Below are 144,179 nucleotides of genomic sequence, written 5' to 3'. Positions count from 1 at the left end.
GCGTGTAGAAAACTTCCACCTCCAAAACAAGCCCCGAAATGGCCTCAAATCAAAAAAACAGGGTCGCCTAGGGCTAAAGCCCTATCCCGTAGCATATACTGCCCTCTTGCTTCACCGCGAAGGGCGTCTCAACCTGAGACAATGCACTCTTGCAATTTTCAGCTGTGCTACCTGCAGAGATCTGCTCCCAAAACAGAAAATGAAAGCAACACTGCTCCTCTTACCAGACCACCGCGAGCTTGGCTTGCTTTCTTGAGCTCCTTACCACGAACAAGGCTCTGATACCATGTCAAGATTGTGGGAGAGAAGGAAGGAGTCTCACTTGTAGCTTTCTTGCTTGCATAATGGGGGAAGACACACAAGGGTGGAGGCTGAAAACAGTTTTCCTCTTCTTAGTTGTGTAAGCCAAAAGAACTCTAGTACAAAGAAATAGAAGAACCCTATATATGGGTCTCAAACCAAACTCAACTAACTAAGGTGGCATACTAACTGAGCCACGAACTAGAGTAGATAAGGATAGCTATCATGTAGCTATTATTCATGGGCGGTGTACCAACCGCGTCTGCAACTGACAAGTCGGTGACATAAATATACAACGGTCACCCTGGCGTATCACGAGTGGAGCTCGTTATCTCAACAATTTGCAGGCTTGGAAGGTCATCCATATCTATGATGTTTTTGATGAGGAGAAAATGCATAGCAACTTGAGTAGGTTATTGAGGTCCATAGGGTAATATTTCAAGAGGAGCCTCCTCTTAACTGTACAACTAACTAGACAGCATGCAACAATTGAGGCTCTAGTGGCCTATGACCATGATGTTAGATAGGATGTACATGCTTCACATCCTATTTTATGAGAGTCTACTAGAGATAGACATGATCTTGATCGGTTTACACCCTCCATGGATTATATTATGGTGATAGATGTTGGTAATTCTCTTACCTATGATAAGGCCTTGTGTTGAGATGCTAGTCACTCTTGGGAGAGAGCGATGCAATCAGAGATAACTCATTGCAAAAAAATAATAAGTGGAATTTGGTTTCTTTGCCTAATGAAAAGAATGCTTTGCCATGCAAGTGGATATACAAGTTGAAGAGTACTCTTGGAAACCCCAATCCATTTTGTAAATAAGGCCAGATTGGTTGCTAAGGGTTTTAAGCAGAAGCAAGGTTTTGACTTCAATGAAGTCTTCTCTCCTGTAGTCAAGATGACTACCCTATGCTTGATTTTGGCTTTGGTTGCACATCTAGATCTGAACCTCTTTTAGATGGATGTCAAGACAACTTTCTTACATGTGGGGACTTGCATGATGAGATTTATGTGTAGCAACCTAAGGGCTTTGAGGAAAAATGTACGGAATACCTAGTGTGCAAGTTGAGAAAGAACCTTTGTGGCCTTAAGCAAGCACCTAGGGAATGGTACCACAATTTTGATGATTTCATACATTCACAAGGATATACTTGCAGTGATATGGATATGTGTTTATACAAGTGTCAAAAGATGTGGATTTAGAGCATGGCATGAGCTATGGAGGATGGAAGATGTAGACAAGACTCATGTAGACATAGACACATACAAGACCAACTGTCACACAAGTGAATTAGATTCCAAGATTGAGACTTGGACTCATAAACACAATCTTGTGTGCAAGACAATGACACAAACACTTGATTGAAGGACAAAAGTACTATGACATTGTATTGAAAAGTGAACCAAGTATATCATTATATAGTCTCTAACCTTTCTCTACTCTCCTCATTATGCATGTGGGATACAAGAGCCTCTGTTGGGCATCATCATTTTCTCTCTTTTTCAACACCCCCTTCAAATGATGAGTTCCTACACTTGCTGGAATTTGCCCCCCCTACATGTAGACATGGCCTGGGAGACTTGTTCTTAGGAAGTCTAGCCAGGTCAAGCTTGAAACTTTACATGCTGGAATTTGCCCCCCCTACATGTAGACATGGCCTGGGAGACTTGCTCTTAGGAAGCCTAGCCAGGTCAAGCTTGAAACTTTACATTCTTGGTAGGTTTTTACAAGATAACATACACCATGGGGAAATACAAAGAACTTTTTATCAAAACAATCTGTCAGAGTTGTTGTTGTAGATAACATGAGCATCTTTTTCTTCTTCTCTTTCATTCATGAACTAATTCTGGTGGTGATCATCTTGCACTTGTTGGGATCTTTTCTTGTGAAAACATTCATTGGCTACATGGCCAGTCTTACCACAATAGTGACATATAATTTGATCCTTATTATTGTTGTTGATGAATCCTCGACTTCTTCCTTTAGGTCTAGCAACTCCTTTGGTGTATAATAGGTTTTCCCTAGATGATGGGACACTATCTTTTTCATTCTTGTTCTCCTATTTATTCTCTTCATCAAGAAGAGAGTGCACAATATCTTATTGTGAAAAATTAGGCACATTGCTAAGAGTAGAGACAAGATTTTCATAATGATCATGGTTTACTCTAGCAAGGAGTATAACAATGGCTTCATCTTCATCTATTGTTTTCTTTAGAGTGGAAAGTTGAGTTTTTAGAATTTTGAATTTGTTAATATGCATAGTCATTGAAGTGTTGTCTTTCATGTCAAGCTTATAGAACTACATTAACAACTTGACCTTACAGTTTTTGACTTGACTTCCAAAGATCCTATCAAGCTCATCCCAAGCCTTTTTAGCATCTCTGATGCTAGAGATATGGTGCCATACATCGTCATACAATCCTCAAGTAATAATTCCTAGAGCTTTATTATTCATCTTTTTCTACTCTTTGGATTTTGTTTCTTTAGGATCCTTCCAAGGATTTTTCCATCTTCACTTCCTTCTTGCTATCTGCATCATCCTCAAACAGGTCCCACAAGTCCTTTCGCATAAGGTGGTACATGGTCTTCTCCTTCCAGGCATGAAAGCTTTCTCCATTGAAATTGGCTATTTTCTCAAGATCTACCTTGTTGATTAGTTTCAAATAACTAGCAAAAGAGTTGTAGTTCAATGTGTCAAGAGACACGAGAAGATCAGTGTCAAATTGACAGTAGTTGAGTATCAATGGATACTATTCTTTGAGCTTAGTGTTGGATGTTAGTGCTTGATCTGCTTCTTGTTTGTTGATTTGAAGCGTTGCTTTTGCTGGGAACTGAGTTCAAGCTAAAATCAGAGTAGTAGTGGGCTAGTGAGCTAAGAGGAGTAGGAAAATGAAGCGTGGATGAGCTTGAGTGAGATTGGGATATGGCTTCCACAGTTAGGGTTACAGATAGGAGACTGATTTTGTAACCATTTGCCATAATATTTTGTGGGGAAGAAGCTTATATAGCAAGCTCCAAATGCCCTACAGTCTCACAGAGGGAAGATCGTGCTGCATGTAGAGAGAACATGGGTACGGACGACCAATAGGCGTAGTTTCCACAATGAGCTTGAATCTTGCCAATGTTGGGCTTTAGGGCTAGGAAAATGTTGGTGTTTGATGTCCCATAGAGAAGCTTTGGGAGTCATGAAACCGTTTTCTAGAAGGAAGCACTGGAAGATAAGATATGTAGAGAGAGATCTACCTACTCAAAGTAGGGTAAGTATTGTTGTGGCTATGGCAGCCATGAAAGCTGGAATGAAGGTAGATGTGAAAATGAGGTCATAAGCTAGCATTGAGCTGGACTAAAGTTAAGAAATCTTGAGAGAGCAGAGAGAGGAGAGCTAGATTAAGCTAGGCCATGCTCAATTGAGCTCTAATACCATGTCAAAAGACGTGGATCTTGGAAGATGTAGACAAGACTCATGTAGATATAGACACAGACAAGACCAACTATCACACAAGTGAATTAGGTTCCAAGATTGAAACTTGGACTCATAAACATAATCTTGTGTGTAAGACAATGACACAGACACTTGATTGAAGGACAAAAGTACTATGACATTACATTGAAAAGTGAACCACGTACATCATTATATAGTCTGTGACCTTTCTCTACTCTCCTCACTATGCATGTGGGATACAAGAGCCTCTGCTAGACATCATCATTTGCTCTCTTTTTCAACATGAAGAAAACCTCTGATAGCAACCTTACGATTTTGGCACTCTATGGGGATGATATGTTGATTGTTAGGAGCACTCATGATGATGAGATGGATGCCTTGAAAGGTTAGCTTATTTGAGATGAAGTACATGGGACATGCCTCATATATTCTTGGGATATGCATCACGTGAGATCACTCTAAGGAGCTCCTTTACTTATCATATAGAAGGAGTATATCCAAAAGGTCCTTGACATTTTCATATGGAGGATGTTAAACCCATTGGTTGTTCTTTGCCTTCTCATATGGAGGTTAGTTAGGTCGATTGTTCACAATTTGATGAGCACAAGTTTGAGATGTTCAAGGTCCCTTCTTATGCATCCATAGTGGGTAGTTTGATGTATGTCATGATAGCCACTCATCCTAACATACCATTTGTAGTGGGAATTGTAGCACACTATATGGTTATACCTGTCCGGGGCCATCCAAGGCCATTGGATGCCGTGAAGGATATCATGTAGTATCTTAAGGACACTGCAGACATGTGTATATGTTATAGTGGCAAAGATATAGGAGTTGTGGGATACAATGACTTTGATTATGCAGATAGTATGAAGTCCACATGTACCTATGTTTTCACCTTCATTGGAGGTGTTATTTCTTAGATGTCCAGGATGCATAAATGTATGGCTCTATCTACTACAAAGATATAGTATGTTACAACCACACCACTAAGGCTTGCAATAGGGAGACTCTTAGGTTAGGCTGTTTGGTTGTGGACCTTGGTATCAATGATGTGGTCCTTACATTGCATTCAAATTCTATGAGTACTATTGAGTTGGCAAAGAATTCTATCTTCCATACAAAGACAAAGCACATTGAGGTGCATTACCACTTTATTAGAGAAGTTGGTGAGGATAAGTGACAAGTCCATTGAGCTTGTCAAAATCTCAACCAATTAATATCTTGCAAATTTGCTCACTAAAAGTCTCTCAATGGAGAATTTTGCCTTCCTTAAGAAGTTAATGGACAATGGAGGAGATGACGTCTTTCCTCATCTTGCTGAACTTTATGTAAATTTGTAATTTGTCACTTTTTTCTTATTCTCTCCTCACTTGGCACACATTTACCTTTAAGTGGGAGGTTGCTGGGGTAAATGTGGCTGTGCCTATGCTACTTGTGTATTCATTACATTGATAGTACATGCACACTAGAAGTGGTAGGCGCCCACCATTAGTGTCCCTTCATTCTCTATTCTTTTAGTGACTAATAGAATAAGGGAGGCCAATCATGCATGGTGATTGTTGGGGTTCCCACATCATCTTGTATGCCTCTCTCTTGCTCTGTTGCTCTATCTACCATAGCTCACACGTCCAATGCTTCCACCTTCCCTTCACAAAGAACATGCCAAAGTGCCAAAATTAGTAATGTAGCATTGCTAGCATCACATAAGCTTGATCATGAAGCATTATTCATTTATCCCTATTTTTCCTTACTATTGTATTGAGACACAACTCTTCTTTTTAGACTTGATTTTTGAAGGTTCTTAAAGAGTCACTTTGACCCAACGTAATCTTACTCTAATATTGTAACTTCAACAAAGCTCGTTTGGAAATTAGGCTCTTTTAAGCCTTAATGGCCCAAATTAGAGCACGCACCAAAATAAAATGTAGCATAAGCACTACTTCTAAGGTTCACCACAAAGTGTTAAAAGTTAGTTTATATGCTTATATGTGATCAAAACTACTTCAAATTTACATACCATGGTACTAGATTGAACTAGAGTTATTTGACTTTCATTGAGCCTCACCTAAGTAATTTTGATAATAGAAGCCAAGCTTTTCAAATGAAAGTAAACCTTTATTTGCTATAAAAACCTTTAAAAAACTAATCCTAAAGCCCAATTTGCATCTAGGACTACTTGTGTCCTATTGTATCTATTAGATTACTAACATGACCTAAACTATAAACATTTTGACTTTGTTGGAAATAATGGGAAGAGGGAAAAGTAAGTAAGTAGTAATGAAGAAAGAAGCAAGAGGAAGCTTACATCTCTACTAGGCATAATAAAAGGAAGATATAAAAGGTAAGTATAACACCTTAAAACAAGTAAAAGTGACCACTCTAGATTACTTTTTGCTTAGCAATCATATACACACACCAAGACAAGAGCAAAACAAACTCATGGACACACTAGTATCATAACAACCTGACTAGTCAAAATCATGAAAAGCATGCAACAATGTATTAGCACCATATTAATAGAATGATTTGTAGCCATATGTGGTCTTCAAGTAGTGAAAGATCCTCTTCATAGCTTGTAAATCCACATGATATTGCAAACTCCACATGTGGCCTATGGAAGACATAATGAAGACACCCAACAACTTGCTAATATAAGGATGGATCACCTAGATCTTTAAGACTAAGATGTATTCCAAGTTTTGGAGTAGCCACATTCCTACATGCATCAAGATCTAATCTTTTTAGCAAATCTCAAATACATTTCATATGTTGCATAAGAATGTTGTATGTTGCAATGTCAATTGAATACTCACGTATTAATGCAACAATCCCTAGTCTGTGGCACTCAAAATTAGAGTATATAAACATTGAAGGTTGAAATCACAGCCTCATCTAGAAGATTGAACATCAAATCGTCCACACATAGATTGATGAGCAAGAGAGAGCCTTCATCTATTCTCACATAGATTGTATTCTCCATTGAACAATTGCAAAAACCACAATTGTATTCTCACATAAATTGCATTCTCAAGTGAACTATTGCAAAACCCATAAGCCAACAAGTATGCATTTAACTTTCATACCAAGCTTGATGCACCTATTAATAAAGACCACAAAGAGCCTTTCTCAACTCCTATATTTTGGCATTGTATCCTTTCACAACCTGTTATATTTTATCCTCATATCCTTTCACAACAAACTAGGAGGATGTGAAACATTTACCTCTGTATGCAAGTCACTATTAAGAAAAACAATTTTAAAATCTAGCAATGTTGTACATTCTATCCATAATGTGTGACAATTAGAATAAGAGATCAAATGGTAGTCACACAAGAAGTAGGTGTAGAAGTCTCAACATAATCAGTTCACTTGTGATGATGAACATAAACCTTTCTAATGATCTGAGCCTTATTGTAAACTTTTCGTGCTCTCTCTCTCTCTACCCTTGTGACACAAGGCTTCGAGGGGGAAGTTTAAAAGTTTATTACATTTGAAAATTTTTAAAAACAAAAGAAACAAAAGATAGCTAGCCATAGCTAGCCCTCGTCATCAGATCAAGCCATTGCCTTGATGGCATCAAAGCTATCTACTCATTACACAAATGGATGTTGATGTTGAATCAACCTTGAAGGCATCAAAAGGGAGAGAGAAGGCTCAAAATAGCAATAATAGATTGAGATGGAGAAGAGTAGTTAATAGCCTTCATAAAGGCTATATAAGCCTTGCCTTAAGGCTCAATGGGCTAGTCCTTTTCTATAATATGAGAGAGAGAGAGAGAGAGAGAGAGAGAGAGAGAGAGAGAGAGAGAGAGAGAGAGAGAGAGAGAGAGAGAGAGAGAGAGAGAGAGAGAGAGAGAGAGAGAGAGAGAGAGAGAGAGAGAGAGAGAGAGAGAGAGAGAGAGAGAGAGAGAGAGAGAGAGAGAGAGAGAGAGAGAGCCACAATCTCTTGTTGAGTGGACATAGAGCCAAGGATTTTTTGCACAAGATACCAAGCTTGAAAAGGCTTCAATTTAGGAGATGGCTCATTTATAGGACTTTGGGCATTTCTACTCTATGATTTATTGCTAGTTGTAATGAGTACTTAGGTTATGGGTGTTAGATATGCTCAATGCCCCACCCTCATAAGGTGCCACCAATGATCCATGGTGCTTTAAGTTGTAAGGCCCTCATTATGAGGAGAAGCCATGTGTGAGAATGGACATTGGGTGGATCCTTACTTGTATGTTGGATGAGGTCTATGTGACAAAATGGCAAAAAGCTGACCTTTGTGGATCTAGCCTTTAGGTTAGATAGAGTAGTTATGTTGATAGCAACTTGAGGTACAATGCATCAAGTTGCGGGATGTGGAAGGGGCCCTTATTTTGGGTCCACGGTCCGCGAAAGCGGCCCTTGGTTAGAGGGTCTCAAGGGGGCCAGCGGTCCCCTTGACGGGGATTCGGGGGCAGTACCCTCGGCATAATGGTAAATTGAATATTTTCTAGAATATTCCCTCACCGCGACTAGGAAAGATTTATAATATGGTCGGATATGTCAACCAGACTACCTTCTTGGGCTATAAAAGAAAGACCCCTCTAAAGCCATTATCAATCTATCTTTCACCTAATTGAAATGTGAGAAGGATCGAAGCTTGCTTGGAAATGAGCTATGGTGGAGAGCAAGAGCAAGAAGAGAGAGAGACACAAATGGGAACTCCAACAATCACAATCTGTGATCAGGGACCTTCCTTTATTCAAACTGTCACTAAAAGAATAAAGAATAAAATGACGGTGAAGGGCGCCTGCCACCTACAGTGTGCAGTGGCGGGTACTGTCAGTGTAGTAATACATGGGCGGCTAGGCAAAGGTGCCTTTACCCCCAACAACCTCCCACTTAAAAGAGAATTTGCTCCAGTGAGGAGGGAAAAGAAAAAAGAAAAGACAATACAATGTACACATGTACAATAGGATGAGAAAAAATGTCATCTCATCCAATGCCCATTAATCGCTTGAGGAAGGAAAAACACTCAATAGTGAGGCTTTTCGTGAGCAGATTTGCAGGATTTTTGTCAGTGGAGATCTTGAAAAGGTCAACATACTTGTCCTCCATGACCCCACGTATGAAGTGATACCTCACCTCAATGTGTTTCGTATTCGCATGGAAGACCAGTTCTTGGCTAGCTGAATAACACTCATAGAATCTGAATGCAGCATAGGGATAATATCAATCCCAAGGTCATGTACCAAACGGCCCAACCATATGGCCTTCTTGCAAGCCTTAGTGGCTGCAATATACTTGGCCTCGGTGGTAGAGAGAGCCGTACATTTTTGAACCATAGACATCCAAGAAACAACACCTCCATTATAGGCAAAGACATAATCGGAAGTGGACTTCCTACTATCTACATATCTTGCATAATCGGAGTCTATGTAGTCTATAACTCTTGTATCCTGGCTGCCATAGCAAATACACATATCTGCTGTGCCCTTCAAGTATCTCATGAAACCCTTTACGACATCTCAATGCTTTTTTCTAGGTGTAGCCATATAGCATGACATAACACCAACTGCAAAGGAAATATTTGGATGAGTGGCTGTCATGGCATACATCAAACTGCCCACGGCTGATGCGTAAGGGATCTTGGTCATCTCAGCCGTCTATGGACAATCAGCTTGTGAAACCTTCACATAAGAAGGTAATGGACAGCCACTAGGCTTTATGTCTTGCATGCAGAAACACTCAAGGACTTTATGAATGTACTCCCTCTGTGAGAGGTAGAGTAGTCCCTAATGCCTGTCGCGCTTAATGCACATACCAAGAATGTGAGAGGCATGTCCTAAATCCTTCATCTCAAAGCTCTTCTTTAGCTGAGATTTAAGAGCATCTAGCTCATGAAGAGCTTTCCCTGCTATCAACATATCATCCACATAAAGCACCAAAATAAGCAAGGAGCCATCACGGGCTTTCTTCGTGTAAAGATACGGATCCATAGCACTTCTGTTGTAGCCCTGTGACTGCATAAAGGCATCAAAGTTATGATATCACTCCCTAGGTGTCTGCTTCAAGCCATAAAGTCTTTTCTTCAACTTGCACACTAGGTGCTCCCTGCCAGGTTTTGCAAAGCCCTTAGGTTGCTCCATGCATATCTCATCATGTAAATTCCCATGCAAGAATGCAGTCTTGACATCCATTTGATACATGTCCAAGTCAAGCTACGCAACTAAGGCCAAAATCAACCATAGGGTGGTCATCTTGACCACAGGAGAAAAGACTTCATCAAAGTCAACTCCACACTGTTGTTTAAAACCCTTAGTGACAAGTCTTTCCTTATAAGCCGGCTTGAGGGGTACTTTTTAGCTTGTACACCCATTTGCATGGCAAAGCCTTCTCACCTTGAGGCAATGCAATCAAATCCCAAGTCATATTCTTATGCAAGGATTCTATCTCAGACTGCATAGCCCTCTCCCAAGAGTGATTGTCACCCCTATGCATAGCCTCATCATAGGTGAGAGGCTCTCCTACATTTGTAACCAAGACATAATGCATCGAGGGCTCAAATCTATCAGGTTGATGTCTATCTCTAGTAGACCTGTCTCATAGCAGGCCCTGTGACCACCGGTCCAACATGCTGGCCATGTGTACCACAGCTATTGTTGCGTAAGCTGTCCAGCTGGCTATGCAAGAGCATGTGGCTCCTCATGGAATATAACCCTACGTATCTCTACCACCCTCTTAGGCTACCTATGCATCTTGTCTTCATGGAAGACTACATCATGGCTGCGGATGACTTTTCGTGCTCTTATGGATCCCAGAGGTGGTAACCCATCTCGCCTGCATCTCCATAGCCAAGGAAAATGCATTTGATACTCTTAGGATCCAAATTAGTCCGCTTGTCCTTGGGCACATGGTAGAATGCCTCACATCCAAAGACACGTAGATGCGCATAAGACGGAGGTTTCCAAGTCCATACCTCCTTTGCAACCTGGAAATCCAAACCACTGGAAGGTGATCTACTGGTGACATGCACAGCTGTACTGACTGCCTTAGTCCAAAAGCTCTGTGGTAAGCTTGCATGGCTAAGCATACTGGATATTCCTAGATGGTTCTATTCATCCGCTCAGCCAAACCTTTCTAGGGTGAGGTATAGGGGTAGTCAACTGATGCTTAATACCCCTCTCGTCACATAGATGCTCAAAGGCACGTGGCACATATTATCCCCCATTTTCAGTTCTAAGGCATTTCAGCCTACAGTCTGGTTCTCAACCAATGCAAGTCATTTCTGAAACATAGCCAAGACTTCGGACTTAAGCTTAATGGGGTAAGCCCAGACTTTATGCAAAAAATTGTCAATGAACGTCACAAAATACTTTACACCACCCATAGACTGATAGGGCATGGGTCCACAGACATCCAAATGTACCAATGCAAGGGGCTCACTCATGCGTGTCCTACTAGACTTCTTATGCGTATTCCTAGTCTATTTGCCATAAAGACAATGCTCACATGAATCAAAACATACATAGTTAAGGGGTGGTAAGTACTGCAAAAGCATTTTTATTTCCTTGAAGGACATATGGCTCAAATGGGCATGCCAAAGAGATACATGTGGGATGGAACCCACTGAAAAAATATGGTCAATAGAGGACCCATCAATTACAAGAGGATAGAGGCTGCCAGCTTTGGCACCTCTATCAAGCACAAGTCTGCCCCACATGTGATCTTCCAAGTAGAATCCCTAAATGAAACATGAAACCTAGCATCATCAAGCTGCCTTGCAGACATAAGACTGCGTGTAAGTGCAGGTACATGACGTACATCCTGTAACAGAAAAGTACTACTAGTAGAGAACTGCAACCATACATCCCCAATGCCAACAATAACAAGTGACCTGTCATCACCCAAGTGAATTGAACCAGAGACAGTGCGGTAGGAGTGGAACTACTCATGGCATGGTGTAACATGAAATGAAGCACCAGAATCCAAATACCAGCATTGCGCATACATAGAGTGAACATCAGTCAACGATGTAGCATCACAAGAACTAGCTGCAAGTATGTACTCCCCATTGGAGTCATTAGTCTGCATGTCATTTATCTCCTCGATTTTCACAAGAGATTTTGCAGGCATAATGCTGCAAGCAGAGGGCTTTTCATGTACTTTGTCTTTCCCCTTCTCTTTGTGCTTCTCATTGCACAACTCATGACATTGTGGGCGTATATGACCCTTCTTGCCACAACGATGGCATGTCACATTAGCATTTCTACCACGAGACTTGCTGCGCAACTTATTACGCGACTTAGACCTAGACTTCTGTGAGTCTCTACCATGGCCAATCCCACGGTCATTCTTGCCATTACCATCTCTGTCTCTAATAGTTAAAGCATGCGACACATGAGAGGCATCCAAGTTCTTACGGTTGATCTCTTCCTAGAGAAGAGCACTCTCTACAAGAGGCAAGTTCAAAATAGTAGCCGGAGCACATAAGATAGTGCGGAATACATCCCATAACTCACTTGGAGTCCCAAGCAAAAACAATGGAGTAACCTCATTATTAAAGGTAATACCTTGCAAAGTCAAGTTCTTGAGAATAGCATGGAACTTGCTCAAATGAGCAGACATTGTCATATTCTCCTTCATGTGAAGGTCCATAAGCTGCTTCAGTCAATACATCTGACTTGCCGAACCTTTATTGTCATAGAGGTTCTTAATTTTATCCCAAAGCTGCCAAGTAGTTTGTGCTTTCTCAACCACATTATAATGCACCTGTTCAACGAGAGACAAGATGAGGGTGGACTTGCATAACTCATCAAGCTCATCCCATTCGTCATCAGTCATAGTTTTAGCCTGCTCGCCATGCATCCTTAGTGGCTTTATTTGTGATTTCTACACCAATACCTAAACTTGGCTCTTCCAATAGGCATAATTTATACCATCAAGCTTAGTGATGTTGAAGATAGCACTGTCAGTGGAAGAAGAACCCATAATGTAGTCCAAAACAATGCAAACAATTCAAAACTGCTTGCTGTTTTCTGTTGTAAACAATCAAACCAAGGCAAAATGACCACAAACTGATAGCTAATGATACTGCCCACCAAGTACCATCAAAAGTACATAAAATTAGGATGATTCAGTATGAAAATTCCACACCAGTCCATACATAATTGCTTGTTGTAATAAATTACAACCAAGTACAATGAGAGAAAACTGTAGGCAAAATCAATGCACCAAGTCAACGATGGACTGTCAAAGCATAACCAACATCAAGTGGACATAAATCAGCATATGACAGTCATACATACATTGAGCAAACACCCAAGCATGTCAAATGAATCCTTAGTAAGCCGGCACACCCCCTATGTAATAGGGCAAAGTGTACACAACACTGGCAAGACCTGACACAAAGAGGTGTATGCTCACGGAGCGCAAAGCCCAGGTCAGCCCAAGTATATGTATATGGACCACGACATATCAACCATGCAATATCCAAGTGAAGAAGATCCCAGTCTCAGAAGACTCAAAGCTCAATAGCATAAACCACCTACTCAATGTCTGTTAAACATTGAGCGATGCTCCCACTGGCACAAAAGACGTATGGATCAAGCCAAGAAGCTCAAGATGTCAAGATTGTGGGAGAGAAGGAAGGAGTCTCACTTGTAGCTTTCTCGCTTGCACAATGGGGGAATACACACAAAGGTGGAGGCTGAAAACAATTTTCCTCTTCTCTTAGTTGTGTAAGCCAAAAAGAACTCTAGTACATAGAAATAGAAGAACCCTATATATGGGTCTCAAACCAAACTCAACTAACTAAGGTGGCATACTAACTGAGCCACGAACTAGAGTAGATAAGGATAGCTGTCATCTAGCTATTATTCATGGGCGGTGTACCAATCGCATCTGCAACTAACAAGTCGGTGACATAAATGCACAACAGTCACCTTGGCATATCACGAGTGGAGCTCAATATCTCAACACTCCCCCTCGAGCTCAATCCCAATTCCTGCACACCAAGCAGGTCTCTGAACTTGGGCAGCTTCTCTGCACCCAATGCCTTCGTGAATATGTCAGCTACCTGATCCTCTGTGCTGACATAAACTAGATCAATAAGACCTAGTAAAACCCTCTCCCGCACATAGTGATAATGCACCTCAATGTGCTTTGTTCTAGCATGATAGATTGGGTTATTTGCCAAGTGTATACTACTCATGTTGTCACAATAAATGACAACTGGCCCATCTGTAGGCTGATGCATATCATAAAGTAGCCTATGCAACCAAGCTACCTCACATGCAGCCATTGCTGCACCTCTGTACTCAGCCTCTGTGCTCGACAAGGCAACTATAGGCTGTTTCTTGCTGCTCCAAGTGACTACAACACTCCTAAAAGAGAACACATATCCACTGGTAGATCGTCTATCAAAAATACTACCAACCCAATCAGCATCAGTGTATCCATGCAACTGTATCTGAACCCCAGTCTCATAAAATAGTCCATAATGCAATGTGGACTTCACATACTTGAGTATGTGTCTAGCCGCATCCAAATGTGGTTTCCTTGGAGCCTGCATAAACTGACTTACCAATCCAACAGTATAGCTCAAATCTGGCCTGGTAATAGTCATATAAATCAAACTTCCTACTATGCGTCTGTACATAGTAGGGTCTTCGAGAAGCTCACCTGCATTTGCGCTCAACTTCACATTCTGCTCCAAAGGAACTGAAATAGGCTTACAGCCTGTCATCCCATATTTGGACAGCATGTCCAATCCATACTACCTCTGCAAGAGCCATATCCCACTTGGTGATCTAATCACCTCAATGCCCAAGAAATAACGCAGCTCTCCCAAATCCTTCATCTCAAACTTCTGCTTCAATAGCATTTTCACATGAAGGATATCTTCATCACTATCACATGTGATAATCAAATCATCAACATAAATGACAAGTAGCATAATACCTTTCTCTGTTTTTCTCACATAAAGTGAGAAATCTGCCTTGGAAATCTGAAAGCAATAGTGACAAGATATTGTCCTATCTTGTCAGACCAAGCTCTAGGTGCTTGCTTCAAGCCATACAAGGCTTTCTTCAACCTGCAAACAAACTCAGGATGAACATCATACACATAACCTGGTGGCTGCTCCATATAGACCTCTTCTTGCAAATCACCATGCAAGGAGGCATTCTTTACATCCATCTGATGTAAAGACCATCCCTTTGATACAGCCATAGCAATGACTACTCTTACGGTTGCCATCCTTGCAACCGGACTGAATGTTTCTTCATAATCAACACCATATGTTTGTGCATACCCCTTGGCTACCAATCTTGCCTTGTATCTATTCACAGAACCATTTGCATTGTGCTTCACCTTATAGTAGTTGAATTTTATATGTGACGAGTGATCTAACCATTTCAATGTATAGTACAAAATATGCAGTGCGATGTGGTCGTGCAGGCAATATTTACGCATCGAGCGCATCAACAAAATGTACTCCACAACAATTGCATTCTTATCTTTAGGCAAAGGTACCAATTCCCATGTAGCATTTGCTTCCAAAGCATCCATTTCTTCATCCATGGCTTTCTCCCATTTTTCTTTTCCCATGGTTTGCTCAAAAGAAGTGGGTTCCGGTTCCTGTATCACTTTGACTATATAGGCATAGTGAATGGCTGTAAATCCATCATATTTCAGCCTATCCACAGGATACCTAGCTCTAGTAGACCTACGCAAAGTAGGCTCACTTCCAGGTGCTCTCAAAACATCCCTAGTCTTCCTTACTCCAGGTGTAACAATAGAAGGAATACCCAACTCATCATCAATGCTCTGTTCTGAGCCACTGGATTCAGCATCCACATAAGAGTGACCTACATTCACATCAAACATGGGCTGATCTACCTTCCCTTTTCCTTTTCATGAAACCTGCATACCACTATCTGCATTGTTTTGAGGAGATTCTCCTGATCTCAATCTGCCTATCCATGGCGAAGAATGTGAACCACTGCTAGAGGACACTCTAGGTCCACTAATATTTTGTGACTGCTGCTGTGAAATCTGTGCAGCATTACCATTTTGTGCATCTACATCAGCAATCATATTTACTGGTTTATATCAGCTACTCATCTCATAAAAAACAACATCTCTGCTCACTGTAAACTTACAAGTAGAAGGGTTATAGCATCTATACCCTTTCTGCTTCTGCAGAGAGTAACCAATAAAGATGCACTTCTCGGCTTTTGGATCCAACTTGGATCTCAACTCATCTGGCACATGAATATAGGCAATGCAACCAAAAATTTTCAAATGAGAAATATTTGGTTTCCTACCAGTATACCTCTCCTCTAGAGTCATCCCATGTATTGCTGCAGTGGGAGTCCTGTTCATTATGTAGACTGCTATAGCAACTGCTTCAGCCCAGTAAAAATCTGGCAAGTCTATTTCGTTGAGCATGGCACAAGACACCTCTCCAATATGCCTATTTTTCCTTTCTGCAATTCCATTTTGTTGTGGGGTATGACTGCATGAATATTGTTGCTTTATGTCATGCCCCTGCAGGAACCTTGCAAACTCATTTGAGAGGTACTCTCCCCCTCCATCTGACCTTAGGCATTTTATTTGCAGGCCTGTTTCTTTTTCAACCATAGCTTTAAGAGTTTTGAAATGCTCAAACACTTCACTTTTCTTTTTCATAAAATATAGCCACACTTTTCTGCTATAGTCATCAATAAAAGTGACAAAATAATGATAGCCTCTAATAGATGCAGCTTTAGTAGTCCACACATCAGAGTGGATTAATTCCAATGGCTTCTTACTCTCTTGAACATGTCTAGGAAATGGTTTCCTTGCCTGTTTTCCAAATTGACAGGCTTCACATACCTTATGCATTTCTGCAACCTTGAATTTAGGCAATCCTACAACAATATTTTGGGCCTGCATTGATTTAAGTCGTTGTACATTAATATGACCAATGCGTTTATGCCGGATATCAATATCTGCAACTACACCGGTCCCATGTGCAAACATTACTGCACTCAATTCAGACATGTCTGCATCCAACGTAAACATTCTGCCCTTCTTCTTTCCTTTTGCTATCAAGCGACCTTTATTTTTCATATCCTCAACAAAGCATCCATGAAGATTAAATCTGACCTGCAAGCCCTGCTCAACCATTTGACCAATAGAAACCAAATTCTTAGTGATATTCGGGACATGAAATACATTTGACAGGTATTTCTTTTTTCCATCCTACATAGACAAAGTAATTTTTCCAATCTGCACAATAGGATGTGCAGTATCATCACCAGTCTCCACAAATCCTGGTTTTTCCATTTTCCTTGCATCCTCCATCCATTCTGCATGACCTGTCATGTGGTTTGATGCACCTGAGTCAACATACCATACATCGTTGCTTTCTTCTGCACTTGTTATAGAATTTTTCATGTGCTGCACCATAAACAAATGCTTATTTCTGTCATCACCTTGTCTACTAGAAGATGCATAATTCCCTTGTTGCAATTTTCCATTCATGATGTCATTCTGCTTTTTATAGCAGTCTTTAGCCATATGACCCATTTTACCACAGTAGTAGCATTCAACATTGCTGTTTGCATTTTGGCCTCTTTGCTATCCACCACGACCTCTTTGGCTCCCCCTGCCTCTAGAGTTACCACGCCCTCCTCCATAGGACTGGTTTTCTTGAGTTTGCTGCATATTCTGATTTCTACCACGGCCTTCAGATCGGGCCTCCTCTACCTCTGTCTCTACCTCTTCCAGCATTTGAGTAGAAGACAGTTTCTTTTGAAGTTCCTCCTGAAGAAGATACACCACCATTTCTCAGCTCCTCAGAAATTAGAAGAGCAATCAACTCCTCAAAATTAGGAAATCTTTCACAGACGGAAATGGATGTTCGAAATTGTGCATAATCCTTTCCTAGACCATTCAAGGTCATAGAAACTAAATCATCATCTTCCACTGGCGACCCAATGGAAGCAAGTGCATCTGTAATCTTCTTCACCTTCATGTGGTAGTCATTGATGCTCATACTTTCTCTTTGCACATTGTGCAACTCTTTCTTGAGCTGCATTTTCCTGGCTTGCGTATTTGTGCTATACATTTTTGACAAAGTATCCCATGCCTCCTTTGGCGTACTTGCATCCTGAATATGCACAATCATAGAGTTTGAAATACTGATAGATAGCCAGTACATAACTTTTGTGGCTCTCTCATGCCATCCTTTAAATGCCTGTATTTGTTGTTGATTGGGAACATCAGGAAGAATTAGAAGTTATAGTGGACAAAAAAGGAATGGTTGGGAGGAACATACTCTTGAAAGTGCTCAAATGAAGACCATAATAAGTCCATCCTGGATTGTAGTCTTTCCATTTTAGCTTAGAACAATGGACATAATATGGCTTGTCGTTGGAGAACTGGCAGGTGGGTCAAAGAAGAAATTGGTTGCTCAAGATGTGGTGTAGAAGAACATGACTAGACCAGTTGCTCGTTAAGTTACTGAATTTGGATTCTGATCTATTCTAAGGTGATATTTACTATCTTAATCTCCTTTGTTTGGGCGGCTAGCAGAGCTTGAAGCTCTTGAGGTTCCTTCAACAATCTATCTCATTCCTCAGTCACATTAACCTCTTGGGTTTTGGTGTTAGCCAATTGAGTGTGCAAACTAGAAATGTCCATTTTCTGAGCGTCAATGATCTTAGTATGTTGCCTGCAACAAATTCCCAATATCCTTTTCCCATAAGGAAATTCGTCATTCTAAGCTTCCATGCTTGGAAGTTGTTCTTGTCAAGCTTGGAAGTTGTTCTTGTCAAGCTTTTCAGTGACAATCTGTGAAAGAGAATCAGATGCCATTACAGAACACTGCAAAAAATTCTGTCACTATAAAAAACACAGCTTCAACCTCACAAGGTCAAATCTACAAAATTGATGAAAGTGGTATTTGACCACACAGTCACTTCCTAGTGACGATTGTGCATCAACAGGCAACAAGGATGATTCTATAACTCCCAATGTCTCTGCGCACAGGCATACGATGCAATTTCTATGGTAACTTTTCACCGACCTGTAGAACAATGGTCGCACAGCATAAAACAGGGCCTTTTCTTGAGTGCGTGTAGAAAACTTTCGCCTCCAAAACAGGCCCCGAAATGGCCTCAAATAAAAAAAATAGAGCAACCGTGGGCTAAAGCCCTTTCCCGCAGCATATACTGCCCTCTTGCTACACCGCAAAGGGCGTCTCAATCTGAGACAATGCACTCTTGCACTTTTCGGCTGTGCTACCTGCAGAGACTTGCTCCCAAAATAGAAAAATGAAAGCAACACTGGTCCTCTTACCAGAACACCGCGAACTTGGTTTGCTTTCCACGAACAAGGCTCTGATACCATGTCAAGATTGTGGGAGAGAAGGAAGGAGTCTCACTTGTAGCTTTCTCGCTTGCACAATGGGGGAATACACACAAAGGTGGAGGCTGAAAACAATTTTCCTCTTCTCTTAGTTGTGTAAGCCAAAAAAAACTCTAGTACATAGAAATAGAAGAACCTTATATATGGGTCTCAAACCAAACTCAACTAACTAAGGTGGCATACTAACTGAGCCACGAACTAGAGTAGATAAGGATAGCTGTCATCTAGCTATTATTCATGGGCGGTGTACCAACCGCATCTGCAACTAACAAGTCAGTAACATAAATGCACAACGGTCACCCTGGCATATCACGAGTGGAGCTCGATATCTCAACACAAGAAATGCATATGAGGGCACCAATGATGAAAGATCCAAGACCAAATATCAATAAGGCATCATGAGCATATAGGCTTTGTAGCCTCCAAGTATAGCATCCATAGACATCAACTGTATCCCAAATACAACTCTGGCAAGCCAAGAAATATCCCAAGTAAGTTTCGGGAAGCCAGATGCAAGCCAAGACAATGCACTAGTAGCAATTGGCTCCAAACAATGCACTAGTAGCAATTGGCTCCAAACAATGCACTAGTAGCAATTGGCTCCAAACAATGTAACTAGCACGTAGTAGTGGCATAGGCCAAGCATGTCAAGATCGGTTAGACATAGGTAACATACATGCCATATGTACATCCAAGATGGAGCATCAAATGCATTCCAAAGCCAAGCTCAAGCTCAAATGAAGATTCGAAACCAAAGACAAGCTCGATGCTGTACCCCGAAGGTCAATACTTCATTGCATATCCCAAAGACATAGCCCGAAACCAATAGGTATATGTTTACCGCAACACAGAGGAGTGGGAAATGGAAAATAAAAAAAATGCACCTTAACTGGCAACTAGACCCTGGAAAATATTAAACGCACGTGCACGACCCTCAAGAAGTCTTAGAGTCGCTCAAGGAGAGTAAAAGAGTAAAAATCGCACCATTAAGTGCGAAAACGCTCCCAAATCCTTGTAAAAGAGTGCTAGGATCACTCCTGTGCAAATTGTATGTATTAGTTGGGGGTAGGATAGACTAGAACGGTGGGAAATGAGAAATGAGCCTAGGCTAATGGCCAGCCATGTAAAAAAGGGGGATGACCGCCCATGAAAAGTAGGGCATGTATATAAAGTTGAAAAGTGAATGAGAAGCTCATTCTTGTGTGTGGCCAAAGCTTCTTCTTCTTCTTCTCTTGTTTCTTGCCTTCTTGCTTGTGCTTGAGAGAGGGATTGAGAGAGTGTGAGGGAGTGAGGGAGTGATTGTGTGAGAGTGAGGGATCTTGGAGAAGAAGCTCTCCATCTTCTCTCTTCATCTTCTCCTCCTATCTTCTCTTCTCTTTTCTCGCGAGTGGCTATGGAGGATGAAGCTCATGGGAGACGGATTGAGGTTGCTTGAGCTTGTCTCAAGGATCGTGGAGCTACCGGTGTACAAGAAAGAGGAGGGTAGTCGATCGAGCATCAAGGTAATCTCACTACACCCTCAAGGTAGGCATTGCGCGTCGGCTATGTGAGAGGTAGCCATGGCCGCTTGGTTCGAAACACTTGAGCAATAAGTGGTCCGTAGGTCTCGGGGTAGAGCTTGTAGCTCCCCTCCATTTTGGTTCTGTTGCCGGGACCGACGGAATCGAGCCTTGAGCACCGCGCACATCAAATCGAGCATAGAAGTAGCGTTTGTATCCTGAATCGGTGCTCGAGATAACTAGGAGGTTTAGGAGGGTTTAATCCATGAAACAAGAAAGTATTTGGGTTTGTTGGAAGCATTAGATTAGGACTACCATTTTGCATTTCTATTTTGCATGTTGGCTGCACTAGATTAAGGTTAGATTAGGGTAAGAAAAGAGAAAATAGAGGTTCTGGCTGCTACTGGAAACAGGGAAACAAGGGACCAGATTCAAGTTTCTGGGTGAAACAGGGAAAGGGAACTGGCTGTAAGGTTTTGCAGTGCTGGGAAAGGACCTTAAGAGGCTTGGGAGGTCAAGACAAACCTCATTTCTTTGGTTAGCCTTGTGTGTGAGAGAGAGAGAGAGAGAGAGCGTCTGGTTCATAGGAAGAGGAAATGCTACCATGATTTTGAGTGCCATCGATTCGTGCTGCTCCAGGTGAGTCTGGTGTTTTTCAATAGTGCTCTAATCAGATATGGGAAGTCTATAGTGATTATGTGCAGCAGACATTAAGAGGGATCCAAACACGTCAGAATCGCGCCTGCCGCCGACACAGTCGGACCAACTCGCAGTGGTCCGATTCCCAGAATCGGACCACCCGAGTCTTGGGGTCGGACCGTCCGATTCCCAGAATCGGACCGTCCGACTGAGGGAGTTGGACCATCCCTATCCAATTCCCAGAATCGGATACCTCTATCGGACGCGCCACATGGCACTCGGACTGCCCACTAGAGTCGGGCCATTATAGTCGGACCATCATAGCCGGACTCGGACCAGTCCATAATCGGACCACTTTGAAAATAGGACCACCCTCCTAGTCCGATTCCCAGAATCGGACAACCAAGGTCAGACGATTCCCAGAATTGGACCAACCCCGTTCGACTATTAGAGTTGGACCAGACCTATCCAATTGCAAGAATCGGACCGTCCGACTCCTAGAGTCGGACCAGCTCTGTCCGATTCCCAGAATCGGACCATCCTGCCAGAAGGAAAAGATAAGGATCTTTTGTTGGCCTTGCCACAGACCTGACCCCCAGGACGCAACCCTGAATACCCCCAAGACCCAGTTTGACCATTAGAACCTTAGAGACCAATCGAACTTAGGGCAGAATAGAAAATGCAGCACAGACCCACGGAAAGACCGTAGAATAGCCGGGAACCAAGTTGAGAACTCAAATTAGGCTAGGAATGTGGGTGGAAACAAGGTTTGAGTTTGCATTAAACGTTTTCTGCATCGGCACTTCGCTCTTGTGTCCCACTAAGTCTGCACAACAAGAAAAGAGAAAAGCTTGTTTTTGCACCAAGCACCACGAAAGCACTAAGCACAACATGTGAATAAGGATCGCATCTGCTTTTGAATAACAAGGAACACACTAGGATATCTAATAACATTAAGGAACCCACTAGTAGGAGAAGACCCCAAGACTTAGACATGTGCATGAGTGCCCTACTAGGAGTACCTGGAGAAGACACTAAGACACGGGAAGCAACAAGATAGAGGAGTGGAAGCTGCCGGAGTTGATTGGATTCATTGACAACCTCGTGGAGCTGGAAGCAGAAACAATGTCGAGATCAAGAGGTGAACAAGGGGAAGACCAATTAGACTTAGGAGAATTTCCAACCTCGGTCTAGGAACTGGTCCACGACTACGATCTACTCACCAAGACCATGATCCAAGGCAGACCTGTAGAGGAAGTGGTAGCTAACCTGGAAGAAGAGAGAAGAGCTATCAAGAGAGTGCTGGAAGGCATAATTGCCTACAACCATGAGTAAAGGGCTAGAAGGCTGCAGCAAGACGTAGATATGTACGAGGCTGGACCTAGCTAGGGCGGCTAAGTCTGGACCGAATGTAGAGAGGGAACGGGCAGCAGAGGCTGACATGACATTGAGTGAATTGGTAGCAAAGTGACTCATGGACAATACATCCATGGAACAGAGTGCTATTGCCCTAGCCACTGCGCTATTGTCAAGATTGGGAGTCACGCAAGGGGCTAAAGGGTAGGCTAGAATTCCCATAGTAGCAAAACAACTAGCTCGATACGAACCTAGCAGTGACCCGTACAACTTCATGGAGTAGTTGGAGCAAGTATGTGAGGCGAACGGTCTTACTGACCCTGTGCAGCGTGCTCAAGCCTTCGGCCTATGCTTAGGCGACAAGGGGAGGATCTAGTATTCTAGTCTGGATGACACAGAATGTACAAACTTTGCTCGCCTTAAGGGCCTCTTCATCAAGAGGTTTTCGGAGGTAGGGTATTCGGATAACCTCATCGTTAGGTTGATAAATATCAGTCAAAGGGAGAAGGAAGACGTTAGGGATTACATCACTCAGGTGCGTAGCCTCTACAAGAGAATCCCTGCCAATGAGCGACCTACCAAGAGGGCAGTGTCTACAGTGTTCATGAATGGGATTCGGAGTGAGGAGCTCTACAAGGCTTTGGCTAGTAACTGCACCTTGCAACGAGATGTGCTAGCTGGAGTTTTTGAGGAGGCAATACGGGTAGATGATCAACTCAGGGAACGCAACATGAGGACTACCAACCGAGAGAGTGCAAGCTAGAGGGACCCTGAGAGATCAACTACTTCGGGGGAAAAAGCAACTGCTAGTGTGCAGGATAAGGGAAGAGGGTAGACCATGACCAAGGGATGGTAGAGATGAGAATGGAGATTGCACGGTTTCAAGAGCTCGTGAGGAAGCTTGTGAGATTGCATGTACAATGTATATACTGCGGCGGCAATCACCTCCCAGTTGAGTGCTCAAATTGTGGTAGATTCGGGCATGATGCAGTGCATTGCGGAATGTCGAGGAGATTCCCATACACGTAGTAGTACAACCCTCCATACTTAGGTAATAGGCCACCTAATTTCCTTGGCAGGGGAGCCCAGTTAGCTCTTCCAGCACCGACTGACTCAAGACCTACCGTGCCTAGACTGGAGATGAACCCAACTGGTATACCCAAGCCACCAGGGCCTTTTGTGACTCACCCATCTAGCGATGCTCCTGTTCACTTTGTGGAGGAGCCTAATGAGGAAGAGACATATGTCAATCCGTACATATCCTATGACGAGGAGGGCAACCCAATCCTGATGGACTATCGGTCGTGCCGGTGATGGCTTTAGGAAGAGGAAGAGGCAGAGGCCTTGGAGGGCCCAGCCAGGATCCAGTCACATGCTGGACTTGCGGCCACCCAGGCCACATTTCATCACGCTGCCCAGAATGAGAACAAGCTAACAAGGACAAAGCGGACCTCCGATGCACAGAGTGTGGTATCACACATCTGTTTCTTGACTGTCCTAGGCGAAAGCCATCAACCAGCTTTGCCAACATGCCATCGGTACCGTTGGGGCTCTTTGGAGTGGAAACGTTTGGTAGTGAGGACGTGCCCATCCCACTACATGCTATGACGCGAGCTCAAACGAAACAAGCAGGCATCTCCTTGCCAGAGCCAAGTAACCTTGATGCAACCTCAATGGGGAAGAAAAGCCGGATGAGACGGAAAAAGAGAACCGAGGCAAAGACAAACCTTAAAATCGAGGGAATGACTATGCTAGTAATGGGAAAGAAGGTCACAGACGCAGAGGCAGAGACCTCGGCTCCCGAGATAGCTGAGCTAGGGAGTGCCAAGGTAGGGGAATATCCCCACCCCAAACGGCAACTCGAGGCTATAGCCAAGGTCAAGGAGTGGGTCAAGGACGCCCAAAAGCACCTCGAGGATGCTGAACCCATATTGGAAGATCCTATGGATGACTTCTCCAGTGTGAGCACACCAGTCTCACCCTCAAAACCACAGCTTGCGAGTATACCTGTACCACTGGGAGCGACTCAACAGTAGCAAGGCCGGGGGGAAACTTACCAGGGCAGATAGAACGCATGGCCTAGAGCTGCTAGCCTCAGAGGAAGACAAGGGTCCATTAACCTCCTCACAACCTTGTTGTCCACTCCAGTAACTCTAAGCTTGGAAGATATGCTTAGGCCTTGCTTAGGATTTGAGTGTAGAGTTAGACTTGGGATCTGTGTAACTGCATCATGATCTTGCGGATCAGCACCCACAAGTCCTGTGTGTCCCTCGATCAAGTCGTAGAGTATCTGACCAATAAATTGGACAGCAATTTGGCTGCTAACTTAAAACCTCTACGTGATCTTTTAGCTAAACCAGAATGGAAATGGACCAAAGTCCACGACCTGAATTTGTTATATAACTGGGCTTTAGTTACTGATGACAAGGAGATTGAAGAGGGAAGCTTAGGGGATGATGAGCAGTCGGAAGGAGAGGACTCAGGTGATGAGGAGTATGAGGACTGTCACTCTACGGGAGAAGAGAGTGAAGAAGAGATAGACACAATAGAGTACAACATGGAAGGAAAAGCGATAGAACAAATCAGAGCAAACTCGAGGCCTAGGAAAGAAGGGACCAGTCGAAACGAAAAAGGAGTCATGCGGATAGAGGATGACAGATCTTGGCTAGAACTCATAGGAGCCATGGATTACGAGCAAGCCGGAGTAGCACAACCATGGGTAATCCTAGTGCTCAAGATGGATGCACCTATGGAACTACGACCCCCTGGGGAAACACCTTCCTCAAGTGAGGAATGCGAGTTTAACTCAAAGTCGGAAGTTAGCACTGACAGTGATCCCGAGATGCCGCAACCCTCTAAGATCAAATGCACCAAGGGAGACTTGCCAGTCCACTTGAGGCACATGAGGCTAAAAGAGGAGGCCAGAAAGCAAGCAAGGGACTCAGAAGCAGAAAGGCAGAAGAAACCGCAGGATCTGCCCAAATGGTTTACAAAGTTTAAAAAGGGTGACAGTGTGGTGATTCTATTAGGTGCAAAAAGACAAGGTCAGACTAGTGAACCGATCGCAAGACCCGCCAAAGTCAAGGAGGTTAACTTGGCTGGGGAAGGTGAAAAGCCAAGATTGGTGTTCATTGCAGATGACTTGGCGGAGGATGAAGAGACCAAACTCGTTGCGCTCCTGCAAGAGTATATTGATGTATTTGCCTAGACATTGGACGAACTTAAGGGAGTCAACCCTAGGGTCGTGACTCATAATATCCCAATGGTCCCAGATGCAGTGCCAACGAAACAACGACCTTACCCCATGAATCTCAAGCACGCCCATGTAGTAAAAGAGGAGATTGATAAACTCATGAGGGTAGGATTCATATATGAGATCGAGCACACGGACTGGGTATCACCTATCGTGATTGTCATGAAGAAAAATGGAAAAATCCGAGTGTGCGTGAACTACAAGAAAGTGAATGCCGCTACGAAGAGGGATAACTATCCTTTACCTTACACCGAGCACATGCTTGAGAGGATAGCAGGAAAAGAAGCCTATAGTTTTCTGGATGGTTTCTCGGGCTACAATCAAGTGCAAGTGCACCCTGGCGACAGGGACAAGACTGCCTTTGCCACGGAATGGGGCGTGTTCGCCTACATTGTCATGCCTTTTGGGCTAATGAACGCACCTACAACTTTCCAACGCCTAATGTGCATTATCTTTTAGGACATGCTTAGGCGCAAACTGGAAGTATTTGTAGATGACTTATGTTTACACTCTAGTTGGGCCGAACACTTGGAGAAATTGAGAGCTGTCTTTGAAAGGTGTAGGCTGTACCACCTCTCGTTGAACCCCTTAAAATGCTAGTTCTGGGTAAAACACGGATGCATCTTAGGGCACATAGTGTCAAGGAACGGCATTGCTACTGACTTTTCCAAAGTCAGAGTCATTGTTGACTTACCGCCACCCGATAACTACAAGGGAGTTCAGTGCTTCTTGGGACACACTGGATATTATCGACGCTTTGTACTAAATTACGCACTAATAGCTAGGCCATTGTACAAGCTATTGATAGTGTTTGAGTGGACGGAGGAATGCTAGCGCTCATATGAGGAGTTGAAAAAGGCTCTTACGACTGCACCAATCTTACGAGCCCTAGACTAGAGCATAACGTTTCATGTACACATAGACGCCTCTAAGTTCGCTATTGGAGTCGTGCTATGCCAGCCTAGTGAACATAACTTGGATTACCCGGTGAGTTTTGCCAGCATGAAGCTCACAGAGACTGAGATGAACTATTCCACGATGGAAAGGGAGGGGTTGGCCATGGTATTTGCGGTAAAGAAATTTAGGCATTACCTGTTGGCCACTCCCTTTGTCTTCTTTGTTGACCATCAAGCCTTGCTGTATCTTGTGAACAAGTATTGCGCTATGGGACACATAGCTAGATGGTTACCCCTTCTATTGGAGTTTGACTTCTTTGTGGTTGTATGCAAAGGAAAGCAGCATTACATGGCTGACCACATGCCCCGCATACCCACAGGAGAAGTCGCTGGACAAGGCATGCCTGACGATTTGCCGGATGCTCATCTCTTTAACCTATCTAGTGAGAGAGAATTATTTAAAGCTGATCTGACGCCGTATTGGGCCAATGACAGTGAAAGTGCTAGAAAATGGACTACCTGAGCGACCCATTGAGAAGGCCAGGCTGAAAAGATTCATCTTGAAAATTCAGCCATACCAACTGATAGCTGGCCAACTCTACAGGTTGGGACAAGATGGTTTATTGCGCAGGTGCGTGTGTGAGCACGAGATGCACGATGCATTGAATGAAGCACATGGAGGAATCGCTGGAGGACACTTTAGTGGGGACACGACAGCCCGAAAGGTGCTACAATCCCAGCTATGGTGGCCCACCCTCTTCCGCGATGTAGCTAAATTCGTAAAGCACTGCGATGAGTGCCAACGGACCAAAGTGCCTGTGCGGAAAGACAAGATGGAGTTGACCCCTGTTATAGCCCGACAACCCTTTGAAAAATGGGGCATCGATTTTATTGGACCGATCAGTCCTGCGACACAATGTTCCCAAGCTCGCTACATCATAGTGGCAACCGACTATCTAACAAAGTGGGCAGAGGCACGAGCCACGAGGAAGAATGATTCTAGGACCACTGCAAAGTTCTTGTGGGAGTAGGTCATTTCACGGTTTGACTGTCCAATCGAACTTGTAAGTGACCAAGGCACGCACTTCATTAATGAAGTGATCGCCCACCTGCTCTCTACCTTCCTAATAATGCATCAGAAGTCCTCTCCCTATTACCCTCAGGCTAACGGCCAAGCCAAATCCACAAATAAAATCCTAGTCAACGTGTTTACAAAGGTCATGTCCACTTCAAGAAGTGATTGGGACAACAAGCTAATGGTAGCCTTGTGGGCCTATCGCACAGCGTATAAAACGACAGTAGGACAAACGCCTTTTAGGCTGACATATGGAACTGAAGCCATTTTTCCCTCAGAATTTTTCATCCCTAGCTTAAGACTAGCAGTCCAGGAGCATTGGGAGGGTAGGGAGGCTTGGACCAATCGCTTAGTGGAGCTAGAGCGCCTAATAGAGACTCGACTCCTCGCCACCCACTCTCTGATTTGTGAGAAGGCTCGACGAAAGATGTGGTTTGACAAGCATGTCAAACAGCGAGACTTTGAACAAGGGGAATTTGTTCTACTATATTCTGTAAAAGGACATAAACAGAAGATGAAGTTTAGGGAACTAGGGCCTTTCAGGGTACGCATGATTGGTAGGACAGGGAATATTGAGTTGGAGATGCTTGAAGGCGAAGGAATAGGCTTTTTTAATGGCAGTCGCATGAAGAAGTACTATCCTCCTTCCCATCCATTACACGAGCCACCCATGCTAGAACCTCCAATGAACGTCTGCATGGCTACTATAACTGACCTTACAGATCTGGACGAGGAAGTAGTGGCACCGGCATACCTGCGAATCACAGTCACAACAAGAGTGACATATTCTTTCGATGCCTTGATTGATGAAGGTGCCGACTACAACATCCTGATGCGTGACCATTGGACACGCATTGGTCAACCAAAACTACAGCCCACTAATGCCAAACTCACCCCGTCTAGGGGTACTGCTTATTCACTCCTAGGAAAATTTCGTGGGAAGAATACGAACTTATGACCACTAAATTCCCCAAATTGCTGCCGAACTGATAGCAAATGACGAAATCTCAAAGGAACAAGCTACCCTCAGAAGACTCATCAGTTCATATTGTAAGCCTCCTCGTTCTGTTCCTGAACATGAGTTGTAAGAGCTCACGCAGATGGCAAGCTCACCTTCCACGTTCTTGCAGCAGTGGTTTACTCTAAGAATCCAATGGGAGACAAAAGGTTGTCGGATAATGACCAATGCTGAGCAACGCAAGGCCGTTAAAACTCTCGAATATGACTCTACTTATGTGGCACCTATATCGTTTAGGGTTTTGGCCATCACTCATAACCAGCATTTAGACGACCAGGTGCTCGCTCACCCCTACATTGACCAATTCCTCACAGAAGAGGAATTACATGTTGCCAGCCGCCTTAATACTGGAGATCTCTTCCACGATGTCTTGACCTACATTTCCCAAGTCTCCATCCAACCATCTGCTCTTGATTGCCATGCCCAACTTGAATACAATCCAAGCTTCTATGATTGGTTATTGGCCAGGTAAGTCAACCCACGTGAAATAGCGTTTGCCGCGTCCTTCCCGTGCTAATTCTAGGAAGGATTCCTTGAAAGATCCAAGACAGAGGGGGGGAGCAATGTGAGCAAGAGCAGAGCAAAATGAGAGTTATGCTATCTAGCTAGCAAAATGTTATGATTAACTAAGTTTCTATGGAAGAATACTGCAAGGGAAAACAATAGCAATTGCTGCTGTGGGCCGATCTCTAAAATTCAAGCCTCTAAGCAAGTATACCAATTTTGGGCACATACATTTTTTCTCAAACTGAGTTTTGATTAGAAATAAGCCTATTGTTAGGCATTAATGTTGGCATGGTGTGTTGACATGTCACCACCATGGCAGGACAAGACAAAGGGGGCAAACTCCCATTCTCTGAAGAAGAGATGACCAAATTCGGCATCAGCATCGAGACACGAGGATTCAGTCAATTCACCTTCAAGCACACACTGAATCTGGATGAGGCCATCCTGGAGGAACCTGCGATCAAAGACTTGGTGGACAGATGCCACCTCCACAAGTATGTGGAAAAGGTGGGGCAAGCCATGGATTATGGCATGTGTGCGGATTTCCTGAGGAACTTTGAGAAGGGTAGAAACTGTGGCACTGTCACAGTAAGGATAGGGGAGCAGGAAAGAAGGATCGAAGTGCCCCTCAATGTGGCAATTGTAGAAAAGGCCCTGGGGCTTGTACCCAAGAAAGAGAGGCAGCCGTGACGGGATGTTTACGCCATGATGGGGGTAAAGAAAGAAGAGGTGCACACTGTGGATGGAATCAGCTTGGCTGACATCTCGGACCCAGCAGTGAAATTGCAAGCGAAAATGATCCATACGATCTTCTCGGGCCAACGGTACAATGCATTGATGAACAAGATCGGGGTCTCGCTGTTAGAAAGCATCGCAGCAGGAGTTCCTGAAGAGGTAGACTAGAATGGGTTCGTGCAGAAAACCATTCAAATTTTAGCTGCCCTCCTCACTCCGGCGGAAGCACCAGTAGGAGGAGAATCCCCTGCCTCAACCGCACGCTCCACAAGAAAGAAACCTGCCTCAGAGTCAGCTACAATCAGATACAGTGGTATTTTGACAGCCATCATAGATGAAGCAATAAAAGATGCTGGCGTCATGGAGGAGCAAGCTGGGCATCAAAACCCACCTCACCACGAAGGAGGGGAATCAAGCGAAAGAACAATAAGTGACAAGGGAGAACAGGAGGTGTCGCCTACACGAGCGAGCAAATCCGAAGAACGAAAGGAAAGTGACAGGAGATAGAAGAAAAGGAAAGAGAAATTAAGTAAAGAAGAACGAGCTGACATCAAGAGGGCTCAAAGAGAGTCTAGGAGGGCTGAGGAAGAAAGGAGGAGGAAAGAGGAGGAGGAGCTTGCAAGGATAAGAGAGGAGTCGAAGAAGGCAGAGGAGGACAGGAAAAGAAGGGCGGAAGAAGAAGCTGAAGAGTAGCGATTGAAGGAACTGGCCGAATTGGCAGAAGCTACACGAAGATCTGTGGAAGAGACCCATGGGGGCGGAGAGCTTGAACCCGTAAGCCCCTGCCATAAAGCCAAAGCCAATGCAAGTGTGGAAGCAGCTCTAGTGGTCGTAGGCAAGGGCAAGTCCCTACTACATCCACTTCCTTTCTCCTTTGTGCCGACAACGGGCGAAACCACGACTGCAACCACCGCACAACCCACACCTCCCCTCGACACAGCACAACTCATGAACATGGTACAGATGCTAGTGAGCAAAGTGGCCAAAATCGTGCCAGAAACCAGATTGAAAAGGTCCACTGCCGCAGATGCAGAGTCATGGCAAGACCCTAAACGACAAGGCTGGAGGCATCGACCACCACACCCCATACTCCCATGCCTGCCGACACTGACTATGATGCATATGTGGCTGAGCTACTGACACAATTGGACAAGGCAAAAGAAGAGAAGAAAGTGGCCTTGCTGGATCTAGAGAAAGAAAAAGAAACGTCAGCGGCCCTTAGGCTAGAAGTCTCAAGGCAGGGAGCCGACAGACAGAGAGAAATAAAGGCCCTGCAGGACCAACTAGCAAAAAAAACAAAGGAAGCCCAAGACAATGAAAGCTGCCTTAGACAAAGGCTGGAAGATGAGGAGCAGAGCCTGGTGGCAGAACAAAGGAGCCTAAAGCTACTAATGCAGCAATACAGTGATCTACAGCAAAGGGTCGCTCAAGTGGAAATGCTCTACCAGGGGGTTCAGGAAGGTGAAGCTACTATTCCACAAGAACATGCCATGGAGCCCCAGTCATGGCACGAGCTAGAAGAACAGAACAGGTTAATAAGAAAAATTGAGTTCCTGAAGAGTGAAGGGCCAAGAGTCTCAGCTACTGTTGAAGCAAAACGGCTATATGATGAAGTGCAGAGATTACAAGATGCACTGGAGACCTCCTAGGAAGATGTAGAAGCCCTCATGGCCATGGCTTTCAATCAAAAAAGGTTATTCCTCGCTGAAATCCAAAGCCAAGAGCAGCTGGTGCAGGAAAAATCAGAAATACTGGCCGAGGTGCACTAAAGGCTCAGCATTGTCGATCAAGCCAAAGGGATTGCTGAAGAGCAGTTGGCTCAGAAGTTAAGAGAAAGAAACCAGTTATGGTTTTTAACAAATGAGCAGCAATAGGTAGTAACCACCCTGGCGAGCCAACTGGAGGAAGAAAGGAAAAGGATGGAGGAAAGAGCTATGGAATGGGAAATGAAAAATATTGACAGGGTGAGGGACTTGACCGAACGCTTGGCGGTGGCAGAATGAGAAAGAATGCTTGTAGAAGCTAGGGTTGAGGCTGCAGAAATAACCACTAAAACCCAACAACAGGCCTTCCTCAACACGGTGCTCCATGTTACGCAAGCTGAGGGCGATGATCCAGTGGAAAAGGTGAAAAGAAAGTTGGAGCTAACCACCCGAGCTCTAAGATACAGTCTTCAGGAGCAACCGTCCAAGGCTACAAGGCACAGCCGAAATGGCGAAGGAGGATTTGGGACACCAATTTTGATGCATGGACCGCATTTTGTAGTTCACTCCCCGAAGAGCGCAATGATCCTATATACATGCCCTACCCCCGTAGGCATGGAGTGGACTATGATAGAGATTTACATGGGGATTATGACTTCCCGAAAATATATGATGTAAATGCTAGGAGCCCTGAGGAGTGCTTAATGTTTAGGGTAGAGGATATACTTCCCTCAATAAACCGTTTTCTTGTAGACTTTTTTTCTTGCCCTGATCCAGTATTTTTGACCACTTGTAATTACCTCCGACTTATTAAATTCCTGCTACTCCAGAAACCAGCAGCAGCAGTAGAGGAAGCCCATCTCCCCCCACTCTTCTTTGAAATTAATCTAGGAATAGATAGTAGAGCTATGACTAGGTTGATGATGCGGGCTACTCTCCTCCCTTCCTTCTGTCTAGAGCTCTTAGAAAATATGAGTGACACCCGTTTTACAAGGTGTAATCACCCCTTTTTGTCCACCACTCCTCTGAGAGTTAAAGCCGATATTAAAGAATACCTACAAAGTCGCGCATTCTTATCACAATGCCTGCGACCGCCCCGTGATTAAATAGGTGTCATATACCTTGCCAAATGTACTCTCTCTCTCATTCTTATCAAAAAGAAAAAAGAAAAAGGACAAGGTGACTGGAGAGCAAGACAAGAGCAAAAATAACAAAGCTGAAAGATGAATTTACTACTAAACAGGTTGACAAGGAGGACACTTCACATGTGCTTGCAGTCTTCCTTCACAGTTATTGTGCACCACACTCACTACATCTAGGGTTCTCTCTAGCCCCTCCCCCACTTCACACTTAGGGCACATCAAGGGCAGGACTTTCAGACCTGTCACCGTAAGTTTTGCACCACACCTCCAACGATGCACGAACTGGGTCCTCAAGAGTGGGACATTACCAAGGGCTTGCCCAAGGTTAGACCCATCTTCCAGTTCCACTGGCATGGGCACCATGCACCACACGGTGAGATAGACACACCCCCTAGGAAGTGCACAACTTTTCTTGTAGGTTATGTTCGTGTTTCCAGAACTGGCTGCTTGGATGAAGAAGATCATCCACTACATCCTCCAATGACAAGGAATTTTTCCATGAGTCGGACATGACTCCATTCCCACAACTTTGAAGCTTCACTGCAAAGGTCTAAAGGGCTCCACACACTTTATGTTGCCAAACATCCGTCTACCGATGGTGGCTGCCATGACTGAACCAAATCAAGCATAAGAAAATCCCAGTGATGGATCTGCCATTGGCATAGATCTTGGAACCTCATCGTCCAACGATCCCTGCCCAACGCCTCAAGATCTATGGATCGCTTATTGATTCCACAAGGCTGAAGACCTTCAACTCAAAACTAAAGACCTTCTACTCAAAGACAAGGATCTTCAACCACAGCACAAATTTTCAAGGCAAACAGCGTTTGGGGGGTTTTTCCAAAATAAATCCCTCCAATACCATCCTCTTAAGGGATTGCTTATTGCTTCAAGCGTTTCAGATACTCAAAGGACAACCGGCTACCTAAAGGGGTGCCACAACAGTGTGAAAGATGTCGAGTATCTTCATGGAGCCTAAAGCACACCGGAATCTCTCCTGGTCATCGTCATCAAACCCCATCACTTCTCATTCACAAGCATCAGCGTCATCTACTCACCAGTTCCACCTCGCGACATCATCATCTATCCCACTACCTCCCACCACAGTGCCATGGGACTGGCACTTGGCTAGGAGGGGGCTAATGTTTACCGTAGCACAGAGGAGCGGGAAATGGAAAAAGAAAAGAAGAAAAAGGCGCCTTAACTAGCAACTAGACCCTGGAAAAAACTAAACGCACTGGCACGACCCTCAAGAAGTCTTAGAGTCGCCCAAGGAGAGTAAAAGAGTAAAAAGCGCACCATTAAGTGCGAAAACACTCCCAAATCCTTGTAAGAGAGCGCCAAGCTCACTCTTGTGCAAATTGTATGCATTAGTTGTGGGTACGATAGACTAGAACGGTGGGAAATGAGAAATGGGCCTAGGCTAATGGCCGACCATGTAAAAAAGGGGGATGACCGCCCATGAAAAGTAGGGCATGTATATAAAGTTGAAAAGTGAATGAGAAGCTCATTCTTGTGTGTGGCCAAAGCTTCTTCTTCTTCTTCTCTTGTTTCTTGCCTTCTTGCTTGTGCTTGAGAGAGGGATTGAGAGAGTGTGAGGGAGTGATTGTGTGAGAGTGAGGGATCTTGGAGAAGAAGCTCTCCGTCTTCTCTCTTCATCTTCCCCTCCTCTCTTCTCTTCTCTTGTCTCGCGCGTGGCTATGGAGGATGAAGCTCATGGGAGAGGGATTGAGGTTGCTTGAGCTTGCCTCAAGGATCGTGGAGCTACCAGTGTGCAAGAGAGAGGAGGTACTCGATCGAGCATCAAGGTAAGCTCACTACACCCTCAAGGTAGGCATTGCGCGTCAGCTATGTGAGAGGTAGCCATGGCCGCTCGGTTCGAAACACTTGAGCAATAAGTGGTCCATAGGTCTCGGGGTAGAGCTTGTAGCTCCCCTCGAGCATAACCAAACATGAGGTAATAGGCTTCAGTCCACTGTTGTAAATAAGTGATTTACTGTTCAAAATTGAGTATTTTCAGCAAGAAAATGAGTCCAAAATGATGGTATAACATGTGCCTTGCATCCCCCAAACAATCGGGCATCAATAGGTACCAAACCGATGGTTAAGTAGAAGTGCCCAAACAAGCATAGGACTAGATGCCAATGTTACTTCTACATAACATGACTATGGGACTACTATAAATAGTCATGGGAGTGTATAGATCAGACTCAAATTGGATGCCAATGATCAATGAGGCTTCAACACATGTTAGAGATCATTTCCAAGTGCATTGTCAAGCCTGAAGAAGCATGACATAGCCATCACTGAGGAGTAGGTGAGCTGCTGTAGTATGTTGTCTAGATGAGCAATAAAAAAGGTGTAAATTTTCTGATCCCTTTTGCTGCTACTGTGCATCTAGGTGGCCTCAAGTGTCCAAGTGCAAGAGGGAGCAATATACAAGCTCCAAGGGTTTGAGCTATGGCTGCCCTGATTGATTGCAACCTGAGAACTGAATAAAAGCACTGAAAGAACACTTCAATACCTTTGTAGCAATTCCCTGAGGGTGGCTCAATAGGCTGAGAAGGTGCTCGGGAAGCTGGGGAGTGACAGGAGCTCGGGAAGGTCGGCTATGTCTACTAGGAAGGAGACCCAATGTTGTAGGTATTTGAATGGAACCTAAGAATGCCACGAACCAAGCTCGAGAAGTCGGGAAGCCTCGCTTTGATACCATATGAAAGGTGAGAAGGATCAAAGCTTGCTTGGAATTGAGCTATGATGGAGAGCAAGAGCAAGAAGAGAGAGAGAGACACAAATGAGAACTCCAACAGTCAGAATGTGTGATCAGGCCTTACTTTATTCAAACTGTCACTAAAAGAATAAAGAATAAAGTGATGGTGATGGGCACCCACCACCTACAGTGTGCAGTGGCATGTACTATCAGTGTAGTAATACATGAGTGGCTAGGCAGAGGCGCCTTTTCCCCCAACACTAATCAGAGTTCTTCTAGCTACCCTTAAGCTCTTCACCTATCATCTCTCCAGATCGTCGTCTAAGCTTCACAGTGGAAGCGCATAGGTGGACAAAGCCATTTTTGTATTAGTTTATTTGAAATTAAGCAGTCTCTGTTCTTCTCATATTTATTGTGTGTTCTCTACTCCTTGATCACATTCTATCCACTATGTCGTGTAATTTCTATATGGTATTTGAGCCCAAGGGGCTTTGAGGAGTGAAATATATGTGAGAGGCAAGGGATTCAACAACGAAGAGGAGAAATGTCACCTACTGCATCAAGTAGCAATGTCTCCGCATTAAGTGGTGCTGCTATTGTACCGACAATTCAAACACTGAGGATTCATCTACCAGTCTTCATCGAAGGCAAGTTAGATGATACAAACTATACTTTGTGAAAGTTTAAAATCACAATTATCCTTGATTCTTATGAGCTTCTAGAGACAGAGCTAGGGACTCTGACCCACAACCACAACCACCCCTGACCCATCAAAATTGAGTGTCATGATTCCTCCAAAAATGCAAAACTCCTTCGAGCTTGGAAACAAAGGAACACACATGCATTGTATGTGTTAGTTATAAGTTGTTCTGACAATGTGTTGACCTTTATTTAGTATACAACCAAGGCATTAGAGGCTTGGAACATACTGAGGAGTGAAAAGAAAATGTGAAATCAAACAAGGATTCAGAACTTGGAGAATCAACTAGCAGGAGAGAATTTTTGTTGAAGAAGAGACAATTCAAGCATTGATAACTTGAATCAAGAATCTCCACGACCAAATGGTTGGTTGTGGTATATAAAATACTAGTGAGGAGCTAGCTCAGAGGTATCTTCGGATTTATCCACCAAAGTTTGATGGTTTGGTAACTTCCCTTAACACTTAGGTGAGACCCCAAGCTTTGACATTTGAGGAATTTTGTACACTACTAATGGAGGAGGAGTTGAGGTTTAAAGCCCAAGAAGGCAACAATAGTGGAGATGCTACATTCTCCACCAATGCAAAAGGCAAAGGTGGTCTCACTACAAGAAGAAAGGACATGCAATTGCAGATTGTCGTGTTAAGAAGGCAAATGAAAAGAATGGCATCATCAAGACTAAAGGGAAGAAGATAGCCAATACGATTGAAGCAGAGTTGGAGTTATTCACATTGACCCTTCAGCAAGTGTGTTTCTCGTTGCAAGAAATATCTAACACTGATTCATGGGTATTGGATAGTGGTGCCTCATGTCACATGACCAACAAGAAAGGTCTATATAGTTTTATGAAGCCTCTACAAGAATCCATCACTGTGACGGTTGGAAATGATGCAAAATGCCACGTTGAGGCACAAGTACTCTTTCCTTTGTTATTGCAAATGGTGAACTCAAGAATATTTCAAATGTGCTATATGTTCCAGTGTGAGGTGCCCGCCTATTGGCTTTCCAGGCACTCTTTTAGCGGTCTATCGAGAAACAAATCTAAGCGTCGCTGCCCGGCACTCCTAGGAATGTTCTGAGTTTTGTCACTTAGGGTTTCTCGAATCCACCTTCGTGACCGAACCCACTAGGATCAATCTGAAATTCGGGTTCCTAGTTGTCAAGGTCTCCTGTTAGCATTCTAGTGTCGGGTTTTGGACATCCTACTTTACGCAGAGATACCCAATCCGAAGACCCATGCCGCACTTGGTTCAAAGAGAATGGGAAACGAGAGGGATGCGCTGCTCAACCTCTCTGCCCATAAGGCATAGTCCCATTCCGATCCCCTAAAATGGCATGAATCGGGTTCTAACCTAACAATACCTAAAGGTCGAATGATGATAAAAACTTGTGAGAAGCCTCCCAGTTCTCTGGGACCACCCTGTGCCATAGGACGGACCCGTCGGGGGTTCCACCCACCCACTTCCCTTAATAGCTTTAGTTTTCTAATTAGGTCCTACCACATTTATGTGTGACACTTAAAGTCAGCTTCATAAATTAAGCCTTTTAGGGAACAGAGTTCGTTCACATAACTTATAGTACAGACACAAAAACAGAGCAAAGTAATCTATTGACAAACAAGTTCATTAACTTATCTTCAAGTTAATCTTTGTCTCCCGCCCATACAAGAGAAATTATGTATCACTTTTGTCCAACAGAAGTATCCCTTCTGTCCTGCAGAAGTAACTGGTCCAATTCACATGGCACCACAAACTCAATCCTTTATCTAGAATAGGATCTCCCAACATGCCTAGATGTTGGGGGCCACGGAGGTCTTCAACTCCATTCTAGACCTAGCAAGGGGTGTCCAGAGCTCCAATTGACTCGCAAGCTGTCTAGTAGTGAAACATCATTCCCATGGTTGGCCTTTTCACCACTCGACCTTCGGCCCATAAATCGACCAGTGCCCTCTCGGGTTAATACGCGGTGAGATCATGGAGGTGATCCACCCGTGCAATATATCCTTCCTTAATTAAATCCTTTAAGAATCAAGCACAAATAAGACATTTAGCCCTAATATCATTCTCCAAGAAAACATTCCTTTATTCTTATGGCGACTTGTCATCACAGACCCTTGCCATGCATTTACCATAAATCATAAGCACTTGGAATAATCATCCAAACAACAACTAACAACCAGTTGAATGTAAAAACATTTAGGATGCTATTTGATCAACCAACAAAACCAATTGCATTCTTTCCATCCAATGCAAGATTAGACGATATAACATTTCCATCGTATATTTGCTCTCCCCCTTGGGATCTAAGAGTAATACTATGCAAAAATGTTTTTTAATACTTCCTTCCTTCGGCTAGGGCATATGTTAAGCATTCAAACACTTTTCATGATGTAAGTTCTATAGGTCACTTATCTTGATTGACAACCCAACCCTAAATTTGAAGTCATCCTTATCTGACGGATCTCAAGACACCTTAGTTTTAAACCTTATGATTAATTTCTTGTATTAGCTCTTAGTCAAGTCATGAGGCAACTAGAAAATTATCCTCATATATCAAACATGTTATAGGCATAACGTGTAAATACTTAATAAGATAAGTGAGAGATGATCTCAAGTAATTAGACTCCAACAGGCCTTGCATTGAGCTAGAATCTAGTTTTTCTTAATATTTGGGCTCTTACGCTAAGTACTTTTGAAGTATTTAAACTTTAAACTAGTACTTTCTATTCATGATTCTCAATATCATATTCTTTTAGTAATTATGCTATTTGTAACCCTTGACTATACTTTAATCTAGCACTTGTATGCAAAATCTTTTAATGTCATTCTTTTGAGACTATGCCATTCATAACACTTGACTAATTCTTCCTTGTAATTGCTCTACTAGCAATTAAGTCATATGTAACTAGGTGCAATTATCTTCCCTTGATATATACACTTTACAAACTCCATCTTTCGAGTAGGTGAGATGAAATTTATCCTTTTTCATGACCTATACTCATGCGATAGTATGGGGCCTAACGTATCTCATACGAGAATCAAAGCAAGCATCTATCAATTTGAAAATACATTACTTATGACTAGAACTGCAGTTGGATTGACAGTGATGCCTTTGCCCGAAGCCTTGTTGCTGGTTGCAGGATTGTCATCCACATGCGACATTCTTCGCTAGTCACATCATCAAATATCTTTTACTTTCCTTTATCCAAAATCCCCCTCACTAACATATCCATGTCAGTGGATGTAGGAGTACGATTACGCAGTCATCCTATCCAAGGACTATCACATGTAGGACCACTTATATAAGTACTTGTTGAAGAAGAATTTTCAGCATTAGTAGTGCTGGCTGATCCATCAGAAACCACTGCAGTAGAATTACCATACCATGAAGCCAGCTCATCTAAAACTACATCTTTATTGATCAAGGTCTTATGAGTGGATAGTACAAAACATTTGTAAGCCTTCCTGTCTTGTGCATAACTCAAAGAAAACTCTTGAGAGCTTTTGGATCCAATTTCTTCCTCTTTTCATTAGGAACATGCACGTAAGCAATGCACCCCTTTCTCTACGTCACCTCCAATGACTCTTCTGACGCTGCATGGGTGGTGTCCAGGATGGTGTCAAGGAAGGCCTTCTGTTGAGTGCTGAAGGCCACTTGGGTCGCTTCTGCCTTGCTCTCTGCGATGATTTTCTCCTTCTCTGCCAGAGCAAGGCACCGCGCCAGTGTCTTCACCCTCTTTTCATTGTGCGTAGCTCACTCCTCTGCTCTTTTGTTCATTTCTTCCAAGCCCTCTCCTTGCTTTAGGGTTAGTATCATAAGTTTCTGCTCGTGGTCTTCCAACTCCCTGACTAGCCTCTCTTGCTCTTCTTTTTTAGAGTTTAGCTGATCTGTCAGGCGCTCGATTTCCTCCTGTTGTTCTTTTATGCCTTGTTGTCTCTCTTCGTCCCTGGCATTCAGCTCAGCCACAAGCGCATCAACCTGAGCAGATTTCGCAGCAAGCTCCTGGTATTGCACTATTAGGTGCTTGTGCTCTCTTTGCATTTTTACTAGCTCCTGTGTCTCATTTTCGAGCTGCTGTCTCTAGTGCTCCTCCCTTTCATCCTTAGCCTTCATTTCTTGTTTGAGATCTGCGATCTCCCTCTGCTGCATGGCTATCATCCTCGTTTTATCTAGCTGGAAGGCGGCCATTGATTCCTTCTCGGCTACCAACTCAGCCAACGGCTATCTTGCGTTCCTCCTTAGCTTTCTCCAATTGGGAGAGCAACTCGGCGACGTATTCATCGTAATTAGTGGATGGCGTCATCGTTGTGTGGATGGGCGAGGTTGAGGCTTCTACCTTCTGCCTTTTGGGCTCTTGCCTGGATTCCGTATCCATAGCTAGCCTCTTTTGTCCTGTGGCCGTGGTTTCTGTGCTCTGTCCCTGGCCCATCTCTTTGTTGATGAAGTACTCCATCCATGCCACGAAGTTTGACACATCGGCACTGGTCGGGATGCTAGGAGTGATGGTGGTGGGTTCAGCGGAAGGCACTAGGAGGGTAGGAATTGGATGAATCGGGGCCTTGCCCTTGCCCTCAGGGACTGGAGGTGGCACAAACTCCGACACCTGTGTGCTAGACCCTAGCCCCTCTTCTCTACGCGGGCTCAGGCTCCTCAGTTCATCTGCTCGGCTGTGTTGCTCGATGGACCGGCATGTGGCTTCCGCTAGGTCCTCCTCCTCCTTCCTTCGTAGCTCTTCCTCTTCCTCATCTGCCTTTCTTTTCCTTTCCTCCTCCACTTTTCTTTGCTCTTCCTTCTTCTTCCCTTTTTCTTCTTTTTCCTTTCTTTTCTTCTCCTCTGCTTCTTGTTTCGACGCCTTCTTTGCTTTCTGCAATTCTCCTTTTTCCTTCTCCTTCTCCTGTCTCTTTATCCTCTCTCTCTCCTTGGCCTCTTTTAGGGACTCTTTCTTTGCCCTTTCCAAGTCTTCTCTCTCCTTCTTTCTGCCTTCGTCATCCTTCTTCTTTCTTTGCGTTATCTTCTTCTTGGGTCTCCTGGTTGTCTTTTTGCTTGTCTGTCCCTCCCCTTCTTCTTCTGTCTTAGTTCTGTCGGTGGACCTATCCTTGTCCTGGTGAGGAGGTGACCTCTCTGGTGTTTCTCCCTCTCCTTTCGCCTCCTATGCTTTCTTCATTGCCTCCTAGATGAGCGCAGTCAAGATATCTCCATACCCGATGAAGGAGGCTTTGGAGGAGGCTTTCTTTCTTTCTGTAACTTTAGAAGCCGGAGATTCTCCTCCTGCTAGTACACTTCCTAGGGCCAACTCTTTGGCCGCTTGATCAATCGTTTTTCGCACGTACCCATTCCAATCTACTTCGTCTAGGGTATGGGGTGCTACATTCTCTAGCATCGGTACGCTAATTCGATGCATCAAGGAATTGTAACGCTGGCTGGAGAAGAGCACATGTATCAGCTTGGCCTGCATCCTGGCTTCTACGTCAGGGATATCCTAGATGCTTATGCCGTCATTAGTAAGCACATCTTCCTTCTTCACTTTCAACATGGCATAAACATCCCTTTTTTGTTTCCTCTCTATCTTTGCTACCAATCCCAAAGCCTTCTCCACCAAAGCTGGGTCTAACGGGACCTGTACCTGTTTTGCATCTTCTTTTCTGCCCACTGTTACAATACCACATTCTTGATCTGGGTTGTATGTTCTGAGGAACTCCATGCACTTCAGGTGGTCCGGCTCCTGCGAGAACTTTTCGAGATACTTTGCGAGGTTGCATTGTTCCACCACCCTCCTAGCTGCTTCCTCCTTGGCCACCATGACTTCTATGTTGTGGATGGTTCGGAATTTGAGCTGGCTGAAGGCGCGGTTCTCTAGATGGATGTGGTATTGCTCCCTTTCCTCGTTTGTGAATGGGAGTCGATGGGCACGGTCTTGCTGCGACATTTTATGCTCCTGCCATAAATCGTAACTTTCATTAGTATTTTCCACATATCAATTCGCTGATTGCGGAAAAAGAAAAAACTCTATGCATTTTGAATGAATTCCTTAGGAAGCCATGTAGATTTTCCTTTTTAGACTTGGACTTTTGCCCTTTACTTCAAAGTTTTTCCTGCCCATTTTCCTACCCCGTCCGTTTTTTTCATACTACATGCTTATACTTTTCACTAACTTTAGTTTATTGTATCCCTTTTGATTCATTTTCCATCTGATTCATTTCACCTTACCCCTTACTTTACTGTATCCCTTTTGATTAATTTCTCATCTGATTCATTTCACCTTACTCCCTCCCCTTCCACCTTGAAAAGAATCCTTCCTAGGATTGAGGGTCAAAAGGTTAAGGGCTTTCGGCATGTTAGGGTAGGAGTTACGTGTGAAGGAGCCAAGTATAGAAATTTGGATTGTATTCCAGTTGAGCTGCGCGGTCCAAATCAAAGGGTCGAATTCCTACGTGCGTGATGTATGTGAGAAGATCTGTGAGGAAGTCACCAGAGTCGACCCGACTCGCAATGTGGAGTTCTTCCTCTGTTAAGAGGCGGTCAAGGTAGGGATGCCCCTTGATATGCTCGTCCATGGGTCGGCCCCGGAGAGTGGTTAACACTCTATACGAGGTGGGTGCAACGTAAGTGGGATCATACTCTACGGTTTTGATGGCTCGGCGTTGGTCATTATGCGACATCCTTCAACTTCCCATTGCAACCTAAGAGCGTACCACTGCCTCAAGAAAGGTGATCCAATGTCAGCAAGGTGTGATACCTTTGTGATCTCTTGGTCAGTGATAGTAGCAGAAGTGGTGGATCATATGACATGATGAGGCATTGTCTGATGGCTTGCTCCTTGGAGATCTCTCTTTTGATCAACTCAGCGACGGAGCGAGAAGCTTTTGCAAATGCGAATTCAAAGGTCTCCCAAGAGCAAGGCATGTTGCGCACTTCCGTTGCAAAGGGTTCTTCCAATAGACCTAAGTCCAAGCGGTCGTAGCTGAGGGCTAGTGATACAAAGGTGGCATCGAGTCGTTTAATGCATTCCACCACATCATCCTCGGTGTCCTCCACAAGGTCAGCGGGGCTAGCGCTAGGAAGGATTTTCGTTCGTAAGAGGGCGTAAGGCCGACAGGTGGTTGCGGTTTGACAGAACAAGCACTTTTGACAACGAAGATGGGCGGTTGGTTTCCTTGAGCCTGCAATTGGGCTGTTTGGAATATGGGTGGATTAGGGTTAGCCCCAATAGATGGACTGCTACATTCAGCTTTGCTTTGGGGAGTCGGATTGACTTGGTCGGATGATGCCTCCTGTGATGGTGGCTGTTGCTTGGGCCGATAGGTTTGTGCAACTTTCTTGGGCCGAAGCATAGATGAGTCGGATGGTTGGGGCTCTGGAGAGCACTACGGCTTATGGTTTTGAGGTGTTACGGGACGTGGGCTGATCAAGCTTGAGGGTGGCGTATGAATAGTGCCTTTGGCCGTGGGGTCCTTAGGGATCCACAGTGAGGTATTTCCCTCGTAGTAGCCTTGCGCATGCAAGAGGGCTTTAGGTTTAGAGTTCTCAGTCTTATGAGGATAGGTGCGTCGACTCCTAGGCGGTTGTTGTGTCTGTTTAGGCACCCACTGGAAGCGAGGCTATTGGGCCTTCGCTTTGGCCGCTGCGGGCTGCGGTTTATGGAAGTCGGGGAGTGACAGCTGCGCACTACCCCCCTCCTTAGTCTTGCCTACGGATGTTTCTACCGGTGGCTTTGCAGACGGTGATGATGTCGCGCAGCCCTTGTTGAAAGCTGTGACAATGCGCACGTTGCCTATTGCTAAGTGGATGCGCTGCGACTCATAATCAACATTGCAATGAGTCTGCTTTTTGAAGGTTCGCCCCAGCAGTGACTCCGTGCCTACATCTGTAGCACTTGGCAACACGTAAAAAAGCATTGGAACAGTCTTAGACTTGATAGAAATGGCGACTCTGCACTTGCCGAGAAGTGCGTAAGATTGAGCCCCATATGGGTTTAATTTGGCAGTTGTGGGTTGAAGTAGTGGTTTGCCAAGTTGGATCCAATGATTGTGGGTTAAGACATTGAAGTCTGCTCCCTCGTCGATCAAGGAGTTGAAAGCGCATGTTTGCTTGGCAGTGACTGTGACACGGAGGTAAGCGGATTCTACAGCTTCCTCATCTTCTTTGTTGATTTCAGTGATTGTAGCTACTCGTACTTTGACTAGCGGTTCTAACAATGGTGGCTCATGCCAAGGATGCGTGGGAGGGTAGTACTTCTTGACACGACTACCATTGAAGAAACCTATTCCCTCACCGTCTAGTGTCTCAAGCTTGACATTGCCGGTCGGCTGATTGCACGAACCTTGAAGGGTCCGAGACCCCTGAATTTCATTTTTTGCTTATGCCCCTTAATTGAGTAAAGGAGCACTAAGTCACCCTGTTCGAATTCACGCTGCTTGATATGCTTGTCAAACCAGCTCTTACGTCGGGCTTTCTCATAGATAAGCGCGTGGGTGGCCAGAAGACAAGTCTCTGATAGGCGTTCAAGTTCGACCAGGTGTTGCGTCCATGCCTCCTTCCCTTCCCATCGTTCTTGAAGTGCTATTCTCAGGCTAGGAATGAAGAATTCTAATGGTAGAATTGTCTCAGTTCCATAGGTCAGTCTGAAGGGGGTTTGGCCGATAGCTGTTTTATAAGCTGTGTGGTAGGCCCACAAGGTTGCCATCAGCTTGTTGCCTCAGTCGCTTCGTGAGGCTAAGACTACTTTAGTCAGGACATTGATAAGAATCTTATTAGTTGATTCTGCCTGGCCATTAGCTTGAGGGTAGTATGGTGAGGATTTGCGATGGATGATGAGAAAGGTGGATAGGAGATGTGCTATCACTTCGTTGATGAAGTGTGTGCCTTGGTCGCTAACCAGTTCGATGGGGCAACCGAAGCGCAAGATCACTTGCTCCCATAAGAACTTGGCAGTCGTCCTAGCGTCGTTTTTTCGGGTGGCTCTTGCCTTTGCCCATTTCGTGAGGTAATCTGTGGCCACCACGATGTACTTGGCTTGTGAGTACTGCGTCGCAGGACTAATGGGTTCTATGAAGTCAATTCCCCATTTTTCGAAGGGTTGGCGAGCAATAATTGGGGTCAACTCCATTTGATCTTTACGAATCAGGACTTTTGTCCATTGGCACTTGTCACAATGCTTGATGAATCGCTTGGCGTCGCAGAAAAGTGTGGGCCACCATAGTTGAGACTGCAGCACCTTCCGTGCTGTCATGTCTCCACTAAAGTGTCCTCTTGCAACGCCGCTGTGCGTCCGAGAGCACATCATGCATCTCATGCTCACACACGCACCTACACAGCAATCCGTCTTGCCCCAGCCTATAGAGTTGGCCTACAATCACCTGGTAGGGCTGGATCTTCAGGATTAAGTGCCTAAGTCGGGCCTTTTCTATTGGTCACTCAGGTAGTCTGTGCTCGAGCACTTGGACTATGTCGTCCGCCCAATATGGCATTAGATCAGCCTTAAATAAATCTCTCTTGTTGTTGGACTGGTGGAATAAGTGGGCGTCAGGTAACTCGTCAACGATGCCTTGTCTAGCGGCTTCTCCTGTGGGGACGCATGATATGTGATCAGCCATGTAATGTTGTCTTCCTCTTCGTACTACCATGGAGAAATCAAACTCTAGAAGTAGGAGGAGCCATCGAGCTATGCGCCCTGTAGCACAAGGTTTGTTTACTAAATAGAGCAGAGTGTGATCGTCCACGAAAAAGATGAAGGGTGTGGCCAATAGATAATGCCGGAATTTCTTCACAGCGAAAACCATGGCTAATCCCTCCCTTTCTGTTGTCGAGTAATTCATCTCCGTCTCAGTGAGTTGTCTGCTCGCAAAGCTCACTGGATAATCTAAGTTGTGCTCACCAGGCTGGCACAACACTACCCCCACGACAAACTTAGAAGCATCAATGTGCACGTGGAAGGTAATGGTCCAATCTGGGGCTCGTAGAATTGGTGCTGTTGTTAGAGCCTTTTTCAATTCTTCATACGCTCGTTGGCATGCCTCGGTCCACTCAAAGACAATCAACAGCTTGTACAATGGTCTGGTGATCAGTGCACAATTCAGTACAAACCGCCGATAGTATCCTATATGGCCTAAGAAGCATTGAACTCCCTTGTAATTAATTGGGGGTGGAAGGTCAACAATAACCTTGACCTTTGAGAAGTCTGCTGTTCTTCGACACCACATGTCCTAAGATGCATCCGTGCTTTACCCAAAACTGACACTTCAAGGGGTTCAAGGAGAGATGATATAAGCGACACCATTCAAAGACTGCGCGGAGTTTTTCTAAGTGCTCGATCCAGGTCGAATGGACACACAGGTCGTCGACAAAGACCTCTAACTCCTTGCAAAGCATGTCCTTAAAGATAGTGCACATGAGACGTTGAAAAGTAGCGGGGGCATTGGTCAACCCGAAGGGCATGACTATGTATGCGAAGACGCCCCACTCAGTGGCAAAGGCAGTCTTGTGCCTGTCTGCAGGATGCACTTGCACCTGGTTGTACCCTGAGAAGCCATCCAAAAAACTGTAGGCTTCCTTGCCTGCCACCCTCTCAAGCATGTGCTCGGTGTACGGCAATGGATAGTTGTCTCTCTTCGTAGCAGCGTTCACCTTCTTGTAATTGACACACATTTGGATTTTTCCGTTCTTCTTCATCACAATGACTATGGGTGATACCCAGTCTATGTGCTCAATTTCGTAAATGAATCCAGCTCTCATCAGTTGTCAATTTCCTCTTTGACAGCATGAGCGTGTTTTGGATTCATAGGGTACAGTCGCTGCTTGATCGGTGTCACGTCCGACGTCATGGGTATGTTGTGAGTCACAACACTCGGATCTACCCCTTGTAGCTCCTCTAAGGACCATGCAAACATGTCTATATACTCTCGCAAGAGAGCGACAAGGCTCCTTTCTTCTTTGCCCGTCAAGTCGTCAGCAATGAGCATTGGTCGGGGTGTTTCCCCTTCCTGGGCTAAGTCTACCTCCTTGACTTTGGCTGGTCCCTTGATTGGTTCACTCGTCTGGCCTTGACGTTTGGCACCTAACAGAACTACTACCCTATCCCTTTTTTTGAATTTTGTGAAGCGTGTAGGGAGGTCCTGTGGCTTTCGCTGTTCTTCTGATCATGTATCCCTGGGTTGCTTTGCCTTTTCCTGCCTTAACCGTCTGTGCCTCAGGTGGATGGGTAGGTCCCCCTTGGTACGCCTGGTCGTGGGCGGCCTAGGGATCTTTGGATCACTGTCCAAAGTAACTTCCACTTCAGAGTCAAACCCTCCATCTTCGCTAGAAGAGGTGGTCTCCCCTGGTGGCCATAGTTCAGATGGTGATTTAGTCCTAAGTATTGATGTCATTCCTGGCTCGGCTAGGCCTGCTTGCTTAAGGTCTATGGCTCCTATGCATTCCAACCAAGCTCGATCACATTCCATGCTCATGACTCCTCGCTCTACTCTAAGGGTTTGCCTTTTCTGTGGCTTGGCGTCTGCTCGTATCTGCTCAATTTCTCGTCCTTCAGTGTCGTATTCTATGGCATCTACTTCACCCTCACTCTCATCACTGAAGGATTGGTAGTCTTCATATTCGTCGCTGGAATCTTTGTCATCCGACTGCTCGTCGTCTCCTAGGGCTTGGTATGCCTTGTGTCGTTGGTCAGGAACTAGGGCCTAGTTATACATGAGGTTCAAATTGTGCACCCTGGTCCATTGCCACTTGGGATCCTCTAAGAGATCCTGGAGTGGTTTGAAATTTACAGTTGGGTTGCCAACTAGCTGGTCCGATAGGTATTCCAATACCCCTTGGAGTTCCCTTTTGTTGGATGGCACTTGGAAGGTGACAGGCTCAGGCTTTCACCAATGGCTCCTTGCCATCATGCAGACTGGTGCAGAGAGTGCTTCGTTAGACTTGCCGATTGTTTTGATGGCCTGCTCATATGCCTCATGATCTGAGAATGGTAGGTCGATTGTAGCAAGAACGTGCATCCAATCCTGCTCATCCTCTGGGCATGGGATATACTTGGTCAAGGACCCATAGGGCTTCTTGATCTGAGTGTTCCCCTTGAGCATAGCAGAGATGGCGTCTAGGTCGACCGGTGAGGTCTTCCAAGTGTCCATCTCTATTCTTATGGCATTCGTTCTATTGCCAAGGAAGATCAAGCTGTTACCCCAATCTTCGATGACTCTAGCGTTGTGCATCCAGGGTCGGCCTAACAGGACATCGTAGTCCACTCCCTTCATGACTATAAAGTCAACAGAGAACTGGATACCTACGATCTTCACTGGCCAATTCTTCAGTACCCCGAATGGCTTCACTCTCATACCGTTTGCTAGTGTGACATTAAACCTAGCAGCTTCGACAGGCGGGTTTCCCCAAGTCTGAAGCACTACGTGGCTAAGCACACTAACCCCAGCTCCCGTGTCTACGATTCCCTTTCTTGTTGTGTCACCTAGGGCTAGGACCGACAAGACCGCGTGCATCTAAGAGCCTTCCCAAAAGGCGTTGATGTGCAAGGATTTAGGCACGGAGTGCAGCATCAAACTTGGCAATTGCGCTTCTGTATCCTGGTCTTGAGGGTTTGTCGTGACCTGGCCTTGTGATCCTTCAACTCACTGCTTAAGATCTTGCCATAGGGTAGGATGCTGCTTAAGCAGATCTCCCAGGCTAAGTGTTATAGGAGTGGTCACTAGCGTGGTCAGGAGATCGTTAGATACTCGTCCTTCCCCTAACCTAGATTGTCCGGGCCAATGGTCGTGGCTGATCTGCGGCTCTGTCGCGTCTAGGCTTGGTCATAGCGGCACTGCTTGTGGCATGGTTTCTTCTGTTGACTTAGGTTGAGGTGGTAATATCGGCGTGCTTACACTGGAGAGGTCATCAATCTCATCCTCTATGATGGGCTCAGCATCTTTGAGATGCTCTTGAGCCTCCTTCACCCATTTCTTTACCTTTTCTATGGCCTCTAATTGTCGCTTCGGATGTAGGTATTGCCCTACCTTAGCGCTTCCCTTTTCGGCCGTCTTAGGGGTTGAAGTCTCTGCCTCTGCATCTAAAACCTTCTTTCCCACATGCATAGTCGTAGCACTCTCAGTTTTTAGTACGAGTTTAGCTTCCGATCTTTTCTTTTTCCGCCTGCGGCTTTTCTTCCCTATGGAGGTTGCGTCAAGATTGTTGGGTTTTGGCAGAGAGATGCCGGCCTGCTTTGTTTGGGCTTGGGCCATGACCCGCAATGGAATAGGTATGGCCTCCCTATTGGGGTTTTCGACACCAAACAGCCCCAATGGGACAGATGGCAAGTTGGCTGGGTTAGAGGATAGCTTTTGCTTTGGGCAATCCATGAAAAGATGGGTGATTTTGCACTCTGCGCACCTTTGGTCAGCCTTGTCTCTGTTTTTCTGCTCTCTTTCAGGGCAGCGTGATGAGACATGACCGGGGTGACCATAAGTCCAACAAGTGACTGGATCCTGCCTGCCCTCCTAGGCCTCTACTTCATCCTCGTCCTAATGTCATCACCGGCACGGGTCGATAATCCATGAGGACCGCGTTGCCCTCGTCGTCGTGCGAGACGTAAGGGTATATGTAGGTCTCTTTATCATTCGGCTCCTCCACGTAGTGTATTGGAGCGTCGCTCGGTGGGTGGGTCACGTAAGGGCCAGGCAGTCTAGGAATACATGTAGGATTTATGTCCATTCTAGGGACGGCTGGTTTCATATCGTTAGGCGCGGGAAGAGCCAATGGGGCTCCCCTTCCAAAGAATGGCTGCGGCCTGTTTGCTAGGTAAGGCTGGCCGTAGGGTTGCGAGTATGGAAGTCTTCTTGGTAATCTACAATGCGTGACATCATGGCCGAACCTACCGCAGTTAGCACAAGGTCTTGACCTAGGGTCTTGACACTCGGCCGGCAAGTGGTTTCCGCCACAGTACATGCATTGGACGTGCGAGCGCGTTGGTTGTCTCAACATGTCTTGTAACTTGGCTAATTCCATCTTGACCTCAGCCAAGCCATGGTCTGTCTCGGTGGTCTTCCCCTTATCTTAGGATGATGGGATTGACCGCTCACTAGAGGCTGGCGTTCTCTCTGAGCTTCGTAGGTTGGTCTCCTCTAGATTTGAGCTCCTGGAGCTCCGCTCTTTCAACTGATCATCGACTCTGATGGCTTCCTCAAACAATCTAGCCACCATATCCCGCCGCAAGCTTGAATTGCCTGCCAAAGCCTTATACAACTCCTCGTCTCGAATTCTGCTAATGAATACAGTCGAAGCTGCTCTGTCAGTTGGTCGCTCGCCTAGAGGGATTCTCTTAAAGAGACTCCTCACATGGGTCACGTAGTCGCAGATGTCCTCCTTCTCTTTCTGCTTGATATTCATCAAGCGTACTAATAGGTTATCGGAGTATCCGGGCTCGGCGAATCTCTTGACGAAGAGATCCTTGAGGTCATTGAAGTTGGCTCACTCTGCAGACTACCCTTGTCGCCTAGGCAAAGCTCGAATGCTTGCGAACGTTGGGTTTGGTCGTTGAGGCCATTGGCTTCGCAGACTTGCTCAAACTGCTCAACAAAGTTGTATGGGTCGTCATGAGGTTGGTACTTATTGAGTTGCTTGGCAACAATCGGTATTTTGGCCTGGCTTTTGAAGCCTTGGTTTGCCCCTAATCCTGTGAGCAGCGACGTCGCTAGTGCGGTGGCACTCTGCTCTACTGCGGTGTTATCGAGCAGTCGTTTCATGAGGAGCTCGCTCAACATCAAGTCTCCCTCCAGTGCTCTCTCATGGTCCATTCGGTTTCGGCCAGCCAAGTTCAGCACTCGCTACACCTCATGCAGCTCCATGCTTTGCCTTTGGCTCCTAGCTTGCTGATCCCTATTGTACTCAGCTATTCCCTGCAATGCCTTGCGGGCTAGCCTTCTCTCCTTCTCTAGATCTATAATGATTGCGTTTGCTATCCTGCCGCGGTGCTTGTACCGGGTGTGCGCGTCATAACTACTCACCAGTGCTGAATAGCATCTGGGAATACGTTCAAATCGAGCTCCTCATTAGACCGATGGTCTGATCTCTCTTCCGTCATGGTCGAGTTCTCGCACTCCACTACGCTATCGATCAGGTTGAATGGACTTGACAAATCCTCGTCGTTGGCGCTCCCTGCTTAGTCCTATTCTGTGCTTTGATGGTTTGTCTATATCTTGGGTCCTCTCCTATTGGTGGGTTCCTTGAGTGGTTTATCTGAGTGAGTTCCTTTGGTTATTGAATCCAACCCTCAATTTATGGTCACTCAGTGCGTGTGTCGCTTCTCGTGCACTTGTGCCCAATCAGGCTTTCAGCTTTCTTAAGTATAATTCAAGTGCGGAAATTCAATGTGAGTACAGCAAGCAATTCCTCAGCGTCTTACACACTTTCACTTGTTTCGGGCCTGATAGACTTGTAGGTCCATTTTCTGGCCGTTTTGTCAGGGTTTAGGGTTTCTTCGTATGTTGCCTTGTTCGTTTTGGTCGATCAGGTTTTACGGCTCAGCGGCTTGCATCTAAGTCCTTAGGTCTCGCAACTGTCCACTTCTAGCCGCTAAGCGGCTGCGCACTACAATTTCTCTTATCACGTGTGCCAGAATCAAGTTCTGAGCGCCTGAAGGGTTTCGACAGTTTGCGCTATTGCGTATTTGCCGGGTCAGGTCAAATTTCTGAAAATTTTGACAAAAAGTTGCACTCGGACCAACTGGTCCGAATTGCAGGGTTCGAGTAGGTCACTCGGACGGGACGAGGCACAGGGTCGAGGGCCGAATTTCGAGGTTTGACTTGGATGATTTTGATTCGGACGGGCCGAATGGCGAATTTGGACAGGGTGATTCGGATAGGCCGAACGGCGCTTGGCCGAGGGCCGAATTTGGGATGTGGCCGAGGGCCGAATTTGAGACTCGGACGGGCGGATGTGCCACGTGGCAAAAAGCTTTGACTCGGACGACCGAGTGGGTTGACTCGGTCAGTTGCCTCAGACAGTCCGAGGATCCGAGGGCCGTTGGCCGAGTGGGCCGAGTGACAAAGGCCGAGGGCCGATTTTGGGACTCGGCCCAAGAGAGGCCACTCGGACGGGCCAAATGCGGCACATGTAACCCGCGCGAACGCAATTTCGATCATTTCACCAAATGTAGGTCCAGTGCCATGGTCATGCACTTCCAGATCCTATCTAGGGAAGTAGAGGGAGAGATTCCTATACCTAAACGGGCCGGTAAGTGCGTCGGTGATGCGATCGAATCGATACAGGCTGGAGCTCTATATATATATATATATCTCTCTCTCTCTTATATTGAAATGGCACAAATGAGCTCTCCCTTGGCCTCCTGGCTCTTATATGCCTTCCCAAATGTGGCGTTGATGCCCCCAATCACTCACTTGCCGATCATAGGCATCACTAGCGAGCATTTTACCCATTTTGCATGATTTTTGCCTTATTTTTCCCTATTTTGAAATAGTAAACCCTACCCTTTTCCGGTTCGATTTCCTAACTCTAACCTACGCTAAATGCAACAAAGATCGAAGGCAAAAAACTGAAATAGATTCTCCATGCTTTCCAATAATCAACCAACCAAAATATCCCAAAATACTTACATGTTTTGAAGATAAAAAATACCCAAACTTCCCACCTATCTCAAGCTCCGTTTCGGGGATGAATCCCTTACTTCGATGCTCGATATGAGGCACGCAAGTGCTCAAGCTTGAATCCATTTGTCCCGGCAAAACGGAACCAAAATGTGGGAGCCTTTGCTCAACTACCAAGACCCACGGACCGCTTATTGTTCCAAGCGTTCCAAGCGAGCTCTAATGGCTATCTCTCACCTAGCCGATGCGCCGTCAATCCTACGAGTGTAGTGAGCTTACCTTGATACTTGATCGAGTACCCTCCTCTCTCTTGCACTCCGGTAGCTCCACGATTCTTGATGCTAGCTCAAGCATCCTCAAGCCTCCTCCATCTCCAAGCTCCATCCTCCATAGCCTCGTGCGCAATAGAAGAGAAGAGAAGAAGAGAAGAGGAGATGGTGAAGAGCTTCACCCTTTTGATCCCTCACTCCCACACACACTCACTCCCTCACACTCTCACACTCCCTCTCTCAAGAGCACACACAAGCAAGAAGGAGAGAAGAAGAGAGGAAGAAGAATACTCTTTTTGCCACACACCAAAAGAATGAGCTTCTCATTCACTTTTCAACTTTATATACAAAACCCTAAATCCCTTTTGGGCGGTCATCCCCTTTTTCTCTTTTTTACATGGCCGGCCATAGCCTAGGCCATTTTTCCCATTTTCCACCACTCTAATTTCATCCTATTCCCAACTAATGCGTACAATTTGCACAGGAGCGAGCCTGGCACTCTTTTACAAGGATTCGAGAGCGCTTCCATATTTAATGGTGCATCTTTTACTCTTTTGTTGCCTCGGGGCGACACTGAGACTTTCTGAGGGTCGTGCCCACACATTTAAAAATTTCAGGGTCTGGTTACCAGTCAAGGCACCTTTTTTTGCTTTTATCCTGCGCCTTTTTTGCTATTTCCTTTTTTCCGTTTTCCGCTCCTCTATGCTGCGGGAAACATGGTAACACCGATTATCGTTATGATGCAACCCATTGCAATACTTGCAAGAATGCTAGATTTGGTAGCCTTAGTTTTCTCTCTACCCATTTTTAATAAGTTGGCAGAGGAAGATGCGGAGATCCATATCAGTGAGTTCTGAAAATTAATGTTCAATTGCCAAATTTAGGAAAAATGACATCTCATGATGTTTTTCAACATGACTCTGAAAGGTAGAGCTGCAATGTGGTATATTGTCTTGGAAGTCGAAACCATAACCATGATTGATTTACTCTTTGCAACCTTGCAAAGGGAATTGACCCCTAAGAAAGGTGGTTAGTATTGCGTGTGTGTTTTGAATGTGACATGTCAAGAGCACCATGAGAATGCTTGAGCAAAAAACTAAAAGAGGTGTTTGCCAAATTGCAAACCTCTATTCCTATTCTACCTATGCCTAACTGCAATACTTTTTATATGGATTAAACTTCAATATCCAAGTGCAGTTGAGTAGTGTTGCTCCTGTTGATATAGGCACTGGTATCACATGAGCAGAGAAGGTAGAGTCGCGCTTACAAGTGGCCTACACATATAGGGCAAACCTAAATTCTAGTCTAGGTCTTGAAAATAATTTGGCATTGATTTGTGGAAGTCAAGGTGCGACTAGTACACCTATGACCAAATTGAATGGAAGAGGAAGCATAATGTAGAATGTGCTCATGCTACTTACCGCCTCCTCCTAATGTTGTTATGCCAATGGCTAGCCCAATGGTTCCACTAAATAATGAACCCTAATGCCATGCCAACTAATTAATGGCCGACCCTAATCGGGTCATTAGGCCAACTGAACAACATGTAGATAATCACGGTTATGAGTCTAGTGTGTCAAATGTGTTTGACAAAGTCAAGGACATGAGAACACATTGTATTGATATAATAACAGAACAACATAGAAAAATAGCCATAGATGTTAATTTCCTAAAAAAGCAGCAACACTTGATAAGAAGTCGATATCCTGAAGAGGATGGTCCATCAAGATTTAAGTCTAATTGGTGTGGTGGCTAGCACTTTCCAAGGAATTGCCCTAATGCCAAATGCGACATATGTCGAAAGTTCGGCCATCTAGCTAATCCTTGTTGGAGTAAGATCAACTCTCTTCAACAAGGGAGTAGGTAGCCAGGTTCGATTAATCATCGAGTACAAGGAAATAACCTTTAGCAAGATGAGGGACCAAAGCAAATATTACAGAAAGGAAAAGCTATCATAGAAGAGCTGCCTAGTGGTAGTGTTAGCAACCTTATCAAAGCTATACGTGTCAACACCGTTGAGGCTTCCAATTTACGGGCCATTACAAGAGGACACAAGGTTAAAGCACGTGATAGGGATAATGTAAAACCTATTGAAGCAAATTGTAAATAGGGATGATAAGGGAGGAAGACAAGTCCTTAACCGTGATGTGAAAGATAGTCCTCTAAAAGCTGCTAATGGCAAAGCTGACTCCAATAATGAGCTGCCGAAGAAGAAGGTAAAAGCCAAGAAAGAGACACCTAAGCTTGTTCAACGAGACTAAGAGAAATAATGGTCTGATGGGAGAAGAAAACCATTGCTAATTATCATGAATTTGACTTAGCCAATTCTCTTTGCAAGGTGAACCAGCTTGATGTGAATCTCATGTAGCTGATCAAGTTATCTATAGGAGTGCGTAAAGAGTCTAAGAAGGTCCTTCACATTGGGTATATCACTGAATCCTTTGGAATAGCCTGTGTAGATGATTGGTTTGAAAATGTTGAAAAGCATTGTCCAAGGGTGGTAGCATATGTTGATGGCCTATTAGTCGATCATGTCATTGTGGATATGGGATCCTTCATCAACATTATGAGTTCAGAACTGATGGAAAGGTTGGGACTAGAAATCCAAAAGGATGCCCCCATAATTCTAGCTGATGATAGTTTAAGGCAATCCGAAGGTTGCATTACCAATGTCCACATGACTGTTGCTAATGTGGAATGCATTCTAGACTTTAGGGTTATTAGGTTTGTAGGGCGGCCAAGCTATCAAGTATTATTAGTAGGAAGGCCATGAATCTTGCAATTTGACTGTCAAGTTAATATACCCACTGGTCGTTTGATTTTTTGTAGAGGTACCAGACACGTAGTAGTGGATGCTTATCTTGAATCTCCACAAAGCATGAGAGTACCCTTATCTTCGATAGAATTAGATGCATTAGAGGATCCTTCTAGTAGTGAGATTTCGTCAAAGTGATGAATCAAGAGAGGGGTCCACTACAGAATATGTCTACTAGGTGACTCTAAATGAGCTGATAGAAGCTCAATACAGAATCAGAGATGCAAATGTGATTGAGTTAGATCTCGGTATGTTGGATAAGCCACGACCAATTAAATTAGGATCTCTGCTTAGTCTAGAAGAGAGGAGGACTACATGTCCTTGATCCGAGGATTCCATGATATTTTTGCCTAGAACTATGATGAGGCCAGGGGTATTCCTCCTACTCTAGTTGTGCATACTATTCCCATGAAGAAGGAGGGTAGCCATCCTATTTGACAAAAAGTGAGGCGTATGCCTTTTGAGCTAAGGGACAGACTATTTGAGAGGCTACAAAAATTACATAAGACCGGTCTCATATTTCCTTTACAACACGCAAAGTGGTGTTTGTGGATAGTTATTAGAAAAAAGAAAAATAATTAAATTTGGCTTCATGTAGATTTTAGGGAGCTTAACAAACAGATGGTCAAAGATTACTATTTGCTACCATTTATTAATCATATTTTCTAGATCAATTAGTGGGTAGGAATATTTATTTGTATATGGACTACTTTGCTGGTTATAACTAAATGACTATCGTGGAGAAATATAAGTTAAAAATGACATGTATCACTGTATTTGGCATCTTTGCGCATCATGTTATGGATTTTGGATTATGCAATGTGCCGAGTTCTTGGCAATGTACAATTGATAAAACTTTCGGTGATATTTTCCTAGAGGAACTGAAAGTTTTTATTGATGACTTGGGAACGACCACCACAAGGGAGAGGCAACAAATTATTTTGAGAAAGTGTTTCGAGCGATCCATGCAGTTTTGCATTGCTCTCAATCCCAGGAAGTGCATCTTTAGAGTCCTTATGGATTGTTACTGGATCATGTGGTTAGCTCAGTTGATATTGCGACCATCTTGAAAAGATAAAGGATATCGACATCACTATGAGTCCGCTATATACTCCTAAGGAAGTACATGGCTTTCTATCATTAGTCATTGAATATGATCAGCGCTTTATTAATGCATTGGCTAAGAGGACATTACCATTGCCAAATCCATTGTCCTTTAATTTTTCATTTATTTGAAGTGATCTGCGTCAAGTATCCTTCGAGGATGTGAAGTAGAAATTGGCAAAAGCACTGATTCTAAAAGCACCTAAAAGGGATAAGGCATTTTATATATTTTCATAGTTACGATTTATAGTATCAGCTGTTGTTTAGTCCATATTTGAGAGGAGAAGTGGTACCATCTGAATGCTTTGCTAGTCACAAATTGGGGGTGTTCAAGATTACTTATACCTACATGGAGAAACTATGCCTTGGGATGGTCTTTACAACAAAGAAATTTAGGCACTACATCTTATATAAAAAGGTAGTATTTTATATGAAGGCAGAGGGGTTGAGGCTATTGTTGAATAAGTTGCAACCACCTGACCACTTAGCAAAGTAGTTGATCACTTTGTAAGAGTTTGACTATGAAATTAGAAGTAAATTATCTAAGTTGTAGGGCATCATTAAATGTCTTATGGATTTTGGGGAGTTGAAGAAAATATTGGCTAAAGGTAGTTATCTCGAGGGTCTATTCAAAATTGATACGGCCTCCATTCCATCTTAATATGCTGCCATAATGCACTATCTATCCATAGGAGAGGTTGGAGCCGCTTTGTCAAATGTTGAAAAGAGAAAAATTAGGCACGAAGCCTTGAAATTTACCTTGATTGCATGAACATTATATTGACAAGGGGTCGATGATGTTTATTGCTAATGTGTTAAGCCTGATGAGGTACGTTCTGTTTATCTTGGAAGAGTGTGATGACTCTGCTTGTGGAGGGTACTTTACTAGACAATTGATTGCATAGAAAGCTTTGAGAGTACAACATTGGTAGCCATCCATTTTTCGGGATGCATTTGTGTATGTCAAGAGATACAATACATATCAGAGAAATGACAATAGGGAGAATAGGGAGTGCCCATTGACTCCTATTATGGCTATACTACCATTCGAGAAGTGGGGGATTGATTTTTTTGGACTTATATATCCTTTGTCAAACTACATGAAAGCATTATATCATTGTGACGATGGAATATTTCATGAAGTGGTTTGAAGCGTGCACTACGATGAAGAATAATGCCAAGGAAATGGCTAGTTTTATTTTGGAGTAGATTGTTTGCCATATTGGTTCACCTAAGGAGCTTGTGTCTAATCATAAGACACATTTTTTGAATAAAGTGATTGAGTCTTTGATAGAAGCTCTAAATATTAAACATAATAAGACCATGCCTTACAACCCCCAAGCTAATGGGCAAGTAGAGAGTACTAATAAGTAGCTTGTGGGGATTTTATCCAAGACTATATCCAAAGGTAAGTAGAATTGGGGTAATAAGTTGTACGTGGTTGTTTGGCCTTATAATATGACATTCGAAAGAGCTATAGGCCACATCTCTTTTAAATGAGTATATGGAGGGAAGAGTGTGTCTTACATTTGGAGATTGAGATGCCTACAATAAGGTTTGCTCTAAAGCATTCTTTTGGTGAAGAGAAAGCGATGCAAGAAAGGCTCACTTCTCTTGCATATCTTGACGAGATTAGATTACAGACCTTATTACATTAGAAATTAGAAAAGAAGTGAATGAAAATGTTTCACGATCTCTGGGCTAGGAAATATAAATTTGCCAAGGGTTAATTGATTCTATATTATGACGCCGGTCATGAGTTTTTCCCACACAAGTTGAAACCCAAATGGGAATCCTTTTATAAGATTGTTCGTATAGAAAAAAATGGCTCTATAGCCCTTTTAGCGGATTTGCAAAGGGGGTAGAGTTCAAAACTAAAGTAATCTTCAATAATTGAAGCCCTATTATGTGCAGGGATTGATGTTAGACTTGGTGCCTTTGTACTGCTGAAGGTACCAAGACTATTGGATGGAAAAAATCATTACTTATCTTGAGCATCCATATTTAGAACAATGTTACCACCAAGGCAAAGTGATCTGGTGGAGTAAGGGTTATCACATTACTAAGTGGCAAGATGGCTCTTTCACGTGGGATATTAAGGTCTATTTCCATCACTGTCACACCAGGTTCTTACTAGTATCCCTATTGAGTTTAGTGAGAAAGGAGGGATTGTACTTGTCTTATACCCTCTCTCTTGATTAGACTTTGATTATCAGAAGCATGAATAGGTTGATTGCCATGGTAGTTACATCAATGAAGCCTTGGTTTGTACATTATATTTTGATGGAGCTTCTCGAGGACCTACTAAGCATGCGAGTGTAGGGGTTGTCATAAAAGATCCCCATCATCGAGTGGTTTTAAAAATGGGAGTGAATTTAGACAACGCTTTTACAAATAATATGGAGGAATACAAGGCCTTGCTTATGGGGTTAAATCTAGCCTAACGTGGTAGTATTCGCCGGTTATTGGTGAAAGGAAACTTGCAGTCCTTGATCAACCAATTGAATGGGACCTATAGTGTGAGAGATCCCATTCGAAGGATGTACCATCGTGCAACCTTGGATACCCTTGAGATCTTTGAGGCAATGACTTGCCAGTTGATTCCCTGATAGTGGAATCTCTTTGCAAAATCCATGGCTAATTATGTCTTTGTTGAAGATATCTTTCTTAACTATGGTCTTAAGGGGCTTTTACAATTGCCTCCTGATGTTAATCAAGGGCTACTGTGGGGACTACTTGCTGACATGTCCTATTTTGGCCATCGATGCTTAGTATGAATTATGAGCCAGGTACTAATTGACCATCTTCCTATTCTATCATGGACACATTGGATCTCGTTCAACAACATAAAAACCATTTATGCAAGGGGATTAGTTAATAATTTGATGCACTTAACTCAAAATTTGAAGGTGTTTTAATTTTCAAGTTATGAGAAAAATCTCAAGTTCGATCATATATGGATTTTGAAATTACAAGAGATCTTAACTACACATCTCTCTCCCTTCCATGTGCTTCAACTTGGTTTTAAACTTGTGGGTATTGTATTATGAGATTCTCAACTTACAAGATCGTGCTTGTAACATTGCTAAATATGTGTGCACCCGCATTTTTGTTGTGTTGTAATAATATTTATCTCTTCCACTAGGTTTTCTTTGTAATGTTATTATATATATTTTTGCTTATTGCATACTAAATTTAAAAGAATGCGCTTTAACACTTGAGTCTTTGACTATAGTAATGTGATTATTGTGTGGTTACATTAGGGCATTTCTAAATTTGATTTAAGTGTGATTTGATGCATGCCATTGAAGAGGTTGGTGAGCACAAGGGAACTTTAGAATATGAGTATCCTTACAAGGATGTCACCAATGCCTTGCAACTTCTTTGAGATAATATAGTGCTATGGAGCAATTTGACCCCACACACACTAAGGTTGTCATTACTTTGTTTGTTTTGTTTCATGAGCTTTTGATTAAAACCCTCTCTTTTTTTTGTCATAGTTTAAGGACATCTTTATATATTTCATTTGCATTTGCATGAACTTGATATTCCTTAGTAGTATGTAATAAAACTCATTTGCATTTGCATGAGCTTGACATTCCTTAGTAGTATCTAATAGAACTCATCAACTTATTTATAGAAAGAGGTCGTCTAGGAGTGGAAGAAACTGGTTCCAACGAAGGAAGATGAAGAATAAGAAAGAAGGTGGAGCATAGATCAGACGCCATATGCGCGTGTAGTGAGCGTCAGAAGGTCCCCAAGAACAAAAGAACTCTACTTTTTGCACAAAAAACAATGAAGAAGCTTGCACGACATGAAGTAAGAGACAAATCGGGTGCAATCTCCCCCTATGCCTTGTGTGAGTGCTCCACAAAGCATGTATTTTATATATTATTCATCTTCAAGCTCAAAAAAATAGCCCAATTTACAATTAACACGCTTTAGCTTTTGTGTTTGCTTTTGTGCCACTAAAGAATTAAAGCTATTGGGCGCCCAAGAAGTCAGGCGGTACCCAAATACAATGTCCAATACGAATATTTAAATCGTGCGCCCATGCGTATACAAAAATAATAAATAAATTATCAAGCGCTTTAATAAATAAGCACATCAAAATATGGACGCCATGCTTAAGATACACGCCCATAAAAAATTGATGATAATTTGAATACAAGCTATATTCCAATGCTTCCCAATGCCATCGCTGTTAGCTCTACACATCAACTGAAGCATTCACAATTGTTAGAAAAATAATACAATTAAACCAACAAAAGTGAATACCTAGCAGTCTTCAACTACAAAAATAAATTGGTTAGAACTCAATCCTAACCTTAATTTATTACGAGTGCGCACTCTAAACTCATAAACGTTTATTAATTTAAATATGTATTTTACAGAATAACCCGCTATGGAATCACCCACTTACACATTAAATTAACAAAACACCCGAAAAGGATAGGCATCCCCATCGACTTTTTGCACAAAGAATCCACCTTGTGTATGAGACCCGGTAATAAAATTTTATGGAATCCACCGCAAAACCTCACGGAATCCACCGTGGAATATTCCTCCTGGCATCATACCCCCGGGGTGGGAAAGCAATTGTCCTCAATTGCTATTAGCTCAATGTGGAGCTAACAGTGTGGGGAAAGCAATTAGGTCTCTAGCGTGCATCCATTGGGCCTCTTCAACAGGATGATTTTTAAACTTGACCAAATATCTAGAATATCTATGGCCAGTTCTAGTGGTCATAAAGTCAGTATCTATAATAGTTTCAGGCTCAAGGATTTCAGTTTCAACATCTAGCAAAGGGGGGTTTTCATAGACAGGATGTATAGATAGTTGTCCTCTAAAAGGTCATAATAAACTGATATGGAAGGTGTTGTGAATTTTCCAATGTTGTGATAATTCTAGTTTAAATGCATTGTCATTGATTTTGTGTATGATCTTGAATGGTCCATAAAATCTAGGTGCTAATTTGATAACGGGGTGTTTATCTACACTTTGTAATCTTCGTTTTTCAATTTGTAACCAAACATAATCATCAACTTTAAAACTCATAGCCTGTCTTTTCTTATTTGCTTGTTTTGTGTATGATTGCTGGGCTTTAGCAATCATATCTTTAACTTCATAAAAAATAGTAGCATGCATGTTAGCAATATCATCAATAGTTTGAATTTTGTTTGATAAGGATGTAACAGGTGTAGGCAATCGATATCCATAAATAATTTCAAATGGTGCTTTCTTTGTAGCTATATGTGGTGTGTTATTATATGCAAACTGAAGTAAATGTAAATATGTATCCCATGTATGTGGTTTTGAAATGGTGTAAGCACGCAAAAGATCTAAAATAGTACTGTTAGTAGCTTCTGTTTGACCATTTGTTTCAGGATGAAACGCAGATGAAAAATCAATCTTTGTTCCTAAGTTAGCAAACAAAGTAATCCAAAAATTATTGCAGAATCTAGAATCACGATCAGAAATAATGACTTTTGGTAAACCATGGTTAGTAAAAACAATTTTCAAAAACAATTGAGCAGCTTGAGATGCATGTAAAATTTTCTTGCATGGAATAAAATAGGCTTGTTTGCTGAACCTGTCTACAACAGTCCAAATCATATCATGATTAGCTTTAGTGTTAGGTAGACCAGTGATAAAATCCATTGAAATCTTTTCCCATGGTCGTGATGGAATGGATAATGGCATTAGTAAACCATATTGTTTTCCATGGTGTCTTTTAACTCATTGACAAATTAGGCATTCAGATACAAAATTAGATACATCAGTGTCCATATGTGGCCAATAAAAATCTTCAATCAATGTACGCAAAGTAGATATAATTCCTCTATGACCTTGATATGGGGGATAATGAATTTCATGCAAAACAAATGATCAAAATGGAACAGTCACACATAATCTTTTTTCATAAAACATAAATCCATTAGTGTAAGACAATGAATCAATAGGAATCCAATTATTTGCAACTAATTTATTCCAATCAGCTTGAAAAGTAGGATCCTGATGATAAGTATCTTTCATAGGAATAAGGGAATCAAATGATATCACATAAATATTGTGAATTGTCGGTCTTCTACTCAAAGCATTAGCAACAACATTCTCTTTTCTAGGTTGATATTGTATAAGGGGATGAAAACTTTGAATAAAAGCGGCCCATTTAATGTGTCGATCAGATATTTGTGGTTGACTAAGGAGATGTCTAATGCTTTGTTGGTCAGTTTTGATCATGAATTCAGATCCCATTAAATAATGTTTCCATTGATGTAAGGCTTGTACTACGGCTAGCAATTTCTTGTCATAGGTAGAATATTTAAGTTCAGATGGTTTGAGTTTGCAGCTAGAGTAAGCTATGGGGTGAGAATCTTGCATAAGGGCTGCTCCTATTCCAGATCCACTAGCGTCAGTAACTACTAAGAAGAATGGTCTATTGAAGTCAGTTAATTGTAATACAGGAGCATGAGTTAAGGCATGTTTCAGTAAATTAAAAGACTTTTATTGATTGTCAGACCAATTATACACGATACCCTTCTTTAAGAGTTTTGTCAAAGGTAGTGCAAGTAATGAGAAATTCCTCACAAATTTTCTGTAAAAGCTAGCAAGACCTAGAAAAGAACGTAATTCATGCACATTTTTGGGTATGGGCCAATTTAAAATTGCTTCTATCTTTTTAGGGTTGACTTTAATACCTTTTGATGAAATAATATGCCTTAGATATTCAATTTCTGTTTGGATGAATTCACTCTTTTCTAGATTAGCATATAATTGATTATCTTTTAATAACTTAAAAACTAAAGACAAATGTTCATAATGCTCATTCTCATTCTTACTGAAAACTAATATGTCATCAAAGAAAACAATGACACAATCTTGATGTTTCAAAAATATGTGATTCATCATATGACTGAATGTGGCTGGTGCATTAGTTAAACCGAAAGGCATAACCAAAAATTCATAGTGTCTAAATTGTGTTCTAAATACAGTTTTGAATATATCAGATTTGTCTAATCTTACTTAATGATATCCAGATTTAAGATCTATCTTACTGAATATGGCAGATCCTTGTAGCTTATCCATAAGATCATCTACCCTAGGAATCGGGTATCTATTCTTAACAGTAATTTTACTTAGGGCACGATAATCAATGCACATGCGATAAGTATTATTTTTCTTTTTCACTAATAAGACAGGTGCACCAAATGGAGAACTACTAGGTCTAATTAATCCTCTGTTAAGCAATTCTTCTATTTGGTTTTGAATTTCTTTCTGTTCAATTTGGTTATGTCTATATGGTGCTTTACATGGTGGTTGTGTTCCAGGAATTAAATCTATCTTATGATCTTCAAGACGTGAAGGTGGCAATCCAGGTGGTAAATCAGCAACAAAATAATCTTGGAATTGGGAAAGAAATTGTGCATGCCTAGGATGCATCTGTTTTTCTTTAGCTTGAATTTCATTCACCCATATTAAATAGGATTTGCTACTTTTACGTAATGCACGTTTAGCCTGAGTATGAGTAAGCAATGGAAAATTATTGGAAGCGTGCATACCATGCAGTGTGATTTTTTTTTCCTTGAAAATAAATTTTAATTGAATGCGTAGAATAATCTATATTAGGATTGTATTGATGACGCCAAGGCATTCCGAAGATAATGTCACTAGACCGCAAAGGTACAACTAAGAAATTTCTTCGTTCAATATAATCACCAATTTTAATTTCTAAATTATGCACCTCTTGTGTCACATTATATCTCGTACCTAGGAATGCAGCATTGATGCGATAATGTGTAGAAACAATTTGTAAATTCAATTCTTTGACCAATTTTGCAGAAATAAAGTTATGTGTGCTCCCATCATCATGTAAAATAGTCTTTTCTTTACCATGCACAAAACATTTCATTGTTAATAAGGAATGGGGAGTTGGCATACCTGGTAAAGTATCAGAAGTAGTACCGATGTTGTCATCTTCTTCCGTAAAGTCCGACATTTCCTCACGTTCTTCATCTTCTATTGCTCCCAGATAATTGATATGGACAGATGGCTTTTTGGATTAACAATTGATTGCTAGATGTCCACGTTGATGACATTTATAACAAACTATGGGTTTTGCTTTGGATATATTATTGGTAATGGCAAGAAGTTTAGGAATGTTGGGATTTGACTGAAGAGATGGCTTAGGGTTTGGACTTGTGTTTGATGGCAAGGCAGGTGGTCGTGTCCAAGATTTACGGAATGAAGATGGAAGAAAACGACTTTGATTGAATCTTCGAAAATTTGAATTGAATTGTTTGGAACCAAAGTTACCATTAGTTGGAAATTGTTGTGGTCACTTGTCTCGTCCGCGAATTTTGTCTTCAATGTCATGGGCCAAGGAAATTGCATCTTCAAGGGTTGTTGGCTTGAACATATTGACCTCCGCATAAAAATGTCCAAGTAGGCCAGACATAAACTTGCGTTTATGAGTTGCTTCAGGTACATCTTCGAGCATTCGTAGTTGTAATAGAGCATTCCAGAAATGTTCAGTATATTGGGAAATAGGTTCGCGATCCCTTTGTTGTAGAAGATCCCATTGCTTGATTGCTTTTTCGTGGAATTGGGGAGGAAGGAAATTCTGCAAAAATTTCTTTTGGAAAGTCTCCCAAGTAGTGGGACAATCAATGCTTTTGCGGACCACAGTCCACCATAAGGATGCTCGGTCAACTAAATGGTTAGTGATACATTTAATTTTGTCTTTCTCAGCATATGTTTCTTCATGGAAATAATCATCAAATTGACTAATAAAAGCAATAACAGTCTTTCCATCACGTGATCCATTGAAAGTATGAAATTTGAAGTTTCTTTTACTTATCTTTGTTTCTTTCCGAATAGATTGGGCTTCAAGTGTTGCATCGATGGTATGTCGTATAAGATCTTCAGGTTGCGATCCATCTTGGTCAGTGGTAGATTGTTGCAAATTGGCCAATTGAACTTGCAAAGCTTATTGTGCTCTTTGTTCCTTTTGTACTGCATCATAATCAAATCCAACTTTTGCTCCATTGTGGGTTTGGGTAAATCACCTTCAGCCATAAAATCTTCCATGTTTTGATCAGTCATCCTACAAAATTCCAAAAGACCTCACAGACTCGAAACCTTGTTAACGGGATGAGCGTAGCTCAAAGGCGGGTTTACAAGGCTTGTATACATATATATATATATATATATATAGTTTGGCTTTTGTAGTATTTCTCCTTTACGATTGCGAAATTCAATATCACAATCGTCTTCCAAGAAAGTAATTTTGCATATAGTCTGCGTGTTGATAATTGTTTGTTGTAATCTGCTTCTGTCAGTTCACAGGTGTGAACAGGGGCTTTCAGAGAGTAGTAGACTGATTCGTGAGTTGCTGAGTATGAACTGCCTCTATGGTAGTTATTGAAGATGACTTGTAGAACCTTTATAACTTGGATAACTTAGAAGACTTGTAGTTTTAAGCTTTAATGATTAAGCTTGGATTTTGAGGACCAGAGGACATTTTCGCCAAATTTGACGATGGCCGGTTCGTGCTGCCGCCGCAGACGCATGAATTCGATTAATGAAGCTTCTTATTAAGCTTCTTTTGAAGCTTAATAAGCTTATTATTAAAGCTTGAAAGGCCATGGCTGAAATTTCTTATCTGTAATCAATGACTTGATGAAGGAACTTTCTGTGTGGTCCTCCACTTGCAAAGGCTGGTCCCTCGCGATCTGAGTGTACAGTAGGGGGTTCTTGACTGCCAGGAACACGGTGGTATCGACCGTTTGCCATGAGACTGATTGTAGAGCTCGGTCGTTCCAGGAGCTCCGCCTTCGCGCGAGATGGTAAGCGATTGGAAGCTCTCGATCTCAGCTTCACTCTGATACCACTGGAGCACAGATCGAACACCGTATGCATATGTAGTGAGCGTCAGAAGGTCCCCAAGAACAAAAGAACTCTACTTTTTGCACAAAAAACAATGAAGAAGCTTGCATGACATGAAGCAAGAGACAAATTGGGTGTATATATTATTCATCTTCAAGCTCAAAAAATAGCCCAATTTACAATTAGCACGCTTTAGCTTTTATGTTTGCTTTTGTGCCACTAAAGAATTAAAGCTATTGGGCGCCCAAGAAGTCAAGTAGTACCCAAATACAATGTCCAATACAAATATTTAAATCGTGCGCCCATGAGCATACAAAAATAATGAATAAATTATCAAGCGCTTTAATAAATAAGTGCATCATAATATGGACGCCATGCCTAAGATACGCGCCCATAAAAAATTGATGATAATTTGAATACACGCTATCCTCCATGCTTCCCAATGCCACCGCTACTAGCTCTACACATCAACTGAAGCATTCACAATTGTTAGAAAAATAATACAATTAAACCGACAAAAGTGAATACCTAGCAATCTTCAACTACAAAAATAAATTGGTTAGAACTCAATCCTAACCTTAATTTATTACGAGTGCGCACTCTAAACTTATAAACGTTTATTAATTTAAATATGTATTTTGCGGAATCACCCGCTATGGAATCATCCACTTACACATTAAATTAACAAAACGCCCGAAAAGAATAGGCGTCCCCATCGACTTTTTGCACAAAGAATCCATGATGCCAGGAGGCATATTTCACGGTGGCTTTCGTGCCACGGTGGATTCCGTGAGGTTTTACGGTGGATTTCATAAACTTTGTTGACCAGGGCTCATACACAAAGTGGATTCTTTGTGCGAGAAGTTGATGGGGACACCTATCCTTTTCGAGCGTTTCATTAATTTAGTGTGTACATGGGTGATTCCATAGCGAGTGATTCCGCAAAATGCATATTAAATTAATAAACGTTTATGAGCTTAGAGTGTGCACTCGTAATAAATTAAGGTTAGGATTGATTTCTAACCAGTTGATTTATTTATGTAGCTGAAGACTGCTAGGTATTCACTTTTGTTGGTTTAATTGTATTATTTTACTAACGATTGTGAATGCTTCAGTTGATGTGTAGAGACAGCAGCAGTGGCGGAGGAAAGCATTGGAGGACAGCGAGTATTCGAGTTATCACTTATATTTTGATGGGCGCATACCTTAGGCATGGCCCCTATATTTTGTCGCGCCTATTTATTGAGGCGTTGGATATTTATTTATTATTTTGTATGCGCATGGACGCACGATTATGTTATTTGTACTTGGACATTGTATTGGGTACGCTGACTCTTTGGGCGCCGCCCATTAGCTTTATTTCTATTTTGTGCTAAAGAAAACTCAAAAGCCAAAAGCGTGCTATTTTGTAATTGGGGCTATTATTTGAGCTTGAAGATTATTAATACATAAAATACATGCTTTGTGGAGCGCTCACACAAGGCATGGGGGGAGATTGCACCCAATTGGTCTCTTGTTCATGTCGTGCATGCTTTTTACCTTGAGTTTTGTGCAAAAAGTAGAGTTCTTTTGTTCTTGGGGACCTTCCGGCATTCACTACGTGAGCATACAGCATCTGATCTGCGCACCAGTGGTATCAGAGTGAAGCTGAGATCAAGAGCTTCCAATCGCTACCCATCTTGTGCGAAGGCGGAGCTCTTGGAACGATCGAGCTGTACGGTCAATCTCATCGCGAACGGTCGATACGGGTGGATTCCTGGCGGTCAAGAACCTCTGTTTCCATCATTTGATCGCGAAGGACTGGCCTGCAATGACAGAGGACCACTCCTACATCCTCTTCTTCAAGTCATCAAGAAACAGAGAGATAAGTCTTCAAAATCCATAAGCTTAAAAGCTTAAGTAAGCTTAATAAGCTTAATAAGCTTAGTTTAAGCTTAAAAAGCTTATATTTTTCAATTCGTCAAAAACGGTAACAGGACGGCATCCTGGCAGAAATTTCGCGTGAGAAAACGGGCCCCCTCCCCCTACAAATTGACGATTTTGTTTTACTAAGCTTAAAGCTTAGTCTCTTAAGCCTCAAATCACACAAAGCTCTAAAAGTTGATCAAGTTCTGCAAGTTCTGTTAGTCAACAGTCACATAAATCTATCAAGTTGATCAAGTTACATAAGTTCTGGTACTCTGCAAGTCTCATAAGTCTGCAACTCTGCAAGTCAGACAAGTCACCTGAAGTCAAAACTGACTTCTGTCCAAAACTCCCAGAAAGATTGTTCCTGCGCAGAAACTCCGAACTGCAAAGTTGTTCTTTGGAAGGTACTGTTCGCATACATAGATTTGCTGAATCAGTTTCAGTACACGCAGAAGGTTAAAACGCAGATTTTTCAAAGATTACAAATCCTACAATAGTCAAAGATGAAGATTGTGAAAGCCACACACAAAAATATATAAGCCTTGTATACACGATCTTGAGCTACGCTCATCCCGCTAATTGGATTTTGAGAGTGTGAGGTCTTTTGAAGTTTTGCAGGATGACAGAACTACATATGGATGATTTAATGGCTGAAGGCAATCTTCCTGAACCTACGATGGAGCAAAAGCTGGATTTAATTATGATGCAATTGGATGAAGAATGACGAGCTCGGCAAGCATTACAAGTTCAATTGGCTAATTTACAAAGATCGACTACTGACAAAGAGGAACCACAATCTGAAGATCTTATCCGACATACCATCGACGTGACTCTCGAAGCTCAAGCCATCCGCAAAGAAACAAAGATAAGTAAAAGAAATTTCAAATTCTGTACTTTCAATGGCACTCGAGATGGAAAAACTGTTCTTGCATTCATCACTCAGTTTGATGATTACTTTCATGAGGAAACATACACAGAAAAAGATAAAATCAAGTGTGTCACTAATCATTTAGTGGATAGAGCATCTCTTTGGTGGACCGTGGTTCGTAAGAGCATAGATTGTCCCACTACCTGGGAGAATTTCAAGAAGAAGTTTATGCAGAATTTCCTTCCTCCACAATTTCATGAAAAAGCCATAAAGCAATGGGACCTTCTTCAGCAAAGAGATCGTGAGCCTATTCCTCAGTACACCGAACGCTTTTGGAATGCATTACTCCAGTTGCGCATGCTTGAAGACGTACCTGAAATGACACACAAGCACAAGTATATGTCTGGATTACTTGGGCATTACTACACTGAAGTCAATATGTTCAAGCCTGCAACTCTTGAAGATGCAATTTCTTTAGCTCATGACACTGAAGACAAGCTTCGAGGAAGAGACAAGCGTCCACAGCAATTTCAAACCAATGGTAACTATGGATCTAAGCAATTCAATTCAAATTTTAGAAGATTTAATCAAGGTCGTTTTCCTTCATCATCTTTCCGTAAGTCTTGGGCAAAACCACCTGCTTTACCATCCAATACCAATCAAAACTCCAAGCCAATTCCACAGCCAAATCCTAATATTCCTAGACTTCCTACCGTTGCAAACAATGTATCTAAAGCCAAACCTATAGTGTGTTACAAATGCCACCAACCTGGACATCTAGCAGTCAATTGCCAATCGAAGAAACTACCTGTCCATATCAACTATATTGGAGCAATGGAAGATGAAGAACATGAAGAAATGCCTGATTTCACGGAAGATGAAGACGACATTACCACTCCTTCGGATACTTTACCAGGTATGCCAACTCCACATTCTTTATTGACAATGAAATGTTTAGTGCATGGAAAATAAAAGATTATTTTGCATGATGATGGTAGTACTCATGATTTTATTTCTGCAAAGCTAGTGAAAGAATTCAAATTACAAACTGTTACTACGCATTGTCGCATTAAAGCAGCATTCTTAGGCATAAGGTATAATGGAACACAAGAGGTGCATGACTTAGAAATTCAAATTGGTGAATACACTGAAAGAAGGAATTTTCTAGTTGTATCATTACAGTCCAGTGATATTATTTTAGGTATGCCTTGGCGTCATCAGCATAACCCTGATATAGATTATTCCACACATTCAATTAATATTCCTTTTCAAGGAAAACATATTACATTGTATGGTATGCATGCATCTAATGCTTTTCCACTGCTTTCGCATACTCAAGCTAAACGTGCAATACGCAAAAGTAGTAAATCTTATCTCGTTTGGGTGAATGAACTGCAAGTTAAAGAAAATCATATGCACCCTAGGCATAAAGAATTTCTTACACACTTTAAAGACCGTTTTGCAGAAGATCTACCACCTGGTTTACCTCCTTCACGTCCAGAAGACCACAAAATAGATTTGATTCTTAGTACACAACCACCTTGTAAAGCACCATATATGCATAACCAGATAGAGCAAAAAGAAATTCAAAATCAAGTTGAGGAATTACTAAATAGAGGATTGATTAGACCTAGTAGTTCTCCATTTGGTGCACGTATTTTGTTGGTAAAGAAAAAGAATAATACTTATCGTATGTGCATTGACTATCGTGCTTTAAATAAGATCACTGTAAAGAATAGGTATCCAATTCCTAGAGTCGATGACCTTATGGATAAACTACAAGGTTCTGCCATATTTAGTAAAATAGACCTTAAATCTGGTTATCATTAGGTGAGATTAGATAAGTCTAACATATTCAAGACTGCATTTAGAACACAATTTGGTCATTATGAATTTTTAGCGATGCCTTTCAGATTGACTAATGCACCTGCTACATTTAGTAGAATGATGAATCGTATATTTTTGAAATATCAGCATTGTGTTATTGTATTCTTTGATGATATCTTGGTGTTTAGTCAAAATGAGAAAGACCATTATGAACATTTGTCATTGGTTTTCAAGTTATTGAAAGATAATCAACTGTATGCTAATCCGAAAAAGAGTGAGTTCTTTAAAACAGAAATTGAATATTTAGGTCATATTGTATCATCTGATGGTATTAAGGTTGACCCTAAGAAAATAGAAGCAATATTGAACTGGCTTATACCTAAAAATGTGCATGAGTTACGATCTTTTTTAGGTCTTGCTAGTTTTTACATGAAATTTGTGCGAAATTTTTCATTACTTGCTTTGCCATTGACTAAACTCTTAAAGAAAGGTATTGTTTATCATTGGTCTGCTAATCAACAGAAATCTTTTGATTTATTGAAACATGCATTAACCCATACTCCTGTATTACAACTGCCTGATTTTAATAGACCATTCTTTTTAGTAGTTACTGATGCTAGCGGATCTGGAATAGGAGTCGTACTTTTGCAAGATAATCATCCCATAGCCTATTCTAGTTGTAAATTGAAACACTCCGAACTTAAATATTCCACATATGATAAAGAATTATTAGCTGTAGTACAAGCTTTAAGACAATGGAAACATTATTTAATGGGTTCTGAGTTTATGATTAAGACTGATCAACAAAGTATTAGACATTTACTTAGCCAACCCCAAATATCTGACCGACATATCAAATGGGCAGCCTTTATTCAGAGTTTCCATCCCATCATTCAATATCAACCAGGTAAAGAAAATGTAGTGGCTGATGCATTAAGTAGAAGACCCACCATTCATAATATTTCTGTTATATCATTTGATTCTCTAACTCCTATGAAAGATACTTATCATCAGGACATTACTTTTCATGCTGATTGGAATAAATTAGTTGAAAATAACTGGATTCCAATTGATTCACTATCTTATAATGATAGATTCATGTTTTATGAAAAGAGATTATGTGTTACAGTTCCATTTAGATATTTTGTTTTGAATGAGATTCATTGTCCTCCATACCAAGGTCATAGAGGTATCATATCTACTTTACGTACATTGACTGAAGATTTTTATTGGCCACATATGGACACTGATGTATCTAACTTTGTTTCTGAACGTTTGATTTGTCAAAGAGTTAAGAGACATAATGGTAAATAGTATGGATTACTTATGCCTTTATCTATTCCATCAAGACCATGGGAACAAATTTCTATGGATTTTATTACTGGTTTACCTAATACTAAAGCTAACCATGATATGATTTGGACTGTAGTAGACAGGTTTAGTAAACAAGCATATTTCATTCCATGTAAGAAAACTTTAATAGCATCTCAGGCAGCACAATTGTTTTTGAAAACTGTTTTCACTAACCATGGATTACCAAAAGTTATTATTTCTGATCGTGATTCTAGATTTTGTAACAACTTTTGGATTACTTTGTTTGCTAACCTAGGAACAAAAATTGATTTCTCATCTGCATTTCATCTTGAAACTAATGGACAAACAAAAGCCACTAACAGTACTATTCTAGATGTTTTACGTGCTTACACTATTTCTAAACCACAGACATGGGACACACATTTGCATTTACTGCAGTTTGCATATAACAATATACCACACACATCTACAAAGAAAGCACCGTTTGAAGTGATTTATGGTTATAGATTATCTACACCTGTTGCATCTTTATCAAATAGAATTCAGAGTGCTGATGATATTGTTACTATGCATGCTACTATTTTTGATGAAGTTAAAGACATGATTGCTAAAGCCTAGCAATCATATACCAAACAGCCAATAAGAAAAGACAAGCAATGAATTTCAAAGTTGATGACTATGTTTGGTTGAGAATAGAAAAACGTAGATTACAAAGTGTAGATAGACACCTAGTTGTCAAATTAGCACCTAGATTCTATGGACCATTTAAGATTATTCACAAAATTAATGACAATGCATTCAAGTTAGAATTACCATCTCATTGGAAAATTCACAACATATTTCACATTAGTTTATTACGACCATTTAGAGGCCAATTACCTATATACCCTGTTTATGAAAACCCACCTTTGTTAGATGAAGAGACTGAAATACTTGAACTTGAAGCTATCATAGATACTGACTTTATGACCACTAAAACTGGCCGAAGATATTCTAGATATTTAGTCAAGTTTAAGAATCATCCTGTAGAGGAAGCCCAATGGATGCATGCTAGAGACTTAAATGCTTTCCCCACTCTGCCAGCTCCACATTGAGCTAATAGCAATTGAGGTCAATTGCTATCCCACCCCGGGGGTATGATGCCAGGAGGCATATTTCACGGTGGATTCCGTGCCACGGTGGATTCCGTAAACTTTGTTGACCGGGGCTCATACACAAAGTGGATTCTTTGTGCGAGAAGTTGATGGGGACGCCAATCCTTTTCGGGCGTTTCATTAATTTAGTGTGTACATGGGTGATTCCATAGCGGGTGATTCTGCAAAATGCATATTAAATTAATAAATGTTTATGAGTTTAGAGTGCGCACTCGTAATAAATTAAGGTTAGGATTGAAATCTAACCAGTTGATTTATTTATGTAGCTGAAGACTGCTAGGTATTCACTTTTGTCGGTTTAATTGTATTATTTTACTAACGATTGTGAATGCTTCAGTTGATGTGTAGAGATAGCAGCAGTGGTGGAGGAAAGCATTGGAGGATAGCAAGTATTCGAGTTATTACTTATATTTTGATGGGCGCATACCTTAGGCATGTCCCCTATATTTTGTCGCGCCTATTTATTGAGACGTTGGATATTTATTTATTATTTTGTATGCGCATGGGCGCATGATTATGTTATTTGTACTTGGACATTATATTGGGTACGCCTGACTCTTTGGGCACCGCCCAATCAGGCGCCGCCCATTAGCTTTATTTCTATTTTGTGCTAAAGAAAACTCAAAAGCCAAAAGCGTGCTATTTTGTAATTGGGGCTATTATTTGAGCTTGAAGATTATTAATACATAAAATACATGCTTTGTGGAGCGCTCACACAAGGCATGGGGGGAGATTGCACCCAATTGGTCTTTTGTTCATGTCGTGCATGCTTTTTACCTTGAGTTTTGTGCAAAAAGTAGAGTTCTTTTGTTCTTGGGGACCTTCCGGCAATTCACTACATGAGCATACAACATCCAATCTATGCACCAATCCACCTTGTGTATGAGCCCCAGTAATAAAATTTTACGGAATCCATTGCAAAACCTCACAGAATCCACCGTGGAATATGCCTCCTGGCATTAGAAGGAGGAAGAAGGAAGAAGCATCAGATGAGGGAGAAGGAGCCAAGAAGAAGAAGAAAGAAGGAAGAGTAAGGAAGAAGCAACATGCAAGGGAGAAGGGGGGAAGAAGAAGAAGGAACCAAGAACGAGCAACATAAGAAGAATAAGAAGAAGAACAAAGCGAGAGAGAGAGAGAGAGAGAGAGAGAGAGAGAGAGAGAGAGAGAGAGAGAGTGTGTGTGTGTGTGTGAGTGAGTGAGTGAGTGTATGTGTGTGCGTGTGTGTCCATGCTTCCCTATCACTAGTAATGATGGCGAAGACGTCCACGACTCTAGGGCTTCTTGCAACAACAGCTTGTGTGGGGTTTCAATTGCTACTCCCACTCCTAGATGTACCACAAGGGTATCCTCTGGGCCATCAAAGCTAAGAATGGCATATCTTTCCCTCACCATGACAAGAAGACCATCACACTACCTTACATTGAGAGGCCTGCCAAGTTCTACCATGCAGATGATGTACTGAAGCCTCTGTAGAACAAGCACACCATCAAGAAGATAAAGGCCAAGTATGCATCCTTTTTGTTTCATGAGATTTATTTGCAACAGGTGCCTACCATGGGGCTACTCAGTGAGCTCTCATTTTATGATTCCTAATTCAATTCAACCAAAGGACCGAGGCTAGAACCACAAGTCGTTTTAATAGCGTTGTAAATGTTCCATGAACTGACTACTAGGACAAAAAATCTTTTTGATGTGCGGACACACATGCTTTGTAGATTCTTGTGCTTATACCTCCAGTATTGTCTTGCCAGTACTACACTTCATATTTGGTGCCAATGTCATGTTAAATTATTTATGTTCTCTTTCTCTTACAAGCCTAGCATTACTTCTAGAACTACACTGATCTTGTTGGCTAGTTATTTTAAGGTGAAGTGTGTCATTTTTCTCAACCAACTAGAATTGAGCCTGCTTTTAGTTATTGGTAAATGGTCCACCACTATATCATTATGTTATTGCCATAGTTGTTTTGATTTGGACTTCTTCTCAAAGGATGTACTATTAAATGTAGGTCCATTCAGGCTAAATGGTGTGCCCTTATGAAGAGCCAATCAAGCTTATGTCCTAGCAACCTCCACCAAACTAGACATAACCAAGATGGGTGTGAGCAAGATCTCTGATAGCTAATTCAAGAAGGAAGTGGTTAAGAAGAAGAGGAAGCAAGAGAGTGAAATTTTTGAATTTGAGAAGGAGGAGAAGAGAGCATTCCTCGATGAGGGAAATTGGGAACAAAAGGATATTATGTTGGGTGTAAACACCCTTACGCTACTCCCGTGTATACATTACTTTACACATGTGAACTCGCCCTTGCGAGTGCAAATGTACCGTACCCTAAGTATAAATACATTCTTTTATTCTTCGTGTGTACAACTCTGGTACACACCTATCAATGGACTCTTAATCTCTCTCATTCACTGTTAACTGAACTATGCTTCACCTCGATCAACGCACATACTCTGTTTTGCGGCTTGCTTCAGCCTTCCGCTCGCACTCTTCAGAGCACGAGAATCGGTGCAGGCAGCAGTGACCAGTGGATAGGCAGGCGTGACGTTTCGCACCAAGCGATGAACAGGGCCCACAGGTGACAGGCACGTGGCAGCCGACAAGAGTGGTGACGTTTTGTACAGTCCATGGATGATGGCAAGAAACGGCAGTCGTACGACGTAGGTCACAAACTGCAGCCGGTGGGTCTGTCAAAGACAGGCGAGTCAACCAGTTACCAGGGCATCCCGCACAGCAGGCCGACATGTGTGAAGGACTAGTGATGGGGCAGTTCATGTAGGTCAACTCGACGACTGATGGGGCAACCAGACTGTGCGGGACGCGCGTGCCAGACGGGGACTGGAGGGCGCCAAGCGGACTGCGGGTGACGACCCACGGGGCCAGAAGCAACGATTTGACTTTTTTTTAATCTATATACAAATTTTCTCCTCTTTCTCTCTTGGTGGATGTTCACGTGCGCAAGTACAGAATGCAAATTTGTGCTAATTTACACCTGGAAATTTGGGGCTTTTCCCAAATTTTGTGCTATCGGACATTCATAACAGTGACTGTTAACCCAGAAATTGCAGTCATTGGGTGCACGTGCCTCGAAAATTTTGGGGCTTTTCATGTATAAGTGAAATTTTGTTTAGTTGAGTCAATTTTATTGAAATTTGTGCACTATTGGACCTTGAAATTTGGAGATTTTGCAGAATTTGTGAAATTTTTACAACATTTACATGTATTTGATGCTCGACAGAATGTATTGATGCAATTGGGACAGATTCACTGCAAAAATTTTGGGGCTTTTCGCATTGGTGATGCACCTTGGGTTGATTTGAGCTTTGGCAGTGATATTTGCAGCAGAATCACTACTAAGCGAGAGAAATTTAAACTTGGGATGTTTCAAATGTTGTAAAAGAGGAGCTTCTCTTGGTATATGTATTGCTGAATTTTCATTATGCAATGAAATAGTGGAATATACAGCACTTGGTTATTGCATTTGGCATTATGGTGTTGTATTATTGAAGTGGGAGCTGTCATTTATGTAAATGTATTAGATTTGATTCGTGTATATGTTGTAATCAGTACTTGAGACTGAAATTGCAGCAAAGCATATGATTCTTGGACGCTCTTGGAAGTATAAGTATATGTACTTGTTGTTATATTCAACAACCTTGCTATTGGTTGAAAGTATTAAGCACTTTATTGCATGTTTTGATTGTGCTAAAGATGGCTGGTAGTGCATTTACATTGGATACAAAGAATCTCTTTGAGATTCTAAATTTGATGGTAATGACTTTGATCTTTGAAAAGATCATATGTAGGGTATACTCTTTCTAAGGGATTGTCATGATGCTTAGGTAAAACATAAGCCTGTAACTTTGTCAGATGAAGATTGGGTTAAAATGAATAAATATGTCATTACTTACATTAAAGTGACTATCATAGATGATATCTTGGCTGATATCAAGAGACTCACTATTGTTTATGCAGTTTGGGAGAAACTGAAGGTTACAAATGAGAATACAACTCCTGTCAATTAGGTACATCTCATATGAAAGTTGGTAAACTTGAAGCTTAATGAGTCTAAGTCTGTCTCAAAGCATTTGAATGCTTTCACTGGTATTTTGAGTCAGTTAGATATAGACTTACGAGCTTTTGATCCTAAATTGAGGGCTATCTTCTTGCTCATGACTTTACTTAATTCATGGGAAGCATTGGTTGTATCATTGAGCAACAACCCTAGCTTGACATTTGATGGGATGCATGGTTCTATTCTCAATAAGGAGATTAGACGCAAGGCAAGTAAAAAATATAGTGGATCAGCCCTACAATGTAAGGGAAAGAGCTGAAAAAAGATCAAATGCTACAAATAAGAACAAAAAGCACATCAAAAGAAAGAAAAAACAACAAGATGTCACTTGTTATCAGTGTGGTCGCAAAGGGTATAAAAAGCCCGATTGCAAGTACTTTAAAATGGAATAAGAACACAAGAAGCATGCTAATGCAAAATGCAAAAAGAATGAAAAGGATGACAGCTCTACCCCTAAAGTAACAGAAAAAGCAAATATGATATCTAATGTTATTGGGAAGATAGAAGAAGATAAAGATGTTGATTTGTTGGTTGCATCTTTAGATCCACATGCTATGACAATGGAGGACATATATATCACTAAAAGGGATGTGATAGATGCTTTATTATCAGCTCATGATGGTTTGCCACCATCGTGGATTATTGACAGCAGTGCTTCATTTCATGTAACTCCATCTTTGGAGTGTTTTTCTTCTTATGCAGAAGGTAATCTTAGAAAAGTCTATTTAGGCAATAACCACGCATGTGATATTGAAGGAATAGGCACCATAATCTTGGCTCTTGAAAATGAGCAAGAATTGATCCTTCATGATGTTAGGTATGTACCTAGCATCAAGAAGAGTTTGCTTTCTGTTAGTGGGTAGCTAGACAGCAGTAGGGGTTATTTCACTACTTTTGGCAGTGGAATATTGAAGATACATAAAAGGACCTATGCTAGTCATTAGAGGTGGTAAAAAAAAACTCAATATTATCTCTACTTCAAGGTACTTCTTGAAAATTTTGTTGCAGTTGTTGAAGTGTAGTCACACGTGGAGTTGTAGCACAAGTATCTTAGATACATAAGCTAAAAGAGTTTGCAGGTACTTTCTTTACTTGAAAGAGTTGATGTGAAAAACTCAAAGCTTGAGTTTTGTGAAGATTGTGTTTTGGAAAAACACGTAAAGAGTTGTCAAGATTGTGGGAGAGAAGGAAGGAGTCTCGCTTGAAGCTTTCTTACTTGCACAATGGGGGAAGACACACAAGGGTGGAGGCTGAAAACAGTTTTCCTCTTCTTAGTTGTGTAAGCCAAAAGAACTCTAGTACAAAGAAATAGAAGAATCCTCTATATGGGTCTCAAACCAAACTTAACTAACTAAGGTGGCATACTAACTAAGCCACGAACTAGACTAGATAAGGATAGCTATCATGTAGCTATTATTCATGGGCGGTGTACCAACCGCGTCTGCAACTGACAAGTCAGTGACATAAATACACAACGGTCACCCTGGCGTATCACGAGTGGAGCTCGATATCTCAACACTCCCCCTCGAGCTCAATCCCAATTCCTGCACACCAAGCAGGTCTCTGAACTTGTGCAGCTTCTCTGCGCCCAATGCCTTCGTGAATATGTCAGCTACCTGATCCTCTGTGCTGACATAAACTAGATCAATAAGACCTAGTAAAACCCTCTCTCGCACATAGTGATAATGCACCTCAATGTGCTTTGTTCTAGCATGATAGACTGGGTTATTTGCCAAGTGTATACTACTCATGTTGTCACAATAAATGACAACTGGCCCATCTGTAGACTGATGCATATCATAAAGTAGCTTATGCAACCAAGCTACCTCACATGCAGCCATTGCTGCACCCCTGTACTCAGCCTCTGTGCTCGACAAGGCAACTGTAGGCTGTTTCTTGCTGCTCCAAGTGACTGTAGCACTCCCAAAAGAGAATACATATCCACTCGTAGATCGTCTATCAGAAATACTACCAGCCCAATCAGCATCAGTGTATCCATGCAACTGTATCTGAACCCCAGTCTCATAAAATAGTCCATACTGCAATGTGGACTTCACATACCTGAGTATGCGTCTAGCCGCATCCAAATGTGGTTTCCTTGGAGCCTGCATAAACTGACTTACCAATCCAACAGCATAGCTCAAATCTGGCCTGGTAATAGTCATATAAATCAAACTTCCTACTATGCATCTGTACATAGTAGGGTCTTCTAGAAGCTCACCTGCATCTGTGCTCAGCTTCACATTTTGCTCCAAAGGAACTGAAATAGGCTTACAGCCTGTCATCCCATATTTGGACAGCATGTCCAATCCATACTGCCTCTGCAAGAGCTGTATCCCACTTGGTGATCTAATCACCTCAATGTCCAAGAAATAACGCAGCTCTCCCAAATCCTTCATCTCAAACTTCTGCTTCAATAGCATTTTCACATGAAGGATATCTTCATCACTGTCACCTGTCATAATCAAATCATCAACATAAATGACAAGTAGCATAATACCTTTCTCTGTTTTTCTCACATAAAGTGAGAAATCTGCCTTGGAAATCTGAAAGCCAATAGTGACAAGATACTGTCCTATCTTGTCAGACCATGCTCTAGGTGCTTGCTTCAAGCCATACAAGGCTTTCTTCAACCTGCAAACAAACTCAGGATGAACATCATGCACATAACCTGGTGGCTGCTCCATATAGACCTCTTCTTGCAAATCACCATGCAAGAAGGCATTCTTTACATCCATCTGATGTAAAGACCATCCCTTTGATGCAGCCATAGCAATGATTGCTCTTACAGTTGCCATCCTTGCAACTGGACTGAATGTTTCTTCATAGTCAATGCCATATGTTTGTGCATACCCCTTGACTACTAATCTTGCCTTGTATCTGTTCACAGAACCATCAGCATTGTGCTTCACCTTATAAACCCACTTACAGCCAATTGCATTCTTACCTTTAGGCAAAGGTACCAATTCCCATGTAGCATTTGCTTCCAAGGCATCCATTTCTTCATCCATGGCTTTCTCCCATTTTTCTTTTCCCATGGCTTGCTCAAAAGATGTGGGTTCTGGTTCCTGTATCACTTTGACCATATATGCATAGTGAATGGCTGTAAATCCATCATATTTCAGCCTATCCACAGGATACCTAACTCTCGTAGACCTGCGCAAAGTAGGTTCACTCCCAGGTGCTCTCAAAACATCCCTGGTCTTCCTTACTCCAGGTGTAACAATAGAAGGAATACCCAACTCATCATCAATGCTCTGTTCTGAGCCACTGGATTCACCATCCACATAAGAGTGACCTGCATTCACATCAAACATGGACTGGTCAACCTTCTCTTTTCCTTTTCGTGATACCTGCATACCACTATCTGCATTACTTTGAGAAGATTCTCCTGATCTCAATCTGCCTGTCCATGGTGAAGAATGTGAACCACTACTAGAGGACGCTCCAGGTCCACTAATATTTTGTGACTGCTGCTGTGAATTTTGTGCAGCATTACCATTTTGTGCATCTACATCATCAATCACATTTACTGGTTTATACCAGCTACTCATCTCATCAAAAACAACATCTCTGCTCACTGTAAACTTACGAGTAGAAGGGTTATAGCATCTATACCCTTTTTGCTGCAGAGAGTAACCAATAAAGATGCACTTCTCAGCTTTTGGATCCAACTTGGATCTCAACTCATCTGGCACATGTACATAGGCAATGCAACAAAAAATTTTCAAATGAGAAATATCTGGTTTCCTACCAGTATACCTCTCCTCTGGAGTCATTCCATGTATTGCTACAGTGGGAGTCCTGTTCATTATGTAGACTGCTGTAGCAACTGCTTCAGCCCAATAAAAATCTGGCAAGTCTTTTTCATTGAGCATGGCACGAGATACCTCTCCAATATGCCTGTTTTTCCTTTCTGCAATTCCATTTTGTTGTGGGGTATAACTGCATGAATATTGCTGCTTTATGCCATGCTCCTGCAAGAACTTTGCAAACTCATTTGAGAGGTACTCTCCCCCTCCATCTGACCTTAGGCATTTTATTTGCAGACCTGTTTCTTTTTCAGCCATAGCTTTAAGGGTTTTGAAATGCCCAAAAACTTCACTTTTCTTTTTCATAAAATACACCCAAACTTTTCTGCTATAGTCATCAATAAAAGTGACAAAATAATGACATCCTCCAAGAGATGCAGCTTTAGTAGTCCACACATCAGAGTGGATTAATTCCAATGGCTTCTCACTCTCTTGAACATGTCTAGGAAATGGTTTCCTTGCCTGTTTTCCAAACTGACAGGCTTCACATACCTTATGCATTTCTGCAACCTTGAATTTTGGCAAACCTGCAACAATATTTTGGGCCTGCATTGATTTAAGTCGCTGTACATTAACATGACCAATGCGTTTATGCCAGATATCAATATCTGCAACTACACCGGTCCCATGTGCAAACATTGCTGCACTCAATTCAGGCATGTCTGCATCCAACGTAAACATTCTGCCCTTCTTCTTTCCTTTTGCTATCAAGCGACCTTTATTTTTCATATCCTCAACAAAGCATCCATGAGGATTAAATCTAACCTGCAAGCCCTGCTCAACCATTTGACCAACAGAAACCAGATTCTTGGTGATATTCGGAACATGAAATACATCGGACAGGTATTTCTTTTTCCCATCCTGCATAGACAAGGGAATTTTTCCAATCTGCACAATAGGATGTGCAGTATCATCACCAGTCTCCACAAATCCTGGTTTTTCCATTTTCCTTGCATCCTCCATCCATTCTGCATGACCTGTCATATGGTTTGATGCACCTGAGTCAACATACCGTACATCGTTGCTTTCTTCTGCACTTGTCACAGAATTGTTCATGTGCTGCACCATAAACAGATGCTCATTTCTATCATCACCCTGTCTACTAGAAGATGCATAATTTCCTTGTTGCAGTTTTCCATTCATTATGTCATTCTACTTTTTATAGCAGTCTTTAGCCATATGACCCATTTTACCACAGTAATAGCATTCAACATTACTGTTTGCATTTTGGCCTCTTTGCCATCCACCACGACCTCTTTGGCTCCCCCTGCCTCTAGAGTTACCATGTCCTCCTCCATAGGACTGGTTTTCTTGAGTTTGCTGCATATTCTGATTTCTGCCACGGCCTCCAAATCGGCCTCCTCTACCTCTGCCTCTACCTCTTCCAGCATTTGAGTAGAAGACAGTTTCTTTTGAAGTTCCTCCTGAAGAAGATGCACCACCATTTCTCTGCTCCTCAGAAATTAGAAGAGCAATCAACTCCTCAAAATCAGGAAATCTTTCACGAACTGAAATGGATGTCCGAAACTGTGCATAATCCTTTCCTAGACCATTCAAGGTCACAGAAACTAAATCATCATCTTCCACTGGCGACCCAATGGAAGCAAGTGCATCTGCAATCTTCTTCACCTTCATATGGTAGTCGTTGATGCTCATATTTTCTCTTTGCACATTATGCAACTCTTGCTTGAGCTGCATTTTCCTGGCTTGAGTATTTGTGCTGTACATTTTTGACAAAGTATCCCATGCCTCCTTTGGCGTACTTGCATCCTGAATATGCACAATCATAGAGTCTGAAATACTGATAGACAGCCAGTACATAACTTTCCTGGCTCTCTCATGCCATGCTTTGAATGCCTGCATTTGCTGTTGATTTGGAACATCAGGAAGAACTGGTTCTTCTTCATTTCCTGCAACAAATTCCCAATATCCTTTTCCCATAAGGAAATTCGTCATTCTAAACTTCCATGCTTGGAAGTTGTTCTTGTCAAGCTTTTCAGTTACAATCTGTGAAAGAGAATCAGACGCCATTACAGAATACTGCAAAAAATTCTGTCACTGCAAAAAACACAGCTTCACCCTCACAAGGGCAAATCTGCAAAACTGGCGAAAGTGGTATTTGACCACACAGTCACTTCCTAGTGACGATTTTGCATAAACAGGAACCAAGGATGATTCTGAAACTCCCAATGTCTCTGCGCACAAGCATACGATGCAATTTCTACAGTAACTTTTCACCGACCTGTAGAACAGTGGCTGCATAGCATAAAACTGAGCCTTTTCCTGAGTGCGTGCAGAAAACTTCCGCCTCCAAAACAGGCCCCGAAATGGCCTCAAATCAAAAAAACAAGGACGCCAAGAGCTAAGCTCTATCCCGCAACATATACTGCCCTCTTGCTTCACCGCGAAGGGCGTCTCAACCTGAGACAATGCACTCCTGCACTTTCCGGCTGTGCTACCTGCAGAGATCTGCTCCCAAAAACAGAAAATGAAAGCAACACTGCTCCTCTTACCAGACCACCGCGAGCTTGGCTTGCTTTCTTGAGCTCCTTACCATGAACAAGGCTCTGATACCATGTCAAGATTGTGGGAGAGAAGGAAGGAGTCTCGCTTGAAGCTTTCTTGCTTGCACAATGGGGGAAGACACACAAGGGTGGAGGCTGAAAACAGTTTTCCTCTTCTTAGTTGTGTAAGCCAAAAGAACTCTAGTACAAAGAAATAGAAGAACCCTCTATATGGGTCTCAAACCAAACTCAACTAACTAAGGTGGCATACTAACTGAGCCACGAACTAGAGTAGATAAGGATAGCTATCATGTAGCTATTATTCATGGGCGGTGTACCAACCGCGTCTGCAACTGACAAGTCGGTGACATAAATACACAACGGTCACCCTGGCGTATCACGAGTGGAGCTCGATATCTCAACAAGAGTTTATACTCTCATGGAGCCTCTAGGAAGGTATGTATCTTGGATTTAGTCCATTCTGATGTATGTACCATGCCAATAAAAACTCATAGTGGTTTCCGTTACTTTGTGTCTTTTATTGATGACCATTCTAGAAAGCTATGGGTTTACTTGTTTAAATAGAAAAGCGAGGTATTGGACTCCTTTCAAAAGTTTTATGCATCTCTTAGTAGTTAAAATGGTTTAAAATTAAAATACATGTGGGAGCTCTTGCTCAACCGTCAAGACCCACAGATCGCTTATTATTTCAAGCATTCCAAGTGAGCTCTAATGGCTACCTATCACCTAGCCGACGCGCCTCCAAACCTATGAGTGTGGTCAGCTTACCTCGATATCGAAATGAGTTGCCTTCTCCCTCGTACACACACTAGTAGCTCCATCATCCTAGATGCTAGCTCGAGCATCCCCAAGCCTCCTCCATCAAGCTCCATCCACCATAGCCGTGCACGCGAGAAAAAAAAAAGAGAAGAGGAGATGGTGAAGAGCTTCACCTTCTTGATCCCTCACTCCCACACACTCACTTCCTCACACTCCCTCACTCCCTTTCTCAAGAGCATACACACATATACACAAGCAAGGCTAAGAGAAGAAGAGAGGTTTCTTGTTAGCCACACACCAACGAATGAGCTTCCATTCAATTTTTGAACTTTATATACAAGCCCTAAAATTTCATAGGCACCCATCCCTTTTTACATGATCGGACATTGTGGCAAGGTCCTATTTTCTATTTTCCTCTTTTTTGCCTCATGCCTTAAGCCTACACCCATCTATTCTTTTACAAATGGCACAAGAGGGAGCCTGTCACTCTTTTACAAGAGTTTTTAGAGTTTTTTGAGTCACCTTCCATTTACAATTATGCTTTTGCCTCACCTTAGCTTTTAGGGGCCGCCTCTGTGCCTTTACTCTTTTTCTGTTCTGTTTTTACTTTTTGCTTCATATCTTTGCCATCTACAACTGAGGTTAATATTACTCCCCTCTGAGACGGGTGCCAGTCCCATGGCACTTCGATCTCTTTGTTGTGGAAGGGTGGAGTCTAGAAAAGTAGTTGGTGGGGTGATGATAGGGCCACATGTGGACTCTTTTGATTGGAAAGCTTTGGTAATGATTTGGATGGAGAAACCAAGGTGTGTCAAGTGAATGATGGGGATCTCCAAAGTTGGTAGTTTGCAGCATCTTGTTGTACTTGGAAGGAGAGAGTGCTCGACCTAAGGGGAGTGTCTATCTTGTCGTGTAGTGCTCTGTGCTCATGTTGGTGGAATAGGGAGTTGGGTCTAACCCTAGGTAGCCTGGGTGATGTCCCACACTTGAGGACCCCGTTCGTGCAAAGGGAGGTACGATGTGTGTAGCTTAGGTTAACTGGTCTAACCATATGCAAGTGTTATCTCCCTAGGTATGTCTTGTCTTTGGGGTGCCTGAAGCATGAAGTGGGGAGGCAAAAAGGGTTAAGGGGTTAGGAATGGAGCCAATCGACTGAGGCCACTGAACGTGCCTAACTTGAGGACCCCTAGGTGCAGTGACTGTGAGCTATGTGCTCGCGACTTGCGTTTGGACATATCACGTGCTCCTTTCATTGTTAGTTGTCTCCTCTTTTTAAAAAATATATATTTATAAACTTGTTGAGGTAAGGATTCAGACAGTAGCTAATTGCTAGTTATCATCATCAGAAGGTGGTGGTGAAGGGGATTTAATGGAGTGACTCAAAAATTTCTAGCTTTGCATGAAACCCTTAAGGTTCAAGTGGACCTGGAGAGAGGTGATGGAGAGGAATGGATGGTTATAAGCAAGTGAATTGGTTTCCACTCATATCCTCAAGAATAGCGAGGTAGAAGGAAGGTAGACGGCTGCCTTGCATCATTAGGTGGGTCATCGTGCAGCTATCTATGGCATTATGATAAAAAAAGAGTGGGGAAAGACCGCGTTTTGCCGGTGTGGGGTCCTATCTAAGTAAGATTTTTAATAGCCTAAGATAGTTGCATGTGGTAATGAAGGCGGGAGGAGAAGTCAGTAATAAAGCGGGTCATGGTGGCATCTAGGGCTGTTCGAGATGAAAGTGAGGGCTTGTGCTAAGGTGGTAGTACAGGGGTTATATATGACGGGGGAGTCGTAACGGCCATGGGTGTTTGCATCAAAGTCTACTCCTACCCTACAAGAATACACCATGAAGGTGGGGTTGTTTCTCTCAAAGGGAGGGTATTACGAAAAACCACCCATGAGAACACATTGTCATCGCAAATGTGTCTCTACCACAATCCTCGGTGTCTTCTATTATTCTTCTCGTCATTGTTGGCCCAACTGGTTTCTAACGCCGATCACCTCGTCCACTATTTTAAGGAGGAGGACTCTACGTAGGCCATTGGGGAGGAGGAAGCTGAAGTTAAAAGGTTGTTTCTCTTTTTCTTGTCTCTCCCAGACTACGATTTTTGCATGGAAACTGGCCGGCAGGTCACTTAGGCATGGTGGAAGAGGTGCGGACGGCTGTGCCATAGGGTTAGCCCTCAATATTTTTCTGGCTTCTTCCACCATTTTCCTTCTCTTCTCCCTCTCAGGTCGGTTTTTCTTTCCACGAATGTGTCTATTGGGTGGCTGCCGTTGCTCTTCAGAGTGGGGTGAAGGGGGTTGTGGGATCACTTCTTCGAATCTGCACATGTCAAATTGCAATTTAGCTTCACATCTTGGGCAATCTTCATGTTTTACCTCCTTTACAAACCCTAGTGCATCAATCTCCTGGGAGGTTAGGCTGGCCAACAACAGGTATCTGTGTAAGGCTCGGCCCAACTGCAAAAGGTTGTCTCTTTTTCTTGTCTCTCCCAGACTACGATTTCTGCACGGAAACTGGCCGGTAGGTCACCTGGGCATGGTGGAAGAGGTGCGGATGGTTGTGCCATAGGGTTAGCCCTCAATCTTTGTCTGGCTTCTTCCACCATTTTCATTCTCTTCTCCCTCAAGGTGGTTTTTCTTTCCACGAATATGTTTGTTGGGTGGTTGCCGCTGCTCTTCAAAGTGGGGTGAAGGGGGTTGTGGAATCACTTCTTTAAATCTGCCCATGTCAAATTGCAATTTAGCTTCACTTCCTAATTAATCTTCATGTTTTACCTCCTCTGCAAACCCTAGTGCTTCAATCTCCTGGGAGGTTAGACCGACCAACAATAGGTATATGCGTTGTTTATCAAGGCTCAGCCCAATTGCAATGGTTGTGGGGGCATGTGCTGCCCTGCTCGTAGAGCTCTATGTGCTATGATCAGCTTCTTCTTTACCACCTCAAGGGACTCCCCTTCCTCCACATGAGTGGTATCCATTAGAGTCTTCATGAAGACTCGTTGTTGAGCATTGAAGCCCACTTGGGCTGCCTCTGCTCTGATTTCTGCTAGGACTTTCTCTTTTTCCATGAGAGCCAGGCAATGCACCAAGGTCTTTACTCTTTGTTCATTTTGGCCTGGCCACTCTTCGGCTCTCTTTTTCATTTCCTCCATACTTTCTCCTTGTCTTTGTACCAGGGCCATGAGTCTCTGCTCCTGGTCTTCCAATTCTTTGCTCATTCTCTCCTGCTCCTCTCTTTCAAGACTAAACTTCTAGGTCATGGTTTCCATCTCTCTGTGGTGTTGCTCCTCTTCTTCCTTCCTTCCTTCTTCCATTGCGGAAAACTCTTTCATGCCTCGTTCAATCCGACCCATTTTTGCTGCTAGATCCTCATGTTGCATGATTAAAAGGTTATACTCTCTCTGCATTTGCACTAGCTCTTGATTTTCATCTAGAGCTGTTGCCGCCAGCTTTCCTCGTCATCTTTGGCCTTTAGTTCCCACTTTAGATCAAAGATTTCCTTTTATTGCATAGCCATTTATCTCATCTGTTCAAGTTGGAATGCTGCCACCGACTCCTTTTCTGTTGCCAATTCGGCCACCTCTATCTTTCTTTCCTCCTTTGCCTCCTCTAACTGAGAGAGCAATTCAATGACATATTCATCATAGTTTGTTGGTGGCATCATAGTAGTAGGGATTGGGGTGGTGGAGCTTCCATATTTTGGCATTTCAGATCCTGCCTAGACTTGGCATCTGTGGCTAGCCTTTTCTGCCCAGTGATCGTAGTCTCGACACTCTTTTCTTGGGCTAGTTCCTTATTGATGAAATACTGCATTCAGGCCACACAAGTTTTTACATCGGTGCTGACCAAGATGCTTAGAGTGAAAGTGGTTGCTTCGTTGGCAGGCACTAAGAGGGACAGGATGGGATGGATGGGAGTCTTACCCTTGCCTTCGATGACCACATGTGGCACGACTTTGGGTATATGAGTGCTTGAGCTGGGTCTGTCATCCTTGGGCAGACTTAAAGCCCCTAGGCCATCGATTCAGCTTTGTTGTTCTATGGACCACCGAGTTGCTTCAGCCATGTCTTCCTCCTCTTTTCTCCTCAACTCCACCTCCTTTTTCGCAGCTCTTCTCTCTCTCTCTCTTCCTCTGTTTTCCTTGATTCCTCTCTACCAACTTTTCAGCTTCTTCCTTCTCCTTCTTCTTCCTCTCTGTAGCCTCTCTTAGGGATTCCCTTTTGGCTCTCTCTAGATCTTTTTTTCCTTCTTCTTGCCCTCATTTTGTTTCTTCTTCTGAGCTGTCTTTTTAGTGGGCCTTTGTTTCTTTCCTTCTGGATTGAACCTACTGATCCTCCTTCTCTGTCTCAGTTTCTATCCTGTCACTCAATGGCTCTTTCCCCTGGTGGATCAACGATCTATTTGGAGTCTCATCTGCTCCTTCATTTCCTTGTGGGCTTCTTTTATAGCCTCCTGGATGATGGTCGTCTCAACACACTTCCATAGCTGATGAAGGAGGCTTTCAAGGAAGGTTTTTTCCTCTCAGTATTTTTAGAGGATGGGGATTATCCACCTGCCTGTCTACTACCTAGGGCTAGTGCTTTGGCTGCTTGGTCTATAGTCTTGTGCACGTAGCCGTTCCAGTCTACCTCATCCAAGGTGTGGGCTGCCACATTCTCCAGCACAGGCAAACTGATTCGGTGCATGAGGGAGTTATATCGCTGGCTGGAGAAAAGTGAGTGCACCAATTTTGCTTGCATGCGGGTCTCAACATCGGGGACATAACTTTTCTCAACTTAGGTTTCTTCTTCACCTTTAGCATAGCGTACACATCTCTCTTATGTTTCTTCTTCACCTTAGGTTCTAGCCCCGATGCCTTCTCCACCAAGGCCTAGTTCAATGGCACCTGCACCTGTTGAGCATTCTCCCCTCTTCCCACAGTCACTGTTCCGCATTCTTGATCGGGGTTATAGATTCTCAAAAATTCCACACACTTTGTGTGGTCAAGCTCCTGTGCAAACTTTTCTAGGTACTTCAAGAGGTTACACTGTTCCACTACTCTCCTTGCAGCCTCCTCCTTGGCTACCATCTTCTCAAGGTTGTGGATGCAATGGAATCTCAATTGATTATAAGCACGGTTTTCTAAGCTGATGCCGTATTGCTTCCTCTCCTCCTTTGTGAAAGGGAGTCAGTGAGCACGATCTTGTTGCGACATCTTTCGTTCCGGTCATGAACCATCATTTCCATTAGTGCTCCCGAAATAGTTATTTGCTAAAAAGAAAGGCTTCATGTTTGTTGAATGAAAAAATTTTAAGATCCAATATAAACTTTCCTTTCAAACATTTCACCCCTTATTTCAACATTTTTGTGACATTTTTTCTCAATCGCAAATTAACGTGTTTCTTTGCTTCCTGCATTTAAGTGTCAACTGAGGTTTTCACAACGATGTGTTTTTTTTCTTATGTGTTTATGCGTTTGCTTGATTTTGAGTGGTTCCGATTTGACATACTCACCTTATCCCCTCCCCTTGGGAAGAATCATTCCTAGGATTGAAGGCTAGCGGACTTAGGGTATTCAACATACATGTCGAGTGTTTACTTTCACGTGAGCCAAGCATAGAAGTCTAGATTGTACTCCAACTGAGCTTCACAGTCTAAATCGAAGGGTTGGGTACCTATGTGTGTGATGTAAGTAAGGACAATTGTCATGAAGTTGCCGAAATTGATACGGCTAGCAATATGTAACTCTTCCTCTATCAGGAGGCGATCATGTTAAGGGTGTCCTAACACCCTATACGAAGTTTGAGAGATATAAGTTGGGTCATATTCCAATGTCTTGATGGTGCATCGCTGCTTAGCGTTGGTCATCATTTGGCATCCTTTGAGTTCTTATTGTAATCGAAGAGCATACCAGTTCCGTAAGAACAGGGATTTGGTTTGAGCAAGCTATCTCAACTCCTTGATTTCTTGGTCATTGATAACAGAAGTAGCTCGCTTATCGTATGATGTAATGAGACACTGTTTGATGGCTTGCTCTGTAGATATCTTAGTGTGGAGCAACTCTGCAGCTGAGTGGGGTGCTTTGATGAATGAGAATTTGAGCATGTCCCATGAACAAGGCATTGTACGAACTTTTATCGCAAAGGGCTCTTGCAACAGGCCCAAGTCCAAGCGGTCATAACTCAGAGCCAGTGACATGAATGTGGTATCTAAACGTATTAGGCAAGCAATCACATCATCCCCTGTGTCTTGGGCTAGATCTACGGCCAGTATCAAGAACGATTTCCGCTCATAGGAGGGTCTAAGGCCTGCGGGTGGTTGAGGTTTGAGAGAATTATAGAGTTTGGTAGGCAGATAGTTGTAGGCTCGGTTGCTCCTGAGATTACGGTTGGGTCCCTTACATAGCAGGCTGGGACAACTGGATTGTTAATGGGGCACCACTACTTGCGGATGCGGCTTCTTGAGTCTTGGTTGAGTTACGTGGTACTAGTTCTGGAGTAGCAAGTTGAGTTTTGGGCTGGTAGACCTGGTCGGTCTTCATGGGCATAATCAGTTGTGAGTCGATGGGCTTGGTGTCTCGAGGCTTCTGCAGCTTTAGGCCTTGACACGTTGTAGGGTTGGGTATGGTTACGTGTGAGGGTGGCATTTGATCAGTTCTCTTGGCTGTTTTAGCCTTAGGGATCCATATGCAGGCATTACCCTCATAATAGCCTTGCGCCTGTAATAGAGTCTTAGGAACCCATTGTGGCTTGATCACACATCATTGTCTATAGCTTTGTTTTGGCCTTCTAAGTTTTGAGGTTGCATTTTTAGCCTTGTGAAGGTGTGGCCGATTGCTTTTCGGCAGTAGGCTCTGACATTTAGGTACCCACCTTAACTGGGGTTCATGGCATTGATCTTGGCCTTAGCAGGTTGCTGGCATAGAGGCTTGGGGGGTTGTAACAAATCACAACCCCCCTCCTTGGACTTGGTTGAATGTGTTTCTACCGGTGGCATTGTGGGTCTTGTAGGAGTCGCGCAACCCTTGTTGAAAGTTGCCACTATGCGAACATTGCCAATGGCTAAGGTGGATACACTATGACTCATAATTGACATTGCAGTTGAAAGGGAGCGGCGGATTGAAGGTTGGACTCGAGAGCTATGGCGGGAGAGCAAGAGCAAGAAAGGGAGAGACTAGAAATGGGAACTCCAACAGTCACAATGTGTGACCGGGCCTTCCTTTATTCAAACTGTCACTAAAAGAATAAAGAATAAAGAATAAAGTGATGGTGACAGGCGCCCACCACCTGCAATGTGCAGTGGCAGTGATTGTCAGTGTAGTAATACACAAGCGGCTAGGCAGAGGCGCCTTTACCCCCAACAACCTCCCACTTAAAGGTGAATTTGCCCCAGTGAGGAGTGAAAAGAAAAAGAAAAAAGACAGTACAACATGTATACATGTACAATAGGATGAGGAAAGACGTCATCTCATCCCACGCCCATCAACCTCATAAGAAAGGCAAAGCGCTCTGTAGAGAGGCTTTTCGTGAGCAGATCTGCAAGATTCTGGTTAGTCGAGATCTTGACAAGATCAACAGACTTGTCCTCAACAACCCCACGTATGAAGTGATACCTCACCTCAATGTGTTTCGTCTTCGCATGGAAGACTGGATTCTTGGCTAACTGAATACTCGGGGGGGTCACTCATGAATATATGTATATATATCGTGAGTTCAAAATAAGGGGTTTTTAAAACACCATTTTCATACATTTTATACATACAAAAGGGTGTCATATAAAAGGATTACTTACAGATTGAATAGAAAAGGGTTGTGTTTTACTCAAGAAAAATTCAGAGATTAGGATATTTATAAATAGGCCATAAACGCACGTTATATAGAGAATATATATAGTGAACCCTCAGAGTCTGAATAGCACTCATAGAATCCGAATGCAGTGTAGGGATAGCATCATTACCAAGGTCAGCAACTAAACGACCCAACCAAATGGCCTCCTTGCAAGCCTTAGTGGTTGCAACATACTCGGCCTATGTAGTAGAAAGGGCCGTGCATTTCTGCACCTTGGACATCCAAGAAACAGTACCTCCAGCATAGGTGAATACATAGCCGGAAGTGGACTTCCTACTATCTGCATGTCCTGCATAATCAGAGTTAGTGTACCCCATGACTCCTGTATCTTGGCTGCCATAGCATATGCACATATCTGCAGTGCCCTTCAGGTACCTCATGTTACCCTTCACAGCATCCCAATGCTTCTTGCCAGGGGTAGCCATATAATGTGCCACAACACCAACTGCAAAGGCAATATCTGGACGAGTGGCTATCATGGCATACATAAGACTGCCCATTGCGGATGCATAGGGAATCTTGGCCATCTCGGCCCTCTGTTTGCGGACAATCAGCCTGTGATACCTTCATATAAGAAGACAATGGATAGCCAATAGGCTTTATGTCCTGCATGCAGAAGCGCTCAAGGACTTTATGAATGTACTTCCTCTGTGACAAGTAGAGGAGTCCCTGATGACTATCGCGTCTAATGCGCATACCAAGTATGTGAGCGGCCTGTCCCAGATCTTTCATCTCAAAGCTCTTCTTGAGCTGAGCCTTAAAAGCATCTAGCTCATCATGAGCTTTCCTTGCTATCAGCATATCATCCACATAGAGTACCAAAAATCAATAAAGAACCATCACGGGCTTTCTTCGTGTAAAGACACAGATCCATAGCACTCTGGCTGTAGCCCTGTGACTGCATAAAGGCATCAAACTTATGATACCACTCCCTAGGTGCATGTTTTAAGCCATAAAGACTTTCCTTCAATTTGCACACTAGATGCAAATTGCTAGGTTTTGCAAAGCCCTTAAGCTGCTCCATATAAATCTCATCATGCAAGTCCCCATGTAAGAAAGCCGTCTTGACATCCATCTGGTATAAATCCAAGTCAAGCTGAGAAACCAAAGCCAAGACTAAGCACATGGTGGTCATCTTAATCACAGGAGAAAAGATCTCATCAAAGTCCACACCATGCTCTTGCTTAAAACCCTTTTCTACCAATCTAGCCTTATATGCCGGCTTGGGATGTCCAAGGGTACTTTTTAGCTTGTACACCCACTTGCATGGCAAAGCCTTCTTGCCCGTAGGCAAGGGAACCAAATCCCAAGTGTCATTCTTATGTAGGGAGTCTATCTCAGACTGCATAGCCCTCTCCCAGGAGTGACTGTCACCCCTGCGCATAGCCTCATCATAGGTGAAAGGCTCTCCTGCATCTGTAACCAAGACATAATGCATCGAGGGCTGAAATCTATCAGGTGGACGTTTCTCTCTAGTAGACCGTCTCACAACAGGCTTTGTTGCCTACCCAACTGCCTGTCCAACACCCTGACCATGAGCATCTGCTCTGCAGCTATAGGCTGTCCAACTGGCTGTGCGGGAGCTCTTGGCTCCTCCTGAAATATGACCCTGCGGATCTCAACAACTCTCTCAGGCTGCCTATGCATTTTGTCTTCATGGAAGACTACATCATGACTGCGGATGACTTTTCGTGCCTGCGGATCCCAGAGACAATAACCCATCTCGCCTGCATCCCCATAATCAAGGAAAATGCATTTGACACTCTTGGGATCCAACTTACTTCTCTTGTCCCTGGGCACATGGCAAAATACCTCACATCCAAAGACACAGAGATGCGCATAAGAGGGAGGTTTTCCAATCCATACCTCCTCTGCAACCTGGAAATCCAAACCATTAAAGGGTGATCTGTTTATGACATGCACAACTGTACTAACTGCCTCAGCCCAAAAGCTCTATGGTAGGCCTGCATGGCTAAGCATACTGCATACACGCTCCTGGATGGTTCTATTTATCTACTCATCCAAACCATTCTAGGGGGGGCGTAGGGGGTGGTTAACTGACGCTTAATACCCCTCTCATCACATAATTGCTCAAAAGCACGTGAGACATACTCACCCCCATTATCTGTCCTTAGGCATTTTAGCCTATACCTAGACTGGTTCTCAACCAATGCAAGCCATCTCTGAAACACAGCCAAGACATTGGATTTCAGCTTAATGAGATAAGCCCAAACTTTCCATGAAAAATCATCTATGAATGTAACAAAATACTTTACACCACCCATAGACTGACAAGGCATGGACCCATAGACATTTGAATGTACCAATGCCAAGGGCTCACTCATGCATGGCCTACCAGACTTCTAATGCGTAGACCTAGTCTGCCTGCCATAAAGACAATACTCACATGAATCAAAACATGCATAATCAAGGGGCGGTAAGTATTGTAAACCAAAAAGCATTTTCATTCCCTTCAAAGACATATGGCCCAAACAGGCATGCCAAAGAGATACATGTGGGATAGAACCCACATAAAAAACATGATCAAGGGAAGAAGCTGATACAATCAAGGGGTAGAGACTACCAGCCTTGGCACCTCTCGCAATCACAAGTCTGCCATGAGTGATCTTCCATGCAGAGTCTCCAAAAAATACATAATATCCTGCGTCATCAAGCTGTCCAGTTGACATGAGACTGCGTGTCAAAGCAGGTACATGACGTACATCCTACATAACAAAACTGTTGCCAGAAGGAAATTGCAGCCTAACATCACCAATGCCCACAATATCAAGAGAGCTATCATCGCCCAAGCGCACAGAACCCGAAACAGTATTGTATGAATGAAACCACTCTTGGCAAGGTGTCACATGAAAGGATGCACCTGAGTCCAGGAGCCAACACCCAGCTCTATGTCGAGCCCCAAGTGTCAATACATCACCATATATGTCCGAAACATAGCCCGGAAAGCATAGGCATAAGTATACATGAGTAAAATGACTTTAGCCCAACTATGTACAATAGTGATTTACTGTTCAAAACTGAGAATTTCAGCACCAAAATCAGCTCCAAATGGTTGCCAAAAAATAGGCATACATTCCCCTAACATCCGGGCATCAAACGGGACCAACCGGGTATCAAATGACAATGCCAAACAAGCTGTAGCATCAAATATCAGTGTAATACTGTCATAAATTGCCTGTGAACTATTATGATAGTCCCAAAACAGTGTTAAATCAGTCCAAATGCTATGCCAACACATCAACCATCAAAACCAAGCATCAAAGCATGTTCATATGCCCGAAATGGAGCCTTTCCAAGTGCCAATGGAGGGGGAGAGCTGCTGTTGTGACTGTCAATGCTAAAGACACATATGGAAGGGCTGTGTGATTCTGCCAATTGTAAATGTTGGTCTTGGGGTTGCAAAAAATGGTGGCCAAGCTTTGGAGGGGTCCAGTTAAAGCCAAGGAAGGCCTCAAACAAGCTCCAACAAGTCTTGTTCAAAGGCAAGTGAGATATGAAGCAAGGGAGCTTCAATGGTGGCTGCCCCAATCTTGTTTACAGCCTGTGAGACTTGAGAACTGAAGTAAACCCTGAAGAAAATGATCAAATACCTTTTGATGTAATGCCCTGAAGGTGCCCAACAATGCCGGGAAGGTGCTCGGGAAGCTAGGGAGTGATGGGAGTTTGAAGGAGTCGGATATGGCTGCCGGGAAGGAGACCCAATGCAATTAGGGAGCCGATGGGATGCTGAGAATGCCACAAACCAAGCTCAAGAGTCGATGGGATGCTGAGAATGCCACGAACAAAGCTCTGATACCAATTGAAAGGGAGTGATGGATCGAAGGTTGGACTCGAGAGCTATGGCGGGAGAGCAAGAGCAAGAAAGGGAGAGACTAGAAATGGGAACTCCAAGAGTCAGAATGTGTGAACATGCCTTCCTTTATTCAAATTGTCACTAAAAGAATAAAGAATAAAGTGACAGTGTGGCGGGCGCCCACCACCTGCAGTGTGCAGTGGTGGTGACTGTCAGTGTAGTAATACACGGGCGGCTAGGCAGAGGCGCCTTTACCCCCAATAGCAGTGAGCTTGCTTTTTAAAGGTTTGACCTAGTAGTGATTCGGTGCCTGCATTTTCAGCATTCGCGGCAACACATAAAATATCATTGGTATGCTCTCAGACTTGATAGAAACTGCGGCCTTGCATTTTCCTAGGAGTACATATGATCAGCCCCCATATGGGCTCAGTTTGGTGGTACTGAGATGTAGTTGTGGTTTGCCAATATGGGTCCAATGATCGTGGGTTAAGACATTGAAGTTGGCTCCCTCATTGATCAAGGCATTGACAGTGCATGTTTGCTTGGCAGTGACCATGATGCAGAGGTAAGAAAGTTCTACGGTTTCCTCATCTTTATCGTCAATATTTGTGATTGTGGCTACTCGTACTTTGACCGGTGGACCTAACATTGGTGGTTTGTGCAAAGGATGTGTGGAAGGATAGTACTTCTTGATGCGACTGCCATTGAAGAAGCCTACGCCCTTGCCTTTCAAAGTCTCGAGTTCGACATTACTGGTTCCGGCTGGATGGCATGAACCTTGAAGGGCCCTAGACATTTAAACTTCATTTTTTGTTTATGCCCCTTAACAAAGTACAGGAGCACTAAGTTGCCTCGTTCAAAGTCACGTTGCTTGACATGCTTGTCAAACCAACTTTTGTGTCGTGATTTCTCGCATATGAGCGCATGGGTAGCTAGAAGGCAAGTTTCTGAGAGGCGTTCGAGTTCAATTAGATATTTCGTCCATGCTTCCTTCCCTTCCCATCATTCATGAAGTACAATCCTTATGCTAGGAACAAATAAATCTACAGGTAGAATTGCTTGAGTTCCATAGGTCAACCTAAAAGGCATCTGGCCTATAACCATTTTGTAGGCTATGTGGTAAGCCCACAAGGCTACCATAAGCTTGTTATCCCAATCACTATGTGAAGTAGAGACTACCTTGGTCAAGACATTTACTAGAATTTTATTGGTGGATTCCGCATGGCCATTTTCCTGAGGGTAGTATGGTGAGGATTTCCGATGAATAATTAGAAAGGTGGATAGAAGATGCGCAATTACTTCATTAATGAAGTATGTGCCTTGGTCACTAACCAATTTGATGGGGCATTCGAATCGTGAGATCACCTGCTCCCATAGAAACTTGGCAATCATTCTCGCGTCATTCTTTCTCGTAGCCCTTGCTTCTGCCCATTTCGTTAGATAGTCAGTGGGTACAATAATATATTTGGCTTGAGAGTATTGTGCCACAGGACTAATAGGTCCTATGAAGTTAATTCTCCACTTCTCGAAGTGTTGTCATGCAATTATCAGGGTTAGCTCCATTTGATCCTTGCCAATCAAGTCCTTTGTCGGTTAACACTCATCACAGTGTTTAACGAACCATGCTGCATCGCGAAAAAGTGTGGGCCACCATAGATGAGACTGCAGCACCTTGCGAGCTATTGTTTCTCTGCTAAACTGTCCTCCAACGATTCCGTTGTGTGCTTTTGAGAGCACTTCATGCATCTCATACTCGCATACGCATCTATGCAACAATTTGTCTTGCCCTAGTCTATACAACTGATCTGCTATCAACTGATATGGTTGGATCTTGAGGATGAGTCATCTAAGTCAGTGGGCTTTCTCTATTAGTCGTTTAGGTAGTCCATGCTCAAGCACTTGAACTATGTTGTCTGCCCAATATGGCATCAAATAAACTCGAAATAAATCTCTCTCGCTAGACATGCTAAACAAGTGCGCGTCTAGAAAATCATCTACGATGCCTCGTCCATCGGCCTCTCTTGTGGGGATGCGTGACATGTGGTCAACCATATAGTGCTACTTTCCTTTTTGTACAACCACAAAGAAGTCAAATTCTAAAAGCAGAAGGAGCCATCGAGCTATGCGGCCTATAGCACAAGGTTTGTTTACTAAATATAGCAAGGCTTGATGATCCACAAAGAAGGTGAAAGGCGTGGCTAACAAATAATGCCAAAATTTACTCATGCCAAATACCATTGCTAGACCTTCTCTTTCTGTCGTGGAGTAGTTCATCTCGGTTCAGTGAGTTGTCTACTAGCAAAGCTCACTAGATAGTCGAGATTGTGTTTGCCAGGTTGGCACAACACTGCCCCCATAGCGAATTTCGAAGCATCAATATGCACGTGGAAGGTAATGGTCCAATCTGGGGCTCGTAGAATTGGTGCTGTGGTCAGAGCCTTTTTTAGTTCCTCATATGCGTATTGGAATTCTTCAGTCCATTAGAATATAATCAATAGCTTGTACAAAGGTCTAGCAATCAATGCATAATTCAACACAAACCCCGATAATACCCCGTATGGCCTAAGAAGCATTGCATTCCCTTATAGTTGGTTGGGGTGGAAGATCAACAATGACCCTGACTTTCAAAAAGTCCATGGCAATGCCATTCTTCGACACCATGTGCCCTAGGATGCATCCGTGCTTTACCCAGAACTGGCACTTTAAGGGATTCAGAGAGAGACCATATAGGTGACACCATTCAAAGACCACTCGGAGTCTGTCTAAGTGTTCTCTCCAGGTGGAGTGAACACACAAGTCATCTACAAAGACTTCTAACTCTTTCCTGAGCATGTCTTTAAATATAGTGCACATAAGGCATTGAAAGGTGGCTGGAGCATTAGTCAACCCAAAGGGCATGACTATGTAGGCAAAGACACCCCACTCAGTGGTGAATGCAGTCTTATGCCTATCGTTACGATGCACCTGCACTTGATTGTATCCAAAGAAGCCATCTAGAGAACTGTAGGCCTCTTTGCCTACCACTCTCTCGAGCATGTGCTTGGTGTATGGCAATAGGTAGTTGTCCCTCTTAGTGGAAGCATTCACCTACTTGTAATTGATCCATACCCTGATCTTTCCATTTTTCTTCATTACAATGACTATGGGTGATACCCAGTATGTGTGCTCAATTTCATAGATGAATCCCACTTTCATCAACTTGTCGATCTCTTCCTTGATTGCATGAGCATGTTTTGGACTCATAGGGTACGGTCATCGTTGCTTGGTTGGCGTTGCGTCTGGTATCATGGGTATGTTATGAGTCACTACACTTGGATCTATCCCCTTGAGTTCTTCTAAGGACCAAGAGAACACATCTATATACTCTTGTAAGAGGGCAACGAGACTTGTTTCCTCTTCCTCCGTCAGGTCATCGGCAATAAAGATAGGTCGAGGTGTCTCCCCTTCCTGGGTTAGGTTCACCTCTTTGACCTTGGCAGGTCCCTCGATGGGTTCACTTGTTTGCCCTTGACGTTTGGCACCCAGCAACATCACTACCCTATCACCCTTTTTAAACTTCATAAATCTCTTAGGGAGGTCATATGGTTTTTGTTGTTCGTCTGCTTTTGCATCCTTAGACTATTCTACCCTTTCTTCTTTCAACTGTCTGTGCCTCAAGTAGACAGGCAGGTCCCCCTTGGTACGTTTAGTCTCAGGAGGCCTCAGTATTTTTGGGTCGCTCTCTAAACTCACTTCCGACTCGGAATTGAACTCCTCATCTTCACTAGACAAGGTAGTCTCCCTCGATGGTTGGGGCTCAGAGGGTGACTTTGTTCTAAGTACTACTGTGGTACCTAGTTGGGTTAGGCCTTCTTCTTCAACATCTATGGCTCTCATATGTTCCAATCAAGCACGGTCACAATCCACGCTCATGACCCTTTGCTCTATCCTGAAGGTGTTCTTTCTCTGTGGCATGGAGTCTACCCGTATATGTTCTATCTCTCATCCTTTGGTGTCATATTCTATGGTATCTATCTCACCCTCACTCTCGTCACTGAAGAAGCGACAATCCTTGTATTCGTCATTGGAAGCATCTTTGTCTGGCTCCTCGTCGTCTCCTAGGTCTTGGTATGTCTCGTGTGTTTGATCAGGGACTAGGGCCCAATTGTACCTGAGGTTTAGGTCATGCACCCTGGTCCATTGCCACCTTGGTTCATTTAAGAGATCTTGGAGTGGCTTGAAATTTGCTGCTGGATTGCCTGCTAGCTTGTTGGTCAAATACTCTAAAATCTCCTAGAGCTCCCTCTTGTTGGTTGGCACTTAGAAAGTGACAGGGTTGGGTCTTCTACGAAGGTTTCCTGCCATCATGCACATTGGTATTGAGGGTGCACCCTTGGGCTTGTTGATCATTTTAATGGCATGTTCATACTCCTCATTGTTTGAGAACGGTAGGCCGATGGTGGCAAGGACATGCATCCAGTCTCGCTTGTCTTCACGACATGGGATATACTTAGTCAGGAGCCCATAGGGTTTCTTGATCTAGGTATCACCCTTAAGCATCACAGAGATAGCGTCAAGGTTGACTGGTGCAGTTTTCCAAGAGTTCATTTCTATCCTTACGACTTTTGTTCTATTGCCTAGGAAGATGAGACTGTTCCCCCAATCTTCGAACACTCTGGCATTGCGCATCTAAGGTCGTCCCGATAGGATATCGTAGTCCACTCCCTTCATGACTATAAAGTCAAATAAAAATGGGACTCCGACGATTTTCACCGGCCAGTTTTTGAGCACCCCAAATGGTTTCACTTTCATTCCGTTAGCTAATATGACGTTGAACCTAGTAGTCTCGATAGGTGGGTTGCCCTAAGTCTGGAGCAGTGCGTGGCTCAGTACACTAACTCCCGCCCGTGTGTCTACAATCCCTTTCCTTCTTGTGTCGCCTAGGGCTAAGATAGGTAAGACCGTGTGCATCTCAGTGCCTTTCCAAAAAGCATTAACGTGCAAGGATTTAGGCGTAGAGTGCAATGTCAGACTTGGTATCTATGTCTCTGCATCATGTTCTTGTAGGTCTGCAACAGTAGCTTGCTCTTGTGACCCTTCAACCTACTACTTCAAGTTCTACCATAGGGTCGGATGGTGCCTAAGTAGATCTCCTAGGCTTAGTGTCACAGGGGTGGTCACTAGAGTGGTAAGGAGGTTGTTGGCTGCTCATCTTTCTCTTGTTCCGGATTGTCCTAGCAAATTCCCATGATTGGGTTGTTGGCCCGTAGCGTTAAGGCATTGCCTAAGTGGTACTGCTTGTGGCACAGGCGCATCTCTCAGTTTCAGTGGAGGGGGTGAGACTGGCATGCTGATGCTGGAGAAATCCTTGATCTAGTCCTCTAAGATGGGCTTCGCATCTTTCAGGTGTTCCTGGGCCTCCTTTACCCACTCCTTCACCTTCTCAATGGCCTCTAGTTGGCGTTTTGGGTTGGGGTACTCCCCTACCTTAGCACTTCCCTTTTCAGCCATCTTTGGGGCTGATACCTTTGCCTCAATGTCAGTGACTTTCTTTCTAATAGGTAGCATTGTGGCACTCTGAGTTTTGAGTGTGACTTTAGCTTCGTGTCTCTTCTTCCTTCGCCTATGGCTCTTCTTCCCTATCAAGGTTGTGTCATTATTGCTAGGACCTGGCAGTGATATGCCTGCCTGCTTCATTTGTGCACGGGTCATGACATGCAATGGGATAGGTGTAGCCTCCCTGCCAAGATTCGGACACCGAACAGTCCCAATAGGACGGATGGCACATTAGCTAAACTTAAGGATGGTTTTCACTTTGGACAGTCAACGAAGAGATGAGTGATTCCACACTCAGGACACCTTAGGTCAGCCTTGTCTCTATTTTGTTGCTCCCTTTCAAGACAGCATGATGAGATGTGTCACGGGTGACCGCAAGTCCAACACATGATTGGATCTTGGGTCTACCCTCCTAGGCCTCTACCTTGTCCCCTACCTAACACCATCACCGGTACAGGTCGATAGTCCATAAGGAATACGTTTCCCTCATCGTCATGTCAGACGTAAGGGTATACGTAAGGATCTTCCTCATTTGGCTCTTCCACGTAGTGGATTGGTGCATTGCTCAGTGGATGTGTCACATAGGGACTAGGTGGTCTAGGTATTCCAATAGATTTATATCCATTCTAGGAACACCCAACTTAACATTGTTTGGTGCAGAAAGGGCCAATGGGGCTCCCCTTCCAAAGAATTGTTGTGGCCTATTCGCTAGGTAAGATGAAGACTCAGGGAAGAAACATAGTGTCTATTGACACTCATTTTTTAGTGATCTAAACACTTGTGTCTCTTGACACATCTCAACCAACTCCTCGGCTGCTTAAAATTTGATAAGTCTGAAGTTGATTTGTTGTTGGTTTCTCAAGTCAAACATGGGAAAAGATTCTCCAACTGCCTGTTTCAAAGGAGTCAGGTTTCATACCTGGCAGAACCCCATCAAACTGATCCTGATGAAGAAGGGCCTCTGGGCCATTACCACTGGAAAAGAAAAGAAACCTCGTGATGCGGATCTTTCTGTCACTTGGAAAAATAACGATGATAAGGCTCAGGCCATTATCAAACTGGAGCTAGACGACAGCTATATCCACCATGTGGATAACTGTGAGACCTCACAGGATATATGGAAGAGACTTGGCACTTTGTTCGGTGCACAGTCTAAATCATCAAAGTATGGTCTCCTGATAGAGTTTTTCAGGCTTGAAATGAAGTCCATCACATCACTTGCCATGCATCTAAATTACATGGAAGGACTTCTAGCCCAACTTGCAGGAATCAACATTAAAATGGAAGAAGATGTTTGCATCGGTGTTCTACTTAAGAGTTTGCCTCTTGAATATAATAATGTATCAACAACTTTAATCAACATGCCAAACTCTAAACTTGTTGATATCCAAGCGTCACTGTTAAAGGAGAAAAAGAAGCTAAAAACTAAGGAAAAACCAAGTACCTCTAGAGATGAACATGCATATATGTTGGCAATAAGTACAAAGGCAAGAAGGATCAGCTCTTCTGTGACTTCTGCAAAAGGATCAGACACATCGAGAAGTTCTACCATGCCAGAAAGAGGTCCCAAAAGGCCTATCTAGTTGGAGTCAAAGAAGAAGAAAATGGAGAAAAGGAAGAAGAAGACCACCAAGAGAAGGACAAACCTCATTAGTCCTTCTATTCAGATAGAATTTGGATGTCCATCATGTTTGTGATACCCACACTTAGCCTTTTTTGCGACAACCTCTGGTGTTTTGCCATGTTTATGGTATGCCCACACTTTGCAAGTGTTGCTTTCACTAAAGTCTCTACACACTTTGTACTTCTGGTTGTGATTGAGGAGGGGTGTTGAGATATTTGCAATCACACCTACTTTAGTCCCTTTGTGAGAAGTAGTGAGGGCTCAGGACCAAAATCCCATATGCACAATAGGAGAAAGTACCACTACTCAATTCCTATAAAGCAATGTACTTGCACTCTTTTTTCTAATGCAAAGATAGTACTCTTTTCTTTCCAGTAAAGTGTCATGTCACTGTCAATACAGAAGATTGTGTTTATGAGTCCAAGTCTCAATCTTGGAACCTAATTCACTTGTGTAACAATTTGTCCTAGTCAGGGTCAATGTCTTCATGAGTTTCTTTTTCCTCTTTCAACCTCCATAGCTTCTGCATCTACCATGCTCTAGATCCTACGTATTTTACAAGCCGAATATCGGTTTGGTACGAATGGTCGACTCAGACAGGCCGAGCGATACGTGTCCAAGTCGAATGGTCCGAGTGGTCTGAGGGTCGACTCTGGGACTTGGCCCAAAACCAAGCCACTTGGATGAACCGAGTCACACACGACGATGACCGCGGTGAGGATGATCTCATTGAATCCAATGATCCAATCAATCACCAAGCACGCCGACTTCCAGATCACAACAAACACATAGCATGAAGGTTTTGATACACTTGAATCATGCGAAGAACTCCCCAATGGCAAGATCGAACCAAATCACTAATGGAAACTCTCTCTCTCACTCTCTCTCACTGCTAGGGTGAAAGATGAGCTCTTCTATGGTCTACTTGCCCTTAAACCCCTTCCCGAGGAAGGTCTTGCTATCCCCAATCACTCCCTTGCTGGCATTAATCATTCCAACCACTCTTTTTTCCCAATTCACCCCGATTTGTGCTTGTTTTACCCTGTTTTACAGCAGTAAACCCTATGCCTCTCCAATCAGATTTCTTAATCCTAACCTATGCTAAATGCAATAAGAATCAAAAGCAAATAATTGAAATGATTCCCCCTTCTTTCCCAATCATCGAACAAACAAAATAACCAAAATACAAACCTCTATCGAAGATCAAAAGCCCCAAATTCCTACCTATCTCAAGATTCGGTTTGGGGATGAATCCCTTACTTCGATGCTCGATATGAGGCACGCAAGTGCTACTTCTTCCATTTTAATGTTGATTCTTGTAAGCTGGGTTAGAAGTCCTTCCATGTAATTTATATGTGTGGCAAGTGATGTGCTAGACTTCATGTCAAGCTTGAAAAATTCAATCAAGAGACCATACTTTGATGACTTAGACTGTGCACCAAACAATGTGTTAAGTCTCTTCCATGTATCATGTGAAGTATCATAGTTATCCACATGGTGGATATAGCTATCGTCTAGCTCCAGTTTGATAATGGCATGAGCCTTATCATCATTATTTTGCCAAGTGAATACCAAGTTCCCATCACAAGGCTTCATTTCTTTGCCACTTGTGATGGCCTAGGGACCCTTCTTCATTAGGATAAGCTTGATGCGGGTTTGTCGCTAGGTGTGAAACCCGACCCCCTTAAAGAAAACTATTAGAGAGTCCTTGCGCATGTTGGAGTTGCAAGAACATAAAAAAATTAGGTCCAAAATTCTCATATTTTAGCAGTAGAAGAAATGATCTTGAGTGTGCTAACAAGCACAAGTGCCCAAAAAGGCACTAAATGACTAGTATCAAGAGATACTTGTGGAGCCAGATGCTTGGAAAATATTCAATAGGTCTTCAAGAACTTCTAGGATCTTCAATGTTGTATTCCCCTCCTTGATTTGATGCTGGAGTAGCCCAAAAAATCTCAGATTTGATGTAAGATGTAAGTCAAAGTTGACACAAGTGACAAGAGTCATTGGATAAGTATCAAGAGATACTATGCTTGAATCTTCTTGAAAAGCTTCCAAATCTGCCAAGAACTCCCCTCCTTGTTGATTTGATATCAAAGTAATTGTTGCAAACTGAGTAGGATGCTAGATTAGAGCAGCAAGAGGTTGATTTAAGTGGCAAGAGAGAGAGAATGAAGGAGAGATGAAGCTTTTGAGTTTTGACTATGGAGTATGCATTAGGGTTTCTAGGGGCAGTCTGGTTTTTCACTATGTGTGTAGTGTATACTCAACCATTTCCAAAAACTTTTATATGGAAATGAAGCTTGGCTAATGGGCTTCCAAAGCCCTATGATCTTGGACAAGATCATTGCACGTATAGACTGCGTAGGGCATACAAACAAACTTTAGGCACAAATAGGCAGTGAGGCCAAATTTTTGCAATTCTGGAGCATACGATCACCAACGTTAGCATTTGAATGCCAAGAAGAAGCATCATGAGCAGAGGAACAACATGTAGAAGGAATCATATTGATTTATGGTATGTATCAAAATATTTGAGAGCTCCATCAGAGGTAGGTACTGTGTGCCTCTGGTTGCCATGGTAGATTGGTGAATGTAGAGTTGAGAAATGAGGTCATTAGTTAGCCTTGAGTTGGCCAATGATGGAGGAGAGTTGAGAGAACAGAGAGAGGAACTAAAACATGCTAAGCCATGCTTAGGTGCACTCTGATACCATGTAAAAACATAGGATCTAGAGCATGGTAGCTATGGTGGCTCATAGACATAGACTAAACTCATGTAGACACTGACATGATAAGGACTAAGAGACTTGACTGAAGTACATAAGAGAAGCAACAAGTACACTATGTTTAATAAAAAAGTGACAATGACATTGCATTCATCTCATATGAAAGTGACAACCAAGTACAATGTTATGTAGATATGGATAGGTGCCAGTCTTTCTCTCTATGCCTATGGGATTCCTACAACCTGCATGTCCTCAGCCCACCATCTGCTCTTACAAAGAGCCAACATGGATGTTATTGGAGATCTCAATAGATACTAAGTGTTATAGTAGTTTAGAGTGGCATTGAAAAGCTTGAGCTAAAAGAAGTGAGAAAATGAAGAGTTTTATCAGCTTGAAGGTCAATGGCTATGGTTGCCTACTTTAGGGTTTCTGTACCCAACTAGTTTTTCTAATGTAATAGCTCATGGAAGCAATCATTTGACAAAATATTTGATGAGGAAGAAGCTTAGAGGATAGGCTTCAAAATCCCTAAGGTCGCAGGGTCAAATCCGGTGCGTGTAGATGGCGGGAGCTGTATGACTAGTAGAGGACGCACTCTCGACAACGAGTTGGAAAATTCGTAAAGCCGATAGGGAATAGGCCAATGTCGTGGTTTGATGTGTGGCTTGAGGCACCCCGAGTAGGAGAAGATTTTCCCAGTTCAAGGCATGAGCTATCTTCTCTTCTTTGACTAGATCCAAGGCCTCCAAGCAAGCAAGGTGCTGCTGGCTATGGCTGCCATAGAAGGTCAAGTGAAGATAGAGCTGAAAGATGAGACCTTTTGTTGGACTTGAGCTAAGCAATGATGAAGAGGAGCTGGCAGAGAAGAGAAGGGAGCTATGCAAAGCTAAGCCATGCTCACCATGGCTTTGATGGCATGTTGAAATGTATGGATCTAGAGCATGACCATGGCGGATGGAACACAAAGACAATGTTCATGATGACATAGATTAGATAGACCAACTATTACTCAAGGAATTAGGTTCCAAGATTGAAGCTTGGAATCATAAATAAAATCTTGAGTATGACACTGACTATGACTGAAAGAACAAAGTACAGTTGTATTCATCATTGAATGATAAGAAGGTACATCACTTTATAGGCTCATGATGGTTCCCTTTTTCTCCACTATGCATATGGGATTTAGGACATCTTTTCTTGGAGCATACATCATTTATCATTTCTCAACCTTCCTCTTGTGCAAATTGTAAAGGTAGATGGGTGGTAGAAAGGAAGCTAGGAAGATAGGAGGACAATAGGGAAGAGGGGAGATGACCGCCCAAGAGGGAAGAGGGCATGTATAAAAGGCAAAAAGTTAATGGAAAGCTCATTCTTTGGTATGTGGCAAAAGCTCTTCTTCTTCTTCTTCTTCTTGCCTATGCTTAAGTGACAGAGTGTGGGTGAGTGAGAGAGGGAGTGAGTGTGTGAGGGTGAGGGATCGGGGTGGAGAAGCTCCCACCATCTCCTCTCTTCTTCTTCTTCTTCTTCTCTTCTCTTCTCTTGTCTGTGAAGCTATGGAAGATGGAGCTTAGGAGAGGGATTGAGGTTGCTCGAGCTCACATCACGAATTGTGGAGCTATCGGTGTGCACGAGGGAGGAGGGTACTCAATCGGGCGTTAAGGTAAGCTCACTACAGTAGAGAGGGACAGCATGTCAGCCATGTGAGAGGTATCCATTAGTGTTGAGTTTGAAATGCTTGAAAGAATAAGTGGTACGTGGGTCTTAGAGATTGAGTGCGAGATCCCAACATTTTGGTTACATTGCCACAAGACCAACGGATTTGAGCCTTGAGCCCTTGCGCACTTCGAATTGAGCATTGAAGTAGGGTTTCACCCCCAAACTAGTGCTTGATATAGGTAGGAGGTTTAGGTGCTTTGATATTCAAAACAAGTAGGTGTTTGGAGTTTTTGATGGTCACACAAGTAGATTACTTCAGCCCAAGGATTACTTTGTGATTTTTTCCTGCATTTAGATAGATTAGGACAAAGAACTTGCAGGGAAACAGTAGGATTTTGGTGATGTGAAACAAGCAGAACAAGGAGAAGAAAAGGGGAAAAAATAAGTTTTGGGATTTAATGCATGCAAGACATGGAGTTGAAAGGTTAAAGATGGCTGGACAGGATACTAAAAGCCCAAAACCAATAAGAGAGAGCTCATTTCTACACTTCAGTGAGAGAGAGAGAGTGAGAAAGAGCTGCAGGTATACAGAACAAATCGAGCGTGTTGATTTCAAGTCCATCTTCCATTCCAGGTACCTCCAGGCCTTCCTTGTGCTCTATTTTCTTGTTCTAGAAGGTTACAGGTTATGCCATAAACCCTAGGGACCCTTGGCATTGATAGCGCAAACATCTGCATTTGCGCCTGCCATGATCCACACCATCAGTGTCCGCCGACTCTTAGAGTGTGATCAGTTGGATAGTCTACCAACTAGTAGAATCAAACCGTTTGACTAATCAGTTAGACCAAGTCGGTGGACCGTCGTCTGCCAATCACACCGTTCAATTGGACCTCAGACAACTTGCTGTCGAATTGGACACCCCATTCGGACCACTTTTTTGTCTAGTTAGACACCAAACTTAGGAATAGGACCACCTTGGTCCGATCAGACTGCCATCTGATTGGACACACCCAATCAGATCGATTCTTGGAATCGACAAAATAGAGAAGAGCAATAAAGACCCTAGAAAATTATTAGGAATAGCTAGAGAATGTGCTTAGAGCCACATTAGGCTGCGAATGAAAAGGGGAATAGCATGAGTTGCCTTTTCCATTTTGCATTTGCACCCCACATTGATTTGATCATGAAGTGCACTGAAAAACCGAAAGCCTGCTTTTGCACCATGCACTAAAGAGTACCACATAGTGAGTGTAAATAATTTGAGAATTGGTTGCAATAAGAAGGAAGGCACCTAGACTTAATGAGCTAAAGGAACCCACGAGTAGGAGAAGATTCGAGTGCCCAAGAGCCCAAAATCTAGGATTTTCGAAGATAGCAAAAGGGACTGCAAGCCAACATCATTGAAGATATAAAGCTACCGGATTTGATTGGGCTAATTGGCAATCTTGTGGAGCTTGAAGTTGCCAATACGTTAGTAGCTAGTGCAAATCAAGGAGATGACCAACTGGACTTGGGAGAATTCCCAGTTGAAATCTAGTAGATGGTAGGACAATACAATGCGTTAGCCAATACAATGCACCATGGTAGGCCAGTAGAGGATATCATCGCAGACCTCGAGGGAGGAGAGAAGATTAGTTAGGAAGGCATTACAGAGCATAGCGACATATGACCGCAAGCAGAGGGCTAGGAAACCACAGCAGGACGACATAGAAGTGCGAGAAGTCCAACACGTCCTTGCTCTAGCCAGTAGACATATGACACCTAATGCAGAGAGGGAGCAAGCACTAGAAGCTGTGGAGCAAGCTTGTTACCAAGTGACTCATAGATAATACAATCGTTGAGCAAAGTGTAGTAGCACTAGCAACCTCATTGCTTGCAGGGCTAGACTCCAAGAGGCAATCCAATATACTTGCAGTAGCCAAGCAGTTGGACAAGTATCAACCTAGCAATAACCCGTATAGTTTTGTAGAGCAGTTTGAGTAGGTTTGCAAGGTCAATGGTCTCATGGACCTTGCCCAATGCCCCCAAGAATTTGTGCTTTGCTTAGGTGACAAGGGTAGAACTTAGTACACTAGCTTAGCTACAGCAGAGCAAAACAATTTCAACTGCCTCAAGGATCTCTTTATTAAGAGATTATTTGAGGCACGGGGTACTCAAACAGTCTCATAGTTCGATTGATGAATGTTATTCACAAGGATATAAGTGTTGGGACCTAAAATGGGTCGGCACTGGCTATGGAACTAGCCAGACCTCATGCACACACACACGACAACCCCACGGCCTCGCGGCCAGGAGTGCCTATAACACACATTGCCTTCCTATCGACTATCTTGCGTTCGTAATCCTTTTGTAGTCCAACTTAACCCTCCTATAAACTCCTCAGAGGGAGCATCCCATACACATTGGCAATATCTTCCACGATAATCACATACATAGGAGGCCTCCAACGGTTGATTGCCGTTGCCCCACTGCGACTCTCCTACATCTTAGGGATTGGCCCTTCGATGCGTCACTAGACATATAGAACATTTCCGCACATACTCCTCTCAAGGTACCAATATTTTACGTTCCAGGATGTACCATTTCTCACTACACTTTCCCCTTAGAACCCCATGACTAACCTACAGCTTAGGACATCCTCTCACGCTCAACGTTGGTCACAACCTAAGGAAAACAGGTGCCATGCATCCAAGAGGTTTTTCTAATACCTTTTAATTATTATGCTTAATGCAAATCATGTATGACAATGTGCTCAGACAAAAGAAAAAATCAGCATCGTGAGTGGTGCATAAAGCATTCTTTCCATGAATTTTACTAGCGCGTGCTGTGTTAAAAGGAGGCACTGAGCCATATGCTCATGCTACCATCCTCTTTATTTTAACCATTTTCCTATATGCCAAGTGCAATGCATAAATCAAATCTTTTCTTTATCTTTCAGCGTTTCAGCCCCTCTTCATCTAACTCTTAGCATTTTGCATCATTGATCGGTTAGATAGGGTTTCTATGCATTTCTCTCTTGTAAAAGAACGATAAATATGCACAAAACATAGAAATGGAAGCAAACTGAGGCCAACCTCCTGCTTTGCCATCGTTATACATTGCACAAACATAGATATAATTTTCCATAATTTTCCTCAGTCCATTTTCTATTTTTTCCTAATTTTAACCCATTTTTTCCATTTTTTGGTAATTTTCCCTATTTTTTTTAATAAACAATGACTGAAAATGAAAGTTGATTGTGGGTTGTGGCCCTTAGGCTCATTAATAGCAAAAACTCAAATTTAGTGGTGTGACATATCATATTTCTCATTTATATAGCAAAACTCCAATTTTACCCTTAAAACGCATGTTTTTCATGTATTTTGACACTAATTCCGGTCATGCTGCCTTATGTTTTTTGATTTTTAGGTTGCAAACAATTGAAACTCATGGAAAACAATATCATAATGAACTTTCATCCCATATGAACAAGGTTTCATAAAGCAAATAGCATAAAAAGATCATTTTCCTTTGAAAAAATAGCATTACCGCTTATTTTCGGGTTACGGTTTTTTGTTCTTGGTTGCGGGACTGATTTCCAGCATACATTTAATGCTCAGCATGATCCCAAGAATCATCATCAGCCTCAAGGTTGTCTAGATGCCATCCGGTACATTGCCGGTGGACAATGCATTCTCACCCGGGCTTCTTCTTTCTTTACACACAAGAACCACCTCTTAGAGGAGAGAGGGAGGAGAGAGAAAGATAGAGTTTTGTTCTCTCTGTTCAGGCCACCATTTCCCGCATGAAGACTGGTGATATGATGCTAAGAAAATATGGATTTCAGCCCTCGCTTCAAATGGTATAAGTATGTTTTAGTGGCATCCATGGCTTAAGGCCCCCCACCTCTCTCTCTCAACCTGCGCCGTCCCCTCCCCTCCATTTTTTTTTCAGCCGAAAAAAAATGCCCCCCCCTCCCCCCCCCCCCGTTCGCATTGAATTTGGGGGCCAAAGGGGCCCCAAAGGGTTGCACCCTTTCATCCTTCCCTTGACCGGCCGGTTTTTGGCCTAACTCCAGCATCCAGCATCCGTTTTGCAGTCTGAAAATTTTTGTGAGCTCGTCTTGAGGTCCCGCACTGGTTGCCAATTCCTCTGACTCGTACTAGTGCACATAAAAATTACTAAAAATCCGAAAGTGTCACATGGGTGCCCGTCAAAGGCCGTCTTTCACTTGACGCTTAAAATCGTCCTAGGTCGAGGTGCCGCCTTTGTGATTGAACATTTTTTTGCTAAATTCCACATTTTTCCACACTTTTTGAGCATGTTGGCTGCCCTAAAATCCAGCTTTCAATAAGGGACTACATTACCCACATGCAGAGTGTCTTTAAGATAATCCCATCTAATGAACGACCCAACGGACGAGTGGTCTCCATGGTGTTCATCAATGGGATCTGCAAATAGTGAAGAGCTTTACAAGGCCTTAGTGAGCAACTACAGCCTATAGAGAGACATCCTAGCTAGGGTTTTTGATGAAGCCATAAGAGTGGATGACTAGTTCAAGGAGAGGAGCTCCAGGAGTTTAACTCAAGATAGCACTAGTTCTAGATGCTAGGAGAGAGCTGCTACATCTACTGAGCGGTTAGCCCCTAGCACCCAAGACAAGGGGAAGAGCGTAGACCAAAGCCAAGAGTTGGCTGAGATGAAGATGGAGATAGAAAGGCTACAAGAAATGGTGAGGAGACCAACATGTCCACACGTCCAATGCGTGCACTGTGGTGGCAACAACCACCTCCCAGTAGAGTATTAGGATCCTAGATCCAAGCCCTGCACTAATTGTGGTAGGTTGAGCCATGATGCCATGCATTGCAAGCTACCAATGATATTTTCATATGCCCAATAGTATAAACCACCATACCTAGGGAATGGGCCACCCGATTTCTTTGGAAGGGAACCCCATTAGCTCTCCCAGTGCCCAATGAAGCAAAAACAACTATTCCTAGGATGGAAATCAACCCAACATGCATACTTAGGCCACTGGGACCCTTCATAATCCACCCACAATGGAGTGATGGTCTAGTCCACTACGTGGAGGAGCCAAACAACGAGGATGCGTACATGAACCCTTATGTCTCATACGATGAAGAGGGAAATCCAATCCTCATGGACTACCGACCAATGCTAGTGATGGCTTAGGAAGAGGTAGGGGTAGAGGCTTAGGGGGGTAAACCCAAGAACCATTTCTTGTTGGATTTGCAGTCACCTAGGGCATATCTCCTCGTGCTGCCCCAAAAGGGAGCAAGCTAATCAAGAAAACGCCAATCTTAGGTGCCCAAAGTGTGGAATCACTCACTTGTTTGCCAAATGCCCTAGACAAAAGCCACCCTCTAGCCCATTGTGAATGAGTCATGAGTACCATTAGGGCTATTTGGAGTTGAGACATTTGACGGAGAGGACACACCTATTTTGTTACATGTCATGACTCATGCACAGACAAAGCAAGCTAACATATCACTACCTTGACCCAATAATCTAGATACAGTAAGGAAAAAGAGCCGTAGAAGGAAGAAGAGGATGGGGGCCTAGGTCACGCTTAAAACAAAGAGTGCTATGACACTACCCACAGGAAAGAAAGTCACCGACGCAGAGGTAGCGACATCTACTCCAAAGATGGGAGAGAAGGGGAATGGAAAGGTAGGGGAGTACCCCAACCCAAAATGCTATCTCCTAAAGCCATAGAGAAGGTCAAGGAGTGGGTGAAAGAGGCCCAAGAACACTTAAAAGACGCTGAGCCCATCCTAGAGGATGAAATTGATGAGCTCTCTAGTGTGAGCACACTGGTTTCACTTGCAAGGATAAAAACAAGAGACGTATCGGCACCATAGGCGGCATCGCAGAGATGGAGCTTAGACGCTATGGGCTAGTGAACTAGCCAGGGTAGCCAATGGCTAAGGAGTGTTGAATTAGGAGAGACACGGGCATTTGTTAACCTCCTTGCTACATTAGTGACAACCCCTATGAATTTGACTTTGGGAGATCTTCTTAGGCAACACCCAACATTGTGGCAAGGTTGAAGTAGTGGGTTGAAGGACCGATGGAGCAAGGGGAAACTGACCAACATGATCATGATGTGGTAACTCGAATACCCAATCTAATGTTGCACTCAGTGCCCAAGTCATTACACGTGAATGATTTTTGGGAGGGCATAGAGATTCATGTAGTAATACCGGTCCTAGCATTAGGAGATGCCACAAGAAAAGGGATCGTGGACATAGGGGTAGGATTCAGTGTGCTTAGCCATGCAGTACTCCAAGCTTAGTGTAACCCACCTATCAAGAATTCTAGGTTTAATGTTACACTGGCCAATGGAATGAAGGTTAGGCCATTCGGAGTGTTAAAGAACTAGTAGTTGAAGATTGCAGGTATCCAATTTTCTGTATACTTCATTGTCATGAAGGGAGTGGACTATGACATCCAGCTAGGCCGACCCTGGATGAGGAATGTGCGAGTCACAGAGGATTTGAGCAACTGTTTGATCTTCTTAGATAACTGAATGGAAGCAATGAGAGTGGAGATGGAAACCTAGAAGACCACTTTAGTTGACTTGGATGCCATCTCTACCATGCTGAAGGGTGATGCGCAAGTAAGGAACTCTTACGAGCCACTCACAAAGTGTATCCCTTTCCCAGAGGATGACCGAGATTGGATGCACGTACTTGCTACAATCGATCTGCCATTCTCAGATGAGGAAGAGGAGTACAAGAAAGCTAGAGAGAAAGCGAGAGTGCCCAAGAAGGAGCCTACAATGCCACTCTACATGATGGTCAGAAGCTCTTGCAGTCAATCCAAACTTGTCACATTTCATGTCCGTAGCAATAAATGAGAGTTCCATGAGATCTTAGAGCACCTGATAGACAAGCTAGCCAGCAAGTCAATCTCTAGTCTCAAACCACTCAAGTATCTCTTGGACGAACCCAAGTGGCGGTGGACGAAGGTTCACGACCTGAACTTGATGTACAATTGGGCCTTAGTCACACTGATGAAAAGGAAACACAATGTCAAGACCTAGCTAATGATGAGCAGTTAGACAAGGAAGATTATAATGATGACGAGTATGAAGATTGTTATTCCTTCAGTGAGATGAGGGTGAAGGAGAGATTGATATGATAGAGTACAACATAGAAGGACATGTGATTAAACAAAGTCAAGGAGGTTAATCTAGCTAAGGAAGGGGAGATGCTTCGACCTATCTTTATAGCTGACGATTTGGCCGAGGAAGAGGAAGAAAGTCTCATTGCTCTCTTATGGGAGTATATAGATGTCTTTGCTTGGTCCCTCAATGAGCTAAAAGGGGTAGATTTGAGTGTAGTGACTCATAATATCCCCATGAAACCTGAGGCGACACTAGTCAAAAGTAGCAACAACCATATCCTATGAATCCTAGGCACACTCATACTATCAAAGAGGAAATTTATAGACTATTGAGAGAAGGATTCATCTACTGTTTCAAGTCAGAGAAGGGTTGGCGCTTAACAGTGTAGAGCAAAGAGCTCACACAGACACACTATCATTATTCTCAGTCATCACTCAAAAGAGTACAACCTAAGGTCACACTAGGACCATTCATACCAAAGATAGCTAAGTAGAGCTTGAAGTCTAACACTCCCCCTCAAGCTCAAGACAGCATATGTACACCAAGCAGCTGTTTGAAAACATTGAACTTATCTTTACCCAGTGACTTGGTAAAGATATCCACAACTTGTTCTTCAATACATGCATAAGATCAATTCTCTGTGCAAGAGCCATCTCTATGATGAAGTGGTAGTGTACCTCAATGTGTTTTGTCTTGGCATGGTATACTGGATTCATGGCCAGAAGTACACTACTAAGATTGTCACATAACAGAGTCACTAGAGCATCTACTTGTATGTCCAAATCATCCATAAGCTTGAGGAGCCATGCAATCTCACATGGTGCCAATGCAACACCCCTGTACTTTGCCTCAGTACTCGATAAAGCAACCATAGGTTGCTTCTTGCTGCTCCAGCTGATTATTCCGCTTCCAAACCCGAAAGCATAGCCACTTGTAGATCTACATTCATATGAGCATCCTGCCCAATATGCATCTATGTATCCAACCAGTTTCAAGGGCTTATCTCTCACATAGAACATGCCCATAATCTACAGTGGACTTAACATATCTCATAATGCGTCTAACTTCATCGAAGTGTGGCTTTCTGGGATTTTGCATGAACTGGCTTATGAGCCCTACAACATAGCTTAAGTTAGGCCTAGTGATGGTCAAATAAATCAGACTGCCAACCATCTGCCTGTACATAGTCACATCCTCAACTTCAGCCCCAGTGCTCATGTCTAGCTTTACATTCTGATCAAGAGGTGTATCCAGTGGTTTGAATTCAGCCATGCCATACTTCTTTAGCATTTCCATGGCATAGTGCTTTTGCATCAGTCATAAACCATTTTCAGCTGTAACCACCTTAGTGCCCAAGAAATCACCTAAGTCTTTCATGTCAAATTCAGTTTTCAACATCTTCATTACATGTTGTATGCCCAAGTCATCATCACTATTGATTATCAAATCATCAACATATATGACCAACACTACCAAGCCACTGTCAGTCTTTTTTGTAAATATGATCAGCCCTGCCAACAGTAAATCCCAAGCTTTGCAAGTAGTTACTGATCCTTGCATGCCATTCTCTCGGAGCCTGCTTTAGCCCATACAATGCTTTTTTCAGCTTGCACACATAATGTTGAAAATCAGGGTAAACATACCCTTCGAGCTGATCCATATAGACATCCTCTGCCAAGTCACCATTAAGAAAGGCATTCTTAACGTTCATCTGCTGCAATTTCCAACCTTTAGCAGTAGCCAAAGCAATCACAGTATGTATGGTTGCCATCTTGGCAATAGGGCTGAATGTTTTCTCATAATCAAGTCCATACTATTGGGCATACCCCTTAGCAACCAACCTGGCTTTGTACCTTTTCACACTGCCATCCAACTTGCATTTGATTTTGTAGACCCTAGTCAATGGTATTTTTCCCTTCAAGCAGTGGCACAAGATTCCATGTTTTATTTTCAGCCAAGGCATTCATTTCTTCATCCATAGTTGCACACCAGTTCTCATCTTTTATTGCTTCAGCATATGTACCTGGTTCTTTGATCTTCATCACTTTTGTCATGTAAGCATAGTGCTTTGCAGAATAACCACTGTACATCAACCTGTCAAATAGGATATCTGACCCTCTGCGAGCGTCTAGGCTATGGTACATTACTCGATTCCCCTCTCTCATGAGGCGGAATGTAGCTGCTCACGCATATAGACAGTCAGAATACCAAGCTCACTGTCTAAAGTGTCAGCAGAGTCATATCCAGAAGTCATCCTACCAAGTGTCGTCATACCAAATGCATCCTCAATAGCTTTCTCTTTTCCTTTACTGTCCAAGATATCTTATCTCCCCCTCACTGACATACCGGTGTCAGTGACGGTGAGCCAGAGCTCCTTAATCTACCTGTCCAAGGAGATACTGTTTGACCACTAGGACCTATCATAGCAGTACTCTGCTGTGAATCATTTGTAGATACATGAGTAGGTGGCATATCCAACAGCACTATAGCCGGTGATATATATCAAAAGGCCATCTCATCAAAGATAACATCCTTGCTCACCAAAGTCTCCCTGGTAAAGGGATCATAGCATTTGTATGCCTTCTTCTCATGCAAATATCCAATGAAAACACACTTATGCACTCTTGGATCTAGCTTCTTCCTTTTCTCATTTGGGATGTGCACATAAGCAAGATAGCCAAAGACTTTCATGTGACTTACATTCGTCTTATAGCCATATAGCTTCTCAAACGGTGTCATCTCATGAATACATGCAGTGGGAGTCCGATTCAAGATATACATGACTGTCATAACAACCTCAGCCCAATAATATAATGGCATCTTCTTCTTGTTCATCATGGCATGAGCAACTTCCATCAATACCCTGTTCTTACGCTCAGCCACTCCATTATGTTGTGGATTATAGCTACAAGTAAGCTGCCTACGTATGCCATTTTCAGCCAGAAAATTGTCAAACTCTTTTGACACATACTCCCCACCACTGTCTGATCTCAAGCAAGAGATATAGCAACCAAATTCCTTTTCAACTTGCTTTTTAAATTGCTGAAAAACAACAAACACCACATCCTTTGTCTGCAGAATATACATCCAAGTATAGAGATTGTAATCATTAATGAATGTCACATAGTACTTCGAGCCTCCCATAGATGCATTATGGGCATCAAAGTGCACTAACTGTAATGGACATGTACTCTGTCTTACATGCCTGCCAAATGGCAACCTTGACTACTTACCAAATTGGCAAGCATCGCATACATGACCAATGCCTATGTATTGGAACTTGGGTAAACTTGTAACAAGCTGTTTTTTCTGCATAATTTGCGGCCTCTACAAATTCACATGTCCCACTCTCTTATGCTGAATTTCCAAATCTCTGACAGTGCAAGAACCATGGGCAAACATAGCTGAATTCAGCTTTGGCAAAGTGGCATCAAGAGTAAACATTCTTCCATTCCTATGACCGCGAGCAATCAACTTGCATCCATTTCCAAACTCTTAAATAAAGCATCCATGCTTATTGAAACTAACCTGCAAATTTTGCTCCCAACAAACAGTAAGTTCTTTGTTATCGATGGGACATGCAGTACATCATGCAAATTTTTCTTTATGCCATCATGAACCACAAGAGGCACTTTGCCCTTATGCTCAATGCTATGTTACATGTCATCACCTGTGCATACATAGCTATGTCTTTCAACTACCATGTCAGTGAACCAATCACCGTGAGGGGTCATGTGGTTCGATGCCCTTGAATCAATGTACCATACTACATCATCAATGGATTTTTTAGCAGCCCTGTCTTTCACATACTGCATGGCAAATAGTCTATCTCCTGAATCATCACCTACCTAACTAGACGAAGCAAAGTGTCCATGCTGTTTGCCCTTCTGATTCCCCTACTTCTTCTAGCAATCCTTTGCAATATGACCATACTTTCCATAGTGATGACAATCCTTATCCTTATTAGGATTGTCAGATGGGCACTACTGATGCCAAGAGCCTCTACTACAAGAGCTAGATCTCCCTCTGCCTCTGAAGTTTCCACTTCCTCTTACATTTGATCCCTGCTAGTTATTATTTCCATAGGATGCATTTTACTGGCCTCCTCTACCAAAACCATAGCCTCTACCACGGTTGGCACGACCCCGTTGATTGGAATAAAAAACTACATCCTTGCTTTTTGTACTACTAGAGCCTATATCCAAGCCAAGTTTAACCTCCTCATAGATAAGCAATGCAACCAGTTCATTAAAATCGGGAATTTCAGCCTGCACAGACACAGAAGTACCAAAAGACTTATACTCAGGCCCCAAGCCGTTCAAAGTCATAGCAACCATGTCTTCATCTTCAACCTGTGATCCAACAGATGCCAGCTGATCTGCAATGGTCTTGATCTTCGTGACATAACCCTATATAGATCTGCTCTTTCTCTCCATATTATTACATTTCTGCTTTAACTGGATCTTTTTGGCACTTGTAATCGTGCCATAGTACTTGACCAGGATGTCCCAAGCATGCTTAGAAGGGTTGAAGTTCATTATTTGCATTACCATGGCATCTGATATACATAGAGATAGCTAGTGTAACACCCTGCGAGCTCTTTTTGTTGTCCAAGCTTAGTGTAGTTGTCTTTGATCAACTGTAGGTCTCTCTGGGAGCTTAGGTTTGGCTTCTACTCGAGTCATCAACTCCCAATATCCTTTCTCGATTAAGAAGTTCTCCATGTAGAACTTCCATATGGCATAATTATGGCTATCCAATTTCTCCCCCACAATCTGGGTAATATGTACTTGCTCTATGACTGACTACCTGTAAGCCAAAATCTTCCTGACAATTGAGTTTCAAGCTGCAACTGTTTATGACAGTTTTCAGCACTCTATGTGCTCAGACAGTCAGTACTTCAGCCTGAAAAAACAATAGTACATACACCTCCTAACACTTGACAATCACCTAGGTATTGTAGCCTGCATGTACGGACTGCATTCAATGCAAAACCAGCATGTATTTGGGCACCCTGTTCATATACAGACAATAAATCTCTAGGCTGAAAAATAATAGTAAATAGTAGCTCCTCTTTGAGCTCAACACAGAGGGTATGTGCCCCAAGAACACTTACAGTAGTTCAAAGATCTATCTCTGCATATGGGGTTCCAGGCATGTCACAGTCTGACACTGAGTATACACTTGTGGTGCAGGAAAAAAAAATGAGGAGGTTTATTCTGCCCAACTAGGCTTCTTGGTTCTATGTCATAGTCTTGAGACATGTCAAATGGAGGCTCAAAAGCCTAAAGCATGTTTAGAATGAAATAAAAATTTGCAGATATACATCTTACTTCTTCACACTTTTTGGGAGAGATGAGATAGAAGCTCCTTTTGGGCAGGTTGAAGTCTGTTATATGACCTCTCCTAGCATGCTACATCTTGCTCCATGGCAACTCCATAGTTGAGAACTCAAAAACAAAGAATTGCCTCAATTCTGATATGGGGATATGGATGCTTGACTTCCATCAAAAGATTATGTATGTGGGCAAGATTGAACTTCACATCAGATGTCATACTAATGTGATGAACAAGGCATGATTTATTTGGATCAGAGTACACACCATCATGTACTACAAGTACAAGTGCAAAATATTCTACCTGCCAATTTTAGTCAGCTAAGACCAGCCAATCACAATGTATTCCAGTCCACAAAAGCTCCTTATAGTGTCACATGCATTCTTCTACCACAGCTCAAAGAACGAAACCAGAGCCATCCCATCTCTCTTGTCATCATTGCCTCCCTGGCTTCTCTATTCTTTATGTACGGGCATTGTGTGTATTTTGCATCAAAATATGCTATGAGAGGACTCACAGAGGATCTCAGATTTGAGCTCCTACCATACAAGAATATTAGGCTCAACTTGATTTGCCCAGACTTTATCAGCACCCCTTTTTTAGATGAAGCTGACAAGGACAAGAAAATCAAAGCTCTGATACCATGTTTCAAGTTAGTGGAGCTTAACAGTGTAGAGCAGAGAGCTCACACAGACACACTATCATTATTCTCAATCATCACTCAAAAGAGCACAATCTAAGGTCACACTAGGACCATTCATACCAAAGACAGCTAAGTAGAGCTTGAAGTCTAAAATCTACGAGATTGAGCACATAGACCGGGTGTCAGCCATAGTCATTGTAGTGAAAAAGAATGGAAAACAAGAGTGTGTGTCAACTATAAGAAGGTTAACAATGCTACCAAGAGAGACAATTACCCATTACCATACACAAAACACGTGCTCGACAGAGTTGATGATAAAGAGGCCTATAGTTTTTTGGACGGCTTCTCAGGATACAATCAGGTGCAAGTGCATCTTGATGATCAGCACAAGACTGCATTCACTACCGAGTGGGGCATCTTTACCTACATAGTCATACCCTTCGGCTTGATGAACACATCAGCCACATTCCAGAGGCTCACATGTGCCATCTTCAAGGACATTCTTAGGCAAGAGCTAGAAGTATTTGTTGATGGCATGTGTGTCCATTTGAGCTAGAAGGAATACTTAGATAAGGTTCACGTAGTCTTTGAACAATGCATATTATATTGTCTCTCGTTGAACCCCTTGATGCACCAATTTTGGGTAAAGCATGGATGCATCTTAGGGCATGTGGTATCAAAGAACGGCATTGCCACAGACTTCTCAAAAGTTAGGGTCATTGTCAATCTACCACCACCAATTGATTACAAGGGAGTTCAATGCTTCCTAGGCTGTACGGGGTACTATCACGATTTGTGTTAAACTATGCATTAATTACTAAACCCCTATACAAATTATTGATCATATTCAAATGGACCGAGAAATGCCAATGTGTATATGAAGAGTTGAAAAAGACTCTAACCACCATAGCAATTACCCATGGAAGATGGACAAAGGTGCTCCTAATGCTGGTAAATCTGGTGTCCCTGCTGGAATTGCAATGGATTGTGCCATAGCTACAACTGGATTGACAATAGGAGTTTGTGTAGGTAAAACTACACCCCCACTTGAAGTGGTTTGATTGACTGGAAGTGGGGAAGTACTAAGACTTCCACTTGCGCTTAAAGGGCTACTTATAACACTCAGGTTATTAGCACCACGTCCGCTTATGTGTAGTGGACTACTTCTTTGAGGGGAATAACGCCTTACAATCTCCAATCGCTGTCTAGCCCTCTCAGCACGTTCTGCCTTTTGTATTTTGTCTTGACTGTTCTTGTTAGAGTACATAAACCAACTATTTGGTCCCTAGAAACCCTAGATTCAGAACCACCACTTGTTGGCAACTCCCGAAAAAAGCACCACTGATGGGACCTAAAATGGGCCGGCACTGGCTATGGCACTAGCCGGACCTCATGCACACAACAGACAACCCCACCACACAACCTCGCGGGCCAGGAGTATCTATAATACACCGATGAACACTAAAAGACCTAATTATGCGTTTGTAGCTGATATGTATTCAAATGTTTACCTCTCCTTCTCCTCAGAAGGAGATCCCATAACATATAGGCATAGTGCCTCATCACACAAACATCAGGAAGCTCCCCTTGGCTGATTGTCGCGACTCCACTGTGACTCTCCTACACCTCGGCAATTGGCCCCAAGATGTGTCGCTCCAACATATAAGACATAACGCACAAACTCCACTCTTTTCTTGTTTTGTACGATCCAGGAATGTATAAATCCTCACCAAACAATCCCAAGGAAAGCGTACAACTGACCTACAACAAAGGCTCCTTTCCACTCAGTGTATAAGTCATATCCTAGGAAGACAATTGCTATGCAATCCAGGACTGATACCATGTCATGCATCATGCATAGTGCATATGATCCTCATGCACAAAAAATATTTATCAAATCAGCATATTGTGATGTGGACAAAACATCCCCTTCATGATTTTCACTAAACGCATGCTTCAATGTATGGAGACTAGCACCGATCTCTCGTGCTACTAGCCCCTTAGACTCAATTATCACAATTCTAAATGGAATGCACAACCAAATATTTTATAAATTCAAACCCTCTCAGCCCTCTTTATCTCTTAACCTCACCCTTTCCCTCTAACGTTTAGGTTATGTTGCATTGCATAGGTGTAAGGGTATTATTTTGTATGTATTTTTCGCATAAAACAGAAAAACCATGAACTATAACACATGAAAAAAAGCCGAACTGAAGCCATCATGACTTAGCTTTGTTTTACAGCCACAACCATGAATCATAATTTTCTAGATTTTTATAACGTGACAATCCTATTTTTTCCATTTTTAGCTATTTTTCTCTATTTATTTGTGCATAAAAATAAATTATTTCCCAATTTATGATTAGTGACAGATCATAAAAGTTGAAAGATGTTTTGTCTCAGAATTTAATCCCATGCACATCTCTTTTCCCCACCCGAAACCAATAAAACCCTCATTTTTACACTAAAAATACACTTTTCGGGCCATAATTTAATTATTACGACTATTTATCATTATGGTCTATAATTTTTTTATGCACAACCCTCAATCATAATGCAAAAAGACTCCAAATAAATTTTTGTTCCATATGAATTTCATTTAAGCCATCAAACATCAACAAGAAGCAAAATTCCTTTGTAAAAATGAGGCATACTGCTTATTTGCATGTTGTGGGTTTTGTAATTAATTTTTTCAGGTTCCCAATGGACCAACCAGTAAAAAATATTCAATGTTGAACATCTCCTCTCATCCTCCTCTTGATCTTGAAGCAATCCAGTTCATGCCGGGCAAGCATCCTTCAATCGGTCTTCATTATTCTTCATAGGCATGAATTGCCCCTTAAGGGGAGAGAGAGGGAGGAGAGAGAAAGATTGGTTTTTTATCTCCATGTCCAGGCAGCCATCTCAAAGGCTGAAGGCGGTGATAGGAAGCATAGAGGAGATGTAGATCATGTATGAAATCTGTTGGGGGGGGGGGGGGGGGGGGGTTGTTCTTCAGGCCCCATAGCTTCCTCTCCATCAAAAAATCCATCGCCTGGTAGTTTCATGGCACCGTTTTTTTCGGGTGCAAAACAGTGCCCCCACTGAAATCAAAAATTGAAGCCCCCCCCCCCCCCCCCCCCAAGAGTCACACTCTTTGGCCCTTGAAGTCCCTTTCCACTTGCTTCCTTTGGCCCTCGGCCTCCCGGGCATCCCCATTCCCGCATCTGGCTTCCGATTTGAGGTCTGAAAAATTTTGGGCGTCCGTCTCAAAGTCCCCCACTGCTAAGAATCTCTCAGAGTCTTGTCTATCATGCTGAGAAATTATGAAAATTCCTCAACAATTGTCCAATGGGTATTTGAAGCACTTTTGGGGCCTTGTTGCTTAAAATCATATTGATTGCACCTGCCACCTTCGTCAAAGTCTATTTTTTTCCTAAAATTTGGATTTTTTTACTATTTTTAAGCACTTCTCGATGTCAAATTTCATCTATCATGGCATGTTGTAGCTAAAGGGGGAGAGAGAGAGAGAGAGAGAGAGAGAGAGAGAGAGAGAGAGAGAGAGAGAGAGAGAGAGAGAGAGAGAGAGAGAGAGAGAGAGAGAGAGAGAGAGAGAGAGAGAGAGAGAGAGAGAGAGAGAGAGAGATGTCTAAGTATTGTCTCCCCTTTCCCCACCCACACCCCTCTCTATAGCCCTCTGAGCCTCCTACCCTCCCCCCAAAAGTGTACTTCTAAAATTTTTTGAATTAAAAAACCCGTCTTTGGACCTAAAACAAGTTTGACACTAGCTCTAAGGCTCTAGTCAAGCTCTTATGCTTGCTAAACCACCCTCACGGCCTCGTGGCCAGGAGTGTCTATATACACTACTCTAAATAAATCATGTATTTGCATCAATTTGTAGTCCAACAATTTTGCCCATCCCAACTCCAATAGAGTATCCAAACATACATGTGATCAACACCTTGTATCACATACATGAAGAGCTTCTCCCCAGCAGAGTGCTATGGCTCATATGGCTCTCTTACACCCCGGGGATTGGCCCTAGGATGTGTAGTCTTAAACATAAAACACAATCATAACATTCTCCACTCTCTTAATAAAGTATTCCACAATTGTTCTATTCTATATCTTGGGAATCCTCACATGCTCTTATCATTGATCAATTGTTTTAGTAATCAAATGCAATGTATCCAAGAGGGAGCTCACACATGGCTTCTCCTCATCATGGGGGCCTTACAACTTAGAGTACCATGGATCATTGGTGGCATCTACAAGGGAGAATGGTAAGAAGTGAGCTTTTGAGATAGCTTTTTTTTGCCGACCCCTCTATTCATATTTGTTGAGAAACACAGATCCTTGAGCAAGGTTTAGCTATGGACGACAGAAGTCAATGACAATATGCATGATGACTAAGACTATACATTGGCTATCACTCAAGTGGATTAGGTTCCAAGATGGATTGGCTTGGATTCATAAACACAATCTTGAGTAGAGAGACAAGACTAAAAGTACAAAGTACAATGGCATTCATCATTTAACTCAATGCCAAGTATATGCTTTTATAATTGTAGGATGGTTTCTCTTTTCCCAATGTGTTGCCTATGGGATTCGGATAGCTTCTCTTAGGCTATTGCATGTCCCTTGCCCTACTGCTCCATACAAAGAGGTTGTCTTAGGAGTGTGATTGCATAAATCTCAACACCTCTCCTCAATCACAACCATAAAAAGAACTGAGTATATAGAGGATGTCATAAGTAGAACCTTGCTAAGTGTAGACATGGAAGAAACCAACCATATAAAGCTAGAGGTTGTCACAAGGCCTCACTAAGTGTGTTGAGGTTGTAGTGCATAGGTTACATGAGAATTACAAAGCTTATGATTGGAGCATGCAAGTACATACAAGACTTTAAAAAGTTAGTCTGAATACTGGGAATAGAAGGACTGATGAGGCTTGTGCTTCTATTCTTGAGCGTCTTCTTCTTCTTTATGGTCTTCTTCTTCTTTAGCAGTTTCTAGGTAGGTCTTCTATGATCTTTTCTTGGAATAACAAATTTTTTCAACGTGTCCCATTCCTTTGCAAAAGTCACAAACAATGCCATACTTTTCCTTTGAGCTTTTTCTCTTCTTCTAGGACTAATGCTTTCATGTCTATCGGCTTTGGATTTAGCATATTAATTAATATGGTGGGGATGTTACCAAATTCTGGAGGAAGACTCTTTAGTAGAACTCCAACACATACATCTTCATCCATTTTTAAACTAATACATGTAAGTTGAGTTAGTAGACTTTCTATATAATTAAGATGGGTTGCAAGGGATGTATTAGCCTTCATATTCAACCTAAAAAATTCAATCAACAATCCATATTTTAAAGATTTAGATTGGGCACCAAACAACATGTCCGCAACTATTCCCAAGTGTCATGAGATGTATCACATGTGTCTACATGGTAGATATAACTATCATCAAGCTTGATGATGGCTTGGGCTTTGTCATCATTCATTTGCCATATTGCTACAAGAGTAGCATCCCTAGTTTTCTTTTCTTGGCACTAGTTATTGACCAAAGGCCCTTCTTCATCAGGATCAACTTGATTCTTGTCTACCAAGTGTGGAAGCCCATTCCTTTGAAGTGGCATGACAATGAATCTTTTCCCATATTGGATGGCAGGAGTAGCAACAAGTCAGCTTTAACAATTGAGATAAATCCAACAAGAGAGTTGAAAAATAAAAAATTGTGCCAAAAGATACAATAGATGTTTAAAAAACACTATTTAGTATCAAGAGATAGTATCTTGAAGCTTAATGTTAGATGTTGATGCTTGATCTTCTTGAATCTTCTTCTTACTAAGTTTGAGGGTTGCACTTGATGGAACTTCAATGGTACACAGTGGATCAGAGTTGCAGTGGGTTGTTTGAGCAAAGGGAGTGAGAAAATGAAGTAATTTTTTAGCTTGAGATCAAAATGACTATGGCTATCTTATCAAAATAGGGACCAATGATGACGGATAAATCAACTCCCACAAGCTCCATAGGTCGAATCTGCTAAAACCCTTTGAGATGGAGGACCCTCACTAATGGTTCTAAGTCCCCTTAAGAGGGTTTGTACTCGTTTTTCCCACTTTGAGAGATCTAAGACTTCAATGTGGTCACTATCAAAATGGCACCCGGATTTGGGGAAATGCAAATGCCAGGCATTATGCACATCAATCCCCTTGATTTTTGTACCAAGAAGTTGTGCCTTGACTTGAGGAAAAACTTTTAAGAAGAAATTTGGAAGAGATATGGCCTATTGTTGAAGAGATATGGCTTCTCCAACAGAGGTAGGTACTATTGGCTATGGAGATCAAGAATTGATCTAACCAAAGGTTGTGGGGGCATGAGCTAAGCTAAATCAATCTCACCATGGCCCTAATACCACGTTGAGAAATGTGAATCCTTGAGCAAGGTTTAGCTATGGAGGACAGAAGTCAATGACAAGATGTATGATGACTAAGACTAAGACATTGACTGTTACTCAAGTGAATTAGGTTCCAAGATAGATTAGCTTGGACTCATAAATACAATCTTGAGTTAAGAGACAAGACTGAAAGTACAACATACAATAGCATTCATAATTTAACTCGATGTCAAGTACATACTTTTATAGTTGTAGGATGGTTTCCCTTTTCTCACTGTGTCTATGGGATTCATGCAGCTTTTCCTAGGCTATTGCATATCCCTTGCCCTATTGCTCCATACAAAGAGACTATCTTAGGAGTGTGATTGCACAAATCCCAATAATATTCCACATAGTTCACTTATTCCACCCTTCAATGTGCCCACCTCCACTTCCACTTTTACCACCACTGCTATCACCGCCGCTAGCTTCACCACCACTACCTTCTCTCTCTCTCTCTCTCTCTCTCTCTCTCTCTCTCTCTCTCTCTCTCTCTCTCTCTCTCTCTCTCTCTCTCTCTCTCTCTAAGCAGCATGTTCTCTCAAACATAATTTGTGCTAGTACTCTAGATGGATAGAATCTATATTACATTGTATTATGAAAGGTGTTGCAACAAATAGTGTTCTCTTTATATATGTATGTATGTATGTATGTATGTATCACTCAATTGCAACACAAAATCATTCATGAGAACCCTGGCTTGGTACACATTTCAAACACTCGAAGGAACACATAGTACAAGTGTTTACATGCCAAATATGCCTTCCCCTCTACTACACAATCCATGAAATCCCTTCAATTACATGTTGCGATCTTTGCAAAATGCACATCACAACACTCTTGCAAGACACTTGAGTTAAGTAGAGAAAACATTGAATTTTGACCATCTTCATAACCATTAAAATATATTCGTAGTGAAAATTTCCCTCCATTAAGTCTTCTAACTAAATCCCAATTATTTTCTAGAGCATATAAACTTCATTTGATTTTTTTAAATTATTCTTCAACTTTTATATTTTATTTTTAAAAAAATTTAAGGACATAAGAACCTCGATTTAAAAGGAGAACTATAATCTCTATATGAATGGATTTTTTCTTAATAGTTATTATTTCCTTTGTATACTTTTATCATTTACCATGATATCCATGGAATTTTTTGGCTATTATATTCCTAATTAATGAGTTTGTTGGCATTTTTGTGAAAGTGAGGACCATATGAAATCGTCCATCAAAAAGTTAGAAATTTTCTTTATATATGGCTCTAGCAACCTCGCTAAACATTGGTTTAAAAATAAAAACTCATTATTAAAGCTTGCACATTTGTGAATTATTTATTGTGGTGGCAAGAAGGGATGTTGATTGGTGAAAACAAGTATAAATTCTATGCTCAATAAATATGCTCATAAAGAGAGAGAGAGAGAGAGAGAGAGAGAGAGAGAGAGAGAGCATCATCTTGATCTCTAATTATGCATATTTTTGCTAACTTGATATCATATTATTGTAATAAGAATATTCATAGGTCATAAAATATAGGTACACTTATTTGAATTAATCGTGTGTGTGTGTGTGTGTGTGTGTGTGTGTATGTGTGTGTGTGTGTGTTAAGGCTTTCACTATACACATATAAGTACATGCACACATGTGTGGATATATAAACACGTATATATATTAATGAGAAAGAGAGAGATTTAGTGACAATAATTTTTAATAAGAAAGAGAGAGAGATAGAAAAAAGTTCTTAATGCGACACACACATGTGCATGCATGCATGCACACACACATAAAAAATAGAGAATGTGAATAATCAATGTAGGTTTGTCTAGTGTATATTAAAGGACTAAAGACATAGCTTTAAATATTTTTGCTCATAAAAACTCTAATCCACCTTGAGTAAGTAATTCATCAATGGGTTGCTTAGTCTTTAAAATTAAAAGTATATTCATAGATACTTTGAATTTGAGGTATTTCAATTGGAAGGGTACTATTATGACTCGATGGAGAAGAGAGGGAGGAGAGAGTGCTAAAAATAACTTTTGGATGAGAGAGAGAGAGACGAGATAAAAATAATTTTTAATAGGAGACGAGAGTGAGATATCTTTTTAAAAATCATTGATAAGAAGAGAAAAGAAATATGAAAAGCAGTTTGGATAAACTTGGTATCTTATTCAAATAAATATAGGAGAGACCTAAAAGTAGTATTGTAGTATTATAAGAGAGTTGCTATTTAAAAAAATTAAGCCAAAGAAGGGATCACCGATGTCCCCTTCTTTAGCTTTAAAATATTTTAGTAATTCTCTCTTATAATATTATCTCAAACCCTCTTCTATATTAATGGCTTTGGATCTTTAACAAAACTCTCTCTCTCTCTCTCTCTCTATGTGGCTTTAAGAAATTCTAGTAACTTTTTCTTATAATACTATAGTAATATATTTGGGTTAGTCATACACATTTATAGATTTGAATCTTTATTAACACACATACACACACACACACACTCTCTCTCTCTCTCTCTCTCTCTCTCTCTCTCTCTCTCTCTAAACAATTCTAGTAACTCTCTCCTATAATACCACAATACTACCTTGGGTTTCTTCTACATTAATAGCTTTGGATATTTATCGAAACACACACGCACACACACACACACACACACACTCTCTCTCTCTCTCTCTCTCTCTCATTTTTAATGAGAAAACTACTACAACATTCAAGTGGACAAAGATTTGTTTTTCCTATTCACACAGGAGATAAAGATAATTTCAAACAACATGATGATATTGATTCTTAGAAGTCATACAAGTTAGTGGTATGGAGACTTTTCTATAGGTATAATCTGATATCCTCCTCTAGAAGTATGTTTGCAATGGTATCTTATCGATTTGTTATCTGTTGAGATGGCAAGCTCAACACATGTGGACATTAATGATGGACCACTTGACTAGATGGGTCCGCACATCTACACTTAGTATGTTGCTGGTCATTATGATACTCACATGGTCACTAACTTATCAGTTATTATATTTAGTTTGTTACACCTACCTATTAAAGCTAGCAAAGCTATAGCACCAGTCGATTAGTGTAGTCTGTTATGCACTATTTGACTTAGTAGGCCACTTTTCTTCATGTTGTATCTTATCTATGCTTTGTATACATTGTATAGTGTGTGAAAGAAGAAGAAGAAATCAGCAAGAAAATGTTTTGGCCTCCATCTCTCTTCTTGTATTCTTGAGTGAGCTTCCTCTTGTGTATACAGTGTGTGTTTAGTAAAACAGCTCAAGCAAGTCCCCCCACCACGCGATTCTTAACATGGTATCATAGCGGTGCCACTATGAGAGGTTGATTTTGAAGACTGAAGTGAAGGTAAAGAAGCAAGGTTTGAGCAAGCAAGCAACGGGTAAGAAGCTCTTCCATTCTTCCACTCTTTCTCTTAGATAGTGCCTATGGAGGCACCGAAAGCAAGGTAGAGGGAAAATCTCAGATTGATGTGAGATTTGGTATGCAAGCAAAACACTCTATGTATTGTAGATTAAGCCTATTGGAGCTTTCTTGCAATTTTTTGAGAATCTGAGGCCATTATAGGCCCCATTTTTTAGAGCCGTAAGGTTGCAAACAGCAATTTCAGGGTATATTGTGATTTCAGCAATATTGATCGAAACTGGGTGCACATGTTAGAGATTTCAAATCTATAATTTTTTAGGTGTTTTCCACGAAGCAAATATAAGGCTTATATGCAAACAGGTTGTAGATTACATGTACTATTGAGCAATCAGTGAAAAAGGTTGCTTAATGTATTGATGGGACCTAAAATGGGCTAGCACTGGCTATAGCACTAGCCGGACCTTTGACATGCACAAGACAACCCCACGGCCTCGCGGACAAGAGTGTCTAGGATACATTGCCCTGCCATCGTACGTACATTTTATGTTTGTATCGTGTTTGTAGTCCAACCCTTAAGCTTCTCAGACTCCTCAGAGGGAGTCCCTACACATTTTGGTGTAATTCACCACGTAGAACAACATAGGAGGCACCCCTCGGCTAATTGCTGCGGCCCCACTGCGACCCTCCTACACCTTGGGGATTGGCCCCTCGATGCGTCGCTAACACATATAACACATACAAAATATACTTCGCTCTTGGTACCAATATTATATCGTTCCAGGACTGTACCAGTCCTCACTTACTTGCCCCTTGGATCCACTGTCTAGACCTACATCTTGGGTGCCTAACTCTCTCCAGCGTGGGTCATTTATAATTCAACCAATTGCTATGCATGCCAGGAATAGATACCATGTGTATGATTCATGCAATAGTGGATGCCTTATTGTGCACAAACAGTTATGGTTTGAAATCAGTCTATGTGTTGTGCAACAATAGCCCTTTTAATGAATTTCTGCTAATACACAATGCTTTGTTGCAAGAACCTAGCACAAAGGTGAACCTCGTGCTACTAGATCCATTATTTCCAAATAAACTGCATCATAAATATTATGTATACAGAGAACAATTAGACTTTTATTATTTCAGCGCTTAAACTGTTGTATAATAGCATCCTCTCCCTCACCGTTTAAATTTTGTTGCGTTGCATAGGTGTAGAGGTTCTTTTATATCTTTTTTGTATGTAAAAGCAATAAATACGCACTTTAACAAAAATGACAAGGGCCAAATTGAGGCTTAACCTCATTCCTTAGCCCTGTTAGACATTCACATACATAGATCTCCTTTTTCCATTTTTTTCGAATGCAAGAAACCTATTTTTTTCCATTTTTCTCTATTTTTTCTATTTATTTTTAATAGAAAATAGATATTTTCTGGTTTTTTTCTGATGACTAATCATTGCAATTGAAACTTAGCATTTTCCCTTATTTTACCCCATGTCCACTCATTTTTCACACTCAAAATCAAAGAAACTATCAATTTCCATCTAAATTTGTGTTTTTTCAGGTTTTGAAAATTTATAATTGCTATAAATCAATACGAGTTTTGCATAACAGTGATTGCAGCCCTCAAACATAATGCAAGGAATATTCAAATAAAATTTCAGCTCATGTGCACACCATTCAGACCATGGACGATAAAAAACAAGCAAAATTCTTTCATAAAATAGAGCATACCGCCTTTTTGCGTGTTTCGGGTTTTTTGAATATTTAATTGGGGCTGTGTATCGACCAACCAGCCATGAATTTTAGCATAGATCTTCAATCTTCAGCCTCCACAGCCTCTTGGAATAACTCAGTGCCTCTCGGACAAGCATCCATCTCTAGATTCTCTTCTTGATTCTTACCACATGAAGTGCCTCAATGTAGGAGAGAGAAAGACTGGTTTTTTATCTCTTTGCTCAATGCATCAATTCTTGATCCATTTATGGCAATGGAGAGCGAAGAATAGAGGCATCTCAAGTCCAAGAGGATTCCTCATGCCTCTGACTGATCAGAAATCACCAAAAAATGGGAATTTGGGAGGCTCCGAAAAACTGATGCCTCCCCCCCCCCCCCATGGTGTTTCATTTCTTGAGTTTTTTTCCAAGCTTAAGCAAGCTTAAGCTTTTAAACCCAAAGTATCTAGCTCATGACTTTTGCTTTCACACTTCCGACAAGTAGGTTTTTCAGTTTTGAGGGGGCAAACGATATCGGAATCGAGATCCGTCTAGACGGGTGGATTTGTGACGTTGAAATCTACAAATTTAGGCTTCATCCCACTCTTCCCAGCTTCCAGATCTAGTAGCCACTTCACAATCCCGAACCTTGCGAGGATTAAATGGGGGATCGAACGACCTCAGAATCGAGATCCAAGACTTGCGTTGGATTCCTAACGTCGTTTTGTATCTAGAAAAACTCGAGCTCGGCCATCCGCCACCATTTAATTTTCCATGAAAATAAGCACTAGCGCTTTAGGGACTTGCCGCTTAAAATTGTATTGATTACAACTGTCGCCTTCAACGAAGTCTATTTTTTCTCGAAAATTTTGAATTTTTGGCTATTTTAAAGCACTTCTCGCGGCGTAAAAAATCATCTATCATTGGCGACCACGGGATAGGGTGACTCAGCCCGTCGAATCCCATGAACAGATCTGCACATAAACACAACCACAAAGAGCATCAAGCTAATACAAAATAGCTACACAACAAAGAACAAGACAACTCTCACCCTATCCCTTGTCAAAACCAAGGCATGAAATACACGAGGAGTAGGACTAGCATAATCTGGCAGAAAACCCAAGCTAGTCGCTAACCAACTGCTCCAACACGACCAAGTTGAAAAACCTGTCAAGGAGGTTTCCCTAAATGGTGGTCTGAAGTGCCCCTATCAAAGGACAACTGAACCAGGAGCTCCTCCTAGGTGAGGACTCCTATAGCCTGATCAAGAATATTTTCTTGTAGCATTTTATTCCCCCCATTTAGGATATTATTCTGCCATATGTGGGCATGTAAAAAGGAGAGAGTTGAGCATAGTATCCAAGAACCTACCAAGCGCTCGCAACCTTCCCATTCATTTCTTATTTTCCAGCTAGAAGCCACCCCTAGGAAGGCAAGGCATTCGCCTCAGGTCAAGACTTGTCCCCAGGAACCTACCAGGCCTTCGCAAGGCGATGATCCATAGCTCATAGAGTTTTACTTTTCTTTTCTTTTCTTCTTTGAGGGGTTAGAATCCCTTTTTACATACCTCTGTATATAAAGATATTATATCTATCTAATATTCAGGGTTTCTCTTTGTTTATCATTTTTAACAAGCTTCTCTAATAGCCTCACAACTAATAGGGACTCCTAGAACAGCTGCCTAACAGGCCAACAAAATAGGGTCACTAGAACTTCCTACCATAACAGGTCTTTTAACACCTAACAATGCCTTTATAGGAGGCAACAACTACCTGGACCTCCCTCAGGCATACCTAACCTACTACCTCGGACTTTGTGCCTTGATTTTTCGGTCCCCAAATAAAAGAAGAAATCCCTTGCAAGCACATAGACACATATAATAGAAAAGACGAAGTACTCGCAGAAGAAAGGATATCATCTAGATTTCACCACGAGAAGCTCCAACACTGCAAAGGCTCCCCCAAGTCCGCATGAGATCTGTCAAGCACATGACTAAAACCAAACAACCATTAAACACACCCGCACTAAACAGATGAATGGCCCTCTTGGCCTAATGAAATTAACCGTTTCACTACAAACTAATTAGCCCTCTTGGCCTAAAGAAATCAAGCATTAAAACCTTAATTACAATGGCCCTCTTGGCCTAAAGAATAAATAATGACAGTGCATATATATATCTCCTTGAAAAACAACACTGATAGACACTAAACCGTGCATGATTCCAAGAAGACCACAAGGGCCTCGTAGCCCTAAACTAAATGTATTAAGTTGTGACCCATACCTCCTGCATATATAGCAAGAGGTATATGCATAACATGTCGTCTAATCAACCTATGGGTCCAGGATAATAGTGGTAGATGGGTCTCGGCCACTCTTCGCATTACCCATATCAACCATCGCCTGCCATATAACGCATGGTTTGATAATATTCCACACAAGCGACCAGGTCCCATCTCGTCATCAAGAGTGACATCCGAACTAGGACCAAGTTGAAGAAGAGGTCCTCTTCATAAGCAAAATTAGCTAAGGAATCCGCAAACTAATTCCAATAACGTGGAATGAGCTGAAGAGATACACTCTCAAATTCATCAAGTAGGGTTATAGCAGTTCAATGATACATACGAAGGATGGGATTCCGGACTGTATATGTCCCATTGAGTTGATTTAAGATCAACTGGGAATCCCCCTTTGCCATCAACTGCCGAATACCACCTTTCTTAGCAATATTCAGTCCCATAATCAAGGCTTTATACTCTGCCATGTTGTTAGTGAATCCTACCACGAGATAAACAGCTAATTTCATTGCAACCCTATGTCGGGGATCTCGGATAACTACTCCAACACTTCCTTTTTTATTAGGCCCCCGGGACGCTCCATGAAAGTATAACATGTACATCCATAATGGGTTTACATAGCCAGCCATCAAGAACTCCCCTATTCGTAATTATGATAGTCAAAATTCAACATATTTAGAGGATGAAATGACGGCTCCATCCCACCTTCTTCATTAAACTCAACAGGGATGCTTGTCAAAATTTGTAAACAATGATGGCAGAAAACTTTGATCTCCCACACAAAGGTACCATCTTCTTGCTCAGTCACTTTGTATCCCTTGCTCCACTAGATAAGCTTCCCCTGATGATATCTTTGCTCGAGATATGGGTGCTCCAAATAAGGGATTAACCGCCCCATCAACTAGTTTAAGCTCTCCTGCAGGTCTCAAATCAACCCCAATATAGACCTGCAATGCATTTAGCGCATTAGCATATTCAGAAATAATAATGGTTAATCTTATTAAGATTAACCTTATTCTTAAATTCCACTCCTTGTAGATCAACTAATAAAGTCGTTGACTTATTTTTACCTAACCGAACTATCTTGTAAGAGCCATTGCATCTAGGTTCCAACTTTCTTGGAAATTGATTTCTTCACTTTTAGATCATGCAACTGCTTCATCCAATGTTTAGCCACCTCCTGGTGCAATAGACTCTGCAATTTAAGTTCATCCAAGTGGGCTATAGTCGTAAACCGCTCAAATAGGGCATCTTCATCACCCAAAGAATGATTGATTGCGAATCTTATGGTCAGAAACTCAATTTCTAAGGGTAAGACACACTCCTCCCCATAAACTAATTTGAATGGGGTGTGGCCAATGGGTCGTTTAAACATCATATTATACGCCCATACCGCCACATATAATTTTGTATCCCAATAGTCTCATTTCCTTTCGGAGACTATCTTGGATAGGATATCCACAAGCTGCTTATTGGTACTTTCAACTTATCCATTTGCTTGCGGATTATAGGGGGTCATCTTATTATGCTTAATTTTCCATTTTCAGTCAAGCTTTTAATCACCTTGTTCAAAAAATGGGTTCCACGGTCCGATACTATTTCCTTTGGCGGACCAAAATGAAAGATGATCTACTTAAGTAGGAAACTGGCAGTCTCTTTTGCATTGTCTTGCCTCGTCGCCCGTTCTTTTAATCACTTTGTAAAGTAATCAATTGCTACTATAATGTATCTTTTCTTATTAGTAGACGACGAGGTAATAGGTGCCACAAAATTGATGCCCCACTTCTCAAATGGAAGGGTAGCCTTAATTGGCGTAAGTGGACGCTTCCTATTTTCTCTACTATCATGTCTTTGATATATATCCCATCTCTTAACATACTCAAATGACTCGTGAAAAATGGACAACCACCAATATCCAGCTCTTAAAGCCTTCTGCGCTGTCAACCATCGAGCAAAGTGCCCTCCACAAGAGGAGTCATGGCACTCTTCCAGTATAAATGGAACCTCGACAAGCATTACACATCGGCGATAGATATCATCAACACCCTGCCAATATAGTGTTCCTGCGATCAAGGAAAATTTCAATGCATGCTTTTCAATTTTCATCTTCTCTGATTTGGATAAAGTAGCTCCAGTCTCTCCGGTAAGCAACATACCAGGAGGGAATAGACGATGTATCAATCTTGAACACAGTTTCCATATTGCTTCCTTCAGTTGAGACCTCTTTTGGCTCTTCGAAATCCACAAGACACTCGATAATGCCCTGTAGCTTTGGCGGATTGGTCTTAATCTTGTAATCAAACTCTTTCAAAGTGATTAACCACTTTGCTAAATGATCAGGCGGCTGTAACTTACTCAACAATAATCAAAGCCCTTCTGCCTTCGTATAAAAAGCCACCTTCTCATAAAGAATGTAGTGCCTGAACTTTTTGGTCGCAAATACCATCACAAGGCACAACTTCTCCATATAGATGTAGTTAATTTTTTATATGCCCAACTTTCGACTAGCAAAAGCTGTTGGATGGTACCACTTCTCCTTCCAAATTTGGGATAATAAGCAGCAGAGCTGATACTATACATGGTTGCTACTGAAAATATATAGAATATTTTGCCCCTTTTAGGTGCTTTTAAAACAGGTGCTTTGGCAAGCTCCTGCTTCACATCATCAAAAGATACTTTTCAAACATCACTCCATGCAAACCGACAGTTAAAGGACAATAGGTTTGTCAGTGGCAATGTTCTTTCTACCAATTCATTGATAAACCTTCGATAATACCCTACCGATGACAGAAAGTTATGCACTTCCTTTGGAGTACTTGGCAGACTCATGGTGACTATGACCTTGATTTTTTCAGGGTCAGTTGCAATCCCTACGGAACTGACCACATGGCCTAACAATAGCCCATAAGGCACTCCAAAGAAGCACTTCCGTGGGTTGAGACCTATGCAAAATTGTCTGCAATGCTCAAAAAACTTCCGCTAAATAATCAATTACCTTTCTCTTACGGTGGCTACCCCCAGGTCATCAATGAATACTTTCAACTCCTCTGGGAGATGTCACCAAAGGTCTTGTCGGCTATTATTTGTTGCGAACCAGGTACATTACATAACCCAAATGCCATCACATGGTACGCAAAGGTACCAAAGACAGTGATAAATGTTGTTTTCGGCTTGTCTTGCTTAACAATCGCCATTTGGTTATACCCTGCAAAGCAATCCATGAACGAATATATTTCCCTACCTGCCAATTGATCCAAAATTTGGTCAATAAATGATAGCGGGTAGTAATCTTTAACAGTTTTTTTATTTAGCTCTCTAAAGTCTACACAAAGACAGATTTGATTATTCTTCTTCTTTCTAATCACAATTGGCGAACACCATTTAGTATGCTGAACTGGGAAGATCAAACCCGCCTTCCGCAACTTTTGAAGCTCTTCAAATAGCCTGCATCCCTTAGTTCAAAAGGCATATGCCTTACTTTTTGACGTACAGGGCGAGTACCTTCCTTTATAGGAATGGTATGCACAACCAGACTGGGAGAAATACCCCTAAGTTCGTCATAGCTCCAAGCAAAGATGTCACGGAACTCCTGAATCAGGGATACTTTTTGATGTACAGGGCGAGTACCTTCCTTTACAGGAATGGTATGCACAGCCAGACTGGGAGGAATACCCCTAAGTTTGTCGTAGCTCCAAGCAAAGATGTCACGGAACTCCTGAATCAGGGATAGATAGTCCTCTCTCTCTTCCGAACTAAGCATGGAACCTAATTTGATTGGCTGCGAATCATTAGGCGTGCCAAGGTCCAACTCAATAACGTCCGCATCTCTTATTCGATCTTGAGGCTCTATCATCTCATTCAAGGTTATTTGATAAATATCCTCTGTAGTGGACCCTTCTTTAAATCCATCACTCGATGACATCTCACTACCAGATAGATCATCTACTGTTTCTAGTTCAGTGGAGGATAATGGAGCTCTCTCACTCTGAGGAGACTCAAGTAAGCATCCACTATTGCATGATGGGCACCTCGACCTAGAATCACTCAATCAATGGGTATATCAACTTGACAGTCTGTCCATAGAATCCATGGCATGCCTAGAAAAACTTGATAGCTAGGACGTCCTGCAAACCTTATCACCCTAAAGTCCAAATAGCATTCCACGCTCACACCTGTAATGTGGACTTTAGTGATGCAACCTTCCGGTTGTCTTAGACTATCATTAGCCATCCTAAGAAGTGTGGAGCCGTCTTTTTGGATCTCTAGACCTAACCTCTCCATCAAATCTGAACTCATGATATTGACGGAGGATCCAATTTCCACGATAGCATGCTCCACTAATATTCCATCCACATACGCTGGAACCCTAGGGCAATGCTTTTCAGCATGATCAAACCAATCTTCTCCTACTCTATCTATGCCCAAAGGTTCTACAATATATCCTATACGTAGGATTTTCTTAAATTCCTTGCATACTCATGGAGAAAATTTAATCAATTGTAGGAGATTTACGTCTGGTTTAACTTCACAAAGAGAACTTGCTAGGTCAAAGTCGTGGTAGTTAGCCAAAGTTCTCTTCTCGTGCCAAACCATTCTCTCCTTTGGTCTTTCAATCGGCTTTGGTGCCTCTTTTTTAGCCTTTACCTTCTTTCTTGGCAATCCTTTATCCTTCTCGGGATTAACTTTACTACCAACAGGTCTTAAAGGTCCACCTTCCATATCATGATTTAGGACTCACTTTTCCTTGGTATCTTGCTTAGGGCTTCCCTCAACAAGTTTTACAATTCCTTTGTCACCCTCTTTGATCTTTTGGCCTCTTGTTACGGCTTGTAGATTAGAAGTTTCAGCATCGTTGACACGTACGGCCTCAATAAGGCTGACTCCACTGCCATGAGGCAACTCCTCTATAGTAGCATTTCCTCGTTGCAGTATTTTTCCTGGTCCCTCATCTTGCTAGAGATTATTCCCTTGTGTGCAATGGTTAACTGGACCTGGTTTTTTACTCCCTTGTTGAAGAGAATTGATCTTACTCCAACAGGTAGTAGTTAAGTAGTCAGACTTTTTGCAAATATCACATTTAACATTTGGACAATTCCTAGGGAAATGTTGGCCACCACACCACTTACAGTTGAATCTTGAGGGGGCACCCTCCTTAGGGCGTCGAGTCCCTATCAAATTTTGTTGCTTCTTAAGAAAATTGACATCCATAGCTATTTTTCTATATTGTTCAGAAATCATATCGGTATAGTGCTTCATCATGTCCTTAACTTTGCCAAGGACATTAGAGGCACTCGACTCATAGCCGCGATCATCTATATGTCATCCCATCGGCCTAACTACTTGATTAGGAATTGGCCACTGACCTACTGGGACAACATTAGGATTCATTGTTTGGCTTCCACCATTATTTAGTGAGGCCGCCTGACTAGCCATGGGCATAGTCATACTAGGAGGGCCTGGTAACATAGGCAAATTCAACATGATACTCCCTCTTCCATTCGCGTTTGACATGGGGTCCCCTTGACTCCCATCGGTCAAGGCCAAATTATTACCATTCCAATTTATCATTGCTACATAAGCCGCTTGCAAGCGTGACTCCACTCCTTCTGCTTGGGTAATAGCAGTGTCAATGTTGGCCAGAGCGACACTACTAAGCTGCACCTGGATATTAAAATCCAATCCATGTAGGAAATATTGCAACTATACAACCGCTAGAATGGGAATATAAGTATTAAGTCTGCAAAGAACTTGCTTTAGTTTCTTAGCATAGGCCTGGACATTCTCATTTGGCTCTTGACGTGTTACATTCAAGACACACAACCAATATTGCCCACCCCTTTCAAGGGCAAACTCTCTTCAGAAGGCCGTGAAGAATTGGGCATTGCTAGTTATGGTTCCGGCTTCTAGACCATGATACCATACTATCGCTCTTCCTTTTAATGTCATGTTGAAGAACATCATTAGGTGTCCTTCGTCTTGGATTCGATAGTTGAACATGAGCGTTTGGAACTCTTTAATATGGAGTTCTCCGTCTTCTTTTGCTAACCCATGGAAAATGGGCAACAGTGCTCCTAATGCTAGTAAATTTGGTGTCCCTGTTGGAATTGTGATGGGTTGTGCCATGGCTACAACCGGGAATGGGAGTTTGTGTAAGTACAACTACACTCCTACTTGAAGTGGGTCGATTAACTGGAAGAAGGGAAGTACCAAGACTTCCACTTGCACTCAAAGGACTGCTTGTGACACTTAGGTTACTAGAACCACTACCGCTTGTGCGTAACGGGCTGCTCCTTTGAGAAGAATAGCATCTTACAACCTCCAACTGCCGTCTAGCCCTCTCAGCACATTCCTCTTTTTTTATTTCGCCTTGACGGTCCTTGTCAGAGAACATAAACCGAATATTTAGTCCCTAAAAACCCTAGATTTGAGAACCACCACTTGTTGGTGGCTCCCGGCAGAGGCACCACTAATGGGACCTAAAATGGGCACTTGCTATAGCACTAGCCGAACCTCTAACATGCACACAAGACAACCCCACGGCCTCGCGGCCAGGAGCATCTATAGGATAGGACACTTTGCCCTTCCATCGTACGCACATTTTGCATTTTGTATCATGTTTCTAGTCCAACCCTTAACCTTTTCAGACTCCTCAGAGGGAGTCCCTATACATTTTGGTGTAATTCACCATGTAGAAAAACATAGGAGACACCCCTCGACTGATTGGTGCAGCCCCACTGCGACCCTCCTCACCTTGGGGATTGGCCCCTCAATGCGTCACTAACACATATAACATATACGAAACAGACTCCGCTCTTGGTACCAATATTATATCATTCCACGAATGTACCACTCCCCACGTACTTGTCCCCTTGGACCCACCATCTAGACCTACAACTTGGGTGCCTTACTCTCTCTAGCGTGGGTCATTTATAATTCAACCAATTGTTATGCATGCCAGGAATAGATATCATGTGTATGATTCATGCAATAGTGGATGCTTTATTGTGCACAAACAGTTATGGTTTGAAATCACCCTATGTGTCATGCAAAAATAGCCCTTTTAATGAATTTCCGCTAATACGCAATGTTTTGTTTTGCAGGAACCTAGCACCAAGGCGAGCCTCATGCTGCTAGATCCATTATTTCCAAATAAACCACATTCTAAATGTTATGCATAAAGAGAAGAATGAGACTTTGTATTATTTCAGCTCTTAAATTGTTGTATAACATTATCCTCCCCCTCACTGTTTAAATTTTGATGCATTGCATAGGTGTAGAGGTTCTTTTATGCCCTTTTTTGAATGTAAAAGCAATAAATATGCACTATAACACAAAGAACAAGGTCCAAACTAAGACTTAACTCATGCCTCAGTCCCATCACACATTCACATACATAAATCTCATTTTTCCATTTTGTTCGAACGCAAGAAACCCATTTTTTTTCATTTTTCTCTATTTTTTCAATTTATTTTTAATAGAAAATAGGTATTTTCTCAAGACTTACAAAATCCAGGTTATGTGCAGACAGATGATGATTCACGCCACCCAATTTCACACATTGGAAAGGTTCCCTTGTCCTTGCATGATGGCCAGACAAAGAGTCTAACAGATATATTACATGCACAAAAAATCTAGTGTCTGTTGGCCAAATGGTAGAGCAAGGATTGTAGGTTCGATTCAATGCAAAAGGTTGTTTTGTGGAATACTTTAATGATAAGTGCAAGTTGGTCGCAAAAGGAAGTAGAGTTGGCCACATGTTCACTTTAGATGTTGGAATTCTTGCAATGGATGCTGCTATGTATGCTAAAGGAAAAGGAGTGATTGCAGACATTGAAATATGGCATAAACGTATTGGACATGCAAATGTGCAAAGTTTGAAATTAATGCAATCCAAAGGATGGGTTGTCTTCTTTTAGAGTTACAGAGTTTCATAAGTGTGTGAAGCATGCCAGTTTGGTAAGTAGGCAAGAACCCTTTTCACATGACAGAGAAGTAATATACTTGATGTAGTGCATACAGATGTTTGGGGACCTACACAGAATGTATCTCTTGGTGGCAACAAATACTTTGTCACATTTATTGATGATTGTTTCATAAAGGAAAGGAGAGATGAAGTTTGAGCACTTAAAATCTTTCAAGGCAGCTGTTGAAACAGAAATAGGCTTGAAAGTTAAATGCTTGAGATCAAATGGAGGGGGATAGTACCTCTCTAATGAGTTTAGTGGCTTCTTAAGGATTCATGGGATAAAGAGACAATTTACTTGTAGGTATACCCCACAGCAAAATGGGGTTGCAGAAAGAAAAAATAGGCATATTGGAGAAATTGCACAAGCATTGGCTGAAAAGAATATGCCAAAACATTTTTGGTCTAAAGTTGTTCATACTACTATCTATATTATGAAAAGAACTTCCAAAGTTGCAGTTAATGGGATGACCCCTGAAGAATATTTTACAGGCAAGAAGCCCGATGTATCACACTTGAAGGTATTTGGTTGTGTTGCATATGTTCATGTGCTAGATGAGCTGCGAAAGAAGCTTGATCCAGAGGCTAAAAAATGTATTTTTTTTGGATACTCTTTAAAGCAAAAAGGGTACCGTTGTTATAACCCTATCACATGTGAGTTCAGAGTGAGTAGGGATGTTATTTTTTATGAGATGAGTAGTTGTTGGTATGCACCTGTTGGTGATGTGCTAGATGATGATAATGATCATGATAGCTATGTGCAAAAAGAAAAGCAAGAATCACAGAGTCTTAGTGGACAAGAAACATCATCTGGTACTACACCTACAGTGAGCTCTTGGTCTAGGAGACTAAGGAGT

General features: G+C 42.4%; 1 pseudogene; it reads left to right on the top strand.

The window, feature by feature from the left end:
- The first annotated feature begins 75,426 nt into the window (after positions 1-75,426).
- Positions 75,427-78,122, top strand: LOC148019938 (large ribosomal subunit protein eL6z-like; annotated as a pseudogene).
- The last annotated feature ends 66,057 nt before the right edge of the window (positions 78,123-144,179 follow it).

Source organism: Lygodium microphyllum, chromosome 19 (assembly GCF_053477565.2).
Source record: "Lygodium microphyllum isolate KBCC chromosome 19, Lygodium_microphyllum_v1.1.10, whole genome shotgun sequence".
In the NCBI taxonomy this organism is placed as follows: domain Eukaryota; kingdom Viridiplantae; phylum Streptophyta; class Polypodiopsida; order Schizaeales; family Lygodiaceae; genus Lygodium; species Lygodium microphyllum.
The sequence above is the reverse complement of the archived record's forward strand: the minus strand, read 5'-3'. Positions and strand labels throughout refer to the sequence as shown.